This window comes from Ctenopharyngodon idella, chromosome 21 (assembly GCF_019924925.1).
Source record: "Ctenopharyngodon idella isolate HZGC_01 chromosome 21, HZGC01, whole genome shotgun sequence".
Classification (NCBI taxonomy): domain Eukaryota; kingdom Metazoa; phylum Chordata; class Actinopteri; order Cypriniformes; family Xenocyprididae; genus Ctenopharyngodon; species Ctenopharyngodon idella.
Genome location: NC_067240.1, coordinates 17960941 through 18076560, shown reverse-complemented (window position 1 = coordinate 18076560; position 115620 = coordinate 17960941). Strand labels below are relative to the sequence as shown.

The following is a 115620-nucleotide window of genomic DNA, read 5'->3' as shown; positions in this document are numbered from 1 at the left end:
ATATATATATATATATATATATATATATATATATATATAATATAGCAATACTAATAAAGTAAAGGAGGTGGGTCTTGATTTTACAGCATTTTTTTTTAAGTTTAAGATATTAAGCAAGAAAATAAAAAATACTGAGGGCAATATGGGGTCGTGTGGCTTGATTTGTGACCCTTGACCACAAAACATAAGTATAAGTAGCACAGGTATATTTATATATAGGTATATATAAGTCATAAGTAGCACAATTATATTTGTAGCAATAGCCAACAACACATTGTATGGGTCATAATTATCGATTTTTCTTTTATGCCAAAAATCATTAGGATATTAAATAAAGATCATGTTCCATGAAGAGATTTTGTAAATTTCCAACCATAAATATATCAAAAATGTATTTTTGTGAGTGGATATGCATTGCTAAGGACTTCATTTTCTCAATATTTGGATTTTTTTTTTTTTTTTGCACCCTCAGATTCCAGATTTTCCAAATAGTTGTATCTCGGCCAAGTATTGTCCTATCCTAACAAACCATACATCAATGGAAAGCTTATTTATTTATCAGCTTTCAGATGATGTATAAATCTCAATTTCAATAAATTGACCATTTTGATTTTGTAGATTAAGACTTTAAGCAATACAAAAAATAAAGTAGGCCTAAATTTATTTTAAAAGGTGTAGCATGTTTAATCTTTAACAGTTAATTCTTACGGATCACAAATGAATAAAGAAATAAAACAAAAGCCGTCGAGGGTGCGCTTCAGTTTAGAGGTACCCCCTCCTGATAATTAAGAAAAAAGGTGCCAGCCCCTCCCCTTCCTTGCTTTGCAAACAAAGGTTGTGAAAATGATCCATTACCCAACTGCCCCTTTGCCAGCCCTCAACCCCCCCCCATCCGATTTTGTGTCTCTTCATCATCACACCAACTCAACCATGTGGCCCACCTCCCAGGGTCTGCCCATGTCCCCCCCACCAGGCTCCAGCACAAAGGGAGGGCCCCTCTCTCTGTCTGCTATCCACCCAATCTCTTTAATTAAACAGATAAGAGGCGAATCCACGCAAAACCCATAATCTGCAAGCTCCACCTTATCAGGAATTAATTGTTAACATTTTAAAGGGATACTCCACCCGAAAGTTTAAATTCTCTCATCATTTGCCATCCCAGACTACTTTTTCTTCAGATGAACAAAAAGATTACGACAGTAATCCATATGACCCCAGTTGATGAATCAATGTTTTCTGAAGTGAATAATAGGTGTGTGAGAGAAAAAATAAAGATTAAAATACTAGTATTTAAGTATAAACCATTAGCCAACTGTCACACACCTAGACCAATTTTATAGCCTATAAAAGTGAAATGGCCTCTTAAAAGAATAAAGTTATACAAGGTTGTGTAAAGTCAAGAAAGGTTTTATAAGGTTATTAAAGGGATAGTTCACCCAGAAATGAAAATTCTGTCATCATTCACTCACCCTCATGTTGCTCCAAACCTGTATGACTTACTTTTTTCTGCTGAACACAAAAGATGAAGAATGTTGATAAACAAATCATTTCGGTTCACATTGACTTCCATTGCATGGACAAAAAAAATACAATGGAAGTCAATAGGAACCTTAAACGGTTTAGTTAAAAATACGTTAGTCTTCAAAATAACTACTTCTGTGTTCCACAGAAGAAAGTTATACAGGTTTGGAATGTTTTTGGTTGAACTATACCTTCAAGGTCTAACATGTCAACCCATCATGGCTGTCGATATTATTTTGTGTAACTAACTACCAAGTAAAAGCCTATAACCACTATAATCAAAGGATGTCTGTACCTTCCAATATTAAATGTTATCTTCTCTGTGTTTTGCACCACACAGATGTTTCCTTAAAACACCCACAAACAGAAAAATAACTTTGTCCATTACTCCAACTTCACTGTAGCTATTGTCGGCTGTTCTTTGAGCCCAAGAGCTTTTATCTCTGTAACGATCAGTGGTACTCAGTTGGATGCGCTTTATTTGTTTAGTGGTGTTTAGTGACAGGAAGAACCACCATGTGGGGCAGGAATCTCCCCCATTGTCTTCAGTCCAGCACGTTACATGCAGGGAGGAAGGGGGAGGGCAGTGGTATTTGGGGTGGAGCCAAATGAACACGACTCCCGCCCCTCCATCCCCCCACCACCAAAGACCTTTTCATGTGCAATGAGTCCAGACATTCATATGAAACAACTCGCCTTGAGCCATGCAAATCCATCGTCTATTCAAAATGTATGATTCACACATGAACGAAACATTTACCAAGCTTTTGTGCTTTTTTCTTCATTTTATTTCATCCAATTTACACCTGTTATCCCCTTCCTTACCCAAATACAGGATTTTAAATAAACCCATTAGATCACTGAATGAGCAGAATCAATTCTCTAGTCTACTAAATGTGTAGAGATTCAGGAGACATTGGTTGCAATGTGCAACATTTTCTTGGTGGAAAAATAAATCACTGCCTGTAAGCAGTAATAGCGTGTTAAAACAAACCAAACCAACAAAAAAACTAATTCTACATAGTAAAAAAAAGTAGTGGTACAAAATGGAAAAATAAAAACCTAATGATTACATATTGCACACACAGAGGCTTCAACAAGAGAATGACTTAAAATATTAAACAGTGCGTGTCTGTTACAGTGAACACCGTTCTCTAACTATACAAAACACTGGACTTCAACACACAAAAAAAAACTAAGTTCTGTGTAAAAAAAAAAAAAAAAAAAATACAAAGCATGTGAATGTTCTGACCAATTAAGAAAAAACATAAAACTAAAAGACAAGCCCTGCGAAATCAGCAAGTAAATGGCAATATATTGAGGTAGTTCAAAGTTCAGGACTATAGAAGAAAGATTTTGATCCAAAGTCCAGTAAAGTGGTTGAAAAAGCTTCTCATTCAGCAGGATGTAAAGCAGACACTTTGGTCTTAAGGCCAGTCAACATAATTCATTGTATAGTCTAAGAAAAAAAAGAAAAAAAGACAATAAGTAAAAGGAAAGAAATGAAGAATGTTTGGTTAATTGTATCTTTAGTTTACAACAATAATAATAAAGTATTTTTGGACCAAATATTACAGTCTGCTTTAAAATATTCTGTTTGATTCTGGACTAAAAGGTATGACGCTACAACTGAAGCACACTGTAACAGCAGATCCATCTTTTCTATCCCGAGCGGTGAGGTTAAACTAGTTATTAGCATGACCTTGGAGGTAAATGTGAACGACAGTGTAACAGTGAGGTAATCTTTACGAGCCACAGTGTCTGATAGGAAGAGGTACGGCACAATGAAGTCGTCTTCGTAGCACACGGCAGAACTCATGGCTATTTTTCCCTGTGGGAGGAGAAACTAGTAAAGCATGGTTTCCAGAATAGAGGGAGCACAGATGCCTCTGTCCCCTGGGGCGTCTCCCTCCATCTGCCTGAGGGAACTGGAGCCTCAGCGTAACGTCAACCTTCTCTACAGACCGCATCGGTTTAAAACGGATTCGGTAAGAAATACGGACAAAAGGAGCTACACTTCATACAAACATCAGCTGGTTTAATAGTATGTTGTGTGTATGTATTAAAGAGATCTGTACATCCCTGATATGCGGCATGTCACTGTAAACAAGACCAGAAGGGAGACAAGATTCTCGGTCGTAAAGCCATTGGTTCATATAAAAGGCAGCAGCATCAAAGGACCATACAGCAAAATCCAGTGTGAAAGTTCAAGGACTCGTTTGAAAATGCTGGTGGGATGGAATGTGGATCTCCGCGATTTCTCCTCTCAAGGCTGTATGCTTTAAAAAAAAAAAAAAAAAAAAGAAGAGGAGCATCCAAAAGAGCATCCTTTCTCTTTTGTCGAGGTCGACAGTTTGTCCATTGTGGCACAGCACTGGAAGAAGGTTCTCGATTAACTAAATAATCTTAAAAAATAGACATCCTCAGTTCATAAAAATCCCAAAAGGAAGCATCCAAAGCTAAAAAAAATGAGAGCTTAAAGGCCGTTTTTTTTTTTAAGTTAATACTATAACCTCTGCGGGGTCCACTCGACTGTTGGTCTTCTGTTTGGAAAGTTTTCGTCGGCGTCCAGGACGAAGCCCCTCAGGGGCGGGGAGGGCGGAGGACGGCGGCAGCCCAAGGTTGAGTTTGTCCTCCCTCTCCTGGCGTCACCTGTCAAAGCAGCCGGCTGTGAAGGTGTGGTGGGAGCTTAAGTAGCCGCTCCCATAAGTCAGACCGAGGCAGTGGCGCTCGGGCCCCATGCTCACCTGCATGGAGATGGGACCCTGGAGGGGCAAGCCTCGCAGCCCCGACGCCAAGCTGGGGAAAGAAGCGAACGAGCTGGCCGGCACTGAGGCTGAAATCAGACTGGCCTGATGAGGCTGGAGATATTCCCGAGAGCCCACCGGTCCCAGGGCCTGGCAGTCGGCCAGCATGTGCAGCTGGGATAGTGCCGGCGAGTGCTGGGAGAGCTGTGGGTAGCTGCTGGCCTGGAGGAGCAGCTGCTGCGAGCTGGAGGTGGGCTGCCTCTGCAGAGAGGGGGTGGCGGGGCTGGGGGGGATGTGAGCTTGTGGCTGGAGACTCTGACCGGCGGAAGGGGAAGATTTAGATTTGTTGGCCTCTTTTACGTCGTTGTCATGAGCACTGAAAAATGAAACAAAAAGCACCGTAAGGGCAGGGCAGAGTGAAACGTGTGGTTTACATCAGGGCACATGATGCTGTATGAACAAGAGTATATGCTGTGGTTTGCTCTTACAGTAACATGAGCTGGATGCACTGCGTCAGATGATCCCAAGAGTAGCCCGTGAGCAGGTGGAGGACAGTGGTCCAGCTGGGGGAGATCTGCAGGCAGATTCTGGACGCAGCTATGCAAGCAGCTGCCACCTGAGAGGGCCTGAAGCTCAGGAAGGCATGATCTACAACAAAGACGCACACAAACACGCTATATTATATCCTCCTATGTGATTTTACCATGGTTAAGAGGCTGTTAGGCACAGAACTTATATAAAACTACTTAAAAAAAAGAATCAATAACTGATATATAAATTATATGGTATCACTTTACAATAAGGTTCATTAGTTAAACATTAATGTATTAACTAACATGAACTAACCATGAGCAATACATTTGTTACTGTATTTACTAATCTTCGTTAACATTAGTTAATGAAAATACAGTTGTTTATTGTTTGTTCACAGTGCATTAACTAATGTTAACAAGATTTTAATAATGTATTAGTAAATGTTGAAATTAACATTAACAAAGATGCTGTATAAGCGCAGTTCATTATTTGTTCATGTTAACTAATGAACCTTACTGTAAAGTGTTACCAATTATATCAATTATTATTTATTAAGCATATAAACAAAATAAAACATACATTTAAATATTATTATACATACTTTGTTTAAATGTATATTTTATTATTATTATTTTTTTTTTTTTTTTTTTTTAAATGTTAATGTACATAATTTTTATTCTTCCACCAAGTAATTATAAAGTTCATTAGTCAGTGACCATTTACAGTTGCCAAGCAAAAAAAAAAAATAATAATAATAATAAAAAAAATGTAATTATTCAGTTAATGTTCGGTCACATATACTGACTATTGCACATTGTAGTGTATTCAACATTATTATAGTAATAATTGTACATTATTATAATAATGTAATACACACTACCGTACAAAAGTGTGTGGTTGAGAGGATTTTGCTTGATAGAATTCTTTTCAGCAAGGACGCATTAAATTATAATAATAAATGTTTCTTCAGCACCAAATCAGCATATTAGAATGATTTCTGAAGGATCATGTGACACTGAAGACTGGAGTAATGATGCTGAAAATTCAGCTTTGCCTTCACATGAATAAATTACATTTTAAAATATAAGAAAATAGAAAAGTTCTTTTAAATTGTAATAATATTTCACAATATAACGATTTTTACTTTTGATAAAAATAAATGCAGTCTTGGTGAGCATAAGAGACTTCTTTTAAAAAATAAATAAATAAATAAATTGTACAGACTCCAAGCTAGTGTATATTAAAGGTTTGTTATATAATGATGAAATATGTGTTGTATAAAAATGATAACTTTATCAAATTTACAATATGAATCTTCTCAAGCTACACTTTGACCCATTTAATTGCTGTCATGTTTTACCATCATGAACATTACTTACAGTCAAACCAAAAATTATTTTGAAAATTATTTTTGATATATTTTTACTAGTGGGTGCAGTTCATTTATGTAAGTGAGGATAGCAAAATAAAGTAAAATGTGACATATTATACCCAAAAATTCTTCATACAGTGGACTACCAGTAAAATTGTCATATTTTATTAACATTTTTTTTTTAACTATAGTGAATAAACTGAATTAATGAATTAAATGTTCAAGGTGTCTGAATACATTTTGGTTTGACGGCATTTCATTTAAAAATAATTCATTTAAATACAATTAAAATTAAAATGCCATAATTTTTCTTACCTTGCAACGAGACTTCCAGGAAATAGTGCGTGTACTTGTCCATGAAAGCTTTGGTCTTGGACAGGGAGGAGAGGGGCCAGCCGTTGTGCAGATCACCCTCCTGGACAGCAGCATGGAGGTAGTAGTCGATGAAGTGGGCAGGTGTGGGCATGCACAGGTTCCAACCGAACGTCTCCAGCAGCAGCAGCTCCATCTTGATGAGGTCACGCTTGTTGAGGGTGAGGTTCAGACTGCACATGAAGCCCAGAGTGTTCAGCTGCTCCAGTTTGGGCACACGGTCCTCCTTCTCCTCAAACTTACCTGTACAAAGACAAGCAAGTATTTGAGCTTAAGCATTTAATTCGTTCAATGTTACATGCTTGGTTAAATGACGATGTTAAAACATGAATGCATCCCCCTGTGGATTATCCCGCTGACACATCAGAGATGTCACGTTACAGATTCATGATGTGTAATGGATGAAGGCAAGGACATTTTATAGTTATTTCTTGTTAAAAAAGCCCCCATTATCAGATGTCACTAAGATCTAAAACATTCTTGATCTAAGAACAATACATCTCTGTGTTTCGTTCAAACGCTTGGGTTTCTTTAAAAGGATACGCATTGACATCATTAAGGTGAGGCATTTTGTGAATTCCTGTAATGAGAGAGCACAGCTGCCTCATGGTGAATTAGCCCTTCTCTGCAGAATTCCTTTGTTCTCCTGGTTTCCCCTTCCTGACTCTAGGTGCTAGGTGTTAACATCTTTTCCCCAAAGTCCAAGACTCCCTAGTATTGCTTCCCCTGCAGTCTAATGCTCCAACAATAAGGGCCCCACGACCTCTGACTCCTGCGGCTCATGGTTGAGTGCACACAGTCCCCCACAGATCACTGGCTGGTGTGGAGGAGACACAGTCCAAACAGCAAAGAGAAACCAAGGTCACACCTTCATTCCTTGACACTTTCAATAAACATGTGCTATAGAAACGTCACGTCTTCGTCCTATTAAATGAACACTACATCTTAAAGCACTATCAGACATCATATACTCACTCTGTACATATGGATTTATTAATACACTTTGATTTGAATATTTTACCATATTAAAAGTACCATTTATTATAACATAAAAACTCCATCTGTAACTACTACAAGCTGTCATATAAACACCCAGTTATCAAAAGAGTCAGATGGTAATTCAATAAATGTTCTCACAGTTTTAGTGAGTAATTCGTTAAACCAGGTGTTCGCCCAGTCGAACCTCTGCGATCGAAAACATTTACTTTAAGTAACCCCTGAGATTAGCGGGTCAATAAATGGGTGTTTCTTCAGCTATGAGCACTTTTGTTTTGTGGACATTTAGAAAATAAACTCTCTTAAAACACACTTATCAGTTATCACACTCGCTCTAGTTTCTCAGCAGTCTACAGTCAAACAAAAATGTATTCAGACACCTTGAACATTTCATTCATTAATTCAGTTTATTCACTATAGTTAAAAAAAATGGTAATAAAATATGACAAGATCTCAGAGTTGAACTGTGTCAGAAAATATTAATCTTAATTATGTCAGATAACACTTAAGCAAAACATGGTCAGGTCAAAGTGTCTGAATAATTTTTGGTTCCAAATTATCATCAATTTTACTGGTAGTCCACTGTATGAATAATTTTTGGGTATAATGTGTCACAGTTTACTTTATTTTGCTATCCTCACTTACATAAATGAACTATAGTGTCCTGCACCCACTAGTAAAAATATATCAAAAATGTCTGAATAATTTTTGGTTTGACTGTACATGCATCACAGGTGAATTCTGGGATTTTTTCTGAAACATCCATGACATTCTTTCACATATGAAATAGTATTTAATCGTATTCAAGCTGCATTTTATAAATAGCATTTTGTGTTTCCTAAATACACAATTAAGTATTTCTATTTTGTGTAATTTGACAAAACTATCTTGGAATGGTAATTTGGTCTGCAATTATTATTTTACTCTTAGTTTAAATGCGTATTTTACTAAATTTATATCAAAATGCAATAACATTTTAAGATTGAAAATCTGGGTCTAAAATATATACATAAAACGGATTTGAGAAGTAGCAAAAACAAATGCTGTCATGGTTTTCAACTGTTAATATAATAACCTTATATTTGAAATCCATTCCCAAAATATAAGTACACAAAGCAATAGAAATGTTTTGCCTTATTGTATTTAATTTCATCAAACTCCATTCAAGCATTCAACTTAAACTCAAAACTGTGTCACTGTATATTCCGCAGTAGAACAGGAAACACTGGTGGACCTTCAGGGTCAAAAATGCTCAGCTGACATACACACACACACACAAAAAAAAAAAAAAAAAAAAAATCTGCGCAGTGTCTTTTCTTAATTATCTGGGGTGTACAAATTCTTTTCATTAGCATCAAACCTCAAGGGGGCATGTGTCACACTAATCTGAATATCAGGAACCCTGCTGAGTGTTTCAGTTCAAACATGCCCCTCTAGGGCCCTCAGCTCCTCACCCCTCCCTCGTCCTTCTGAGGAAAGGGCCAGCCTGCATTTGACATGCTACTCTACACCGTTTTCTCAAAAAAGGGAGCTGCAGCTCCATTAGTTACAGGACAGATGCCATTTCAACAGGGCTTCTCGATGAAAATGGTAAAGTACCACATGATTAAGGTTTCACCCCGTCTTGTTTTTGTTATTCCTTCAAACATGCAAAGAATACACCTTTAATATCAAAAAAGATAACCTTTTTATATTTACATCAGATTTGATTAAGAAAAACGTGTTTCACGTCATGCATTGTGCTTTAAACCAGTTACCATAACAAACCCCCATCACCCCAGCTCAGCAGAGGAAATGAGCCTGATATCTCACCCTCTTCTCCTCCTCCAAAGTTTCAGCAAAAAGAATGAGAAGGGGTGGGTGTGGGGGCTAATTGTGCTGATAACATCAAGCTCAAGTGTTCGTCCATGCATATCCTCAAGCTGCAGTTAGCCATCATTCATCCCTGAGCATTACCATCTAAAAATTAGATTTCAGGACAATAATGTTTTCACTCAGCTAGTTTTTAACGTTGACCTCAGCTAAAGCTCTCGGCACGGTGAAATTTCTGCTGACTCAGCCTTCAGGATGATCATCCAGTGTTAATACGGACTTAATACCAGGTTACGGTCTGGCTTCAAATTACACAAGATTAAAAAAAAACTTAAACCAAAGCAAATTAGCTTTTAGCAAGCAGCAGTTTTTTTTTTGTATTATTTGTTAGGTGCTTTTGTCATTTTTATTATTTTTATATTTCAATTTAGCTTTAATTTATTTGCTAACACTTTACAATAAGGTTCCATTTGTTAACATTAGTTGACTACATTAGTTAACATGAAATAATGAAAAATTATCCTAAAGCATTTATTAAACTTAATGTGAACTTTAACATTTACTAATACATTACTAAGATTAAGTGTAATTTTATTTAATGGACTTCAGCTGACATGAACTAACAATGAACAGTTGTATTTGTGTTAACTAACTTAAAGATTAATAAATATACTGTAACAAATTGCTAATTGTTAATACATTAACTGAAATGAAATTACTAACATTACCTTGTCTCCACTTATTTTCATTTCATTCATTTTAATACTTAAATTTATTTCCATTAGTTGCCAAATCAGCATTTCTAATTTTCGTTTAAGTTTTTCATCCAATATTTATATATATTTTTTAGCTTTATTTCAGTTAACAAAAATAGTTTTTAACAACACTGACAGATTAACATCTAAATAAGTGCACACTAACAATACTAAAAATGAACATTTTCTATAATTTGCAATCACAAGCCAGTTAGTTTTATACAAAGAGAGCAGCTCCCTACTATTTGTCATAATAAATCTTGGTCTGAATGGAAACTTTGTTATGCTCTCAGCTTTAAGCGCAAAGTCCAGCCCTGTCCCACACACACTGACTGCAGGCGACTCTTAGAGAAACCCAACAATGGCCGCAGCCGCCTGAATCAATGACTTGGGGAAAGGGAGGGATATTTTAACAAGGAACATGAGCAAAGCCATTATTCATTCAGTCAAAAGCAATTAATTAATGCCTGAACACTGCCAATTGGCGGCCAGCGCAAAACAACCCTCCCCCAACAAGAGCCGCCATAATGAGGGTCAGAAGTATGAGAGATTTGGCATTTAAAGACAACCTTTAGATTATTCAGGTCATTTGAGGACAGATGCATATGCAGAAAGCAATCTGAAATAATTGTAATTACAAAATCTGTTTTTGGCTGCCTTGATCTAGGCTCCAGATTTTAATCTGTGAAAAACACCAACACATGGCGACACAAGTCACCCCCTCTATCTTATCGGCGCCGCTTTGTTTTGTGTGTAAGCAAACGTGCCACCACTGATAACATGCCATGCCACATTACACAGCACAGATATATTGAATCAGCCTTCCTTGTTTCCTGCACTATAAATCTACTGGAGACATCAGGCGACACTTCTGCATCACTGCAAGACTGCCTCTCTCCTTCTGCTTTCGTAATCTACCTGAAATTGTCGGTTAGACTGTGATGGGCTTGCAACATGCCAAGGCAGCTGTATCTTTCCGATTTGTGCGTTGGATAGGTTGCCTTGGAGACTGACTAAAGGGTCTTGAGGCCAGCGGAGGCCATGGCCTCTTATGCACACAGCTGTCACACAGCACAATACAGCAGGCAGCTAGAGCACAGAGTCAGACACGCTTGCTCCGTTCAATACGAGCAGTCACAAAATTATATTTATTGAGTTCAATTTCACTTCACTGAGTTTACTGCCAGATCAGGTACAGGTAAAGAGAATCAAACACCAGCACCACTGGCACATAAAAGCATCAAAATTAATCTTTGACTTACTGGCCAGGAGGAGGCAGGAGAGGGCGATGACATACAGCTGCCGCACCGCTACGTCATAGTGGTCCATAAAGAGGTCGAGCAGGTAGACGGCCAGGTGACGTGCTGTAGGGCACAGCTGGTATCGGTTACTGAGAACAGCGAGCAGGTCGGCAAAGTACCGGCGCATCCCGATCTGTGGAGAGTGGGCCTGGTAGGTTGGCAACTTCAGCTCCTAAGGAGAAAAGGTGGAAGGAATTTATTACATTGTACCATAGTATGTTATATATAAATATTGTAACATGGTGCATTACAAAAATAAACATGGTACATGGTATTATGTTATATACACACATACATACATACATACATACATAAAATATATAGCATATATAACATAACAGTTAATCGCGATTATATTATGATTATACACACTCACAAACTTTTGTTATATATACACATATCTATGTGAATACTTATTGTTATTGTAACACTTAACTTGTTTTGTGTATATAATATATATATATATATATACACACACACACACACAAAAAAAAAAAAAAAAAACAATAAGTGTATTAAAGCTTTGAAAGCTTTGTTTTTCAAAAAATCAGATTGGGTCCTTTTGAATTTGTTTTTTCTGAGCAAAAATTAAATATACATTTTTACCATGATTTACAGAAGACACCCACTAAAATGTCATTCAGTGTAACAATCTTGTCAGGGATATTTACAAAAAAAAAAAAAAAAAAAAATCTATTTATGCCATAATGACTAATTACTTTTACCCCAAATGCTGATTACTTGTAATTTTACATTTTTTGTTTTTGTTTTAACTTTTCCATTATCCTAGGTTTTGCCCATTTGTCAGCAAGAATTTTTACTCATTTAAAATGCAATAAAATTTAGTATGCTCACTTATATATTCAATACATATAGGTCAGAATAAGTATGTTGTTTCAATTTTTACATAAATATAAATGTTACACTGAATGACAATGGAACATTATTTCACCCACATTTTGATATTTTATTCTCCCAGAACTTATTTGAAACCTTAAAAGTAGACGTTTTACTTGCTTTTAATGTGCTTTCTATGTATACAAAATCGCTTTTGTAAAATTTTATTGATGCGGACATCTAAATGTCTTTGGCCCATTATTTTATTTATGTTGGATACTTTGACAGATTGTCACACTTTACAGCATGATCAAATTCTTGTTTAAAATAGGCCTAACAACATTTCATTTAAATGTGCCTTTACGACAAATGCTACAGATACTGTCATTTCTTGAACAAAAACATGTGTAAATGAAACCATGCAAACTCAGAGGAATGGTATAAATTTTAATCCAATTCGCATATTTAGAAAGACTGATGTATTCTCCTGTGTTGGCGTAGGCGTATAAATTATTTACATTACAAATCTGGCGAAATTATGCATGTTGCATTTCCAGATGAACGTTATAAGCAACCCAAACTCACAGCATATGCAGGGATGGAGTTTGTTAATGAAGCTGCTAAGACACACTCCACAAATGATAACAGTGCAACACTTTACTATGAAACACAAAGCACGACAGACTTTATATGCGTTCCCAAATGCAAATTATTGGAAAACCAAACAAACAGCACAGACCATGTGGAGCAGCATTTACTGTGAACGGAACGCTTCTCTCTGAAACCCACAGCACATATATTTATTTAATTGAATCGCAGACTTTGTGGTTTTACAAAAGCACTAAGCTATATTATGATTTTTAAATAGTTTTAATATATATCGTGCAGCTTCCGACACGAGTAAATTGCAATAGAGGATTTTTAAGCACTCAAGTTTAATTGAGGAATCATGACAACCCTAATATATTTATAGATATTGCTGAATGAAAGTATTAATAAAAAAATGCTGATTCCAAATGTAACATTTTTTTGTAGAAGAAATTAATACTTTCATTCAGCAAAGATGCAATAAACCGTTTTAATTTTTTTCATGAATAAACCCATTATAATAATTTCCTTTTGTTTGCATTCTCTGTAATCAAGTAAACCAGAGCAGCTCTCAAAAATTCATCTGATACCAGCTTCATAAAAATTACAATTCAAACATACCCGAAAAGGCTGCAGTCACACTTAATAAGCAGCTAAATTGTCAAACTCTTTCCAGACATGAGTCCCACAGGCAGAGTGTGCCGCTTTATAGTGGCTGTTCAGGAGAGAGCTGGTTCCTTTACAGGCCTAGCCATCATGTCTCACAGCCATCTGTCCCCTGTGGGGTGAGGGGCTGGGATTTGACCCTCTCAAGGAGCCCTTTTGTAGAGCCTGCCCGCAATTTAGACAGCCCTACAGCTGCTGCTGTATTTGAATGGCTGATCAGTTTGTCAACTGCATATCTTGATGGAAATCATTTTCAACAGAACAAGCTTTAAATAGGACAATTTTCAAAAGCATCTATAAATACTATAACAAGTTAAAGCTAGAGGAAATAAAACTAGCTCTTTGTGGTGTTACATTTTTGTGGGTTGGCACTTGAACATCACACACACACACAAAAAAAAAAGAGGAAATATACCTGCTTGAATATTACCATTTAGATTGCTGAAGACAGACTAAATTATAGCTTTAACACGTTTAAATTGATGGAAAACAACATTACAGAAAACATATTCTAGCAATATGTCATTTTGTGCTAAAAATTAAGAGTAAAATTAAGAGCAAGGCTGCTAATTAACCCTCCTAAAAGATTTAAATTAATTACAAAGTCCCATAGCTTTCGGTATTGACGTAGTAGGAGGTGAAGTCTGCCAACCTCCCACACAAAACATGAATTAAACTATAGCCTATCTGTGCAAAGATGTATCCCATAAACATTTCTGCACAACATTAACAGTGCATGTTGGTGAACAGAGAGAGATTGTTCTGTGTAAATAAAATCCTCCAACACCAAGCCTCCAATCTTCAGATATTTCACCAAACAGCTGAACCACTTTGCATCTGCAGTCCATTAGTCCTACACATGACTAGATTTCACATAGTACAACTCTGACTAACCAGGTGGTGAAGAGAATAACCTAACAAAAAAAAAAATATCCATGCAAGCCACTTTCAGTCACATGCATCATTTTGCCACTCCTTGACACATGCTGAATAAACCCAGCAGGATTGTTTAGTAGAGTAATCTTAAGCTAACAGACAAATTCAAGTACAAACACACACAGAACACTTCACATTCCAAACCGGATGTGAGCACAGCCCGCAATAAACAGGACGGACAATAAAAGGACAACAGACTGCACTAAATAAATGCACTTAAACCTCACTGTCTGATGGGTGCAATTCACTCAGCAGTGAGGAAACAAAAGTTCATGTGGTTTAGCAATACACTTACTAGTGTTCCAACACAAGTGTGTCCAGTTTACCAATAACGACACTGGTCAAGACTGATGTAAAATGTAAAATTACTCTATGGCATTAACATATATGACAGTACTTCTAAAGTACAAGAAATAAGGAAAAGAACTAGAAAATGTGTAAAATTTAAACTAAAAGTAGGCCTGAATTCACAAACAAGGCTTAGATTAAAGGGTTAGTTCACCCAAAAATGAAAATAATGTAATTTATTACTCACCCTCAATGCTTCATGAAGCTTCGGTAGCTTTACGAATCGAATCAGTGGTTCGGAGCGCCAAAGTCACGTGATTTCAGCAGTTTGGTGGTTTGATACACGATCCGAATCACTGATTTGACACAAAAGATTCGTACCGCTCCAAAGCAGTGTTTTGAAATCGGCCATCACTAGATATTGTTAAAAAGTCGTTATTGTGGTTTTTTTGGTGCACAAAAAATATTCCTGTCGCTTTATAATAATATTAAGGTAGAACCACTGTACTCACATGAACTGTTTTAAATATGTTTTTAGTACCTTTATGGATCTTGAGAGGGGAAGTGCCATTGCTGTCTATGTAGGCTTCACTGAGCCATCGGATTTAATCAAAAATATCTTAATTTGTGTTCCGAAGATAAATGAAGGTCTTAGGGGTGTAGAACGAAATGAGGGTGAGTAATAAATGACATTATTTTCATTTTTGGGTGAACTAACCCTTTAAGCCAGGATTAGGCCTTAGTTCAATTAGGACATTGAAGTAGCTTTTATAAAAACAAAAACATTACTGATGTGCATCTTCAGACAAAACAATGGCACTGACATATTTTAAGATATGTCAATGCAAGTTGATTTCAGTTAAGACAGCTAAAACATGGGACTAGGCTTAATCCTTGTCTGGGAAACCAGGGGTAAAAGTAGAGAACCCTGGTGGTTTCGTCCTGGGACAGTGCTCCTAGTTGTAAATGATATTCAATATGAACATGATTAGGAAAGTGTGTTTTGAATACGAATGCAGACGATGCAATGGCCAGGAACCTTCATAAAGCCACAATAACGGGCTGTTTTCTGAGGGCTGTGTGACATTTCACACTTCCCCATCAAAGCTTGGACAAGTCAAACCAGTACTGGTTCAATGTGTGGCAATCAAGCCAAGCGACGGAGGCCTGGATAACGACATTTGGATTAAAACTGCACTGTGACAACAACTCATGATGAATGCAAAGCTGTTTATTAGGCTACAACTCACCTTAATTCGCAGAGCCTGATGGATGTCTGCTGCGAGCTGGCTTTTCCACCACTGCCCCTCTGTTTCCATCTTTCCCATCCAGAAAGGGCCCCGATCCTTAAACACAAACAAGAGTGTGAGAAGCAATTCTTGTTCAGTTTAGGCACTTCTACCACACTATTTCTATTTCAGGTCTGTTTAAAGGAAAAAGTTACAGTTCTTCAAGGGAACTAAAGACATAAGATAAGTGGGTGCTTGTGGGAAACTCTTCTCTAAATATACTGTGAGCTTGAAGTCGTCCAGGAAAGTTCAAGCAGTTCATCTCACGCTGAACTACAACAGCCGCTCATTCTATCCCCCCAAAAAATCACGACTTTGTCTTATTTATTTGTGGAAGACTTAACATAATTAGTCTAGCGATAAACCTATTTTAAGGTCACTTTATTTCTTAAAAAAGTCAATCGGTCCGAAATGAAAATGACCGGCGCCGCACATCCACCCCTGCGGCACGCCACGAGACCCCCATTACAGCGATATCAAGTATACACGAGAGTTGTGAACGAATAAAGCAAAGAGTTTCGGGTTAAACGCGTTAATCGACCGCGACTATCTAAACTAAAACACAAGATGAAAATGAAACATTATAGGAAACAGTATAACGCTCTTTATTAAGACAACAGCGCGTCTTACCACTGAGACAACGGCGCTCCAGACCCCTTTGTTTCAAAACTGCCGCATACTGGAGTTATATCCTTCAACTACGCGCGTGTGTACTTTTCAAAACAAATCCCATATCAAGGAAAATTCTTCCTGTGAATAACAAAGTCGCTTCAATGTACACTTGGATGGGTTTTTTCATCAAAACACCGCCGCATGTGTATCCAAGTTAACCCCTTTGACTTTTTTTCGCCGTCCCGTGTAGTGAGCTGTGCTCCCCCAGCGGCCTGAGAGGAGCAGATCTGAATGATGTTGGTGTGCGGAGCTGCATGGTCGCTCCAAACGGGGAGGAGTCCGCGGCGGCGCGGACATTAACATGAGCGTTGCGACTCGTCAACTTTAATAAAACACTGAGAGATGTGAAACTGAAACGTGTGTGTGTTTGTGTTAAACTTTCATCTAAATCTACAGGTGAAATGTGGTGATATGGTTTCCTGAGATTAAGTTATTTTGATGTAGAGGACAGCGAAGAACAGCATATTTTAAATGTTTTGTTTTATAATTTAATGTAAATAAATAAAACTGTTAGCATTGCGTCAGATTCATATTTACGTATTTATCTGATCAATAATTATCAAATAATTTTCAATAATAATCAATAATTTTCAAATAATTATGCATGTTGAAGGAATTTGAAAAATATTGACCTATAGGCTATATTTTTTTTTTACAGATGGCTGCTTGTGTTTTGGCCTATTACTTTAGCCTCAGTCCTAGTTTTGTACAACAGTGACCAACACTATATTGTGATGTTTTGCCCGTATTTGGCCAGCAGATGGACCCTGCACCCATTAGGACTGTATACTGCTTCAAACTAATTGTCGTACAGGATAAGGCGAAGTCCATGTATTTTCTTATGGCAAGCCTTTTGACTTTTATTCATTCTCAGGATATGAATTCTTGATATCAACAATTCAGTTCTTGATATCAGGAATTACATTTCCACTAGTGAAACGTCACCATGCTGCCATTCAAATTCAATTGTTGATATCAAGAATTGATTTCTTACTAGTTGAAATTCCAATTTCACATATCAGAAATACAATTCTTACTAGTAAAAATCATAAGTTTTGATATAAAGAATTCAATTGGCACTAGTTGAAACGCCAGTTCTTGATATCAACAATTGAATTTCTACTAGTAAAAATGTTTTGAATGTTTTTGATATCTGAACATGTATTTCTGATATCAATATAATTTCAGATATCGAAAATGGCTTTCTTACTAGTAACATTCACATTCATGATATCAGAAATTAACACTGTCACTAGCGACAATCAAATTATTGTTAGTAGCAATTCAATTGTTGATATCAAGAATAAATATTTGCACTAGTAACAAAGTAATTAATGATATCAAAAATTATGATTTTTACTAGTAAGAATTGTATTTCTGATATGTGAAATTGGAATTTCAACTAGTAAGAAATCAATTCTTGATATCAACAATTGAATTTGAATGGCAGCCTATGACATTTCACTAGTGAAAATACAATTACAGAAATCAAGAATTCTAGTTTTGGTGGAAACGTAATTCCTGATATCAAGAATTGATCCTGAGTCAAAAAATCAAAACGGCTTGCCATATCTCCTATGTAATCATATGCAGCGATGTCTGATCAGTTAGTATCTTGTAAAGGGATAAAATGAATTTTGAATTAAAGATATAAATTTCATTGATTTATATAGGTTAGCTATGGCCTATGTGTTTGCAGTATGCAGTTTTAACAGTATGCGAAACATTACATGTAGCTTTTTCTATTGAACGAGACTTATCAGATTATAAGCGCCATTTTGAAAGTCTCATCCAAAATAATAAATAAAAATGGCACACTCTTGTTACGGGGGTTGCCCCTGCCCCTTTGATCGTAAAAGTGAAAGTGCCCTTTGCGGTCGCTTCGCGGTGCCCCCGCGTTCCCATTCCTCTCATTTCCATGTATGAACAGTCTGTAACCATAGTTGCAGCGTGAAATGCTAATATGGAAGTTATGTTATAGGCTAATGCTTTTAACTCTCTGTAATGCTATACACTTCTCACAACTTAACACCACAGTGTCTGTGGTCCCCTCAGGTTTGATGTATGTGTTACTATGTGGATGATAAACTTTTGGAGCACCGCTTGTGTGAAATTAAGCAGTCTTATATCCTTGCTGTCCACTATATCATGTCATTAAACCATCAGGCACAGCCAAGAGCAAGTGGGTCAAATGCCATAGCTGTCATGGCCTGCATGGTCATGTCCAATTCAGTGAAAGTCCCAGAGTTGGCTGGCAACACACAACAAACACTTGTGCATATCTGCTCTCGAACAACTTTTTGCTTTCGAACAACAGTGCTTCCTTCCATAGTTAAGTTGCCAGTCATAGCTAATCTGACAGAATTACATTTCACATCAAAACTAACTTCACATTAACAAAGTTCAGATCAATGAACAGTTAATTGAGATATAGTGATGCCTACTTTAAAAAGGATTAATTTACGCCATCAAACGACACACACATAACCAGTGTGACCATTTTATTTGCAGTGGCCATTTAAAGGCTCAATACTCGCCACAGTGTACCCACAAGACTTCAGCTCTATCTCCCTTATGATAGTGTTATGGGGCCTGGGGAACTATATTTAGCTGGCCCTGTGACTGCACTGGCTATGTTAGTCAGATTCCAACGGGAACGCTGCAGCACAGCCAGACCAGCACCTGCTGTCAAAGCTGACTGCCACACCACTACCTTAGCTACTACTGGGCCTGGACCACATATCCTGATCCAGACCTCAGCGGCCAAAAAATAAGGTCTGATTAATCTCCTCTGCAGTCCCTGGCTTAGTATACTTTTTTAAGAGGGCACTAGTTTCTTATTATAGACATTTTGCCTGCTGACTTGTTGACATTTTCTCCTTGACTTTTCATTCAGATTTAGCATCTCAGTGGAATTTCAACAAAAAGGAGAAGATTTTGGATTGCTTGGATCAGGTGAGAGAAGTTTTTACATTAGAGATGAGATGGCTTCAATCACCAGATCTGCAGCTGACTCTCTAGATTACACAGTATTTCCTGTTAGGTCAAACACAATGGAAACAATGAACCCGTTACATCACAAATCAGATGCATGAGACTCTAAGCAGTATGTTTAAGGTGAGGCTTCTAGCAATGAAGTGTTTAAAATATTCCTTTAATATAGCCTACAAATAATGTATAAAAATATATTTATTCAGTGGAAAAACTCTTTATTCTACTTATTTCTCCTAGACAAGAAGCAGTTAGACTCTGGACATGTGATCTCATGTTTCACCACTAGGCTTGATGGAATCTCTTCATCTGAACCATAAACATTTCTGCTCTTGCAATATAGGTCTGACCTGCACATCCACCCCAGACTAGGGTGTCCCGTATTATTGCATCAGGAATTTTAAGGGACCACAGAAGGAAATTTTCGAGGTGACGTTTAAAAAGAAATGTCTATGTCATCTCCATCTATCAAAGAAAAAGATAGCCCATATCTCCAACAAAGAGATGAAGGGGAAAGTGAGCAGACCGAAGATATCATGGATGACTCGGCAAGTTCATACTACACTGCACTTTGTTCTCTGAGTGAGTACAGTGAAGCTGCAGAGGACAACGCACAAACTCTCTCTGCAGAGCATCCTACTAAAGGTGGCTCATTTGAGTTCTTGGATCGTGCTACCCCTATGGAAGGCATCACTTCAAGATCCTTTATCAAAGACACCACGCTATCACAAGACTACGAAACACAAGAAGAGAAGGGTACAGAAGTGCTTCCTGAGGTATCCCAAGGTGAACAGGATAAATCTTCATCATCTGAGAGTGATTCCCTTGTGTTAGAATTTGAGTCAAAACATCTGCTGTCGGGTACAACAATATCAAATGTGGATTTGCAGTCTGTAAATGCAGTCTTTAGAAACCCCATACAAAAGCAGGATAATTCCAACGAGCTTAATTTATCAGGAAAAGATTCATCAGTTAAGCCTAGGGATTATTTTGGAGGCAGCGAGACCGTATTTCACACTAACATTAGAACCGCTGAGGAGCACATCTCCCCAGAACCCAGATTCACTTCAAACACTATTTTGATAGCGCCTGAGAGAAATCAATACAGGGAACAGGAGCATGGTGGCACAGAGCCAAAAGAGTACCACGCGACACAAAAGCAAAGACCCAGAGAAGGTCTGAGTGCACCCTGGGCTGAATGCAGGCTTGTGAGTGGGAGGCATATTCTGGGTCATATGGGAAAGGAGGGGGAGGGGCAGAGTAGAGGGGTGAGTTGCAGAAAGGAGCAGGCTGACCTGTCAGTCAGGTCTAGAAATAGAAAAGCGTCTGCAAACTGCATCTCAACACTCACAGCCAGCAAGCAGGAGTCAAGAATCCCGCCACACTGTTATTCAGAGCGTATCCCCGCAACCAGGCACCAACACCAGCTACAGAGTCTCGCTGATACTCGGAGGTTGGAAAAGCAGAGCCGGCAAGGCGTCTGGCAGTCCAGACCACTCTCCCGCACGCTGTGTAGCAGCTCTTGGCAACCTTGCCACATTACAGACAATACCAGAGGATCAACCAGCATGGGAACAAAACTCGCTGAGGCCAGTAGTAAGGTGGGGGGCCTTGTTAACATGGCCCAGGTAAGATCTTCCTGTTCTGAAACTGACATGCATGTTTTCAGTTCAAGCTGTAGGCCCTCAAGTCAGCTCTCTACTGACGGAAACGACAACAATTGGACGGAAGATGTACTCTCTTTCAAAATGCAGATGTATTCAAACACTCAAAACACATCCGCTTGCTCAGAATCCAGCAGCTTTGAGTGTGTTGACGTAGCGTTGGAAACCACAGATGAAGTAAACCGAGGCTTAAAGACTGTTCCCAAAAGGGAAATCCAACTGAAGAGACGGGACACAGCAGAGTCACACGTCAGAGAGAACAACAATCAAACCCTTCAGGTTCCAAACACAACTGTACGTGCTCGAGACATATTTCAGCGTCAGCATAGCACCCCTGCAGCATTTAACCAGGAGTCTCACATGGCTGATCAAAGGTCAGTACAGGCTGAACGAAAGAAAAGGCTTCAGAAGTCATTTTCCCTGGATGAAACGTCCAGCAAAACCCAAATGGCTTCCTGCATCATTACAAGTGTCCTATCAAAAAAGATGCAACATGAACAGAATCTTCGCACCTTGGATGTTTCTGATAAAGCTTTTTCTTCTACCAAAGTGAACAACAGGACTACTACCACTGATGAATGCCTGTCTGGCAAGGATGTACATGCCGAAACTACCAAGCTAACTCAAAGTGCTACTCTTAAGAGGGAGGCCCAGACGGAGTGCAGCTCTGTTCAAAAGCATTGCAGTGTTAATTCTAAAACCCAACCCAAACTGTTAAGCAAACATGGGTTCAATTCTCTTTTAAGTGGAACTGGCAGGTCTGAAGTTCAAGGCAGTGGCACTGAAATAACTGACCCTTCAGAGAATGAGAAAGCAGAGAAGCTGAACCTAAGAGAGGAAGTGTTGCGGCTGCCTAACCTGAGCCCTGGAGTGAAGCTATCCTGTGACTCAGCAAAGGGCAGAGCGTGGAACTCGAGTCCAGCATCAAATGTAGCCCTCAGCACACAGGCCTCTGTGAAAACCACACCTGAAGAATGCCATACAGGGCAAGCAATCCATAAACAACACAATATGTCCCTAACCAATGTGCTGGAAAAGCAGGAGCAAAAGGCTGGCAGCATGGAAAGTACACTTAGTCCTACTAATATTGCATGCCTAATCTCTGATTTGGAAGCAAATACAGTGGATAATACAATCCCCCAAGTTGACGAGGGTGGTGTTGGGAAGAAGCAGGAGAGTGAAAGAGAGGACGCCAAGTCACAAGGACAGTTTGCAAGCCTAGGTATGCAAACTCAAGGCAAATTGAAAGCTATGGCCCCTGTGCATGTAGTAAGAGACATGAGGAGCCTGGTGAAAAACACATACAATATGCCCTTTAAGGGCCCAGCGGAATTAGCCAATGGAATAGATGGGAGTGCTCCTTTGTTTCAGCCATCGATACACAATCTAAGCAACAACAAGAGTGAAGGAAAGGGAAAGGGATACAGACAAGATGAAAAACCCCTGGTGCGGAAAGTCACACCTCCTCTTCCACAGGACAGAAGAAGAGATCACTCTGCACGATGCTCAACGAAGGCAATGGCTCATGTGGAATCAAATGACAAAAGTCACACTGTTGGATTCACAAAGGTCAGCCAAATTAGTGTAACCAAGGCAAACAGTTGTGCCTTGTCAAAACCGTCAGAGACACAGGATAGCCAAGTTGGCATGAGTAAACCTGATGTTCTAGTCCCTGAGTTAAACTTGAAACCAACAAACAGGACAGACCTGGCACTGCAAACTAGAGAAGAGACTTCCACAGAAGAGCCTCCAAAAAGAGACTTGAACAAAGCTGAGCATGAGATGACCATCAGCTCTGACAAAGATCAACTTCTCCCAGTAGCACTGCAATATTGTTCATCCACAGCAAGTTCTGAGCAACAGGACCATGGCAGGATAATCAGCGATGGCCTCCAGACACCATGCCTTCCTCCCAGGTCACAAAGTTCAGTGGGGCCTCTGTCTCCTTGCGTCCTAACAGTTACTTCAACACCCATGGTTCCCTCATATTATTACAAACCCAGTCCGATGGGTTACCAAACAATCTCTCCTCATATTGGAGCAGTTCATGGCTACGTTCAAGGGCCTGTCTTGTTTCAAACACCCCTTTATAACCAGCCTCCTGCATCAAACAGTCATACCCCCCTACTGAGATCCCTCTCTGAGGATGGAAAATTCCTAGTCCAGCCAACAGATGGCTCAACCAGTCAAGCTCAGAACAAAGAAGCAGGGCTGAAAATACCATCTCCAGAAAGCCAACACAACACAATCTTTGTTGCTCCCATGAGTGGAGAGGCTAGGCTTGGGGGTATGCTGTATCCAGAAGCAGGAGGAAGTATAGCAGCAGGACAAAACCCTCGCCAACTGTTGCTAGACCCGGAAACTGGCCGCTATTTCTATGTAGACATGCCTCAGCTGCCACAGCGCAAAATGCTGTTTGATCCAGAAACTTGCCAATATGTAGAGGTCGTACTGCAACAGCAGACCCTTCCCAGTGCTGTTTTGCCTACACCCTGTGCCATACCCTTTGCCTCTCTTCACATCCCAACCATGTACAACCCACAGTGCTTACCTTATGTACAGTCACATCCTCAGGTGCTCCCGCCATCAGGACCATGAAACCTGATGGGACCTATAGACTGTAGAAGATAACAAGTCATGCCCAAGGATCAGATTACCCAGTGCCTAGTGCTGGATAAGAGCTGTTTATAAGCTACTGAATGAGTGAAACATGTTGACCATCTGCTGCCCAGGCCTCAAGGCATCAAAGCTGAAAGCATATTCTGTTATCACTGAACTCAACACTTCTTACTCTCTAAAGGCTACCTCTGGACTTGGCAACTGAGGGTCGGCGAGACTGATTATATCTGTTGAAATGTTGTAAGATGCATATGCATTCACACATTCAGGCTACATAAACAGAGCAGGGGCTTTAAAGGGAGAAGGGCTCAGATCACCTCTGGTATGGGCAATTGAGACTCACCAAGGGACCTGAGTATCCTGAGCTTGTTTAGCATGTATGACAAAGGTCACTATTTTGTTATTGTAAATAGTATATATATTTACTAAATGGCAGTTTGAGCAAAACCATGGCTCTGTTTCATGTAAATTATGGCTTACCCAAGCATTTTCTGATAACACTTTAGTTTTTCACATTTGAAACTTATATAAATGGCATATTAGGGTCTCAAATTAAATTTTTACTCAGAAAAAATTTGATGTGAACTGCTTTTAAACTGAATTTGCCCGAGAAATTGGTTCATTGTTCACCTATTTATGAGAGTCCTTTGCTTCAACCCAAAGAGCCGTTATCTGAGATTCAGGCTGGATTATTGACTATATATAACTGATACTATTACCCTATTGAACCTTATTGTAAAGTGTTACAAATAAATCAAAAGTGACATGACAAAAATTATTTTAGACAGACAGAAAGACATTAGAGTTATACTTTAATACAAAATAACTTAAGCACATCTTTGTCAAAATTGAATATCCACATGATGGTCTGTCCTATGGCTCTTACAGAATACATTATACATTATTTTTTAAACATTATTAGTAACAATAGTATTTATATACATTATGATTTCTGAACACCTGATTTCTGTTTAGTGTTAATCACTTGCATATTTTGTACACAATCAAGAGGTAATAAAAGAAAGAAAAAAAAAAACCATGACTTTCATTTTCTTTTGAAGTAATTTCAGTAAAATATCTAATGCTTTATAATCAAATTTCACATTTGGTTTGATCTTAGATGAACAAAGACCCTTTAACTTCAAACTTTAAATATAAATGCACCCATTCTTTAATGGAGCATTTTTCTTACTTGTTTGTGATGCAAGTTAGTGTTCAAAAAAATCTAGCTAAATTTTGGTGCAGACTGTTTCAACTGGAGCATCAGTCACACCTCCATTTATTTTTATGTCCTCCTCCTCATATTTGTGGCATGATGGCTTAAAACCCTGGAAAGTGGGACAGACTGGCAGGTAGCGCAGGCAGCCCAGCCTCCGGACGAGCCCCATCCCAATTGGAAAGTCATATGTGTCCGTTTTTACTGTTCCTGCTCCTGAAGAACTCTCAGCCGCCCATTCTACCAGACCTCGCTCTTTTCGGGTGCCTGCACACAAAATGTAAACATGTTGAATGTAGAACAGCTTGCGTGACTGCCTGTTTGTAAGTGCCTTTGTTGTCTATTTATCTAATGAATTTGTATAAGCTGAGTCACTCTGTCTGATGCATACCTGGGATTGTGTTATCAAGTACAAATGCTAGAAATCCCCCTACAAACATCTCTGTTGTCAGGAGCACTGTGATGATTTGGTCCAGCTCTGCCACACCTGTTAAAATCAATCAAATGAAAGTGTGTTCACAGTAACAGTTGACAACAACAACAACAGCTTTCTTGCTGCAACAGAAAATATAGCAGAAAACACCATCAGACATATTAACCTGTTTGAATGCTGCCAGGATGAGTGTCCAGGTAATTAGGCAACATGAGGCCAAAAAACATGGAGAAACCCAGAACAAAAAGATTTCTGGAAGAGTTCAGATCCACACTCTGTAGGTTTGAAAGTCCAACAGCTGTGATCATACCTGTGTACAAACCAAACAGAAATAGAAACAAATCTTTTTTAACATTATAGATGTCTTGTATTGTCACATTTGATCAATTTAATGCATCCTTGCTAATTAAAAGTATTCATTTTTTTTAAATCTTCAATTTACAATAGTATTATGTGTAATTAAATGATGGCAGGTCCCCTAAAAAATGTTGTTTGAAATACAAAATTCATTTGTGGTATGTTGTCAACTTGGATGTTAAATTGATAAAGGGCGGAAATGTGCACTGTTAGACCCTGTCCCATATGGAAACCTAAGAGCACACTTTTGTGGCGTAATGGAGCTTTAACTGTCGGGTAGAAGTCTGTGTGCATTCAGACATCTACCCAACAGCAGAAAGTGTGCATTTGAGGACGAATATTGCAAAGGGGTACTGGAGAGCACCCTCCTGAAACCTAAAATGACAAATGGGACATAGACTGCGAGTGCACATGAAGTATGCCATTTGGGACAGGGCCTTAATAAGGAGTTTCTGGGCTCTTTACTGACACCCTGTGGTCAAAGCTGGGACAAAACATCTGCAAATACAAATAGGTCCAATAAGCTCATTACCAAACAAGGTGCAGAACATCCCTCCAAGGACAGGGTCAGGTAAGGAGGCAAACAGGGCGGTGAACTTCCCAATAGTTCCCAATAAAAACATTATTCCTGCTCCATACTGTATCACCCTCCTACTCCCCACCTGTAGGGGAAGTCAAGACACCAGAGAAACCACTGCTTGTCACTCAATACAAAACACATTTACAAAATGAATGATGACACTGAAAACAGAGCAACTGAGGAGACAACAGGAGAGCTGTGAATAGTGTATCTGTATACACCTGCTATCAGCTTCTCTCCCCGAGGGACTCTGATCATATGTCACAAATACAGACACTAGAACTGCATATACCGAATTCTGTCTAATAGCCCTTAAGCTATACACTAGTGTTATACAGAGCATAAGAGCTCGCACTATCTCACCTTTGTAATGCCAAGCACCCCTATGTTAGGACTGGAAGAGGTTGATCCATTTCCTGTGCCCAGCAGCCCCGCTATGATACAGCACAGTCCCTCTGTAAAGATCCCTCTAGGAAAGGAAATGGATAATAAAGAAATGCCAAAACCTTCCTTATACATAAACCATGAACAAAAAAAAACAAAAAAAAAAAACCCACCAAATTTTAAAGGGGTCATGTCCTGTTTTTTAATATATAATTTAATTTTTGTTCTTGATTTCCCCTGTTTTAATTTGTTGTTTAATTCACTGTTCAACTTCGCACACTGAATGAGAAGCGCCACATCTTTACAATAAGAAAGCATTTCAGAATCCTAATGCATTATAATTGTAACAAATTCTTCTTAATGTCCATAAGGACTTTAATCATAGTCTGTAAGACTGTATATTTTAATATTAGAAACACTACTAATAGTATTAGTTAGATTTTTTATTTTTTTTTAAGTATAGAGATCATGGTTCTACCATGATTCTGAAAATAAATCATTACACAACCAAACAAAATAATATGTAATTTACTTAAGGTTTGTGTTCTATTTAATGTATAAAATGTTCTATTTAATGTTATAAACGAGTCTATTAAAAATATTTATTAAAGGGGTCATATAATGCCACTTTTACAAGATGTAAAATAAGTCTCTGATGCCCCCAGAGTGTGTATGTGAAGTTTTAGCTCAAAATACCCTACAGATAATTTTTCATAGCATGTTAAATTTGTCACTTTTTGAGGGTGAGCAAAAACACTCAGGTTTTGTGTGTGTCCCTTTAAATGCAAATGAGCTGCTGCTCCCAAGAAGAGGGCGGAGTTTCAACAGCTCATGTTAGCAGCGCTGATTACCCCAGGCAGACTAACTTAAAATGTCAGAAACTGTTCAGCCTTTTATGTTCAAACCGAAGTCAGACAATGATGGAGAGACTCAAGAAGAAGTGACAACATGTAGAATGCAACGTTTCTGAACGGTTAGTTGATGAATTTATGTAGCTGATGTGGGATATCTTAAAGTCATTGATTGGCATATTCTGTCATGATAATCTATAAATTGCTCATGTGGGAACTGTTGTAAGATCCTACAGAGTCAGAGAATATATGCTGCATGAAGATAGAACAGGTATAGTTTAGTTTAATTACGGTTATAATTTGTCATGTTGTCATCTTGCTTTTATGACATGCTATTGCATTTGTGTTATGTACTGTATTGCAATAACATGGCCTCACCCCTTTGTTGCGTGTTCTCTGGGGCAGGGTTTATGTAAATTTTAGGGTTAGTGATGCAAGGATATGTAGGTGCTACACACAGCCAGGAATAGCTCAGTGTTTAATGGACTTCAACACTTTTACTACATCCCTATTGTCATCTGATTGATAGTTTATACTTTCAGTATAGTATAGTAGGCCCTGTGATAATAATAATACTGAAAATGTCCCTCTTCAGGTCTTGGTAAATGTGTCTTTTTGCTGTGAAATTTTCTGAACTTTTCTAACATTAGTAATATTTCAAGATTAATATTTCAATATTTTGTGTTAAAATGTGAGCATCAAATGGCTTTTGAGGAACATTTATTTGTACGTCTCAATCATCATTCCATCATAAAACTGAGCATTTAAATATCATCTTACTAAGACATATTATTAGGAGATATAGAGTGACAACTGATATTTATATGCCTTTTATATAAGTAGTCTGTTATACTATAGAATTTCATCTTACTTTTTGGCCATATAAATATCAGCAACTGCACTAATTTGCATATTTTTCCTCAGTTTGGGGCTCTGAATAAAATTGAGGTGTTTTTTTTCTTAAGTTGTTCCAATCCTGTATGAATTTCTTTCTTCTGCTGAACACACACAAACACAAAAATATATTTTGAAGAATGTCAGTAACCAATAAGATTAAGGCCCCATTGACTTCCATAGTATTTTTTTTTCTCCATACTATGGAAATCAATGGTGTCCATCAACTGTTTGGTCACCAATATTCTTCAAAATATCTTCTTTTGTGTTCAGCAGAAGAAAGAAATTCATACAGGTTTGAAACAACTTGAGGGTGAGTGAATGATGACAGAATTTTCATTTTTGGTTGAACTATCCCTTTAAGCTATATGAGCCATAAAAGCCTGATATATAAAATATGATACTCAACAAAGAACACATGGTTCAATAAACCGTTCCATTTAAAAATGTTTTATATTATTATTTCATATATGAGGCTTTTCAGGTTAACAAACAGTTCTGAAATTTACAGTACGTTTTCTTAGTAATTTGAATTATTTAAAAAAGTAAAATCTGATTCCTCATGATATTACCCACTTAAAATAAGTAGTGTAGTTTCGACTGCTTGTTGTTCTTACCTATTGATAGCATGCACAGGAGGAGGTGGAGCTCCAGAGAGGCGAGCGCAGGCGTAATAATCCCCGATAGACTCAACAATACCAGCCAGAGTGGCACTAAACATGCCTAGCACTCCTGCTAACGTCACTGTCGGTAAACCCCACTGACCTGTGACACACAAAATCATGCAAATTATCTGATTTGGAAAGAGTTTGGCCATTGATTCACCAATATAATTCCCTTCTAATCATTTTACTGTGGAAAAAAAATGGAAGTCTTAGGTTAGGTATATGTCACAGTGACATTTTCTGATAAAAAAGCCGTTATAAATCATAGGTGTGTGTTACAGGAAGCAAGCAAGGCCCTTACATGGATAGGGGAAACGAAACCACGGCGCACGGGTCATAATATCGCCCCGGGAGTCAGTGCGAGCCTTGTAGCCGTACCTTTCTGGGTCATTCGGCAGCACATCCGTCAGGGTGAGAATATAGCAAACCAGCCATACCACCATGATTGCCATGATGATCTACTGAAATCAGGATAATCATTTACTAAGGACAAAATGTTCAGAAGTGAGCATTTCAATCTGTAAACGTGTTGATAACATGCGCTACATGGGGTAATGTGAACTTTGTTCCAAAGCCAATCAGGTAGTTTAATTAATTGTGATACTGTGTGTATTTCTTGCTTAGCCCTATGTTTATGATATTATCAAAAGGCAAAAAGCTGGGGGTTCGTACGGGAAACATCTTGAATATTTGCACATGTGTGACGTGACAGCCTTTTTGTTTGGAATATGCTGGGAAAGGACAAGCCCAGTTCCTTAGATACTGAGCGAACAAAACAATAAGAAAGATGCACCTGGAACGACAAAACACACAGATGTATTAAATCAAAAACAGCTAGTATGGAGATAAATGAGCATGAAATGCATTTAAAGAGCTTAAGGACTCACAGCAGAGATAGGCCCCAGTGGCTGCCTGCGCGGTCTCCCGCCGTCTGGAAGACAGACAAGCCGATAAGGGACACTGTGGGGGTGACAGTCAGGGGCCCGATTGAGTTAAGCAGGATCCCAGGGATTCCAGCGAATCCTATGACCACCTCAATCAAGCTGGACACAATGATAGCGCCCTGAATCTACAGAGATTTGACACATACACACAGGTCAGGACGCAGCACATTACGAAGGCAATGTTGATTGGTTCAATCTTTAGACCTTAGTCACGCACCTCTCGTATTCGTGGGTGCCAAATATGAGACGTGTTGAGAGGAATAGACCAATCTCCGTAAATCTCCTCTGTGAAACCCAAAACCAAGGTTAAGCATTAACTTCCACACAGACTGACCTGCACAATGTGGAATGTAAATAGATTCTCAATAGACAATGCTTTCTAGAAGGAATGATTTACACAAAATGGACAACTCTATGTAAACTTCATTCTCATTGCCTTTTCAAGGAGAGTGCGATTTTTTTTTTTTTTTTAAGACACCAAGTTAAAAGAAGTTCAACTTTTAAAACATTTCACAAGATGTGCACACAGTTTGAATTGTTGGTCTAAACTACATTCAAAAGTTTAAACTAACCCTTTAAGTCGATTTCTTAAAGGGTTAGTTCACCCAAAAATGAAATTTCTGTCATTAATTACTCACCCTCATGTTGTTCCAAAGACCTTTGTTCATCTTCGGAACACAAATTAAGATATTTTTTGATGAAATCCAAAAGGTTTTTTACCACATTCAAGGTCCAGAAAAGTTGTAAAAACATTGTTAAAATAGTCAACGTGACTACAGTGGTTCAACCTTAATATTATGAAGCAGCGAGAATACTTTTTGTGCGCAAAAACAAAACAAAAATAACAACTTTATTCAACAATTTCATCTTTCCCCTGTCAGTCTCCTACACGGTTCACATTGTATAGACAGTGCAGCGCTTCTGCGTTCCGTGAACGCAGACTCAGTATTGGCCGGCTCGGATTTCATCAAAAATATCTTAATTTGTGTTCCGAAGATGAACGAAGGTCTTACAGGTGTGGAACAAAATGAGGGTGAGTAATAAATGACAGAATTTTCATTTTTGGGTGAACTAACCCTTTAACGTTTTTGAAATAAATATGAAAATATTATTACAATTTAAAATAGCAATTTTTCTATTTGAATATATTTAAAAATGTAATTTATTCCTGTGATGGCAACGCTGAATTTTCAGCATCATTACTCCAGTCTTCAGTGTCACATGATCCTTCAGAAATCATTCTAATATGCTGATTTAGTGCGCAAGCAACATTTATCATTAATATCAGTGTTGATAGCAGTTGTGCTGCTTAATATTTCTGTAGAACCAATTTTTTTTTTAGGATTATTTGATGAATAGATCAAATAGAAATCTTTTGTAACATTATAAATATCATTACAAATATAATGAATATTTGGTTTGTGCAAATGGAATATGCCTGAAAGCTTCCCCCACTGGTAGTGACAGTAAAAATTGACAGTGTGTAACACTGCTTGTACCTTCAGGAGGACATTTCCATCTTTCCAGCCTCAAAATTGCCTGAGCAGGGATGAGAAAGGCAAAAGCACTCGCCTGGAACAAAGGCAACCTGAACATGGCACAGAAAAAAAACATTTATACAGTGACAACTAATCGCATATTTCTGTGCTGAAGCGTACATTAAATAACTCACCTGACACCAAATGTAGTCTGTATGAGTGTAGTGATCCCCACACAGGTGAAGATGGTGCCCACTAACTGGCTGACAGTGTACTGGTCCTCCCCCACACACATGGCTTCAGCCAATAGGAATGGTACAGCAATAGTTCCACTGAAGCATGTCAGGTAGTGCTGGAGATCCAGAGGCAGAACGTATACAGATGTAGATGGGATGGACATGTTGGGTGAGCCAGATTACAACAGAGCATGAGAATATAAGTGTACCTGCAGTCCCAGCAGCACGCACAGATACCATGGCGGGACGTCCTCGATTCTGTAGATCATATCAAACCCTGCTGGCTGATTAGGAGTCCCATCAGACATCTTGGCCATGTCAGCAGGTATCTCCTGTAGCTCTGTACTATCTGCTTGCACAGCTCCATCTGAAGGTGGGAGCTAATGGAGAACAAACACACATACGATTCATGCATGACAATAGCATTATTTGTGTGCACAGCTTTTGATGAAGTGCATTAAATACATTAATAAATGTTTTGCGAGCTTAAATATAAATTATAAACTTTTATTCTTAAAATAAAATCAGTTTATTTTAATCAAAGCCATGTTTGTACAGACAGTCATTGAATTTTAATTTATATGTGCAAGACAATTAAAAACAAAACTTTAATACAAATATGTATTGGTATTAGTACAATTGTATTAACTAACATTAACAAAGAGCAATAAATGCTGTAAAAATATATATTGCTCATTGTTAGTTCATTTTAGTTAATGTATGAACTTGTCTTAACAAATTGTAAAGTGTTACTGAAATAAAGTTAAAATATAAATATCAGATGAAAAACTTAGTTAAAGATAAGTTTAGGTTGAAGTACTAAAATTATTAAAAGTAAAATTGAAATAAAAATAAACTAAAGCTAAAAAACATTAAATGATAACTGAAAATATAAAAATAAAAGCTAATCCCTAATATTAATACTATAATAGTATGTATGTATGTATATATATATATATATGTGGCAACTTACTCTCTCATGTAGCATTTATAATTCACTTAATATTTAATATTTAACCACAGATAATGTATCTAACTGCATAAGACAGCAAACAGACTAACCCCACATAGTAAAGTCTATTATACTGAATATAAGCAGCCTCCATTAACCAAATAATTAACAGAATTCACATCAAATAAAAAAAACTTTAATATGTCAAATTGAATTGCTTTTTCTTTCTTTCTTAAATTGGCTGTAACACTTGGCATGTTCTAGTTTGGCACCATCCCTGTTTTTGTTTTTTTTTTGTTTTTTTGCATTGTAGACATTTCATTGATACGCGTGACAAGTTAAGTGCTCAATTAAGTGTTAAACCAGAGATAACATGGGTGAAAACATGAATATCACGATTCATTATTAAGTAACTAGACCGTATAAGGTTTTGTCACTATAAACAACACTGTGTAGGTGCGATTCCAAACATATAATGTACCAATGCTTACTGACAACAAAGCTGAAAACAAGCATTACAAGATTACCAAAGGAATTGCCATAGCCAACTTTGCTATGTGTGTGTGTGTATATATATATATATATATATATATATATATATATATACACACACACATTTATATATATACATTTATTTAATTAAAAATACAGTAAAAACAGTAATATTGTGAAATATTATTACAATTTAAAATAACTTTTTTATTTGAATATATTTTATAAAGTAATTTATTCCTGTGATGGCAAAGCTGAATTTTCAGCATCATTACTCCAGTCTTCAGTGTCACATGATCCTTCAGAAATCATCCTTCAACCTTCAATCAACCTTCTAATATGCTGATCTGCTGCTCAAGAAACATTTATTATTATTATCAATGTTGAAAACAGTTGTGTACTTTTTTTTTTCAGGATTCCTTGATGAATAGAAAGTTCAAAAGAACAGCATTTATCTGAAATACAAAGCTTTTGTAACATTATACACTCCCGTTCAAAAGTTTGGGGTCAGTAAGAATTTTTATTTTTATTTTTTTGAAAAGAAATTAATACTTTTTTTCAGCAAGGATGGATTAAATCGATCAAAAGTGACAGTAAAGACATTTATAATGTTACAAAAGATTATATTTCAAATAAATGCTGTTCTTTTGAGCTTTCTATACATCAAAGAATCCTGAAAAAAAAAAAAAATTGTACACAAATATTTTGTACAGTTGTACATAAATGTTTCTTGAGCAGCAGATCAGCATATTAGAATGATTTCTGAAGGATCATGTGACACTGAAGACTGGAGTAATGATGCTGAAAATTTAGCTCTGATCACAGGAATAAATTACTTTATAAAATATATTCAAACAGAAAACAGTTATTTTAAATTCACAATATTACTGTTTTTACTGTATTTTTAATTAAATAAATGCAGCTTTGATGAGCAGACGAAACTTCTTTTAAAAACATTAAAAATCTTAAACAGTAGTGTATATATATATATATATATATATATATATATACACACATATACATAGAGAGAGAAAGATTTTAGAATATAGAATACCCCTAAAAAATTAAGTTTTTGCAAATTAAAAGGTGGTTCGAGCAAACGCAAAAGTGATGGAAACCGTGCAAAGAAACATCATATCTCTAGGAATGTGGCTTATCCAATCAAATCAGTGGACCAGAACGGACTGTTCTATCACCTATGGTTTTACATGTTCCATCACGCATTTAACTAACCAAGAGTATCCACTTTTTTTTTTGACACAACTGAAATGTAACCCAATTTTTATTCCAAACAAAAGCGTAAAACTACTAAATAAAAGAAAATACTCAGCCTTATAGTAAGAAAGAGCGCTTAACTCATTCAGATCATTCACTGACCCAAAACAATTAAAAAAAAAAAAAAAAAAAATCTGGCACAATTCTTTGCATCTCATACCTGGACATTTGTGCACATCCATATGAGCAAGGCCTCCTCTTAAATGTACTTGCTCTGCATGACCATGCTATCAAGACATTTTCCTCAATATAAAAGTGAACTGCTGAGATTTCTCTGAGACGTCATTACAAATCTTTAGTGATATATAACCAACAAATACTTCCTGTTCTTACTTTCCTTGAGATAAACATCTGCAGTGTGACCCAAATCAGTGTTTTAATTCACAACAATGACACCATACTTTAAGGATACTTTACCTTAAACTCCTCTGCAGGTTCTGACTGATTCATTGGCCCTCTGGGGATGTGCGGGGCTCTGTGTTGCTGTCTCCTTGAGGCCACGTGAGACCTGAGACCCGGCCGGACGCAGAGCGCTGGTTTTATGGGAGTGCGAGAGACAGAAGGGGACCAGATTAGACAGGTTAATAATCTGCCCTCGGTCCTGGACTTTACTCCCCCTGCCTGTGCTCATCAAAAGACTGACAGTGTGAACACAACAGGAGCTGTGTTCATGAAGCAATGGGAAGTCTCCTTTGGATGTGAACCGCAGGGCCCCTCAAAAACACATGTGAGGTTATTCTTCAGGGCAAAGACTTTTGAACAGTTATCTAAACGCAACAATGTCTTCGTTTTCTTCTTAAGAAGTGAAGTCTAAAGTGGCAAATGTGAACTTCAATAGCTGTTAAAGAACACATCAAAACCAGGCAAAAAAAAAAGTCCTGTGTCTATGTGTCTTGTAGATGGACCTCAGTAGATATATAGCTAATCAAAGCAGTACAAACCTTTCCACTGTACTATTGGACCCCCCTATATTGCAGTAACGAACACGTGACTTCACACCTAGACGTGACAGATATGTGGAGCAGCGATATTCACTTCTGCGGCCAGTAGAGGGCGCTACAGATTAACTCCTCATCTACATGAACCTATGGATCAGTGATAAAGTTCATCTGTCTCAAGAATATTTAGCCAAAATAACCCAGATAGGGTGATTATCTCATATATCACACAGAGACCTACCTAATAAATCCATAAATGGTCATGAAATATCGTTTGGAGATAATACAGACTATTATTATATGAAAAGATATCATGGAGTGATTTGAGAGGCCATTTGCATAACTTAGGAAACTGTTTGCCTGGCACAAAAACTATAACACATTGACCACAAAATGAGAAGAATCGGTTATATATGTGTTAATGTGTTTTTGGATTGTTCTGCTGACGAAATTATAATTAATAATTTCAAGTACGACAGTTATAACCAACCTACAGTGGGTTTTGTGTAGGCCTATTTAATACTTTACCGATTAAATAAAGATTGCTGTCTTTTGCAGCATGACCACACCACCTTCAACAAAATGACTGTATATATATATATATATATATATATATATATATACACACACACACACATATGTGTGTGTGTGTGTGTGTGTGTGTATACTGTACATTAGAGATGCATCGATACTAAATTTCTCCACAGATACCGATAGTCGATTATTCAGAGTGATATCTGCCAGTACCGATAACAATAGTTTGGGGGTTCTAACTTTTATACCTTCTCTTAAATTGATAATTTCATTATTATTAAAAATTATATTTTTGAAAGAAATGCAAATAAAAACTTTATTCTCTCCATTTCATCAACTTGTTTCAGAGTAACTGATATCAGTTATAAACAAACTCATTACTCAAATTGGTATTAACACACATTAACTAAATTCTGAAGATTAAATTAATATTTCTCAACTTTCTGAATGTTATATATATATATATGCATACATATACATACATAGAAATCTTTTTAAAAAATCTCATAAAAAAGACAAAAGAACAAAATTACTAAACCTAAAATGAAAACTGAAAATATAAAAAGATAATTCAAAATATTATAAATTGGCCTGTTATAATAGTATATAAATAATACTACAATGACACTCAAAAAAAATAGCTTTACTCCAACTGAATATTTACTTTTAAAGTGAAAGTAAATGTATGTACATATTTGACAGGAAAATAAAGCTGTGAATAAAGTATTCATGAGTGCCATGTATAAAGTTGAGGCAAAAGTAAAACCTCATAGGGTTTGACCTCGTCAATTACAAAGCTTCACAATTAGAAAGATCCTTTATTTATGCAATTCAGCTCCATACTGAGGAAGGAGGATATCAAGCAGACACACATCTGCATCACGAAGGAGTGAGACACAGACAGGCACACAGGAAAGACACAGGAAGGGCTGTCTGGAGAAGACTTAAACAGAAGTCTGGTGTATTTCTCTTTTCCAGCTTAAAGGCTGTTGCCTGAAAGAAAAGTTTTCACAAGCTTATGCAACAAATTTTTCTATGAGGATGAGAAGAGGATGTCCAGTGAGATCGACAGGAAATGAGTGACGTAGAGGCACAAACACAAACACGGCAATCCCCAAAACACACAGCAATCAAAGTACCACATCACTCAGATGATATCTAAATTGCTGTCTGTGCTCTCTATGACACACACATACACACAGAATTTGCTGTCTTTAAACAGTCACCTTTATTACCATGTTAACACCTGCTTACATAAAAAAATGTTTTGCATTATTACAAAACCGTAGAAAAAAAACCCATAAAGAACTATCGAACAAAACAATCAATAACTTAAAAAGACTTACAGAATACTCAGGTGTTAGATGTCACAGAAGTCCGTATTAGACAGATGGTCAACAGTACATTCATTTTTAACTATTAACCTAAATAAACTTCCTGTGTTCAGCTGACAAATGATTCCTCGGCTGTCACGAGTATTCTCCAATACATGCAAAAGCATGTTCAAACTAAGGGCAAGGTGTACAAAGGTGATGGAGAAGGTTTTTCACGTGTGGATGGGTGTGAGCGTGTTTTACTGGGCCCTCCTGGACATCAGCATCTCTCTGATGTTGTCCTCTGCGTCTTTAACGCTGCGCTCCAGGTACGTCTTCTTTTGCTGCAGAGAAAATAGAGGGGGAAAAGACAAAATTAAGTTCGCTGTAACCTCACATTCAGAAACATCAAAAGGTTTTTCTTTCTGAACACACCCTTTTACTCCCCAAACTGCATGACAGAGTTGTTAAAATTCTTTAAGATAAGATAAGATGATGATCTTTTTTTCGATTGCATTCAAAGACGCTCTTAAGACGAATTAAACTTTGATTTCTCAGGTTAAATAAGGTTAAAGGATTCTCATTATCTGTATATGAAAAATGTTTTTTGATCAGAAAAGACTAGTAAGAGCAAAGTTGTTGCATGCTAGAGAAAGTGTGAATGTATTACGCAACGTGTGCAGGATGTGTAATCACAGGCCAACACCTGGTTAGCGGCCGAGATACTGTAGAGTAACAGGCCTCTACCTGAAGTCTTCCGACAATGTGTTGCAAAAGAAGTGAGTCAAATGCACAGTGTGCACACACACACACGCACACGCACACACACACACACACGCAAAACCTTTGCCCAAGGCGATGTGGCACCATCTCATAAACACAATAAATAAGAATTCAGCAATTTTCAACATAACACAAATGTTGTGCGACATATATAACATTAAAAATCCACTTTACATCAACCGCCGCAAGGGTTTTTACCTTATATCCCAATTTCACATCTTTGAGTAGTTAAAAAAGAACCAAAAGTGTGCTGTATTTTCATTTTAAGTAGTTGTAGGTCGAAACGTGGCTTGTGGGCTGACATCTCTGTAATGATTTAAGTATAGGCATGTGTTTACATCTGTAACCAAGCATTACTGCACATTAGCTCACTGCTGTCTGGGAATCCCACCCTTCCTCCATCCCCCCTCAGTCACATATGACTAGCCTAATGCAGCTAGACTAAATATGACAATAACCTTAAAGGGATAGTTCACTCAAAAATGTCAATTCTGTCATCATTTACTTCAAAACATAAATTTTTAATGAAACATGAGAGATTTCTGTCCAAAGTCTAACTTTGATGCTTCAAAACTTTTATAAAGATTGTAAAAGTAGGATTTAAGATGCGGTCGCATTTACCGTTGCTCAGCAAATTTTTAGCTGACAAAATCCAGTCATTTAAACAGGAATTCTCTGTGAGAGCGTAATACAGTATTTCCCCATGCAGATTTCGCAAGTGGTTCAAGTTGGTCAAGTGGATTCGGCGAGTTAACCAACACAAAGCTGCTCAGTTTTAAAGTCTTTTGGTCAACACACCAAATCTGTGTGACCAACTGAACCCAATCCAAAATCTTCATATGCAATCTGCATATCATAACTTTATCAACTTTTTGAAGCGCTTGTCAATGGAGGAACAGTCAGAAATCTCCCAAGTTTCATTAAAAATTCCTTCATTCCTGTTTCAAAAGCTGTTTTTCCACCACCGTTCCATTCCGTGCCGATCTGGACCAGCTGGTACGGTTACGGTTCCGTTTCCACTGTGGGGCTGATAACGGCCGCTCTTTGGAATGTAATATAAAAGCGTCAGTCGTTGCCTTGGTAATGCAACTGTTTACTTATGATATGAGATGTAATAATGACCACGTTATGGCGGATGATTAGATATTTCTTTTAATTTTATTATTAATTTGTGTTTACATCCTTCAAATAGAGCACTTAGCCAGCTCCGGAGAAACTGGTAGCCAGGCAACAGATAAAAAGACCAATCATGTGTGTCGACATCACTTCACGGATTCTACCAGCACGATTCAGAAAACCATGCCGAGAATTCCGGGTCAAGAACCAGGCTCCAGTGGAAACACAACTGGAACGGTTCCTTACCATTCTAAGAACCGTTCGGCCCGACAGTGGAAAAGCGGCTAAAGATGAACGAAAGTCTTATGGGATTGGAACAAGTGTGCCACACAAGTCCTGAAAAGTGAAGCCAAGATGTTCTGATCGTCCCCAGATGGCTGGATGCAGTACAGCTCATAAATCCCACCCTCTCCATGTAACCAAATGGGACATGAGACAAACTAAACAATCAAATTACACTTCAAATAAAGATGGATTTTGCCATTTTAGGCAGTTTCAAGTGTTCGTATTTTTTTAAAAATAATTTTGGGTTTAGTTAGTTATTTGATGCTAAAAAACGGGGGTTTGATGTGATGATTGACAGCTGAGATTGACAGCTTCTCTGAGTGATGTAGTCACTGAGGCACCGATTTTTGGGAGGAGATTGGAGGTTCAATTTTAATTTCTACATTAACTATCATAACTGTTTATTTCACACCGACATAATGAGTTTTTCTGCAGTAAACTGTACTAACAGATTCTGCGGGAGTGTGGGTGGGGCCTTGATACCGCGGCTCTACTGTTCACAACTGCGCAGACTCAGGCTCGAAGATGTCAGCGGCATATTTGGACATTGGCGGCTTCACTTTTCTACAATGGTAGATAGTGAAGGTGCATCTTCCAACTTTTTTTTTTTAATTTTTTTTATACAGACTATGTTTTGGAACACAATGAGGGTGAGTAACTGATGACTTTTCATTTTTGGATGAACTAGCCCTTTAAACTTGTGGTGGCTTAGCACAAAAAGAGCAAACTACCTATTTCTGCTTTACAGAATTTGGTTTCGTTCACTGGGTTTTGAATGCATTGTCTTGTTTTCCCTAATGACGTGATTCATGTGTTGACTTTTGCATGAAAACAGAGGTATTCAGTTTATTTACGCAAACAGATTTTCCACTCAAATTACGCCAAATGTGTCACAAACATGCAAAACAAGGACGTGGAATGACATAAATATCCAAACTCTGTACTATAAAAAGCAAAAGTCAATTGTTCATTGAAGAAAAAATTTATTTTTGGAATCTCATCCGGCCTGTTTACGTACAAAGCTGCTTGTGTATTTAGTTTTTTTTTTTACCTGCCTTTATAGATGCCGCTGATACAGGTTACCAACATGTTTGCTTGTTTTTCATGAGAGGGCGAGGTTTGATGAGTTTTTCACACCATGGCATCTGTTTTGTGATAAGTCTACATGCCATAGTGAGGAAGAAAATATTCCCTGAGCATGCATGATAAGAGATATGATAACAATTGATATCAGCTTACCCATACCTCCCCATTATAGACATCATTGGAAAGGCAGAGGAAAGGTCACAAAAATATTTCAGAGGGCAGAAAATGACACAGGAGGGAAAACAATGGCCAACAGGGGTGTGCAGAATGTTATATTACCCCCTCCATCGATCTGATAGAGGTGGACTGTGAGTATTATAACAGACTTGTTTGGCTGCCTTTAAATATATTTTCTTTTCATCCATTAAAGGGTTAGTTCACCCAAAAATGAAATTTCTGTCATTAATTATTCACCCTCATGTCGTCCTAAACCCGTAAGACCTTATTTTGTCTTCAGAACACAAATGAAGATATTTTTTAAGAAATCCGAGGGTATCTGATCCACACATAGGCGGCAACGACATTGTACCTTTTGAGGTCCAGAAAGGTACTAAAGTTATCATTTCAACCTTACTATTATGAAGCGACTAGAATACTTTTTGTGCGCAAAAACAAAACAAAAATGACTTTATTCAACAAACTCGTCTGTCCCCTGTCATACTGCTACGCTATTTTCGTTGCAGAGCTTCAGCATTTATGTCTGAACACGGGCTCAGTATTGGCTGGCTCCTGCATCAGCATCACACGCATGTGTCGTGCTGCTCACATGACCAGAGCCGTCCAATACTGAGCCGCCGTTCGGACAAAAACACTGAAGCTCTGCAACAAAAATAGCGAAAAGAAAATACACTCTGATTTCATCAAAAATATCTTCATTTGTGTTCCGAAAACAAAGGTCTTACGGGTTTGGAATGTCATGAGGGTGAGTAATTAATGACATAAATTTCACCAGTTTGATCCATGTATTAATTCTCTCTTTTGAACTCTTTTGTATTAAATGTTTCAGAGTTGCATACTATGGTAACTAAAAATCACATGGGTCGCATGTTTGGTCTCTATGAATCTTCGTTCTCGATTTGTTAATTTAATTACATTTTGCTAACTCTGTGACACATTAGTATTATAAGAATGTAGAAAGTTCTTCTCTCAAATACCCAGTCCAATGTCTTATGCTAATATCCTGTACAAATAGTTGTAAACGTCGCTCCAAAAGGAACAACTCCTTATTGGCTAAGTCACCTCCAGAGGGTGTGACATCTTCACACTTTAAAAATCACTGATCACAAGACACGGCGGTTCCTTTACTGAAAAAAAAAAAAAAATGCTAATGTGAAGATGATGCTGATCTAGAAGTCTTCTGAAGACCCTCAAGCTTGTGCCAGGCTGCGGCCTTGTCTTTCCATTCACCAAAGATCCTCTGAATCCAACTGGTTTTCTTTCATCAAGACAACATCAGCAAAGATCAACGGGAGCCTCCACAAATTGCATCAGGACAGTTTAATTCAAATGGGCGAGACATGCAAGTATCAAACTTTATTTGACACATTAAGTATCCTAATTTGCTACATATATGTACAATACTATTCCAAAGTTTGTGGTGAAAGAAGTGTCTTAGGATCACCAAGGCTGTATTTATTTGATCAAAAACACAGTAAAAACAGTAATACCGGTTTTCTATTTTAATATTTATTTTTGTAATGTCAAAGCTGAATTTTCAGCATCATTACTCCAGTCTTTAATGTCACATGATCCATCAGAAAACATTCTAATATGCTGATTTGGTGCTGAATAAGCATTTCTTATTTCTAAACATTTGTTTTGTGCTTCTTAATATTTTTGAAATTGTGATGCAATTTTTATGTCATTGCTTGCTCATTTCTTTCAAAATAAAAAAAAGGTTACCCCAAACTGTTGAACAGTAGTGTTTATGTTTTATGGTGAGTTTTCAGTTTGAACTGAATATAGACTGCAAAGTAATGGCAAGGAAGCATGTTTTCATGTGGAGTTGTCCTCATGGGCTGCATGCAAAAACAAAAAAAAGTGTGGCCTGTGCAGTCTGATTCCCAAGCAAATGACTCTTATGAACTGGTTCTTTAAATAAATCATTCAAAAAGACTTAGAAGTTACTGGTTGAAATCAGTCCAACACATCCTTCAAGGAATGAGCTCACTGTTTAGAGCCAACTGTACTGAAGAAGATAAAAGTTTATTCCAGTGGTTTATTTACTGATTATCTCATTTTGGGTGGGGCAGCTATTCTATAAAAAGAGGACTGGTGCACAAGCTGAAAAACTAAAGGGGAATCCTCTGTGAATCATATGCAAAAGACAAGAAGCTCCATATTTACATGGAAAATCGGTGGGATACTGTTGTATCGACTACTACGTCCGTGTTAGGGAAGCTGAAACTAGCCGCTAAGTGTCTGCAGGAACAGAAATGATCCTAACTCAGTGGCACTTGCCTCCTACACAGCTCTGCTGAGCCAAATGCGAAACAATCAATCTTTTGACTACATGAATGTCCAGTTTGGTATATGTATGTGTGTGTCTTGCTCACTTTTGGACATCTCCCAGGGCCCCAGACTAACTTTTCCACTGGTTGCACTGGTGCTACCAACTTTCTCGGTTGGTCGCACAAGCACATGATTTGGTCGCACCTTTTTTTTTTTTTTTTGCTACAACATGGGATTAATCAATGCATGCTGATGAATAGTTGTCTTAATTAGCATACCCTAATTTTGCACTGATGTAAAAAGAAAGACTGACAGTGACACGAGACCTCACGCTCACTCTGCCCCGAACCGTTATGAATGCCTGTGTGGCTATGCGCATTTTTGAATTAGCGATTTAAAAGCGAGGTGCAAAAGAGGGAAAAACTCTAACTAGGGGAGAATAGCCGGTTTGCCGTAGTCGATAAAACGTGACAGATTAGTTAATTCTCTAATGCAAGTGCAGGTAGGCAAACACAGATTGAATGCGTGACTCGCACTTGCACAAATGCGACCATGTCCGTGTATCAAACTGCCCCCCCAGTGGTGAACCACTGAAATTTCAAAAAACTTATGAGGCAACGAAGCCTCGTTTACTGAAATCACGTGACTTTGGCAGTTTTATACATGCTCTGAACCACTGATTCGAAACAAAAGATTCGTAAAGCTTAATGAAGCTTCATCTTGCTGGCAATGCAGGCCTCACTGAGCCATCGGATTTTATCAAAAATATCTTAATTTGTGTTCTGAAGATGAACTAAGGTCTTACAGGTTTGGAACGTCATGAGGGTGAGTAATCAATGACAGAAAATTCATTTTTGGGTGAACTAACCCTTTAAATGCTGATCTCTTGGATAAATCTGTCAATGAAAGCTAGACTCAAAAAAATGTTGTTTGCTCAAAAAAAAACAAAAAAAAAAAAAAACATAATTTACCACTTTATTTGCAAAATATTAATCTCCAATGTCTGCTCTCACTTCAACACAACACGCATGCATCATGGTCTTCTTATGAACACATTGGAAATTAATATTTTGTAAATAAAGTGGTAAATTATGTTTTTTTCCACAAAAAAAAGCATTGCTTTATAAAATTGAGGTTAACCCACTGGTGTCACATAGATTACTTTAACAATGTCTTTACTACCTTTCTGGGGCTTGAATGTGGTAGTTGCGTAGCTGTCAATGGAGGGACAGAAAGCTCTCAGATTTCATTTCAAACACCTTCATTTGTGTTCTGAAGCCTTACAGGTTTGGAAGGACATGAGGGTGAGTAATTAATGACAGAATTTTCATTTTTATGTGAACTAACCCTTTAACATATATGGTGAAAAACTGTTTAACATAACATTATATGTAATTTTAGAGTAAAATACTGTCAAATTCATGTTTTGAAGTACTATAACTTATGGTGGTAAAAAAACTTTTTACGTTAGCATTCCCAAAAGGCCCCACGTGAAACATCACACATGATTATATTTTGTTTCAATTGTTTTGTTTTATCTTACTATGGATTAGTAATTATTAGCATTATTTTTGTTTCATGTGTTACACTGATGGTATTTGTGTGCACTGTCTAACCATGAGTATTGATCATGTTTTATGGACAGGCCACTTATGATAAACTTAGGATTAATCATCATGTGTCTTTTCTGTTTTACGACCTGTATTATTATGGTGGTTATAAGTATTTTAAGGTACAATGCAGATTTGGGTAGTTTAAGTAGATTATATAATGGTATATTAACAATGTAATATACGGTAATAAAAATATAGCATCACATAATACTTGTACCATTGTCATCATTTTTTACAGTGAACTGCCAGCCACAGTGCAATCACACCACAAACACATAGGAAAACAACAACATTCAGTTTTGAAGCTCTAAAATACCTCAACATTAACAATATAATATTAAAGGTCATCTCAGGACCATAATAAAATGTTAAAATCCTAAAGTCATTGAAAATAACAAAATTATATATAAGATTAATCAATGCACCAAATTTTGCACTAAACTGGTTATCATCAAAGGTATGAACCCAACAGCTAATGGGGGATTCCCCATTGCCCAAACACATTGTGTTATGGAAACACTACTCTCCATGCGGATAATGATACCTCAGAAGATTGACCTTCCCAGAACAATGCGGAAGAAGGCACAAAGAGAGGTCTTGTGGCTCACTCTTCTGTCGTTCTGTCTCAATCGGGCTGCAGAAGCCTTCATTGTTGTGGCCTGAATGGATCCTCTCATGGGAGAGAGGGCCGCCCATAGTGACTTCTGTCAGAACACAGATGACAGGGCAGATAGTCTGCGCAGACACTGCTGTAAAAGAGCCCTTTGTTGTTGCCGGCTCCGCTACAAAAAGGCAGAGGTGACGCTTCTGAAAAGCGTTGACCTGCCGCAAAGGCCGACAGAACGGATGAACGGCAAAGAATAGCTGCAGATTTTCACGTGCCAAGATTCCATTTTAGCAAAATCAAACATAAACAACTGCCAATGGAATGTTGCTGTAGCAATATATAATTCTAGAGAAAAGAAGGTGGAAGATGCCTCTGGGTGAAAACACAAACTGGTTTTGAGTTGCAGAAACAAAAGATGTATTCTTAAAAATGCCACTGAAACAGGAACTGTAGCTGCACCTGCCACACAACAGGCAAAAAAAACTGTCATGCACTGTTCAATTTTGAGATTTTGGGATATTTGCGTTTACGTCTGTAGATTTCAAATTACAGTACATTTAGAGCTGTGAATCTTTAGGTAGAACGCAAATTGATTCGATTAATGTTTTTCGATTCAATTTAAGAACAATTTTTGCAAATTTACAATAAGATTCTATGTTATTCAATTCTGCATTTTTTAAGTGCATTCACAGGATTATTTAAATGCTTCCCCAAATATGTCTTAAGCCGGGCTCAGACTACAGGAGTTTTAGGCTGATTTATCGCTGATTAAGCCCTCCTGACAATCTGAGATAAAATCTTGTCCAGTACCTTGCTCAGTTACTATGGCCCAGATTATCTGGTAATGTGAGGTATTTTCAGTTCACATATAAGGGTGTGTTCACACTTGGCAGGTTTGTTTCGATTAAAATTAACTGCTCTGTTAGTGCGGTTCATTTGAATAAGTATGAACGTTGCCATCCAAACCCTGGATCGCACCAATCAAGCGGACAGAGACCATTGAAAAAGTGGGTCTTGGTGGTGATGTCACCAGATGTGACCCTAAAAAGGACAGAATGCTGAAGTTTACCTGTTTTTACTCATCATAGGAGCTATGTTGCCCATTACAGTTCGGTACACTCTTAAAAATAAAGGTTCCAAAAGGGGGTTTTCGCAGTAATGCCATAGAAGAACAATTTTTGGTTACCCACAGAACCTTTCAGAGAACATTTCTTAAAATACCCATGTTTTTCTTAGTGTGAAGATCATTTTTAATAATCTAAAGAACCTTTTTCTAGAAAAGAACCTTTTGATGAGCCAAAAGGGTCCATGGATATTAAAGGTTCTTCATGGAACCATAGATCCAATAAAGAAGCTGTTGGATGTTCGGTAATTTCGGTCGCAAAATATGTTTTTTTTTTTTTTTCGTCATTAGGTTCAGTCTTAAAAATGACAGTGTAAATGCTAAGCATTTTTAAATCAGTCTGAGCTATAGAAATGTATCCACATACTAAGTAAAGCTTAAAGGGTTAGTTCACCCAAAAATGAAAATTCTGTCATTAATTACTCACCCTCATGCCGTTTTACACCCGTAAGACCTTCGTTGATCTTCGGAACACAAATTAAGATATTTTTGTTTAAATCTGATGGCTCCGTGAGGCCTACATAGGCATTTCCTCTCTCAAGATTCATAAAGGTACTAAAAACATATTTAAATCAGTTCATGTGAGTACAGTGGTTCAATATTAATATTATAAAGCGACGAGAATATCATGATTCGACACGCTGATTCATTACGCTCCGAATCTTCCTGAAGCAGTGTTTTGAAATCGGCCATCACTAAATAAGTCGTTATTTAGATTTTTTGGCGCACCAAAAATATTCTCGTTGCTTTATAATATTAATATTGAACCACTGCACTCACATGAATTGATTTAAATATGTTTTTACTTTTAGTACCTTTATGGATCTTGAGAGAGGAAATGTCATTACTCCCTATGTAGGCCTCACGGAGCCATCGGATTTAAACAAAAATATCTCAATTTGCGTTCCGAAGATTAACGAAGGTCTTACGGGTGTGGAACGGCATGAACGTGAGTAATAAATGACAGAATTTTCATTTTTGGGTGAACTAACCCTTTAATGTTATGAGATTTTATCTATTTCCATGACTTTATCAATGGTTTGAGCAGTTTGACTCCAGACTATAGTGCTATTGTGAGAGAGTTGTCATCTGATAATCTGATATCAGTGGCCGTCCTGAGGGGAGAACAAACACGGGCTGCTCAAAAATGGGTACGGACGGAGAGCGAGTAAAGAGTGCAGCGTGTATCTGTGAGGGAGCGAACGACGCCGCAGCGTCTCCATTAATTCGAGCATGTAACAATTTAATGCTTATATATTTTAAAGAAGTGAATTGCTATTGAATGGTGATTAATTTGATTCTTAGCATTTTAAATGGATTATTGACAAACAAATGATTCATGATTCAAAAATCCATGTTTCAAGATCAATGCATATGCATCATCAGGATTTAATAGATGCATCCAGAAAACGAGGGAATCGTTACACCACAGTACATATCTTTAAAGGCCATTTACTCAAAATGAGTTTTTTTCTTCTGCACTGGGCCAGAAATCTCCACTTTACATACACCAAACTTTTAAGTTTTATTTCTATCTATATTCTGAAGGGTTTTGCTTATGTCATTTGCCTGATTGCATACAACATTTTATTCCTAAATTTTCTTGTTTATGGGGTGACAAAAAGAGATCAAAAATCCTTTCTTTAAAAACCTTTGAGTCTAATATGTCCAAAAAAAAAATAAAAAAAATAAACATGAATTTTGAATCTGGCTTTCTCCAATGTTCAGATTTCTAATCTGGAAGTGTTTGCAAATTAGTGCATATTTAATAATATAATGAATCATTTGCAATTTTAAACATTTCGGAAAACTTGTAATACAAAAAAATGTTTGCAATTCTTAATGTAATCATTCAAATGGGGAAGTATGGTGATCTAGTAGTTCATTTTTACCCTATACACCTGGGATGTCTTGCCTCATATCCTGCAAAGAAAAACTATAGTTTCGATTGAATTTACTATTTAATTACAGTAATACCTACAGAACATTAAAAGGGCGAGGAATCCATGAATTTCAGTGGCGGCCGTGTGGTAGACATCTTAAATGACAAGACAAAGTCCACTCTCTGCGTTTGGGTTTTTATAGTCCATTATAAATTCATGTTTCATTTGATGTTTACACAGTTTCCAGGTTACAGGCTTATGGAAAATCAATAACCTCCCACTATCAACAAGCAACCAATATCCCCCAATATATGACTATGGAGAGTTTCGGGGTCATTTGATCCATTGTTATATAATGTTTGTTAATCTAGCTAAAGTGACAGTCTTGCAAGCATTAGAATCTGTTGAAAACTAAATCAGTAAATAGCCCCTTTCACACATATAGTCTTTACTGGTAAATTATCTGTAAATTACCGGTAAGAGATCATGTATGAACAGGATCTCTTCAAAAATACCGGTCAATTGGTTCTGGCAATTCACCAGTGAGGGAAGTTGTAACCAGTAAATTACCAGTAATGTGCACTGTGTGAACACAGAATGAAGATTACCGGTATGATCACGTACGAAGTTAGAATACGCTGAAGTAAGAAGTCTGCTTTGGGCCAATCAAAATTCTTATGGAGATGATGTGATTACTCTGTGCTGTTTACAGTAAGCTTTTAGCACAGTAAATATGCGCTAGATGATCGTCTTTGACCATTGCGCCACGTCTCGCAGCTTTTTTAACGTCACGCTCGAGACCCAGCCTTCTTTTCCATTCATCAGCGTTGCAGCTCTGCAGTTGAATACAATTAAGAGCAAAAACGCATTCTGTTTGATCATCCGTTATGCCTGTCAAAAAAATGTTGTCAAATTGAACAGATATTGAAACTAAAGTGCTTCTCCTCATGTGGGTGAATGAAGACAACGGCACAGCATTTAAAGATCATTTCTGATGACATCACAGAATTTACTGGTATTTTGCTGCTGATGTGTGTGTGACGTCTCTTACTGGTAAAAAAAACCCCAGAACACCGTCGCTTGTGAGAACAGCACATTTGTGTATTTTTGTATTAACATTTGTATATAAAGTCATTCTGGTAATTTTACAGTAATTTAGCGGGATTGCTGTGTGAAAGGGGCTAATGACAGTTTATTTACATAAGTTTGGGGGGGTAGAAAAATAAAATGAAATTGCATGAAAAATTATTTCTAAAAATGTAAAAAATATTTCTAACCAAGCAAAATATATAAAAATAAAGATAAATCTTTCTTTTGTGGTAAGAGCAAGTCTTTGGAAATGGTTGTAAATTGTTACTTCAGAAATTGTTTTACTCACTATTTCTTGACTTTTCCCTCAATAAACTCCTAATTTACTGCTTATTAATAGTTAGTAAGGTAGTTGTTAAGTTTAGGTATTGGGTAGGATTAAGAATGTAGAATATGGTCATAGAGAATAAGGCATTAATATGTGCTTAATAAGTACTAATAAAGAGCCAATATTCTAGTAATATGCATGCTAATAACCAAATAGTTAAAAGACCCTAAAATAAAGTGTTGCCATTATTTTTAATACCGTCAATTATTTTGGATGGGCAGTCTTGATGAAAGCATAATTCTGTGCCACTGCCAAGGATACAAAGTCAAATGAGTTGCAGTGCGGTGGGTGTGAGGAGATCTATCTAGTGTCTCAAAGAAGATGTGGGCATGAAAGTGCCATGTAAGGAAATTTGTGCCCATGCACTGACACCCAAGCCATGCAACTAATTCTGCAGCATCTCCCTCCTGCTGCCACTGGAGTATTAATAACATGCTTCGTCCATCTTTACTGCAAATGCTAAGATTCAGGGAAGGGAGCTGACAGATCCGTAACAGCCCTGTCAACAGGTTTCTCTCACACACTTCACTACAGACTTCCCCCCGCTGCGGGCTCTAAGCCCACCAGCATCGTGGGCCAATTATGACCTCATAATGGAACCAGCAGTTGGGTTATTGTCACCCCAGGAGTCATCAGTCATGTATGGGGATCACGAGGGTGGTGAGTGGGCCAAGGCGCTGCTCCGATGCTGATGACATCATGTTACCTCGTAACATATTGCCTCGCATCCAGGCCGTGTGAATACAGAGGTCAAAGGAGCCATGAGTTCATTCGCTCCCTGAGATCTAAATGCAGTTCCAGTATGTACTAGGCGGAAAATGACAGCTATGTGTTTTGACTGTAGACGGGCGTTAGAAAAGCAAGGAGGCTTCTGAAACATTTGTGTGACTCAGGGGTTGTCTTTCAAATGCTAACATCATGTTTAGGACAACAAATGACTATGACTTTTGGATAAGCAGAAAAAGTTGTTGTGGATTCACAACAAATCTTTGTATAAAAAAAGGTTTATTTAAATGATGAGCATTATATTTAATTTAATTTAGACTTATTCACTTATATACACAAACATACAGTGCATCACGTATGGTAAAATATGGTTAAAATATGGTTAAAATGGTCCATGTGACTACAGTGGTTCAACCTTAATGTTATGAAGGAACGAGAATACTTTTTGTGCACAAAAACAAACAAAAATAACAACTACGCCAGAACACCGGCTCATTATTGGTTGGCTCCTGCGTAAACAGTGTACGTATGCGTCGTGGTGCTCGTGTAAAGTGTCGGCAAATACTGAGCCGGTGATCTGATGTAAACCCGGAAGTGCTGCACTGTGTTTACTACGTGAACAGCATAGGAGACTGACATGGAAGAGAAGAAATAGTTGAATAAAGTAATTTTTGTTCGTTTTTTGTGCACAAAAAGTCTTCTCGTCGCTTCATAATATTAAAGTTGAAACACTGCAGTCACATGGGCTATTTTAACGATGTATTTAATACCTTTCTGGGCCTTGAAAGTGGTAATTAAATTGCAGTCTATCGGAGGCCACAAAGCTTACAGATTTTATCAAAAATATCTTAATTTGTGCTCCGAAGATGAACAAAGGTCTTACGGGTGTGGAAAGACATGAGGGTGAGTACTTAATGACAGAAATTTCATTTTTGGGTGAACTAACCCTATAAATCATTGTTTAGATAAATAAAAGCTAAATAAAATCAGTTCTTCATATGAACTAGGGCTGGACAGTATGACCTAAAATCAAAATCTCGTTTAAATTTAACATTTTAATTAATTAATGAACGATTATTATCTTACGTTTTTTGCTTTTTTTTTTGCCCTGTAAATATGCTTGACTATTAATGGTGGGATATTTGTTCCTAATGAAAGAGTGCTCTGACAAAACAGCTCACTTTCAGCAGTTATTTTATCTATGGTTTGTAACATTTCTTACAGATTTCTGCTCGTTGTAAATCAGATACAGATAAATTAACACAGTACCAGTACATTTATTTTAATGCATTGAGAGAGCGATTGCATGAGTGAATTAGTCATACCGTCTCTCTATTAATTGTGAAACTGTGGGTTGTAAGTAGTTACGCTGTCTGTGTGTGTTGACTCTGCGTTTGAGTTCGCCTCAGTGTTGCTTCCATGCCACTGACTAGACAGGGTCGAGTCACGTGACTATACACGCAGTAGTATGTTTTTAAAGGGGAAAGTATTAACAGGATTAAAAAAACTATTCCAAAAAATGAAAATACTTGTATTTATAGATAAATACTGAAGTTTGTTTTGTGAATTAAACCCTGGTCACTATGGAATATGTGATGGTCACAGTGAAATTAAGCTGTAGTCAGTTTTGACGAGATACTTGCATCACATGCTGCTCTCTCACTCGCTCTCTGCCTGTTGAGGGAAGCCCTGGGCATCGTTCCAGATGTCACCAGCCCTGCATTTATTCACAATGATGTCACGGCCGAGCCTGGAATTACACCCAAACTGCCCAATGCACCGAAGCCAAAGACAGACAGGCCCAGACACGATGTAGAACACACACTCTGGGCCAGAACACACACAGAGCTCAGAAATACTGTATATGAGTGAACGCCCATGATCTCACAGCTCTCATTTACACTTCAGGTACACTTCCTTGCATCTCATTTGCCTTTTCAATGCAGTTTTCCTGCAAAATAGCGTTAAGTGAAGTAACGGATACGCATATGCAAAGTTGGGATGGGGATGAGTAATCAATTAGAGAGTAAATACGTTAGTCAAACTATGCAAATTGATTTACCTTGGCATCCTCCTTAACAAGGAAATACCTTTCCCACATCACTTTGACGTCAAATATGTGCAGTCCCACTCAAAACACAAATTTCACCAATTATTGCTTGATTAAAGGGTATTTCTGTCATTAATTACTCACCCTCACGTCATCATACACTCGTAAGACCTTCGTTCATCTTCGGAACACAAATTAAGATATTTTTGATGAAATCCAAGGGTTTCTGAACCACACATAGGCAGCAACATCATTGCACCTTTTGAGGTCTAGAGAATACTTTTTGTGCGCAAAAACAAAACAAAAATAACGACTTTTTTCAACAATCTGAACTGCTGTCATATGCTGCTGATGTAGTGAACGCAGTGTTTCTGTGTTTGCATCCAAACGCCGGCTCAGAATTGGCCGACGCTATTCACGTGAGCACCACGACACATGCGTGTTATGCTGATGCAGGAGCTGGGCAATAATGAGGTCGGTGTTCTGACGTAGGACCTGGAAGCGCTGCACTGTGTTTACTAGGTCAACTGCATAGGAAACTGACATAGAAGAGAAGAGATTATTGAATAAATTCATTATTTTTGTTTTGTTTTTGCGCACAAAAAGTATTTCTTTATATAACTTTCTGATATCTTAATTTGTGTTCTGAAGATGAACGAAGGTCTGGAACGACATGAGGGTGAGTGAGTAATTAATGACAGAAATTTCATTTTTGGGTGAACTAATCCTTTAATATCATATGAAACGATATATATGACATAAACCCTGAGATATGAGACATGTACATTGTATGGCAAGCATTATGCATAAAGCAATAAGTCGCAATTAACGGTAGAGAAGTTCTTTATCAAATGCAGCACTTATTCTGACAATACACAAATTCAGATGCCGCTAAAGTTTATACACTGTCGTTCAAACGTTTGGGGTCAGTTTTTGAAAGAAGCATCTTATGCTCACCAAGACTGCACTGTGATGCAAAGTTGAATTTTCAGCATCATTACTCCAGTTTTTAGTGTCACATGATCCTTCAGAAATCATTCTAATATGCTGATTTCCTGCTCAAGAAACATTTATCATTATTATCAATGTTGAAAACATTGTGCTGTATTATTTTTGTGGAAAACGTGATACATTTTTTTATAGGATTCTTTGATAAATAGAAATTTTAAAAGAACAGCATTTACTTGAAAAACTTGTAACAATGTAAATGTCTTTACTGTCACTTTTGATCAATCAAATGCAGTCTACATTTTATTTGGGTTTTTAATGTGAAATCCAGGTAGTGCATTTTTTTTTACTTGTTATTAAATCTCAATGTTTTTAATTTAAAACATTATTTACTACAAAACGTAAACCTACAAAATTAAGTACGCCCATGTCTATTACACAGGACCCACGGTTCAAATTATCAAGATGAAAGAAAGGATGAAAGAATGAAAGAAAGAAATCCGCTTTCTTGTATGTTAAAAGATGCTAGACAATGTTTATAGCCAAAGGGTAAATACTTGAATAAGGTCATGACTTGATAAAAAATGTGATGATCTATATTGTCAACATGGACTCAGAGCTGGAAAGAGATGAAGAAATGACTCTGCATGATTCATCAGACCCAGACAGATGAAAGGTAAACTAGACTACTGTACCTGAACTACAAAATGTCTTACATGTGTCTGTGTTTTACTGCATCACAGGTTCATTTCCTCTTTTTATACACTCATATCTAGATGCAATTAATCTGCACTGATATCTCACATTCTGCTTAAATATGTCCCACGCTGATGATTTACCACAATCATTAGTGACAATTACATCACAGTTGACATAAAGGGGGATAATACTGAAAGATGAGAAATTTACAGTAATTCACACGTTCATGGAATGATTTAAATTGTTTATTCAGTCTGATAAGACATTTGAATCATCCCTAAAGCTCTCTAAACCAACACTGTACTTTGTGAGATAAAGTTAACAGTATTTTTAGAACATGACTACAAATTCCCATCATAAGGAAATAAACACTTCCTCCCATTCTTCTCATGAACTTTTCCAAACTTGTCAAGTTTTAAAATACCTTTTTCCCTCACGCAAAATGCATAGAAGGATGTCTCATGGTATGACACCTCGATGACATGCTGTGCTGGTTTAACACTTTTCACCTGACGGGGGTCACATCTTGAGTTAGAAAAGGAAAATGCAAAAATGATAAAGGGAAGTTTTGAGCATAAGCCTGCTGCATTCCCCTCATGTCATGCAGTTTAAAAATAACTGCATTGATCTGAAATCTGTTTGAAACAGGAGGCTGCTGTGTCAGAAAGCAGGACCTCCCACGAGGCTACAGGTGGCCACATTCGCTTCTGAGGTTCAGGTAAACACCTAAACAGCTGCCTTTTCACTCTGTCATGAACGATGACGTCAGTGAAATGCATGTGAACTTTGTTTGAACACATTTGTTGTGACTGATGTGGCCACTACTCACAGGTTCAGAATCTGTTTCATGAGGCGTATAACTTTATGCTAGTGTTTTCACACCCATGGTCTGAAATGTGGTCAATCTAGGGGTGTGCGATGTTGACAAAAAATGCTATCTCGATATTTTCTGGGATTTTCTCGATAACGATAATTAGATGATACTTTGCTGAATGTGTTTATTGTGTTGGTACCTTGGCAGGTTTTGGGCTGCCGTGGCCAGCTGACTTGTAAAGTTTTTGATATTCTTCATATTTTGTGCGGTGGTTAGTTCACTGCAGTGACGGAAATGATCTTTTCCAATAAGTTTAAATTGATTTTTTTACCTTTTCATGGGCATTTTTACCTTTTATAAAGCCATTTTTAACCTAATTAAATGTATGCCTCATCGTGTCAAATTCTTACATTTAATCAATAAATTCAATTAGAACAATAAAAAAAAAAAACAATACGGCTGTTACCAATCAAATGAAATCAGTATTAACAAAATTAATCTTTGCAATGCAGAGGAAACACAGAAGCTGCATCTGAAGTGGCATTTATATGCATTTACACACTGTTTAATGCAGTCCAGAGCTGAAAAATACATTTAAACTGCAGTTACAAATGCATAAATAATGTTTTGATGTTATAAACATAAAACGTTGAATACCGATTGGCAGCAAGTCACTGTTAGTGAGTGAGTCATTGAGTTTCAACCGATTCATTCACATGGCTGATTCACTCAGGAACAAAGCATGATTTGACTGTCTTAAAGAGTGAGTCATTGAATCATTCATTCAAATGATTCGTTCATTCACCGCAGTGTGCTGCTCAGACATGCACATTTGTTGAGTCCTGTGGCTTTGTTTGGAACTATTTGTTGGCAAAACAGAGCGTTTGTTTATTGAACCGTTGTATCAAATCAATATCGCCTTTGTAATCATGCTGATATTTGGAGAAAAACGGCACTCTTCATGTGATATTGATTAACTATGTTAAATGAAATAAATATAAAAGACATACAGATGTACTTTTACCCCCTTACCTTAAATATTGGGTGCATTATAAATGATTTTTAATGGACTATATCACGCAGTGAAAGTGTGCACTCTAAATGCGTCAGCGTACTAGTCTAACCTACTAGACTACATTACGTAGTGTATGCGTGCAACTCTGATCGCACATCATTAACACAACAATCACGATATTATCACAGTAGAAAAAAAAATGTATTGTGTGACTTTTAATTATAAACAAGCCCGAAATACACCGGGACTCTTATTTTGAAATGTCTGTACTATTGTGGGCAGATCCTTCAGATGAGAGAGATAAAATATGCATTCTTACAACCGTCTAAAACATTTTATATAAAGGCCATGAATTAGATTCATCAGCAATCGCTTGGCATAAATGTGCGCTATTCATTGATTGAGAATCACTTTGAAGCAGTCTGAAGCACTGTTGCGCAAGCCTGTAGAACGCACAACAGCGCCGTCTTGTGACTTTGCAACTTGCAGCGCTCTTTGTGACATATCCACCTGCGTCTCTGCAGCGCACGTGGGAATGTCAGGGGGAGTAAACAGCTCTCGCGCACAAAAAAACGAACAGGTACGAAACGCGTTGGGCGAGGGGAGATTTTCCACTAGTTAATCGATCACGGATGGTTTCATTATCTTGGATGGATAAAAAAAAAAAGTATAAGAGGATAAAAATAATAAAAGCAAAAATGTGTCTCCAAATATACCTGGGCAGCCCGCCCAAGTAAAGTCTATGTGTGGGAAGCACTGGGTTGTCTGAACAGTGAGCAGGTTGGCGTTAAACCATGTAAGTGAGAAAAGAGTGCTATAATTTTCATAATACCATGGTCTGTCTTAAAACTCGATTCTGATTGGCTGGAAGGTGTGCAATAAAACCGTTTGATGCACAGGTAGTTCCAGTCATTTTAATCACCTTTCTAAATTAATGCGCTGCTTTCACTGAAGCACACACACATCACACGCACATCGAAGACAGAAATCATTCAGGAGTACAGAGACTTATCAATGCGTGACTTTTACTGATAAAATAGCTTCGCTACTGAATCGCTACATTATATTTCTTAGCAACGAGGGGGTAACATCACTGTTTTTGAAGTATTTGAAATCCGCAGCTTCGCTATTAGTAGAGAGACGCTGCACAAACATATATAATTCACACACACACCTCTCTCTCTCGATCGATAATTAATTCAAATAAATGATATAATTCATTCAAATAAATGTAATCTTACCACACTGCTTTATCTCTTTGTCTGATTTCAAAGTGGGCAGATATGCTAGATCAGGGGTGTCCAACCCTGCTCCTGGAGAGCTACCGTCCTGTAGACTTCAGTTTCTATCCTGCTCCAACACACCTGTCTGTAATTATCAAGCAATCCTGAACACCTTGATTAGCTGGTTCAGGTGTGTTTGATTGGGGTTGGAGCTTAAATCTGCAGGATGGTAGCTCTCCAGGAGCAGGGCTGGACACCCCTGTGCTAAATCTAACGAGCCATAACTGAAGAAAATAACTGATTTTAACCACTTCGCGTCGGGTGGTTCTTTGCCTCCACGTCATGCATTTAAATTGTTTAATGCACAGCCAGTCAATGATTACCCCTTACGTATAATATGTATTTTGATAAAAAAAAATCATTTAGTGTCAAACTTATACCACTGTTCAAAACTTTGTGGTCAGTAACAGTCTTTCATGCTCACCAAGGTTGCATTTATTTGATCAAAAATACAGTAAAACAGCAATATTTTAAAATATTTTAACAAATTAAAATAACTATTTAAATACATTTTAAAAAAGGGATTTATCTTCTGTAACATTACAAATGACTTTACTGTTACTTAGGATCAAATGAATACACCTTTGCTGAATAAAAGTGTTAATTAAATATAAAAATATACAACTTTTAAACTGTAGTTTGCCCAAGAAATTTTATTTTAGAAAAAGTATCTGTGATATAAATGTTAGTTAGAATCATAAGAAAAAGATATAGTAATAAGTATATTTCATAAACAATAAAATAATACAGCTTTTTTCAAAGAACAGTTCACTTTTAAATTTGCTTAGAGTATTAATTATAAAAATAATTAACTCAATTTTTTTTTTTTTTTTTAAATGCAATAGAAAACTGGGAATAAAGAAATCTGACTGATGATAAATAGTTTTAGTTATGGACCCTGCCTATATCATAATGTCTACGCTCCATCAAGACATAATTAGAAAGTGCTCAGAGAAAAAACAAAACAACAACAACTGAATTTCAAAGGAACTTCGAACCTAAGAGCTGCTAATTTAAGTAGGAAGCTGGTGATCTCAGAAAACCTGTGACAAAATACACAAATCAACACCCCACAAAAGGAAAAAATGATGATTTGACACTGAATCAAATGCATCAGTCATTTTCATAGAGGCCCACACGTAGATGATGACGATGGCATTTGTCGTCACAATTTCCTTACAATGAGGTCTTGGTAAGTCAAATCAAGAATGAACACAACAGCTCCTTCACAGAATATTTCAGACCACCTACAAAGTTCCAGTGCAAATTTCTCACTGACTATAATAACAGTCAATGGATTATGAATTACACAAAACAAAAAAGTATTTTACAAAAATACTTACATGTTGGGTTGGCAGTACATTGTTCACAAATAAAGACTTCATGCCAAATAAAGCAAATAGGAAAAAGGGAGGCAGAAGGATGACTTCTCTAATAATGTGATGTGTAGCATGTGAATGTTTGTGAGAAGATAAGTATATCATAAAGGCCATGTAGCTCATGTGGTTTTTACAATAGTGATGGGAACACTGTGATGTATGCCCATCATTTTAACCACACATACTCAGCTAAAAACAAACCTGGGGGCTTTTCCACCCACAAACAACAAGTGTGAAATTGCAAAACTGTGGGAGAAGCATGTTCAGGGGAAAAATAACCACACAAGCAAGCATGCTACAGTACTGACTGCTGTGTAAACAAGTGGTGAAAATCAAGTTTTTAATGTTACTCATATGTCTATCTGGTGTTTTTAACATGTTTTAAGACAAACCATGTGCAAATTCATAAGTCAACACCATTGCTGAGTATTTTCTCTTTAAAACTGCAGTAAACCAAAGACAGTCTCAAACCAGTGCTTTGAAATCACTGGTGTTTCTGACGTCACAAACTACCTAGTAACCAATCACGTCGACGTGCCGGCGGGCTTTAGCATATTATTAACTGACCACGCAAGAGAGCCTCAAAAGAAGGTTATTCCGGTATATCTTTCTGTTGATATGAAAAACCGGGTAGATTTAGCTATATGGCGGATGTATGATGCACATGATGTTATGATGAACTATATGCCTTTCTCCACTGACGTTCTGAGTTGTTCAAAGCGTTTCTTAGGATACTGATTGGTAGAAGTCAGCTGTGTGACTCTGAGATGAAGAACGAGAACATGATTTGTGTAACATTAGCTGTTTGACAACATAGTCAAGCAAAAGGCTAATCATATTAATCACCGTTATGTGTCCGGCATTGTAAAAAGTGGTACCATTGTGCAGCGTTTACCTCAGTAAGTTGACCGAGTGGATCTCGTCTGAGCTCGTGAGAGTGAGTGGAGGCGGGGCTAATTATCATATTCATAGATCCGTGTGTATTAAATGAGGCAAGGGTGTAGTGTTACAATCAAGCTATTTTAAAGCATTAAGAATTTTTTTCACAGGAAAAAACATTTAAATATGTCATTTTGGTGATCAAAGATGGGTTTCAAGAGATAAAATTATTGACTACAGAGTCCCCCTGCAAACACACACAAAAAAAAAAAGAAAACACACAAAAAAAAAAAAAAATTATAGAAGTTACCTCTGCATAAAAACACTATCTTATACATTTATTAGCATTAATTTATTTCAACATTTTATTCCTTCTTTAAATACATAGACATTTTATGCACTAACTCTAAACTTTCTTTCTTCTAATGGTTTTAATCATAATAGAACCTTGTAAAAAAGAATAATTCCACAAACTGCTTTCTTGTAATTTCCTAGTGTGGTTGGTATAACCACACTACAAATACAAGATACTAGGCCTGTTTACACCTGGTATTAACATCAGCCGTGGGTGACTTGATCACATGTGGTCAACCTAATGGCATTTAACACTTACACCACCACATACACTTCAAAAGAATCTCCTGTGACAGCTTGTGATCGTATTTCATCAAGGGAAGGGTCTTTCATTTTATGAGTGCATACATTACTAACTGTCACTGTATTAATCCATGTACACTACTCTTCAAAAGTTTGGGTTTGGTAAGATTTTTAATGTTTTTGAAAGAAGTCTCTTATGTTCATCAAGGCTGCATTTATTTGATCAAATATATAAAACAGTAATATTGTGAAATAATAATATAGTTTAAACCATTACTCCAGTTTTCAGTGTCACATGATCTTTCAGAAATCATTCTAATACACTGATTTACTGCTCAGGAAACATTTCTTATTATCAATGTGGAAAACAGTTAAAGTTCACCCAAAAATGAAAATTATGTCATTACTCACCCTCATGTCATTCTAAGACCTTCATTCATCTTCGGAACACAAATTAAGATATTTTTGATGAAATCCAAGAGCTCTCTGACTCGTCCATAGACAGCAATTTAACCACCACTGTCAAGGTCCAGAAACGTACTAAAGACATTGTTAAAATAGTCCACGTGACTGCCAATGTCTTTAGTACCTTTCTGGACCTTGACAGTGGTGGTTAAATTGCTGTCTATGGAGGAGTCAAAGAGCTCTCAAATTTCATCAAAAATATCTAGCCCAGAACACACCAAGCCGACGCCGACGAACTAGTGGCAACAAAAGCAGACTGCGGGATTGGCTCACGTCAGCAGCGTCTGGGTCCAAAGTTGCCCTGACACACCAAACCGACGCTCGACACCCGACAGCCAAGTAGCATGTCCGTTCTGCGCATGTGTAAGAAGAAATGCTTTTCCGTACCAGCAGGTGGCAGTAGCTGAACAGCCAATCAGAATGATCAGATGGCCCGACGGACCGACGAGCTCCGACGCCGATTCAACATGTCGAATTGGCCGAAAAAAAATCCGACCAGGACTAACTTCACCCGACGGTGCGGAACACACTGAGAAAACTTTGTCGGCCGACAAACAAAAACTGCCCGACGGCCGACCGTCGGCTTGGTGTGTTCCGGGCTTTAATTTGAGTTCCGAAGATGAACGAAGGTCTTACGGGTTTGGAATGACATGAGGGTGAGGAATTAATGACAGAAATTTCATTTTGGGGTGAACTAACCATTAATATTTTTGCGGAAAACATGTTTTAAATAAAAATATTTGAATGTTATGAATGTCTTTTCTGTCACTTTTAATAAATTCATGCTGCCTTCGCATGCTATCGGAAATTTCTGACTTCCCAATTCTGAAATCGTGATTACGAGCATGTCGCATTCACATGCTTTGTTGTCGGAAAGAACAGGAATCATGGAGGACACCAGGTTTATTCTTGCCTATTTATTGGGAAAATCTTATTAAAGCCAAAAAGATATTTAGCCTCCCATTCATTGACAACCATATAAACATTCACTGCGCTATATAGATATTTAGGAATTAAGAATTTAGGAATAAGATATAGGTATTTTCTGTGTATAAAACATAATACGCTTCAAATGATCATTCATACATCTAATATGCACTACTTTAATGACAAGACAAGGCGATATAGCTGTTGTGAAAAAAAACGAATAAAGAATACCAGTTACAGCAGCAATCGTTCTCCCCTCCGTCATCTTTAAAGTTTATGGCAGACCCAACTCGGGAACTTCCCAGTGGTAAATACAACTTGAGAGGACATTCATGTCCAATTTGTATCTACGAAACTCGCATTTACCATAATTCTGATAGCACATGAAGGCAGCATTAAGGCATGCTTGCAAAATAGAAGTATCAATTTTCAGATATGATCTATATTTAGTTTCTTAACTTTTCCCCAAAGAGAATTAGCAGTGTCACTGCATTTGGCAGAGTCAAGTTGTTTTGTTTAAACTCTATATCTATGGAATTCTACCAATTTTTTCAAGACACTACATAAACAGCAAATTTTAAAACCTATGTTGTTTTATCAATGCTTGATTGACAGATGAATAGGCAATTAGATATAATATCATTTAAACTACAAATACATTGTGTCACATGCCACACCTCTAAAATGTGGCTTCAGTGACTATTCCAAAATGCATCAGACCTTATTTACACCTGCATTTATTTAACATTGGCCACTTGTGAGAGATGGATGTTAATACCAGGTGTAAGTAACACAGTTTTGAGGTTCTTGACAGCGTGTAACAGAGAGATGCTAAAGCTCCTAACTTACCTCAAGCTCCTTAATCTTCTCATCTGCGGTCTTCTGCTTATCCAAAAGCTGATTGGTGATCTCACCTTTTGACTGTAAAATGAACCTGGAAAATTGAGAATGAGGTCAACATAATGAACATAGTAGGAAAAAAAGGTCTCATTCAGGCCCACATTTTACACCAACAGAAATGCACATACATGCGTCCTGCTCCCTCGAACATGCGAGTGGTGTCAGGGAGTGACGTGATCTCTGCATGCGTGAGGTTGGCGTGTTTCTTCATGCGGCTCAGCTGTTCGATCTGCAGGTCTGCCAGCTTCACCTTCTGCTGGGTGTCAATCATTTTAGCCTGCAACTCTGCAAAGGCCTGTGGCATACAGATGTGAGGATTGCAGTTTGAGTTGAATGAGATCTGCTGCAATATAATAACTTTTATCATGCCCACAAGCACATGTTAAAGCATTGTTTATTGGATGTGAATGAGTTATTACAGAGGTACCTGAGAGTGGGTTTATTCAATATACTACATACTCAAATATGAATGAAAGTGCAGAAATGTCAGAAACCTAAAATTTAGACTATACTTTTGAAAAAGATTTACAGTGGTAACCTAACCATAGACTTAACCATATAACGTAGTTACAAACAACTAGCAACAGTCAAAGTACCAAAAATTAAAGATAATAACAGACATATTTTGAAAGCTTTTTACACCATTTTATGTATGTATATATATTAATTTATAAAGGGTTTACAGTAGTTAGTAAACGTGTAAAAAAATATTGACGTTATACCAAAAATAAATAAAAAATTAAAAGGTTTCTAGTGCACCGAGGTTACATATTGCCATTTCACATTGCTTTTATAGTTCACATTGCTTTTATAGTTCTTTTATTCTGATCTACCTTGGTTTAAAAAACAAATTTATTCGTTATTTTATCATGACGAAGCAATAATCCCGTTTAGTTTCTGTGAATAAATCTGTAAACCGACGTTTACCTTCTTCAACTCGAGGTCTACGGGAGCCGCCATGATGCTGAGAGAAGAATGGGTCACTGCGCATGCGTGAAACAAAGAGCTAGTTGCAAAACCTAGTGAGCGACCTAGATAGACAGCATTTTCGATTTCGAAATAGCAGCTGAATCCCAAAAATGCTCTCTAGATAGATAGCACGGTAGGATTTTAGACACCACCTCAATCTCAAAATAGTGCAGCCTAGGAATGACAGTGCACGAGTTATTAAATAGACTTTTATATTTAATGTTAATGTGTAATGCTGATACAAAGGGATAAGTCACAAATGTTTCAAAAGCCAAAAGGTGACTCCCATTTATGCTGCCTTTTCTATTTTTACAGCCCATTTTGCATTACATCTAGAATGTTTCACCTCAGTGCAACATTGCTTGAGGAAATATTTGTAATTATTATCAACATGTTGTTTTGTCTTGTAAAGTCATGAATGTTCTGCACTATGGCTCCTGAAGATACTTTGTTTCTTCTGCTGTGCAAGAGACAAACGACAGTGAACCAATTTGGGACTTGAGCATACTAAACAAGATGAGTATATCAGCTGTATACATAACATTTTTATATCTTTACTCACCCCAGTGACACCTCAGTAGTATAACCTTACAACATACTTGTACATAACCAACATATCCCTACTCAGAGTACTACAATTTAAAAAAAGGGAAAACATTTACATAAGTTGACAAATATGCTGCCAGACCTGCATCTTTCCAATATAAACACTAAAAACATGATCACAGACACGCTGAAATTCACAATGTGACAATAATTGTTTATTAAAGTCAAACAACAGTAATGTAATTGGTTGAAATTGCTTGAAATTAGTAAATGAAATTGGGTTATTTTGTTATTTTTTACACACACTACTTCAAAAATGCTTTGATAAACATATTCAGTTTTATTTCACTTAATTTAAGCTACACTTTCTCAGTAATACATTTAAAAGACCTACAAAGCCCTGTCTCTGACAATCCTCCACATTTTTAGAGCTCCGTAAATCTGTTTATTTCACAGTTTAGCTATAATATTATTGAAACCATATAGCAGAGTCTTCCATATGTGATTGTACAGTCTGCGATGCAACTTCAGTCCTATTAGAACATTATTTGATTGTATCTATCAATAATAAATATCTATACAATAAAAAACATTTACAAACTTACAGTGTATTCAGTACACAAAATTGTTACATATCAAAATAAATAATACATTACAAATAAATAATTACAAGTGCTTTGTGGTGTTTCTGACAGTACTATAGAATCAGACTGATGGGATAAACCAGAAACACCTATTTTAAAATAAATAAATAAGCAATGAGCAAAAAAGCAACTTAATCGAAATACATTCATCCAGTTCAGTCCTCTCAGTATGTTCTCCAGGTGGAGAATTCAATGAGAAAGTCATTGTACTGTACATGGAAGCAGTGTTCAAAACATCCTTCATGCCAGTGCAGACAGACACTATAATCGCAGGACATCAGGGGCATGGATCAATTTTTAAAGGAGAGCAAGGTTTTGTTTTTTTTTTTTGTTTTTTTTTTTAAAGTAATGATTACCACTGGGAATAATGTAAAAAATATGCCCCTGATCCTCAGCCATAATGCTATCCATCCATGGGTCACATGTCGTTTAGACTTTCATCGTCCTGTAAAACATTAATAAATATTATTTAAAAATTATATATATATATATATATATATATATATATATATAAAATATTAAAAATAGACAACTATTTACCTTTCTTTCCTTATCACTACTGTATTGACATTGCCTCAAGTTTGACCTTTTCTTCACTTTCTACATCAGCGTCATCTTTTTTGTGGTACCTGTAAGGAAAAACATGCTGAATATCTGAGGAACTTTGTAAAACATTAACAGTTTAATGATTAAGAATAATATAATGCTGATTCATGGTAACATACCTTAGTGCCAGCAAAATAGCGATGATTGCGAGACACATGAGGGACAGAACCACAGCTATGACAGCTAGAGCTGTGGTCCGGCTGTAACGCTGTTCCCCTTTAGCTGATGGTAGGGTGAATAAATGACATCTCTCCCCTGAGTAACCTGTTTGACAACTGTAAGAAAGATCATTCAAAAGTTCAAGATCAGTGCAACGTCACACAAGAGAATCATATCAGGAGAGAACAGCAATAATTCCGTTATCTATTATCATCCTACTCTTTTTTGTTGAAACTGTATATTGTACCATTGCTGATATTGTTGGCATCTTATGATTAACTGCTTGTCTTTACATTTTTCCTAATTTTTAAGGCGCTTTGGATAGAAGTGTCTGCTAAATGAATAAATGCAAATATCAAGCCTTTGCTAAACAACTATCAGGAGGAACAAAACATGTAATTTGTAGAACAAAAGGTGGAGAAAAGAACAAATGCACTGCATGAAACTCACACACAAGAATGAGTGTGCAACTCCTTTAGATACTGACACACTCCATGAATGCAGAAATCTTTGTATTCCCCCAGGCAGGGGTTCTTCTTTCTCCCCTTGCCTTTTCCTTTGCCCCTCCTTTTTCCTTTTTTTGTCGCCTTCTCAGTAGTGGGCATCACCGACGGATGTTTGGGTTTGGTTGAAAATGCCACTGTTGAGCAAGAAAGAGCAGTGATGTCAGTCTGTGATGATCTAATATTGTACAACAGCCTAACACACTCAGTGAATGAATACACACTTGCATTTCCTGTGGAAGTATACAACACTTAGTTTTATTTCTTATAATAAAATAATAATCAATTGTGAAACCGGTTGAAGTGGCCATCCTAGTGTCATTCCAAAATCTATCTTTCTATTTATTTGTTTGTTTGTTTTTGTTGAGTACTTATGTAAAATGGTGTTCATTGGAATTCATAAGATATTGGTATCGGCACTGGGCATTAAAAACATATTCGTTGACCATTTAAAAAATGTGTATTCGGTGAAAAGAAGCAACTCTACCTCTTGGTACGTTAAGGTCATAATCCCCAGAGAGATAATCATCTTCTTCATCATAATCATCTTCTTCATCATATTCATACACATTCGTCCCATTGTGCACCTGGTGCCCTGTTGTGTTTGTTTTCTCTGGGGTGTGAAAGAGGTTGTCCACTGTTGTTCTGGGTTTACCACTCTCATACCTGTCCACTGAGGCGCCACTGCACACCTTGAGTAACACTGGAACAGAACAAGACACTTTGTAAATATATAAAACACATATTTTGTGTATCTTAGATACAGTAAATATGTAGAAGATAAAAACAATGGCAACGTTTAAAGCTGGTGGTGATTATAGATACGTGTATAATGTAAAATGTTGATAAACAATGGAATAAATAGGGAATACAATCAGTCATGTGTCAAAAGTGGTTAGAAGAATAACATTGAAGCAAAAAAAAATATTTTAAAAGTAAAAAAATGTACTCGTACTCATATAAGATCTCTATGTAACCAAGTGCCACATATTGGGCAGGTTGGGCAAGTTATAACAGCACATTTTAATGAAAAGCCATTGTTTTAAACACTCACCGAGACAATGGGAAAGAAAGATCACAATCCATAACGAATTCATATTCCTTTTAGTACAATCCCAGATTTTGGAAGATCAGAAGTTTGTCTCACTGTACCACCGTGCCTCCAGCCCCGTCGGCGATCTGCACGCAAATGCGCGTGCTGGGGACTGTGTCAAAAGTCTCGTGCTGTGAGCTGAGAACAAGTGTGCGCGCCGGTGCAGTTATATAGACCGTCAGACCGACACACATTTCCATTTTATGAATCACTGGCCACACCTAATCAATCACCGGCACAAGAAGCCAAAGCTAATATCGAGATAGATTGATTCATAATTTGATTCGTCAATAATTTGAGGGGCTAGTAGTGTCGCTGGTGTTTTATTGTCTTGTTAATAATAAATATATATATATATTTTTATGGTAACTAGTTGCTAGGTTGAAGATGGTTGACCTACTACCATGTTCCAAAAACCATATTAAACTTAAACTATGATGACCAACTCGTAGGTGGTTTGGTCATTGTCCACAAGTTTGGACCTGCTATACGTGCTTAAACTGAATTTTTCCAGCTGGGAACTAATGTAATATTTGTAAAAGATTTGGTCAAGATGCTTCACAATGTTATAAGTATAGTTTTCTAACATTTGTACGCCAATGATTTTTTTAAGGGAAAACTGAGGTTAAAACAAAAGTGTAAAGGCCAAGTTAAAACGACCAAAATAATTGATTACATTTAAATACATGGATTTGCATATATTATTTAAGAATACAGAATGTGTGCATGCTTACGTTTAAATTATTTTAATCATTATCCGCAGTGGGATCGCTGGCACCACCTTGTGTTCAAAATGCAGACATAAACCTTTTTATAGTCATGAGCTGCCTAAACAAAGCCTATATTTCCCAAAATCTGCTAATTTGGTTAGTCTTTAAAATTCTTTGTTTTGACCTCTTTTCATAAGACAAATTAATGTGCATAAAGCAGAGACAATACATATGTGAATGTTTATTAACCATACATATGAGAAGTCAAAGACAGACCAATAGAGGGAACTGCAACATCTACAATAATGAAAATTAAAATATGTGTTTTGTGAAATAGCCAGACAAGAAAAGAAAAACATTTTCCAGTTTATATTTAAAAATCAGTTTCATCAAAGTTCTTTCAGCATTATAAAAAGTGGAGTTGCAGGACCTCATGCCATGCAAGGCTTGTGTTCTACAGTCTCTGAAGTGAACCATATGTCTGGAGGATATTTACAAGCATTACTAGTGGGGCTCGTGGACAATCGCCAAGACTTGAGATCAATGGCTGAACCTTCAACTCAGGAATTGCAGGAAATATAATACTGATTCCAATGTTGAGGTTCAGAGTACAGGTGGACAAGGAGTGAATCTGATTCTTCCCATATTCATCACCACAAAGAACAAAAAAAAAAAAAAACAGATGGCCTCAGCAGAATCGAGACGACCCAAAACTCAAATATACTTCTTCAGGTGCATCTACATGCCCCAGCCTCCTCCCATGCCATTCATGCCAACTGAGCCACGGCTGCTGCCATAATAACTGTTGTTCATTCCACCCTGGCTATCTGTTGAGGTACAGGAATACATATGTGAGAATCAGAAAAGTGTGCAAAATTAGAAAATTTACATTAAACAGTGGTACAAAGTTAAAACGCACTGTAGTCATTGTAGCCTCCCATGCTGGACTGGTTGCTGTACCCTCCAGTGTAGCCTCCACCCATCTGCTGTCCTCCGTGCCCATAAGACGACTGGTTTCCTAGAAAGAACAAATATTATATTGTTATAATATTATAATACAAATGTCATACAAATTTTATAAGCACTAGTTTAGTCTCAGCCTCAGGTCAGCTTCACTAGCCAGGTTTCCATTCAATAATTTTTTTTGGGGAAAAAAAAAAGGTTTAGCGCTTCAAAATGTTTAGCGATACAGCTGATGGAAATACCATTTTAATAAAATAAAAGTACTGTCAAAATCGTGGGTCTGTTTCGATTTCATGATCAGAAGAGGTTCTAGTAGGGCTGGACGATTAATCGAAAAGTAATCGAAACCGAAATTCAGAACCTCTAACCGACGTAATTTTCCCATGTCGGTTATTTCGGTTTTTTAATCCCGTTAAAACATACTACCGCGTGTGTAGCCACGTGACTCTGCCCCGTCCAGTCAACACGCAGGTGAACGCCGAGTCAACACACAGAGACAACGCGCGAGCGGTGAGCCTTGCGTCTTCACTAAACTTTGACAGTTGTATGTCTATTAAGGTTTGCCAGTTTGGACATTCAAGCGATTTAGACGATCGGATGTGTATTATTATATCGAGCTACCGTGCTCGCGCAGCTGCATTGTGGCACGAACACTCATACAAAAAGCACTGATCGCGCGCACTGAGAGGAGCAGCAACTAGTTGCCAGCGCTGTCCTGTGATTTATTACTAAAGTAGCTTAGAAACTCAAAAGTTATTATAGCATATATTTTTCTACTTTTGAAGTAACTATTTACAACCCACAACTTCACAATTAATAGACGGTATGACTAATTCACACACGCAATTGCTCTCATTACGTACTGGTACTGTGCTAATTTATCTTTATCTGATTTACAACGAGCAGAAATCTGTAAGAAATGTTACGAACCATAGATAAAATAACTGCTGAAAGTGAGCTGTTATGTCAGAGCACTCTTTCAATAGGAAAAAATATCCCACCTTTAATAGTCAAGCATATTTACAGTACAAACCTTGTAAGTGAACTATGAGGGCAAAAAAAAAAAAAAAAACCCAGCAGAAACAAAATCGTTAATTAATCGTAATCGAGGTAAAATGTTCAATTAATCGAGGTTTTGATTTTAGGTCATAATCGTCCAGCCCTAGGTTCTAAGCTACATGTTAAATGAAAATCAACATGACACTTGTTTGACAAGTGCAATTTATTAATATAGAATTTTATTTCAAATAAATTAGGAAAATAATTGGTTGACTCCAAACTCTAATAGAATTTTAGAAATGTTATGTAACAAGCCTCCATTTAGCTAATGTAGACCATTTAAAAAAGGTTAAATAAACAAAATGTTTTAGGTCAGAGCTGTATCTATGTCTCTGAAAGGGAAAAAAAAAAGAGAGGAAAAACAACAGCGATTTGATGTTTTTGATCGGTTTAATATTATTGAACTCTGAAACCAGAACGAATAACTCTTTGCTTTGAATGATCTTTTTCTTTGAATTCTTTCCCAGCCACGTCAAATCGCGACTGGCTTGACTGCATGTTCAAAACGTTAAAGATTGTTGCAATATGCAAAGACTGAATATTTCACTGAACCAGTCTTTTTATGAACCCTAAAAACAAGTGAGTTGCTCTGTGTCCAAACCTGCGCTTCGTCAAATAAAGGCAGTAAATTCCTGTCAGACGAGCTGCTCCACTTCGCCATCATCTTCTAATATTTTCTATTTAATAACATTATATGTGAAAATAAGCAGTACTGGCGAATTTCAATTGTCTCATTACTCTGTACATTTTACAAATATTTGGGATGCAAAAGAAACAAATTTGCCATATACGCAAAATTATGTATGGAATGGGCTCAAGGGCAGATTTTTTTTAGCAATATAACAAAACTTATGCAACAAAGCATTTTTTTTTAGGGATGACATCACGCACACCATTTTATCTGTAAAAGGCAAACTGGATGGAGACAGCCTCGAGACAGCAAATTTCGCAAAAGGTTTTTCTTTTGTGCATATTTGCTTTGTTGATAACAAAACATTGCAAAAACTGGATGGAAACTTGGCTACTGTTGTCTGTACAAACATTAATAGATATTAGATACAGAGAATAAGATGTGACTGTTGCATGCTGGTCTATTTTGATTTTAATATCTCAGCAACTTGCCCTTCTCAACTTTACATAAAAAGCTAGAGTAGTTAAACTATTATCTTACCCATTCCGCCCATCATCTGCCCCCCGTAGCCCCCATTACTGCCTCCTGCTGTTGAGTTTAAGAATAACTCAACATAACGGTGTTCTGAAAAACAAGATATTTAAACAAAGAAATTAAAGATTTTAATATAAAATCCTAACATTTAATATCAGTAACACAAAAACAGGTCTTTCTAGTCAGGATACACCTAACTTACGCATATTTGCTTTGTCCTTTGACATTGCAGCTACTGCGTCTTCATGTGTCGCAAATTCCACATCGGCCTCACCGGTTACCCGCCCATCTGGACCAATCTCAATGTGCACACGCACCGGGTTCAGAGGAGAGAAAAACTGCACAGAAAAACACCCAATTATTATACATTTCCAAATGAACGTAATTTTCTTAGAAAGTCATAAGATCAAGCAAAACAAACAAAGGCAACTTACATTGTAGATGTCAGGTTCTGTTGCCCGGTAAGGGAGTCCCCTCATATGAACACAATGACCTGTGGTACTCTGAAAATTACCACCATCACCATAACGTCCATCTGACACTCCTATTTAAAAAAAAAATAAAATAAATAACATTACACAAGTAAATTCAAAGCAAACACATGCAAGATGGCTAAAGCACAAAAATGTGGCACTTCCACAAAAGAAGCTGGTCTCACCTCCACTATATCCTCCACGTCGCACCCGATCAAAAGATCCCCCACGACTCATGCCGTTGTAGCCCCGGCCTCCTCCACTGGGTCGGTCGTAAGGCCCAGGTCTCTGCATGCCCATGCCTTTACGTGGGGGCTCATAATGTGTCCGCACTTCAGCTCGGCTGCTCTTAAAGATCTCAATATACCTACAACCATTCAGATGAGCATTAAGGTGCAATGCATGAACTCGTCACAAACACTCCTGTTCAGAAGTAAAATGGAATGCAAAGAAAAAAAACAAGTGGACCTTCACTTGTTCTACATGTATAATATCCATGCATGCATTGAGAGCTCAATAACAAGTATTCTTGATACCAGCTAATTCGAAGAATTATCTCCACTTCTAGATTTATAAAAGAACACTGGGGCCTTATAATTTTAAATATACATTTTAAAATATACCCAGTGCTGCATAGTAACTGATTACATAATCAGATTCCAAAAATTAAATACTTAGAATTAGATTATATTACGTTTTAAAATACTTTTCAAGCTAGTAACATTTTTACTGATTACATGATTACTTAACATTCACAAAATGGAAGGCATTTTATGATTTGTTGTTTCTCTAATTCTTTTTTTCTTCTAAAGTTTCCTTTCTAAAACAGCCTATTGCTTATATGTTCAGAAAACCTTCCAGTTTTGTGGAGTGGCACGAGTCAGAGCAGAGACACGCAGCAATTATTTTTTAAATTTCATGTTTGTGTTTTTTTTAATTGATTGTTTTTATTTTTTACATTTTATATTTTTATGGTTTAATTATTACCTTTTCATCGACTTACGAACCACCTGCAGTTCCTTCACAAACTCCAGTTTGGAAAACACTGACAAAATGTTTAATGCCTTTCATGTTCTTGATAAATTTCAACATTTTTTCCCCCTTTCTCTTTGTATTTTTATATCACTATGGTACAAGATTATCCTATTCAGATTAATGTGATATAAATATGGAAGCCAAAAAAAATAAAAAAAATAATTGAGACTTAACTTGCAATTCTGACTTTTTACTTCTTGCAATTCCAAGTCTAGATATAAACTCAGAAATTTGGGCTATAAAAATCACAATTCTGAGAAAAAAAAAAGTCACAATTAACTTTTTTCTTTTTTATTCTGTGGTGGAAGCAAGTTTCAATAGATAATTAAGTTAGGTCAAAAGTAATCTAAAAGTAATCTGATTATATTACCTACATTGTGTAATGTAATAAGATTACATGTTATCTATATTCAGTAATGGACTACAATTTGTAAGTAATCTACCCAGTACTGACAATACCTATAATAATCTTTTCTGTATCCCAAAATCGCAGAATTCATAGTTTCTAAACAACGTGCCGTTCATGCATTAAACTCTAATGCTTACTTCAGTATGACAGTAAACCTGTCAAAAGTACCAACTTTGGTACCAATCGGTACTGAAATTTTAAAAATGTGATGCTTAGAGCGCTGTTGAGCGGATTCGTAAACACCTCTGATTGGCCATTGTGTTGACGTGCTCATCAGATATGTCTGTGATTGGCTTCAATGATCAACGCACAGGAGTGTTTGAAAGCACACGGAAGGTTTTGAATTTGAAAATGGGAGCGTTTGAAACCAGTCCACTGATAGACGCCTGCTTTCAAACGCTTCCGTGTGTATCTGTGTAAGCGCTCGGTGAAGAGTGCCATTGATGACTATTTACAACGCTTTTACAGCGTTGATCATTGAAGCCAATCACAGACATATCCGATGCACGCGTGAACACAATGGCCAATCAGAGATGTTTATGAATCCGCTCAACAGCGCTCAAAGCATCACATTTTTAAAGTTTCAGTACCAACTAGGTATCGAAGTCGGTACTTTTGACAACTCTATAGGGACCCATTACAGGATCCAGTCTAAAATGGTATTCAAACTGGCTGCTGCAAGGCACTTGTTTGTATGCTTAAGAATTAGAAAATCCCATGATGCCCAAGTGCACCATTGCTTCACACTAAATGTGCATTCAGCATTTTTGAATCCAGACATTGATGACTGCTCACAAATAAACACATAAGAAAAAAAAAAAAAAAAAAAAAGTAGGAATCCATCTAGGCCCTGGGAGCCCTCTGGTAAAGACGTGTGCGTGTCCATGTGGCGTGTGTAAGATCATGTTGCATACCACTTTGAATGTTTACTGTAGTAGTAAGTAGTAGTAGTAGTGTTTACCACATGAAAAACAGCTTAACCATCCAACCATCCATCCCCACCTGTGCCCTATTCTTTCCTTGTGTTTCTTTAGAGCCTTTTCAGCTATATCCTGTGAAGCAAACTGCACGAAGGCCTCCCCCGTACTCCTCCCCTGGAAGTCCACCGGCAATGTTATCCCATTTGGCACGATTTCCAACCCTTCAACCCAAGGACAGATAACCCCAACGGGGACATATTAAATAAATCCACATGCCCATTTACAAGTTTTGCTTTGTTCTTTTCTTGAATGAAAATAAAAACATAAAACAAAAAAAAGCATATTGCAATGAATCCTACTGGGAGAGTTCCACCACTTGGGAACATGGCCTACAAGTGGGCAAGCATTCCACTAACTTGGCTTAGACTTGATGATAAAGTGGCCATCCCAAGAGTTGGTAGCTATAAAGGTAATATCCCTAATGTAGCAGAATAATTTGGAACAACAATGCTGGATTAACTAATGAATCAATGTGCCAAATTATTCTAGCAACCATAGGAATGGTCAAATTCACCTCAATGAGGACTACGCTTGGCCATTACTTCTCCCGATGACTATGTGAAGGGTTGCAGGAAAGAGTTTGAATATACCTGAGAAAAACTGCACAATCTCTTCCTTGCTACATCCAAAAGGAAGGCCGCGCAATCTGACCAGTCCGTCTCCCTCAGTTTCTGGACAGTTCGGACCAGTGTGCTTCATAACCCAGTCCATTTCCACGTTGTTTGATTTGAATACTGAGGAAAAAAGAAAGAGCATAAACAACTGAAAACTGCCTTTCAAAAGTCTGGGGTTGGCTATTTTTTTTTTTTTTTTAAATGTTTTTTAGAGGTCTCTTCTGCTCACCAAGGCTGCATTTATTTGATCAACAATACAGTAAAACAGTAATATTGTAAAATATTATTACAATTTAAAATAACCATTTTCTATTTTAATATATTTTAAAATAGAATTTATTTCTGTGATTGCAAAGCTGAATTTTCAGCATCACATGATCCTTCAGAAATCATTTGAATACACTGATTGAATTATACAGGGATCCCTAGTATGTTACTATAATATTAGAAGTCAAAATTAACAACAGAACCCAAACTATTATATTAAACTGCAATTTATTTTCAGATATGATAAAACTGAAATGTTTGTTTTCATTAACACTTGTCTTAATGACAAATTTATTCAAACATATATAATTAACAGTAAATAAAAAGCTCCTCTCTAGTGTTTTTTTTTTTTATAGCTAACTAACAAACCGTTTTATTGATGTCTTTCAAACTGTTTTATTGATGTCTTTTTGAAACACTGAAGAAACAATTACGTGAGACATGACATTTCGGTAGGTTGTACTGTATCTTTCAACATATCTTTTTATGTTCATGTATGTTTTTTTGTGCTATAACTTGTATTAAAGTGGAAGAAAAACTCTCTCTATGCTGCCGCTTGAACTGAGGTACTACAGTTATCCGAAGTAACAAAGCACAAACTCTTTGGATTTACTGGATGTGAGAGGAAACCTTGGCTTGAACTACTGGTGATTCATAGGGTGATTCCACACAAAAGACTTTTTCTTCACACAAAGTATCAGTTGCAGTCTGATGCATTTTAGACAATGTAATCGGCGCTGATCATCAGCTGTTTTCTAAATGTGAAAATAATTGCTATTCTGTATTGGCTGATACACTGGCGCATCCCGAGTACGAACCCAAACTTTTGAACGATAGCGTACATAAAATTCTACAGACTCTGAAATTCATACCTTCTACATATCTATGCCCCATTGACTCTCTGTCTTTTTTGACTGCAATTTTCAGGTCTTCCTCTGACTCCAGCTCCACGAATGCTTCTCCACTTGGTCGACCTTCTCTTGTGTATGTGAAATGAATGGCTGTTCCATTGTTGGCAATTTTGCAGCCTGAAAACAGAAGTTTCAACTTTGTGTAAACTTTTAAGCAAAAATAATCAGAGTATTGCGAGGATCACTATTAAGACTCCACATTCTTACCTGAGAAAAACCTGGAAACTTCTTCTACAGAGCACGACCAAGGTAAACCTCGAACACGGACGACATATCCTTCATCATCAGCCATGATAACACAATGAATCTGCTTTCAAGCTAGAGAAAAACAGAGATTGGTAAACAATGGCAAGAAAAACGTTCAATGCTCCATCATTACTGATAAAGAAAACAAATATTCAGAAAACACTCTAATCAGTGACTGGGATGCAACAGGAACGGCAGGCACAGGGACCATTTATAGCCTTTATATTAATGGTGTCCACACCATCGCAAGCTTTAATGGAAGATGGCTCGGGAACCCCTTTAAATAGGTTATTAAACTGACTGACCACTAGTGTTTATTATATGGAACAAAAACAGCAGCTACCGACTCTATTATGATGACGCATTAGGACAGATAAGCGGCTAGTACCGAAACAAAGAGCGCACGCAGGCCTCCAAAGGCCGGCAGCTTCACATCAAATACTCTTTTAAAGCAAACAGGAATTCAGCACGTGAAACAGCTGTTAAACCTTGTTTGTAAACATGATTTAACTGATAAACGAATAATGGAAATGATACCTTGATATAATTGATATTTTCTCTGCTCGGCGTGGTCACGTTTAAACGTTTCCCTTCTCATTCAGCAACGCAGGTTCACGACAACTTCCGGTAAGTGTCCACGCCCACTTCCGCATTCGGAACCAACGCGTTGCTTTCATTTGCTGAAACAGGAATTGATTTTGCTTAAATATTATTGTTGTTGGGTTATTACTGTGTATATGACAATATTATTGTTCGTCATTACTGTATTCGATATGTTAGTTTTGTAGGCTGTAAATTTCACACGTTTTTAAGCAAAGCAAGAATAATGTTATGCAAAACTATGTGCAACTAGTTTTATTATAAAATATTTGTTTTTATACATTACTATTAAACATAAAAATATTAATGTAACGTTAGTTGTTTTTAAATGTAAAGAAACATTTGATGTAAATCATGTTAAAATGTATAGTATCATCGACTGCCTGTCTCATACGTGGGGGTATTTATGTTTATACCACTAATAATATATAACAAAAACACATATTTAAAAACTTGAAAACATTGGAGGATGCGGGCATCGATCCCGCTACCTCTCGCATGCTAAGCGAGCGCTCTACCATTTGAGCTAATCCCCCTCCGTAGAAAGCGTTTCGGTGCTGCCCCAAATAAAACATCCCCTGACCAGTTTCACTCATATTAGTTTCAAAATCTATGGTCAGTGTTCGATAAATTTTTATAAACAATACAATTTGTGATTAATTAGTAAACAGATTATCTGACAAACCAAATCAACAGATAATACGTTCTGAATAAATACATTTTATTAATTTCACTTCCGGTAAGGATGAGCCAGTCAAAATAAAAGCTATAATAAAATGTTTGTTTTTCAAAGGCGCCTCTCATATGAATTCACTCGTTACGTTTTCATTTTAATATTTTTCGGCGCTCTTCATAGCATATAATGCCTCAGAATTCTTTTTTTTTTATTCACAGCACATGGGACTAATTTTATTATTCAGTACCGCACGAACAAGAGGTATTACATAGGTATTACAGTCACATAACGTAAACTGCCAGAAAAAAAGTCACATAAATGTCAGTGTTTTTTAAAATATTACATGTTTTCCGTGCTTTTTTGGGTTTAGTTTGTTCGAAAAAAAAAAAAGTATGTATAATTTATAAAAAATGTAAGAACTGTGGTTTGAAAACTTGTTTTTATGTATATGGTATTTTCTAAATAAAATAAATGGTTGTTCTTTACATTCCAAAATTAACATTACATTACATGGGACAACACCGGGAAAAAACTTTCATTCACAACGGAATTTAGTAAGCAGAAGAAGAAAAAATAACAATACGAAACTACCATCATCATATTCATTTATTATAAACTGCACGTCATTCAATGACATTTAAATATCTTCAAGTTCTTAAGTATTATATATATATATATATATATATATATATATATATATATATATATATATATATATATATATATATATACTTCAAATATAGACATGCCAGCGCAAAATGCTGGTCAAAATGATAGACTTTTATAAATTCAGCAAAGCACATGTGACTTAACTACACTGGGCTTATGCAGACCTTAGAGCAAAATGATTGTTGGAAAATTCACACCGGATATGCACATTTACATTTGATAGCCAGACACTTGTCATGCCAAAGGAGCAATAGAAAACAGTCCAGTCATGACAAAATGGCGAGCGGAGTTGGAAGTGAGTATTGCTCTCTATATTTTCATAATACACATGCATGTACGGCGTATGTCCTGCATGGGGCAGAGGACAGATTATAATTGATGCATGTCAAGCGCGTGCATAATGGATGCAGCGGTGCGCGTGCCGCGCATAGGTGTTGCGGGATTTGACACGCAAAAGTCATTGATTACAATGACGCTCATTGGCCGAATCACTGAACACTTTACCAAAATGACACATTTATGACTACATAAGACTAGCTTTCGCAAGTACATCATATTTAACATCAGGAATGTGAGACGCCGATGATGCTTCGACCATCTAAAATGGCCCCGTTATTAGTTGTCAAACTGCCCACCCTATTCATCATCTCGCATCGTAGCACGCACAGATGTGCTTAAATGCTGTTTACAACTGAAATGCATTTTTTTATCTCATTATTATCTGCCTTTTTATTCTTTGTGCAGAACATAAATTGCTGTTGGGCCCAACAGAGCCATGGTCAATTAGGGAAAAGCTGTGCCTCGCCTCCTCTGTCATGAAGAGTGGAGACCAAAACTGGTGATTTTTACATTTATATCATTGCTTTAATTCAGAGGTTCTCAACCTTTTTTGACTCAAAGGTCCCCCATTGACCACAAAAATATTCAAAGGCCCCATGACTAAGGATAAGGATAAAAATGAATCACAATTTCTACTCGATAAAATTGTTTAGAGCTTGCTATTACTAAAATGTAAATTCATTATAAATAAACATTAAAAATTGTGTGTGTGTGTGTATATATATATATATATATATATATATAAATGGTTAGTACCTGTCCTTGAATCTGATTGGTCAATAGCTGTGTTTTATTCACGATAAAACACGACTATGACCGCAACGGTTCTGTGTATCACTACACAACACCCTTAGCAACCACTCTTAGCAACGTAAAGTTAAACTGTTCTCAGTTGATATTGTTACTGTATGTAGAACTAGAAGAGTATTGTGAGAAAGAGATCGATTGAGCGAGTTTATTACCTGCATTCAGATTTAGCATTTTCGTTCAGGTCAGGTCAGGTCCTATGTTCATAATAAAAAATCTGTTTAAATGTCTGTCTTTTCAATGTCAAAGTCTTCGCTACTGACTGACACACTCATAAAGACAGTCTTTGCCGCCATCTAATGGCGTAATAATGAAACTTCTGTTGCTGTTCACGATCAGGGACTATTTTTTACGGCGGAAGAAAGGCTTTTAGTGAAAGTTTACTTCATGAAAGTTGCACAGATACATATTTTTGCCTTTAATATTTGTATTGTGTGGTAACCGTTTTATAAAAGCAATAAGGTACTCGAGGCTAGTGCTGTATTGTGAATAAGTCACGGCTGAGGGGTTGCAGGGACTCCGCTTCGTGTCGTGCCTAACAACGCCCTTCAGCCATGACTTATTCACCATACAGCACAGCTTCTCATACCTTATTGCTTACATATATAAAAATAAGGTCTAGAAATCCCACTTTTAAATTAGGCTACCTCATATATTCATGTTTTTAAGACTGTGGGAATCCTGGTTCTTCAAAGAAAAAAAAAAATCAGGTGTTGTGGGTGGGGGTGATTTAAAATAAGAAATCTCTTGATTTTTAGTTGTTTTGGCTCATTTTAATGCCTGCTTTGTTCCAAAAAGTTTATAGTTTAAAGTCATTTTAAAAAACGTAAGAAATTTAATTTGCAAAGAGTATATGGTATTTTCCTAATAAAACAAATAATGCATAATGGATTGTTCTTTAAGGAAATAGGTTCAATTAATCAACTTATTCTTTTTCAGTTAAATAATTATAAATGAATAAAAAACAACTTAACATGCAACATTATAGTCATGTTTTTTTGTACACTGGTTATTCTAGGGTGTCTGTGAGCCGAGCCATCAAGCCATTTGCAGAACCTGGACGCCCTCCTGATTGGTTCTCTCAGAAGGTATTGGGGAAGCAGTAAAACAATCCAATGACATAGAAAACTTAAAGGAATAGCTCACCCAAAAATTAAAATTCTGTTGTTTCATTCTAAACCTGTATGACATTTTTCTTGTGTGGAACAGAAAACTAGTTTTTAAGTAAGTTTTGAAGAAGGCTGCTCTCACATAAAATAAAAGTGGATGGTAACAAAAAGGACAAAAAAGCAGCATAAAAGCATCACACATTCCAAGTCTTCCAATGCTTTGTTATTTTTTGGGGAATTAATAAGACACTTATAACACACACTCTCTTCTTTTCCTCACTGTTTCACAGCATTGTGCATCACAATACTCTGAGCTCCTGGAGACAACTGAGGCGCCAAAGTGAGTCCACTTCCTGTTCATTTGCGTTCCAACACTCGCTCCATTGCTGACAGCAGTTAACGGTGAGCATATGTGTGTGCATGTTCACAGGAGAAAGCGAGGCGAGAAAGGGGAGGTGGTTGAGACGGTGGAGGATGTGATCGTTCGCAGGTTGACGGCGGAGAGGATAGAGGAGTTGAAGCGATTGATCAAGGACACACAAGAGAAGCACAGGTACCAAATGTTTACAAGTTTACCTGAACCATTTCTTACTGTCGACTGACTGTAACTCTATTACTGTCCCTTTAGGAAACTGAAGAGAGAAACTGAACTCATCCAGGCAGGTCATCTAGACTCCAAACTTGAGGAGCTATGGGAGGAAATTACACGGTAGGAATCATTATACCAGCTGTATCCATCGTCAACACTATCTACTATAAATATACCACATTTAAAGGAATAGTTCCCAGCTAAATTGTCATTTAAATCATTTAGCTGTTTTTTTTTTTTTTTTTTTAAGGATTCCTAACATAGATCTTTTTCATACAACAGTTCATAGTGACCATTATTATCTTCCTCCCACAAAGCTATCATATGACTTCAGAAGATGTGATATAGTTTTTTTAAAGGGGTCATGAACTGCATTGTTTTATAGTTTTATAATGTTTCCTGCGGTGCACTTATACTGTTAGTATGATTTTTACATCATGGTCATATGGTCATAATTTAGAAATAAAAGGCATTTTTCCTACCCTGATTTTAGCCCTCTGATTTGAACGCTCTGTTTTAAGGGGCGTGTCTGCTGTGAGACTTCAGTGTAAATGCCCACTGCTGTGATTGGCTAACATCTTTGCATATGAAATAGCCAAGTATTACTCTCTCTTTTAGCATGTTTTTACGTATTACAGCTCTCAACGTTAACTAATTGTGAAAAGTGTAGATTATATTTAGATCTATGGCATTATATTTAGATCGTGGCATGAAAGGTTGCATTTATGAACATGTAGCCAATCACAGACATGTTGAGTGCATGAATGCAAAGATCTTGTCATTGCCACTCGATTTCTGCACAACTAATGCTTTCATAATTAACAGTGCAAACACACTGTAAATAAGAGATTCGTTGATTATTACGGGAGTTTTGGCACGAGTCCAGAACTCAGTCACTGATAAACTTGAGCTGTTTGATTGACAGCTTCAGCATGCGCTGTTTGATTGACAGCTCCAGTGATTGCAAAGGGAGCGTTCTTTGAACGCTTTCTATTTATAATTTAATCACAGTTGAAATAACAGATTATTTTCATCCTACTTAAGAGAAACAATGTGAAGTTGACCGTTAAGTCATCACTGGTTTGATTTAGTGACACATAGACAAAGAACATCTGACTGTACATGAATCATTACATATCAGAAATCACTGGTCACAGATCAGGCATTAGAATTAACATGGTTACTTACATGTTGTCACATTATTTCTACAATAATGCGACAACATGTAAGTAACCGTGTTAATTCATAAAAGTCTGTTTACAAAGCCTGCTTTAAAATTGCGACTGATTTACCAAAGAATCCACAGTGAAATGTACCAGGTAAAAAATAAATAATGCTCAACTGAGACATTCACATTGTTGAAAATAAATAAAATAACCACATTCCTAGCATTAGGATCCTTTGGAAGGTGTTATTTTAGTCCAGTGAGTGATCTTGTGCTCTTCTCTCTTCCTCATCTCACTAACACCAGTAGGTGGGGCTACAGTGGTAACGATGTAGAAGTAGGCGTTGATCTTCTTCTGCAGAGGCGGTCTTTCACCTACCTATAGATAGGCACATTCCAAGACGAGTCGTTCGCTGGGCTTGGTAACATTAAAAGCTGTTTTTGGACAAGGAAGACTTCAGTTCTGAAACTTACAGGATATTCTTATAGTATGATGATCCCTTATATGTCAAAAGCTCAAGGAAAATTTGATTTCTCAGTTCATGACCCCTTTAATATTATATATATACTATTATAGTATTTATTAATCTTTTGAATTGGCTTTTATTTTTGTGTTTTCAGTTTTCATTTTATTATTTAGTTTAAGTTTTAGTGAGTTAAACCAAAAATTATTCAGACATGTTTTATATTTTTTATATATTTTTATTAGTGTGTGCAGGACACTATAGTTCATTTATGTAAATGAGGATAGTAAAATAAAGTAAACTGTGACATATTATACCCAAAAATTCTTCATACAGTGGACTACCAGTAAATCTGATAAAAATTTGGAACCAAAAATTATTCAGACACTTTGACCTGACCATGTTTTGCTTAAGTGTTATCTGACATAATTAAGATAATTTTTTCTGACACAGTTTTACTCTGAGATCTTGTCATATTTTATTACCATTTTTTAAAAACTATAGTGAATAAACTGTATTAATGAATGAAATGTTCAAGGTGTCTGGATTTTTTTGGTTTGACTGTATATATATCTGTATTATTTATCATTTTGTGCTATTAAAAAAATCTATTTAGCTTTAATTTATTTTAGTTTTAGTAATTGTAGTACTTCAAATTAAATTTATTTATTTCCCTTAGTTTCCAATGCATCATTTCTAGTTTTAGATTAAGTTTTAGCTTTTTTTTCAGTTACTGAAAGCAGTTTTTAATAGTTTTATTACAGACCCTCCTTTAAAAAATCCATAAGTTTGCAACAATATGATGTTGAGTAAATCAGAAACTTTTCATTCTGATGAACAAAACCCTTTAAGTGAATGTTTGTTGGTTTAGTGATTTAAAATCTGGATCTTCATTAGGAGCAGAAAACAAGAGGAAGAAGAAGCTGAGGTGAAAAGAAAGGCCACAGATGCAGCATACAAGGGTACTAAAGAAAGCCCACAACGTGTCACTAGAATAGTCATTTTCACATTTGTTTATCTGTTTTGTGTGGTCTTATTATCTTAGTGACGTTGTTTAATAAAGTAATTAATGCATATTATAGCATTTATTGCATAATTGGGCAAAACTGTTATTTTATTTGAGTCTATATTCTAAACAGTCATTCATAAATGCTTCATAGTAAGAGCTGTTTATCTTTTCTTTTCAGCCAGGCAGGCAGTGAAGAACACTCCTAAACGAGTGCCCAGTGTGACTGTGCGCTCCCCGTCTGGGGCCTGCTCTCCAAGCCTGGATTTTCCTATTGGAGATTCATCTGAAGATCATAGTACCACTGTGAGGTTTTTTTTCCATAATTCTTTTTAAATAGTGTCATTTCATTTTAATCTGTCATTTATTTTAACAATCATCCCTCCCCGGTGCAGGGGGCAGGATCATCAGTGTTTGTACCGCTGACGGAGCTGCCAGGTCCTGGAGTGGTAGAGGCGAGTTTGGGGTCGCTGCTGGATGAATCAACACAGAAGAAGCTTTTGGGTCAGAAAATCACACCGCCGCCTTCCCCTCTCCTGTCAGAACTGCTGAAGAAAGGCAGTCTCCTGCCCACCAGCCCCAGACTGGTCAGAATTCCTCACACACACACACACACACACACAAAAACACAGTAGAATTGTGGTAACGTCTCCAAGATGCTTTAAAAAACCTACCTGCAAAGCTACAGTACTGTGAAAAGTTTTTTCACACTGTTGCACTTTTGTGTAAAAATGCTGTAAAGTGAGGATGCTTTCAAAATTAATGTCATAAATAGATTTAATTTATCAATTAACTTCTATTAACTAAATCAAATCAATAATTGGTGTGACCACCCTTTTCATTAAAACATCTTTTGTCCTAGGTACATTTGTGCATAGTTTTTCTGGTAGCTTTGCAGGTAGGCTTCTTCAAGCATCTTAGAGACGTTGCCACAGTTCTTCTGGATTTAGTCTGTCTCAGTTTTTTCTGTTTCTTTATATAATCACAGACAAATTCGATGATGTTGAGATCAGATCTCTGCAATCTCCTTGTGCAAACAAAAATCTCACTGGATTAATACAATTAATGGCAAAAGGAATGTTTGGATACTTTTTGTGCACCAAAAAAAAAAAAAAAAACGACTTTATTCAACAATATCTAGTGATGGCCAATTTCAAAACACTACTTCATGAAGCTTCGAAGCTTTACGAATCTTTTGTTTCGAATCAGTGGTTCGGAGCATGTATCAAACTGCCAAAGTCACATGATTTCAGTAAACGAGGCTTCGTTACGTCATAAGTGTTTTGAAATTTCAATGGTTCACCACCGGGGCGTGTGACTTTGGCAGTTTGATATGCACTCCGAACCACTGATTCGAAACAACAGATCCGTAATGCTTCGAAGCTTCATGTAGCAGCGTTTTGAAATCGCCCATCACTAGATATTATTGAATAAAGTCAAAGAATGTCAACAGTGAAATTTTCAGGACTGAAAAATCATGGAAATTAATAAAAAATTAAAAGATCACGGAATGCATGCAAATTTGTATTCCGTATAAATTTCCTCACATACTGTATGCTTAATATAAATCATAATCATTAATATATATATAATATACACTATATTGCCAAAAGTATTGTGACACCCCTCCAAATCATTGAATTCAGGTGTTCCGATCACTTCCATGGCCACAGGTGTATAAAATCAAGCACCTAGGTATGTAGACTGCTTCTACAAACATTTGTGAAAGAATGAGTTGCTCTTAGGAGCTCAGTGAATTCAAGCGTGGTACCGTGATAGGTTGCCACCTGTGCAATAAGTCCATTCGTGAAATTTCCTCACTACTAAATATTCCACGGTCAACTGTTAGTGGTATCATAACAAAGTGGAAGCAATTGGGAACAACAGCAACTCAGCCAGGCCTCGTAAAATCACAGAGCAGGGGTCAGCGCGTGCTGAGGCGCACAGTGCGCAGAAGTTGCCAACTTTCTGCAGAGTCAATAGCTACAGACCTCCAAACTTTGTGTGGCCTTCAGATTAGCTCAAGGAGAGTGCGTAGAGAGCATCTGCATCCAAGCCTTACATCACCAAGTGCAATGGAAAACGTCGGATGCAGTGGTGTAAAGCACGCCGCCACTGGACTCTAGAGCAGTGGAGACGTGTTCTCTGGAGTGACGAATCACGCTTCTCTGTCTGGCAATCCGATGGACGAGTCTGGGTTTGGCAATTGCCAGGAGAACGGTTCTTGCCTGACTGCATTGTGCCAAGTGTAAAGTTTGGTGGAGGGGGGATTATGGTGTGCGGTTGTTTTTCAGGGGTTGGGCTTGGCCCCTTAGTTCCAGTGAAAGGAACTCTTAATGCTTCAACATACTAAGACATTTTGGACAATTTCATGCTCCCAACTTTGTGGGATGGCCCCTTTCTGTTCAAACATGACTGCGCACCAGTGCACAAAGCAAGGTCCATAAAGACATGGATGAGCGAGTTTGGTGTGGAGGAACTTGACAGGCCTGCACATAGTCCTGACCTCAACCCGATAGAACACCTTTGGGATGAATTAGAGCAGAGACTGCGAGCCAGGCCTTCTCATCCAACATCACTGCCTGACCTCACAAATGCGCTTCTAGAAGAATGGTCAAAAATTCCCATAAACACCTTCTTAAACCTTGTGGAAAGCCTTCCCAGAAGAGTTGAAGCTGTTATAGCTGCAAAGGGTGGGCCAACTCCATATTAAACCCTACAGATTAAGAATGGGATGTCATTAAAGCTCATGTGCACGTAAAGGCAGGCGTCCCAAAACTTTTGGCAATATAGTATATATATATATATATATATATATATATATATCTCTTGCTAATGGAAACTTGGTACATCATGCCTGTTAGGACTGTTAGGGCTCGTTTCCACTGAGCGGTACAGTACAGTACAGTACACAATTATTGCCGTTTCCATTGTCACAAGTTGTGAACGGTACCCTAATTCTGAACCGTACCAGACCACTTTTTTGGGACCCTTCTGTTGGAGTACCTAACACAATAGTACCAATAGTACCGGTACCAAAAAGGTGGAGCTACGCTCACTGCAGAATGTTGATTGGTTGACAGAAAATCGTCACTTGGCGTGCTACAAGGAGAATGACAACACACAATACCGCTGCAACGCAATGTGTATTTTTCGACTGTTTTTCCTTGCAGCCTTCAGCCTTTCCTCAAACAAAGGTGCTGTATGTCCTCCATTGTTGTTTACTGTCACTTTCTTCTTCACACGAGAATGATGTTGATCGCTACTTTCCGGCATACACCACACCTATCAAGTAAGGGTACTGTTGGTGGTGGAAATGCAAGCCGGATCAGGGTTTACCGTCCCAAATTGTACTGTAATGTACTGAACTGAACCATACCACCAGTAGAAATGAGTCATTAGATTCTTTCTTATTGTTTAGAAAAGGTTTTTTGAGTCAAAGGCTTTTAAAGGATGGCAATTTACAAAAAATCCTTATTGCAGGCAGTTGAGGGAGAATCTCCATCTAGTCAACTTACAGGAAGTCACGATAATCAGATGATGACTTCTTCACTACCTGCCTCTCAAGCAGCTACAGGTATGGATTCATACACACTTATCTGTGCACTGAGTCTAGCAGTGCAACATTTTAGCAGCTGACCTGTAGAAGCAAAGTGACTAATTCTGTATCAGCAGCATCTTTGCGTTTCAGTCTTTGTGTATTAGAGTCATGATATGGGTATCTCTTCCAGCATAACGCCTAGCCCACTCTCTCTGTGCACCGTGTATGTGTGGGTATGTCGTGCCATTTGTACACATGTGTCTCAGGTGCTCCGACACTGTCTCGTCTGCTGGAAGCTGGCCCCGCCCAATTTCCCTCTCAGCTGAGCTCATTGGCCACTGCAGACTCCGCCCCCAGCACTGCCACCTCAGCAGTAGACACAGCTGCCTCGCTCAGCACAGGTCTCTCCTAGATGCTGTCTTATCCTTCTCCAGTCTTTAGTTCATATCTGATGTATTAACTCTTTATTTTGGACCTTTGTTCGACTGTCTCTTGTGTGTTTGGTGTGTTGGAACTAGAGACCTGCGTGGGACAGATTTTTTAGTCCCACTCCTGTGGGATTCTGTTCTGCTTCCACAAAAATATGTTACCTTCTCCCGCTCCCAATCGCAACATTCATGTTTTGTTTCACTCCCGCTAGTAAATGCTCACAGGTAAAAATATATTTTTTTCAGTACGTCCATGAAATTTCCATGAAATAGCCACAACTACATCCCAGCATAAACGCTCCTGATAAATTATTTGTTATTAAAGCATCTACATTCACAAACCACTGTTAATTTTAACAGAAAAGCAAGCATAGGCTAATGCATGCATGATTTGGCATGGCATAAAGCGTGCAAAAAGCTCTTCCTTTATAATCAAAGTTGTCATTTATCTTAGTTAATCGCGATCTCACAAAGTTCCGTTATAATCAATGAAGCTGTCTACACTACCGGTCAAAAGTTTGGAATCGGTAAGATTTTTAATGTTTTTAAAAGAAGTTTTGTCTGCTCACCAAGGCTGCATTTATTTAATTAAAAATACAGTAAAAGCAGTAATATTGTGAAATATTATTACAATTTAAAATAACTGTTTCTGTTTGAATATATTTTATATCTGTTTTATTATATTTTATAAAGTAATTTATTCCTGTGATGGTAAAGCTGAATTTTCAGCATCATTACTCCAGTCTTCAGGTCACATGATCCTTCAGAAATCATTCTAATATGCTGATCTGCTGCTCAAGAAACATTTATTGTGTACAACTGTACAAAATATTTGTGTACAATATTTTTTTTTTCAGGATTCTTTGATGAATAAAAAGTTCAAAATAACAGCATTTATTTGAAATATAATCTTTTGTAACATTATAAATGTCTTTACTGTCACTTTTGATCGATTTAATGCATCCTTGCCGAATAAAAGTATTAATTCCTTTAATTTCTTTTCAAAAAAATAAAAATTCTTACTGACCTCAAACTTTTGAACGGTAGTGTATAATGTTACAAAAGCTTTGTATTTCAGATAAATGCTGTTCTTTTGAACTTTCTATTCATCAAGGAATCCTGAAAAAAAAAAGTACACAACTAAAACATTGATAATATTAAGAAATGTTTCTTGAGCACCAAATCAGCCTATTAGAATGATTTCTGAAGGATCATGTGACACTGAAGACTGGAGTAATGATGCTGAAATTCAGCTTTGCCATCACAAGAATAAATTAATTTATAAAATATATTCAAACAGAAAACAGTTATTTTAAATTGTAATAATATTTCACAATATTACTGTTTTTACTGTATTTTTAATTAAATAAATGCAGCCTTGGTGAGCAGATGAAACTTATTTTAAAAACATTAAAAATCTTACCGATTCCAAACTTTTGACCAGTAGTGTACATTACACAACAAATCATTTATTTATATTGTGTCTACACTTTGTGTGTTATGATGAGAGGATTGGCGAGCATGCAGAATCCAGCACTGAACAAAAACACCTGATTGGTCACTGCGTTCAAGAAATCAACAGATATGTTTGGGATTGGCTACATTGCTCAACACCACAAAAACACGTTGTAAATAGAAATTTCTGACACTCTCCAGAGTGCAAACACAAAAACGCACTGGATCGCTTGCCAAAACCGTTTCATCACTATGCTATTATTACAGAGAAAACGGATCCCTTGTTTTTGTTGCTTTTGTGTAATAGATGAATACAAATATATTTGTTTTTAGAATATTTCTATTTTGCGGGAGTCATTTTATTCTCCCACAACCCACACACGAGTGTCTTACCAACCGCACTCGCCCATCAAATCTTGTCCTGAGCCGCACTCTTCTGCGTCGGGTCCCATGGGTCCCGCGGTAGTCCGACAGGAGAGCAGGTCTCAAGTTGGAACACAAATCTCTGCCTGATTTGAATGTCTAAAGCTGATTAGTTGGTTTGATATGTGTGTAATACTTAAAACAGGAGGTGATGGAGCCCCAAGTGCTTCAGTGGATAATAAGGAGGCAGTTTTAGGGGAAGAGGACCTGGTAACTGTGTCCTATATGGCAGAAGAGCTGGACTTAGAGACGGTTGGGGACATCATAGCCATTATTGAGGAGAAGGTAAATCAGGCATATATACATATATGACATATATTTGTATATATGTATATAAATACATTTATACCATGGTCTGTCTGAATACTCGATTCTGATTGGCTGGAAGGTGTGCATTAAAACCGTTTAATGCACAGGTAGTTTAATCACCATTCTATATTAATACACTGTTTTCATTAAAGCGCACACACATACGTCACTCGCACACAGAGATCGGAGATCATTCAGGAGCACAGAAACTTGATATCAACCCTGCTCTGTGGCTTTTATTAACAAAATAGCTTTGCTACTTAATCACTACATTATATTTCTCAGCAATGCAGATTTTTTTTTTTAAAGTTAAAGGGTTAGTTCACCCAAAAATGAAATCATTGTCATCCTGTTTTCACATAGGGTGACGAGAACGCCGAGGCGCTGGATGCTGCAGCAGTGGAGGCAGCTCTGTCTCTGTGTGAGGACACAGGTCACACCCTGTCAGGTACCTGGGAGCCAAACCCCTTCAGGCCCATTGGCCCTGAGCCCTCCAGCACTTCAGAGGACTTGGACCCACATCCCCTGCATCTCTCAGAGGGGAAGAGAGACGGTTCTGACATGTGTGGATCCAGCAGTGGCTGCGCACAGGGTTACCCAACCTCCTCCACTGTCCCCTCTGTTCCTCAAAACCCTACTCCGACAGCAGGAGCCCATTCAGAGCCAGATACCCACAGACCAGAGCACATAGATGAGGCCCAGGATGGGCGGCCAGAATCACTGCATGCTGTAATCAAAAGTGAGGCTAACGAATGGACACGGTCTCAATCAGGTACTCCATGTTTTGCATTTACACTACGGCAAATTAGTTAAATGATTTGACAATGTTGAAAATTAGCATAATAATATTGACCCATTAACAACTGTTATTTTTATTATATTTAAAAATGCCATTCATACACTACTTTTCGAAAGTTTAGGGTAAGATTTTTTTTTAATTAATACTTTTATTCAGCAAACAGATGCATAAAATTTATCAAAAGTGACAACACTGACATTTTTAATGTTACTATAATACTAAAAATAAATACTTTTCTGTTAATCAAAGAATCCTGATAAAAATGAATCACAGTTTTCACAAAAATATTAAGCAGCACAACTGTTTTCAACACTGATAATAATAATAAATGTTTCTTGAGCAGCGAATCAGCATGTTAGAATGATTTCTGAAGGGTCATGTGACACTGAAGACTGGAGAAATGATGCTGAAATCACAGAAATAAATTACATTTTAAAATATATTAAAATAGAAAACAAGTAATATTTTAGAATATTACAATTTTACTGTATTATTGATCAAATAAATAGCTTTCATGAGCATTAAAATATATTACCGACTTCTAACGTTTGAAAAGTAGTGTATACTTGAATACAAATTTTCTGAGATGAATTTGTTCAAATTCATACATTTTTGGGGCACAAAGTCAAAGTAAGGCTGTGTCATATTGTCCAAATATCATAATGGGGGGAAAAAACCTTATTAAATGAATGAAATTCTTGTAAAGAAATCCTTAGTTTGGCCTAATCATTTATGAGTATTACTTGGAAAAAAACAGTTAAACAGCTTTGTTAAAATTGATTTGCCAAATCAAGGTCATGTGGTGCAACCAGTATGCAGAAGAAGAAAAAATTAAACGAAATTATATCATAGACCCTTATGACTGTTTGTCAAAGTCAGTAATTTGATCTTTTTATGACAAGAGAAGGTTAGTTCAGGTTGTAAAATGTCAAGTGGTGTGACCCCTCAAAAACTTAATGATATTTATAAATAATACTTCATAATATCTTTAAAAAAAAAACAAAAAAAAAACAAGATGGTTACATTTGTCATTAAATTTAAATATTTTTTAACCTATACATTTTATCAAACCAATATGAGCACATTTCTAAAAACATGTGTTTTAAAGTAAAATTGTAAAATATTTTTCCTTTTTTTATTTTGGAAATTCTTATTTGTCACTGACACACACACACCCTGGAAACAGGATTTTGGTAAGAACTCACAGATGTTCCGTTTTCTTCCAGATAAACAGTCAGAAGATGACCCGGTGATAAAACAGCACTCAAAGGTGTGACTGTCTGCATACGCAAACACATAATGTACCAGCCACGAGTATACATAGACCCGGAAACCATTAACTCTGCCCTTTTTAGTATTTTTTAACACTCCTCGTTAACAGGAAGTGAAAGAGGAGGAGGAAGCCGTGAGTGATGCAGAGGAGGGCAGTGTGTCGGAGATAAAAGCTGGATTAGAAAGGGATGGAGCTGAGGATTGTGGGGGAGAGGAGGATGGAGACGGCATTTATCTCTCTGAGCCAGAGGGGGAGACAGAGTTGGACCCTCCGGCCAGCGAGAGCGAGGACGGCTACAGCATGCATACGGCATCCTCTTCCGTACAGCTCCACACAACTGCGGACTCCATTCCCAGCAGTCCTGCCTCCTCACAGTTGTATGTGCCGATACTACACATAATTAAGCTTTCACACCAAGTCTGATCGTTTGACATTGAAAAACATGTCATGTACAATAAAACTTTAAAGTGAAATAAATCTTAGTAAGCCACTTTAGATCAAATCCCTAACATTGTGATAATACATCGTTTTATTAATTCAGGTTGATTTTTCAGATTTAATTTTTTGCTATAATTATTTTTTATTAAATTAAACCTGGGTTTCACAGACAAGGCTTAAAAGGATTAGTTCACCCCAAAATAAAAAAAATATAGTTTACTCACCCTCAAACCATCCTAGGTGTATATGACTTTCTTCTTCAGTCAAACACAATCAGACTTAAATTAAAAAATATTCTGGCTCTTCCAAGCTTTTTAATGGGAGTGAATAGTAACCAAGATTTTGAAGCCCAAATAAGCACATCCACCCATCATAAAAGTAATCCAAATGGCGATGCGTTTTTGTAAGAAAAATATCCATATTTATAACTTTATCAACTATAATCACTAGCTTCTGGTAACAGCTGTTTGCGGACCCGGGCCCATCCGCATGGGAGGTGGGTGCTCTAACAAGGAGGCTAAAGGCCGCAGTCTCTAGCGTCAGTCACCAGAGCGCCTCTTGAGTTCAGGGGAGTGAGGTTTACACGCACAGCTCTTACTGGCCTACGTCTGTTACAGTAGCATAAACTTAGGTGAGAGTAGACTCCTCTCGCGGTTCAAACAAATAGGGCGGTGCAACAAACTCTTTTATAATGTTATAAATATGGATAATTTTCTTACAAAAATGCATCGCTTTGCTTCAGAAGGTCTTTATTAACCCCCTGGATCCGTGTGGGTTACTTTTATGATGGGTGGATGTGCTTTTTTGGGCTTTAAAATCTTGGTTATTATTCACTCCCATTATAAAGCTTGGAAGAGCCAGAATATATTTTAATGTAACTCCGATTGTGTTTGACTGAAAGAAGAAAGTCATATACACCTAGGATGGCTTGAGGGTGAGTAAATTATGAGATAATTTTCATTTTTGGGTGAATTAACCCTTTAAGCCTAGTCCCAGACTAAAATACACGTTTGAGCTGTCTTAAAGGATTAGTTTACTTCCTTTTTGAGGAAAACACTCCAAGATTTTTCTCCATATAGTGGACTTCAATAGGATTCAACGGGTTGAAGGTCCAAATTACAGTTTCAGTGCAACTTCAAAGAGCTCTACATGATCCCAGATGAGGAATAAAGGTCTTGTCTTGCGAAACGATCGGTCATTTTCAAAAAAATTAATATACTTTTTAACCACAAATGCTCATCTTGCACTAGCTCTGCGATGCACCATGCATTACGTAATCACATTGGAAAGGTCACGCGTGACATAGGCACAAGTACCACGGTAGGGCGAAAAACTCCATCTCATTTTCTCCTCCAACTTCAAAATCATCCGACATCGTTGTTTTACCTTTTTTTGAAAAGGGCGTTTGACTTAGTCTTTGCACGTTTGCTTTGTAGACACTGGATTGGTACTTTCACCTATGTCACGTGTGACCTTTCCAACATGATTATGTAATGCATGGCGCATCGCAGAGCAGTGCAAGATGAGCATTTGTGGTTAAAAGGTATATACATTTTTTTTTTTTTTTTTTATAAAATGACCGATCATTTCGCTAGATAAGACGCTTATTCCTCGGCTGGGATCATGTAGAGCCCTTTGAAGCTGCACTGAAACTGCAATTTGGACCTTCAACCCATTGAACCCTGTTAGTCCACTATATGGAGAAAAATGTTGTCCTCAAAAACCTTAATTTCTTTTCGACTGAAGAAAGAAAGACAAAACATCTTGGATGACATGGGGGTGAGTAAATTATCAGGAAATTTTAATTCTGAAGTGAACTAATCCTTTAACTGAAAGCAACTTGTACTGACATATCTTACAATATGTCAGCGCCATTGTTTTGTCTCAAGATGCACACCAGTAATGTTTTTTTTTTTTTCCTAGGGCATGTTTATAAAAGCTACTTAAATGTCCTAATTGAACTAATCCTAAAGCCTAATCCTGCCTTAATCTAAGCCCTCTCTGTAAAACCAGGCCTACATGTATAATTTAATAAAATAAAGAAAATCTCTGTAAATAGTTCTGATGATTACGATTATACTTTAAAAAACATTTAATACTTTTTAGTGAATTGGAGTAAACAAGCCTGTATTCATGCGTTTTTGCTGTGATGTTCAATTAATCGACATGCGATTATTACATAATGCCCTCTTCCTCATCCTCCACAGCTCTATCTGCAGTGAAGATCAAGAAGCGATTCAGGCTCAGAAGATCTGGAAAAAAGCCATTATGCTGGTGTGGCGAGCAGCAGCCAATCACAGGCAAGAGTCTTCATTAAATTATTCCAAATCCCCGCCCCCTTTTATCTGACTCATTAGCTCTCCGCAGCCAGAATGAACTGAGTGATAATTGGTCATTTTGAACAGGTATGCAAATGTCTTCCTGCAGCCGGTGACAGATGACATCGCCCCTGGTTACCACAGTATTGTGCACAGGTGAGAGCGAATTGTTGAAAGTAAATTTAATTAGAGAAACACCTACTTTCAAGAGGAATCCAATTGTCCTTGATGTTTTGAGAGAAAAGTTGAACTGACAATGGAAATAAATTCCAAAAAGTAATTAAAATGGCTTTGCCACAATTCCGTGTTCTTAGGCCAATGGATCTGTCCACCATCAAGAAGAACATCGAGAACGGGCTGATCCGCACCACAGCCGAGTTCCAGCGTGACATCATGCTGATGTTCCAGAATGCAGTGATGTACAACAGCTCAGACCATGATGTGTTCCACATGGCCGTGGAGATGCAGAGGGATGTTCTGGAGCAGATCCAGCAATTTCTGGCCACACAGTTGATCATGCAGACCTCGGAATCGGGCATCAGTGCCAAGAGCCTGCGTGGGAGAGAGGCCAACCGCAAACAGGATCCCAATGACAAGGTGCAGCGATTTATATGCAGCAGAACTTCTGCACATTTCAGCACATAAGAAGATTCTGGATCACTAATGTTAATCCACATAAATACACTATATTGCCAAAAGTATTGGGACACCCCTCCAAATCATTGAATTCAGGTGTTCCAATCACTTCCATGGCCACAGGTGTATAAAATCAAGCACCTAGGCATGCAGACTGCTTCTACAAACATTTGTGAAAGAATGGGTTGCTCTCAGGAGCTCAGTGAATTCAATCAAGCGTGGTACCGTGATAGGTTGCCATAAGTCCATTTGTGAAATTTCCTCACTACTAAATATTCCACGGTCAACTGTTAGTGGTATCATAAAGTGGAAGCAATTGGGAACAACAGCAACTTGTAAAATCACAGAGCGGGGTCAGCGCATGCTGAGGCGCACAGTGCGCAGAAGTCGCCAACTTTCTGCAGAGTCAATAGCTACAGACCTCCAAACTTTGTGTGGCCTTCAGATTAGCTCAAGGACAGTGCGTAGAGAGCTTCATGGAATGGGTTTCCATGGCCGAGCAGCTGCTTCCAAGCCTTACATCACCAAGTGTAATACAAAGCGTCGGATGCAGTGGCGTAAAGCACACCGCCACTGGACTCTAGAGCAGTGGAGACGTGTTCTCTGGAGTGACGAATCACGCTTCTCTGTCTGGCAATCCGATGGACGAGTCTGGGTTTGGTGGTTGCCAGGAGAACGGTACTTGCCTGACTGCATTGTGCCAAGTGTAAAGTTTGGTGGAGGGGGGATTATGGTGTGGGGTTGTTTTTCAGGGTTTGGGTTTGGCCCCTTAGTTCCAGTGAAAGGAACTCTTAAAGCTTCAGCATACCAAGACATTTTGGACAATTTCATGCTGCCAACTTTGTGGGAACAGTTTGGGGATGGCCCCTTCCTGTTCCAACATAACTGCGCACCAGTGCACAAAGCAAGGTCCATAAAGACATGGATGAGCGAGTTTGGTGTGGAGGAACTTGACTGGCCTGCACAGAGTCCTGACCTCAACCCTGATAGAACATCTTTGGGATGAATTAGAGCAGAGACTGCGAGCCAGGCCTTCTCATCCAACATCACTGCCTGACCTCACAAATGCGCTTCTAGAAGAATGGTCAAAAATTCCCATAAACACCTTCTTAAACCGTGGAATTCATGTGCACGTAAAGGCAGGCATCCCAAAACTTTTGGCAATATAGTGTATATACACACCACCATCAAAAGATTAGGGTTGGTAAATTATTATCATTATTATAATTTTTTTTACATTTTTGGAAAAAGTCTCTTATGCTCATCACGTCAGCATTTATTTGATCAAAAATACAGTAACAACTTAAAAATAACTGTTTCCTATTTTAATATATTTTAAAATGTAATTTATTCCTTTGATGAAAAAGCTGAATTTTCAGCATCATTACTCCAGTCTTCAGTGTCACATGATCCTTCAGAAATCATTCTAAAATGCTGTTATGTCTTATAATAGTTCAAAAACATGTCTTATAATAGTTGTGCTGCTTAATATTTCTGTGGAAACCCTGATACATGTTTTTAGAATTCTTTGAGAAATAGAAAGTTTAAAAGAACAGCTTGTCTTGAAATAGAATTCATTTTGGGGCGGGGTTAGGGGTGGTCCTTCCTGGTGAGTTTTTTTTTTTTTTAATTCGTATGAAATAGCCACCTCGTAAAATACTTACGAATTATTGTGAGATTGGGTTGGCAGATCATTGGGCTGATAATACAGTCAAGTGTTAAACACATTAATGAAACCAGCTTAAAGGATTAGTTCACTTTCAAATTAAAATTACCTCAAACTTTACTCACCCTCAAGCCATCTTCCACCAGACCGCCTTCCGTATTCAACGTACGAAGAGAGTGTAAAACTCATGAAGTTCAAAAAGCTTGAAACCAGAATTAACCCCGTCTTTCTGGTCTTTTTTTTTTTTCAAGCAAAATTCACCTTTTAACAGCTTTTGCATTTGTGTTGCAAAGCACCTTTATTTCTCTCTCTGATGCTGACCTTTGTCCTCTCATAGGACTGTGTTCCCATGGCCTCTCCTGCATTCCTTCTCTCTCTCTTTGTAAGTACCCTGTCTGCTCCTTCTTCCCCTTATGAACGCTACTATTCCTACAGAATAATCACAGAGACAATGTAATGGGAAGGAGAAAAAAACAGTAGTAAAAAAAAAAAATCATACTGGTCAATATGGAGACTGACGGAATTAAAACTCATCTTTCAGATAAAAGAGCCAGTCACTTTTTGAGAAATCACCTTTTTGTTTACTAAAACTTTTTATGCCGTTACTGTCAGATTTTTTCCCCAGTTTGACATGCATGTAAAAGTAATCTTAAAAAAAATGGCTGTTAAAAGAGAAAAAAGTTGCTTTAAAGTGACTGACAACCATCACTCAGCGACTCCGTCTGTCTCTGCAGGACGGGGGCACCAGGGGGCGACGCTGCGCTATAGAAGCAGACCTGAAGATGAAGAAATAAGCAGTTGGACTGGCCAGTGGGCGGGTTCCTTTGAAACACTAATAAGTGACTGATTGATGAAGACAGCATAGGACAATCTGTCTGAACCATTTCGCTAACACCCCCCTCCCCACACGCTTAAACAGATAACTTGAATATTCATGAGGGTTTCACTGGTGTGTGGTGTTTGGGATTGGACAATGATAGGACTGCCTCAAAATCTGAGTGTGCATATATGTGTCTGTCTGTATGTAACTGTTGTGAGATGTGTGTTGTGCTGTACTAAATTTGTTTTGTGTACGAATAGTGCCTTTACAGGTATTGATGAATGACCGGGAATAAACAAAAGGACAACAACTGAAATTTAAAGGCCTTTTAATGTGTGAACAAGGTTACTGATATTTTAACCCCTTTCACTTTCCCCTACTATGCAGTATTCTTGTTCCAAACCAATTACTTTTTTTTTTTTTTTTTTTTTTAAACTTAGAGAGGTTTTAAATAATGGTCACACTGCTCTTTTCTATGCAGTAACAGTGGATGAGGACCAAGGACTTTCAAGCTCCAAAAAACAAAAAACAAAAAAAACATCATCATAAAATGATGGTATCTCTATTCAACTTGTGAAATCATAATCAAGGACCTTGATTATGATTTAACTTTTTTAACTTTAGTTAGTGTGTAATGTTACTGTTTGATTATAAACAACATCTGCAAAGTAACACAAAATAACACAAAGTTTCACATCTTGCGAAAGAGGCATTATAGGTCCCTTTTAAGTCTGAAGCAATACGATAGATTGGTGTGAGAAACACCACTTTAAAACTGAAATTTAAGTCGCAATGTAATGGAAGTTGAGACAGATCTTTTTCTTCTGTGCACTGGTTGTTGCTTGGATGGAGGAAGAATGTTGTAAGAAAGGGGCGGGGTTTATGCAAACAAAATGATTGGAGAAGTCTGACACAGCAACCGAGAGAAAGGTCCGTTTTATCGGAAGATCAAGGTATAACATTTTTATTAAATTAAAAGGTAAAAAAAAATTTGTAACAAGAATGAATCGTTCACAATAAGAACATGAATTTAGAAAATAGGGTGGATTTGCATTTCCTGCTGACTTTAAGTCATTTTTTATTGAAAATCTTTGGTAACCATTCACTTTCATTGTATGAAAAAAAACTTTTAGAAAGTAGAAAGTCACAGTTTTCAAAAGGCAAATGATTTTCATTTAATTTTTGAGTTAATTATTCCTTTTATGCAATGAAAAGTGCTATAAAACTAAAAGGATCAATTATGATACTGATGATCGCCTCTTCCTAACAATTTTGGTCAATATTTAGTGAATTCAACATACAAGCATACAACTTTGGAGAATCACAGACCACAAAGAAACCGTGTTTGATTAATGTTTTATTTAAGCGGCACAAAACGCACTCAATCCAAACAAAACTTCCACCAGTTCGCATACTGCATGGAAACAAGATCACAATACCATTAATGGCACAAACTCTCCACATCACATCCGATACTCTTCCTCTATTTCATCCCGGATAGCGCTTCTGAACATCTCATGCTCAAATTTGTGCTAAAGATCAGTATGTTATTATATATATAGAACATAGTGTTCAGTGACAAGATGTAAAACATTAATAGTAGTTTGAAACAAATGCTCAGTAACGGTTATTTGCCTATTTAGAATTACTGATATTAAACGGTGCTGTTAACAGCTTCGAACACTAACAAGAAAGGGAGAATGCATGGATGGATGCATGCAATACACAAGAAGTTAAGACCAATAAAGTGCCAAAATATAAATGAAATACTGCAGATGAATAAATCCGAGGTAATGGCGTTTAGCATTTCTGTCAGTGCGCAGGCCATTTTTATTTTCTTCACAAAAAACAAAAAAACATTGCTTAAAAACAGTTGCCTACTATCTTTTCATGTCCAAAACATACAGCACCGTAACAAATGACCGAAACTCTAATTTAATGTATACAATGTTTTTTTTTTTTTTGCTACGCTCAGAGAGCTTTGAAAAGCTATAGTGGTTTATTTCCCTGTTTGAGCTTTTTGTCCTATTAAAAGTTATAACTGTATTGTCAAATGTAATTCACAGCACAAATTCAGGAAAAAGAAATTAAATATGTTAATTTAAATAAGTTAAACTCCTATAAACAATAATGCTTAAATGCGACTAATAAACAACAATCACTAGCTTAAAACCTGTCGGCCAGCCTGGAGCCGGTGCTCCTTAATGTAAGGAAAAAATGCCAGGCTCTCGCACAAATTACCCTCTTCCACACATGGTTGTGCGTCGCAGCTGAATCAGATGCTTGAGCCAAAGGCCTTCAGACTTCACCCCATTAACGGATGAAAGGCACAAACGCTCATGAGAAAATCAGCTTGGGCTACTGCTGTAACACGTCTTTCCCTTCCTTTCTCCTTCCCAAAAAGGTGACCCACCCAAGTAAATTGAAATATGTAACTGATACTAAAAGCTCTTTGATTAGGCTAACCATGCTGTCTGACGATGCCTCACTCTCCTCTCTGTCGGCCCATGAAGCGGTGCAGCTTGTCACAGTGATCCAGTTTCATGGTCTCAGCCTTCTGCTTCAGCCGCTCGTCTCGGTACAGTTGGCCCAGGTTAGCTAGATCAGATTCTAAAACAAAACAGCTCAGCTTTAATAATAGGGGTTTATATTACAGCAGGGCTGCCAACTCTTACGCAACTGACACTGTTCAAGTCCCCCCCAATATTTGATATACTTAATGCTGCTCTCCAATTATGCACCACTCTGTTTGTTGTGTTAGGATGACAAACAGTTTAAAAAGGTACATTTTTAGGTCTGTTCTGCCTCAGCTGTCTTACAGCGCTCGTCAATGTCAAAATGATGGCCAATCAGATCAAAGCGATAAATGCGATGCTTTAGATTTTACAGTGTAATATTTAAGAGTATTTGCATAATAAGATGTTAATAGATAAACATTTAATACTGTTTTACAACAGATATGTTCAACAAACCACAGTGATATACAGTGATGCAAACTACTCAACTTTTTTTTTTAATGGAATTTCACTACTTTAAATTGAATATTCTATAATTTACATGATCCATGTCTTTCATAACTAAATGTGACAAAACAAGAAACATTTGGCATTTTTGGCAGATTAGACATACAGATATGTGTGAATGTGGGCATATTTTAAATGAAAATATTATTTGCAAAGAGCTTAAATGGATTACTTCACAACTACAGTTAGACCTAGAACACTTTGGTCCCCCTCAATGTTTAAAACATGGTTACAGCTTTGGCTGTAGCGCCTCAGTTCAGGAGAAGTGGGAGCACACATGAACAATCCTCTCTTTAGCCCCGATAGGCGATACACACTCCAATCCAAAAGGGGGCACGTGCGGTAATGCAACACTGTTTGCTAACTGCCACAACAGGAAAAAGCGCAGCAGACGAATAAACGATCGATCGGTACGTTTACATGTAATCTCTTCAATCAGTTGTCATATGTAGTGAACTCAGTGCAGGCTTCCTTGTTTATGTTCGAATGCCGATTGGCCGGATCCTGTGTCAGCATCACATGCATGCATCGTGTTGCTCACGTGTTCAGCTTCGGCGTTCGGACATAAACAAGGAAGCCTGCACTGAGTTCACTACATATGACAATGGTTTAAAGTCATTATTTTTGATTTGTTTTTGAGCACAAAAAGTATTCTCGTCGCTTCATAACATTAAGGTTGAACCACTGTAGTCACATGGACTATTTTAACCATGTTTTCAACTACCTTTCTGGACATCAAAAGCTGAAATGACGTTGCAGCCTATGTGTGGATCAGATACCCTTGGATTTTATCAAAAATATCTTAATTTATTTTCCGAAGATGAACGAAGGTCTTACAGGTGTGGAATGACAAGAGGGTGAGTAATTAATGACAGAAATTTCATTTTTGGTTGAACTAACCCTTTAAATCAAGCTTATGAATCAAATCATGAAATTTGTGTCAATAACTCCCCCCCCCTCACTTCTTATTCTCACTCCAAGCTGAACTCAAAAGTTGGCAGCCCTGCATTACAGCTGTGCAATTTACAGCTATTATGAAACTAATGGATGAAAAGACACTTTTGCTTACTTTGTTGCTTCTCTTTCCAGCAGCTGTTCTGTAGGTGGTCGATATAGTCGTTCTCAATGGTCTTCTCCAGCTCGTCCAGGGCAGCACCACGGTACTCCTTCTCAAAACTCTTTTCCACATAATATGGCACACCCATGTGCTGGGTTTCCCTGGACACCACTAACCCTATGGACCTGTGAGACGGAGAGTATATGTCAGTTCTTTTCTTAAAACGCATGTTTTACATCATGTGCTGCATTTGATTAGTGTTAAAGGATTAGTTCACTTTCCAATTAAAATTTCATAATTTACTCAACCCCGTGTCATCCAAGATATTTATGTATTTCTTTCTTCAGTCGAAAAGAAATGAGGGTTTTTGAGGAAAACGTTCCAGGATTTTTCTCCATATAGTGGACTTCAATGGTCTCCAAACGGTTGAAGGTAAGAATTACAGTTTCAGTGCAGCTTCAAAGGGCTTTAAACGATACCAGACGAGGAATAATTGCCTTATCTAGAGAAACGATTTGGTCATTTTCTAAAAATTTTTTAAATGTATGCGCTTTATATAAACAAATGATCGCCTTCAAGTAGTTCCGCCAAAACCGCACTTCTGTATTCTTCAAAAAGCTTACGCTGTATGTCCTACGCCTTGAAGAATACGGAAGTACGGTTTTGGCAGAACTACTTGAAGGCGATCATTTGTTTATATAAAGCGCATACATTTAAAAAAATTTTAGAAAATGACCAAATCGTTTCTCTAGATAAGGCAATTATTCCTCGTCTGGTATCGTTTAAAGCCCTTTGAAGCTGCACTGAAACTGTAATTCTTACCTTCAACCGTTTGGAGACCATTGAAGTCCACTATATGGAGAATAATCCTGGAATGTTTTCCTCAAAAACCTTCATTTCTTTTCAACTGAAGAAAGAAGGACATGGACATCTTAGATGACATGGTGGGGGGAGTAAATTATCAGGAAATTTTAATTTAAAAGTGGACTAATCCTTTAATTTCGTTAACAAAATCCATGAGGAAAAATGTTTGTTGATGACCTTTTTTTCCATGACTAAGAAGAGACGATGACGAGACGACACCAACATTATTAAACGATAACTGTGACTATAACAACATGCATTATCGTTGATTAAAAAAGACTAGACTAAAATGTTTTTTTTTTTTTTTTTTTTAAATAATAAAAATCTTACCAAAATCTCTCTTTGTTTTTGTTGGAAAAATACGAAACAAAATATTACAGACTGTTTTTAACAAGCCTCTACTAGATTTCATGCTTGCGGTTGCCAGATATCAAGATTTTAACCCCCCCAGAGCTTTTCTGTTAAAAGGATACATATTCTGCCCAGCATTTTACTTAACCATGCACATACACTCTCTATCTTGCGGAAGTGCCGCAGATGATCTGAAAACACCGACTACGTAAGCTGGAGTTTAGCGATCTCCATTTGAGATATTCTGCTTAAATGAAAGTGTCATTCAGCCAGTCTGTGTTCTGTCACAAGCAGCTTGTGCTGTTTGCTGCGACTAAATCTGCAATCAAATCTTCTCAGTGAGAACCTGTAATAAATCCATATTTACAAATCCATATTGTGGTTTAACTTACGCAGCTCTGTGTGACAGTACAAAGTCTTTTTTGCCGTTTCTTTAATAGAAAAAAAACATTAATGTAATTTGGAATTGTTGGAATTACTATTAGGAATTTCACTGTTTTAATTTTTGAGAGAAGTTTCTTGTTTTACCAGTTTTCATGTAGACATTTTGTTAATTTAGATGATAAATAGCCTATAACAAATCAGGAAACTAGATGAGGTAAAATAAACCATGCATATGGGTTGACATTCTCCTGATTTCTGCTTAAAGGTGAAAGGATGAGGTTGACAAAATATTATAAAAACTAAAAAGTACATTTGACACAGGGCTAAGACTAAATTTAAAAAATTGCTGACAAAATTAACACTACGTTTTGACTCACGGTTTGTAGAAGAGGCTGTAGGGAGGGTTGGTGGCCATCAGCTGAGTGAATACAGAGATCAGAATGAGCACCAGCACCGGCAGCAGCTGCAGGAGAGCTGTGAAGTTGTTCTACATGAAGAGAAGCAGGAAAAACTATTGAGACAGGCCATGTTTACAATATGAAAATCAGAAACTGAATAGGTGGGATCACATTAATGATGTTTCTGTGAAATTTTGCAGGCAAAAATTTGCGATGTATGAAGCTCAGCTTAGCCACTTTCAAACCCAGCAGCTTTCTGTTAGTCATTCCACAAGGTGAATTTGCGTGACCAACTTAAATCAGCTGCGCAATCTGCGTGATAAAATCTTCCACCCTCACACTAAATTCCAAACTGCACAGATTCTTATTGAAATGACTGGATTTCACTCATGAAAATTCACTGAACAAAGGTAAATGTGACCCACCTTAAAGCTGCAGTCTGTAAGTTTTGCCTCTTTGTCGCCATCTCTGTTTGAAACCTGCAATTGCAGTGATTTGCGGAAATATCTTTATGTGGGTTGTGCATCGGCACGGCTCCTCACCGCGGATGAATCTAATGTTTGCTGTCAATCACCACATCAGTGTGGATACTGTACTTCAGAATCACAGATTGTAGTCTTGGAAGTATGACCAAAATAAGAATTTTCACTGAAAAATATCATCTAAACAAGTAAGTAACATGTCTGCCACTTTTGTTCTGACCAACTGAGACTATATTACAATAAATCTACCAATGGTGATTAAATCTAACGATCGCTTAGCTCATATCACATCAAACCATGCAAATTATTATTATTGTTATACTTTGTTCTCAAATTGTTAATGTTAACAACATCAGCATTGCGTGACTACTGGTATTTAGGGTGTATTAGCGTTACCTGAAATGTTTTAAATTTTGTAGCCACTCCGCAGTCTGAAGTCTTTTGCTTTTGACTACGGGTTAATCTCTATTTGTCACTGATGATTGTCATTTGGACCTTTCTGGACTACAATCCGCCATCAAAATGATAAGTGTAATTATTGCAGCTGCTGTGAGAAAAGGCTATAAATGATCCGCCAACCTCACATGTGATTTAGCCTACTAGCTGGGACTCCTTCTTTATGTAAACAGACGTGACTCAATGACGCAAAGACGAACGGCTGCATAATCAAATTTCCTGCGGAAACCCACCAGTACCGATTTTATTATAAAACATCATTACAAGCTTACTATTGTGAATCGGGCTAAGGTAAGGAGGTAGTTTTGAACACTGGCTGGTTATGTACTTGCTTAACTAAAAAAAGGTTACGGACTGCAGCTTTAAGGCAGTGTTTTATGGGTCAAGACATTACTCTCATCTCTGGATCTATTATTTATTCAAAAAATACAATTCATATATGAAGCTTGATTATACCTCTTGTATGAGGAGCATGTTTTTTTATCTAATAACTCGATACATGTTTTTTCATAGACACTTATTTGTCATAGGCCCTTATTTGAAGATTGGTCTTGACCTGTATCCTCACATGATTAAGTGATTGTAGGATCCTCTCACCTGACTGTGGCTCTCCTCCACCTCTTCCTCCCGTCTCTCATATGCCCGGCGTCTGCGGGGCTGGTAATAATGAGCGTAAGAAGCTCCTCGGTTGGTGTACACATGGATGTTGCCTACATGAGGATAAGGATTGATTGTTCTTTAAAATCTTTAGTTTGTATTAAAGTCCCCCTGTGGTGAAAATCAAGTTTTTAATGTTGTTCATATGTCTATATGGTGTTTTAATATGCTTTAAGACAAACCATGTGCAACTTCATAAGTCAACATCATTGCTGAGCGTTTACTCCTTAAAACTGCAGTGAACCGAAGACAGTCTCAAAAACGCAGTTTGAAATCGCTGGTGTTTATGACATCACAAACTACCTTGTAACCAATCACGTCAATGTGTGATCGTCAAGTGGCTCTCTGAGCTGGTCTGAGTGAGTGGAGGCGGGGCTTATTTGCATATTCATAGATCCGTGTATACTAAATGAGGAAAGGGTGTAAAGTTAGCTATTTTAAGGCATGAAGAAATTTTCGCAAGGAAAAAACGTTTAAATATGTCATTTGGTGATCAAAGTTGAGTTTTAAGGGATAAAATTATTGACAACAGGGGGACTTTACTGCAGCAGAGAAATGTGATGGACACATTGCAAAAGAATAGCAATTTGAAAAATTTAAATATGCAGGAGGGAAAACATGAAGTAAATAGACCTGTAGGAAATCTGCCCCCAAAGAAGATGTTGAAGAGCTCCTCTGGGGAGATGTCAGCCTCGAAGTCTCTGCTGAAGGAGCGGTGGTGTCCGTACGCATGACGGGGTTGGGCTGAAGTATGACTGGATGTCTCTGCAGAGCCCTGATCCCCACACTCATCATATTGCTGCCTTTTCTCTGGGTTACTGAGCACTGCATATGCATTGCCTATAGCTGAACAGAGGACAGGAGTAGAGAAGTCTAAATATACACAGCAAAGCTGCCATTCAGCAACCATTACTCCAGTCTTCAGTGTCACATAGTACATCAGAAATCATTCTAATATGCTGATTTGGTGCATACTGATGTTGAAAACAGTTGTGCGACTTAATATTTTTGTGGAAACCGTGATTTATTTTTTTAATAGAAATCAAAAGAACAGCATTTATTTGAAATAGATTTTTTTGTAACATTGTAAAAGTATTAACTGTCACTTTTGATCAATTTAATACTTCCTTACAGAATAAAAGTGTTAATTGTTTTCAACCTATACAAGATACCTTTGAAAGCATCGGTCGCTCCAGGGGCACAGTTCTTATCCGGGTGGAAGCGTAGCGCCAGCTTCCTATAGGCTTTCTTCAAGTCCTCATCACTGGCATTCTTTGGCACCCCCAGAATTTCATAGAAGTCTCTGCATCTCTTTATCCTGCACAGGTTTAGGAAGTAGATAAATAAATAATGATTGAATTTTAATTTTTTGGGTGACAATTCCTCCATCAGTACCTGAGCACTCCTTGCCGCTGCTCCTCCGTGTAGCTCTTCTTGTCGTCGCTGGACCCCTCTGCTCTCTCCTGCACACTGGGCCGCTGATGTGGAGCCGGGCCGTCTTCAGAGTTTCTCCAGCCAGGTGGAGGCGTGAAGGTGCGCTCCTCTTCAGGAGGAGTGCCGCCATTCTTCACGATGGCATCAATCAGTACTAATGAGAGAAATTAGAGATCATTTCACATATTGTTGCATTGAGTGTGACTTTTAGAACCAGCTTTTACTCAAATAAATAAAAACCTATATATTAGTATCAGGACTCCACAATAAGGACTTTTTCTGCTGGTCCACTTGGGCCTGTTGCTCTTTAACATTTCCATTAAAGGATTAGTTCACTTTAAAATAAAAATTTACCCAAGATTTACCCACCCTCAAGCCATCCTAGGTGTATTTGACTTTATTCTTTCTGATGAACATAATCAGAGTTACATTAATAAATATTCTGATGCATCCAAGCTTTATAATGGCAGTGTCATACTCGGAATCAACAAGTATGAAGCTGAAGAAAGTGCATCCATCCATCATAAACGTACTCCACACGGCTCAGAGGGGTTAATAAAGGCCTTCTGAAGCAAAGCGATGCATTTGTGTAAGAAAAATATCCATATTTAACAAGTTATAAAGTAAAATATCTACCTTCTGCCAGACCGCCTTCCGTATTCAACTTACGAAGAAAGTGTAACGCCTCTCGCAGTTTAAAACGCTTATGCTACGTCTATCGTTAAGTTGAATACGGAAGGCAGTCTGGTGAAAGCTAGATATTTTACTTTATAACTTGTTAAATATGGATATTTTACTTACACAAACGCATCGCTTCGCTTCAGAAGGCCCTTCTACACCCCTAAGACCTTTGTTCATCAATGGTACTTCCTCTGTCAAGATCCATAAAGGTACTAAAAACATATTTAAATCAGTTCATGTGAGTACAGTGGTTCTACCTTAATATTATAAAGCGACAAGAATAATTTTTGTGCGCCAAAAACCCCCCAAAATAACGACTTTTTAACAATATCTAGTGATGGCCGATTTCAAAACACTGCTTCATGAAGCTTCAGAGCTTTACGAATCAAATCAGTGGTTCGGAGCGCCAAAGTCACGTGATTTCAGCAGTTTGGTGGTTTGATACGCGATCCGAATCACTGATTCGACTCAAAAGATTCATAACGCTCCAAAGCTGTGTTTTGAAATCGGCCATCACGAGATATTGTTAAAAAGTCGTTATTTTGTTTTTTTGGCGCACATAAAATATTATCGTCGCTTTATAATATTAAGGTAGAACCAATGAACTCACATGAACTGATTTAAATATGTTTTTAGTACCTTTATGGATCTTGAGAGAGGAAGTACCATTGCTGTCTATGCAGACCTCACTGAGCCATCGGATTTAATCAAAAATATCTTAATTTGTGTTCCGAAGATGAATGAAGGTCTTACGGCTGTGGAACGACATGAGGGTGAGTAATAAATGACAGAATTTTCATTTTTGGGTGAACTAACCCTTTAAAGTCAGCAAGGAACAAGCTGCAATAGTCTTTTCTTTCCTATTGTGACATATATCCGAGTGAAACGGCTTCTCAAAGAAGAGAAAAAAAAAATCTACGGAGGGACTTGATTTTGTCCATCAGGATTTGATTGGATGGTTGTGGTTTGCTATTGCTGTGATCTCATGTGAATGACAGGTTGTCCCGCCCTCAAGCCAGTAAACACGTCATCAGAGAAGAGATGTCGCTGCAAGAGGGAGGGGAAGTTATTTTGATTAAAGAATACGAGGGCACGTTTGTTCATGGATAAATCATTTATAATAAAAACTGCATTATTCCATAATGATTTCTTGGTGACTTTAAATTGAAAAAAATCAGTTTTGGTTCTCATCGACTTTTGTTGTATTTTTATCCATACAATAAAACCTAAACAGTTTGGTTACCAACATTCTTCAAAAGATCTTTTTTTTTTTTTTTTGTGAGTGTGTTCTACAGCAGAAACAAATGCATACAGGTTTGGAACCACAAGAAGGTAAATGATGAAAGAATATATATGACAAAATTTGCAAAAAGGTAGAAATTACACAGCCTATGACAGGGTGAATTCAGGTTGATTGGGACACTTTTTCCCAGTCATCTCAATGGCAAAAGGTGTCCATATCCAAACCTTGCATAAGTTTTTTTCTTTCTTTCTTAAGATTGGATCACAAGGGAGACGTATTTCACAAGATCAGCCTCCAATGAGAGGCATCAAAGCTTTTAAAACGTCCTATGTCCGATCTTTTCAACCAATGAGAGACCCAAACCCACCGCTGACCTGATGACAGATTATATAACACACAACATCCAGACGCTGCACTTTCTATTTCAGCACACTGACCAAACACAGCTGATTTGTCAATCAAACAACAGCAAAATGATACAAACCTCTGGCCCGGGTGCTGGGGTAGATCTTCTGCGCCTCGTACAGCAGCTGCAAGGCTTTCTCTTTGCGTCCTGACCGCAAGCACAGCTTGGCTTTCTCTATCAGCCTGTCAGACTCCTCTTTATCCATCTCAAACATTGTCATTTCTAGCAATGGCACCTCAAACCCGCATGAAATCACTTGCCAAGAACTAACGGAAGCAAAATAATCAAAACAAGTCTTGTCTGGATGTATAAATGACTCGCAATGTTGTTGACATGAAGCTAAATCTAGTGCGTTATGCTAATGCAACCACAACAATTTAACTTCCGATTTTAGACATCTTCCGTTCTCTTAAATGACACCGCTACAACGCGACTTAATCGAATATGAATTTATTATCAAAACTATTCATGTTTGACCCTTTGGCTTCGTCATTGTAAAATGTGCGAGAAAGACAGAAATGCAATACTGCTTGCAACCTCCATCGCTAATCGGAAGCGGAAGAGCATGGTGCGGGACTACAATCCAAACAGCCAATCAGAAGGCGACAATCCTTGCCGTAAATGGCATGATGGCAACGCTAAAAATCCTAAATGGTACCCGGGGTTAACGAGTGATGCTGGCATGTGTGTTTATGGATCGAAGCTTTTGTTTATGGATGTTTATTGAGTTGTTTGTTAGATAATTACGAGCTTTGATGGCTCTTATAGACTGACCACAATGACCTTGCACATTTAGATTATAATTATTTTAAATTAACATCCCAAAAATTCCACGTTGCATATAAGCAGAGCCGTCACTAGGGTTTTTAGCGCCCTGGAATTCATATATACTTTCCAATGCATTCCTTTAAAAAACAGAAACGCAGGCTGGAAGAGAGATGCGCACAGTTATTTTCATGATGAATGTGATGTCTGCCGCCCTCATGTGGCTGAGAGAAAAAAACACAACCACTTCAGGTGAAAGAAATAATCATCTAATGGACAGTGAGCAGTTTCAATGAGCCAAAATAAATATTATTGATAAATCAATAAAGAGAGAGAGAGAGAGAGAGAGAGAGAGAGAGAGGGAGAGAGAGAGATATTTAAAATATAATTTATTTCTGTGATGCAAAGCTGAATTTTCAGCATCATTACTCCAGTTTTCAGTGTCACATGATCCTTCAGAAATCCTTCTGATATGCTGATTTGATACTCAGATATTATCAATGTTGAAAACAGTTGTGTTGCTTAATATTTTTTTGGAACTTACTTTTTTCAGGATTCATTGATGAATAAAAGGTTAAAAAGAACAGCATTTATTCAAAATATAAATCTTTTCTAACAATATAAATCTTTACTATCACTTTTTATTAATTTAACACATCCGTGCTGAATAAAAGTATTAATTTCTTTCAAAAAAAAGAAAGAAAAAAAATTACTGACCCCCAAACTTTTGAACGGTAGTGTATATTGTTACAAAAGATTTCTATTTTAAATAAATGCTGATATTTGTTTTGTTTTTTTTACTTTTTATTCATCAAAGAATCCTGAAAAAGTATCACAGGTTATAAAATAATATTAAGCAGCACAACTGTTTCCAACATTGATAATAAATCAGCATATTATAATGATTTCTGAAGGATCATGTGACACTGAAAACTGGAGTAACGATGCTGAAAATTCAGCTTTGCAACACAGAAATAAATAATATTTTAAGGTATATTAAAATAGAAAACCATAATTTTAAATTGTAATAATATTTCACAATATTATTGTTTTTCTGTATTTACTATGAAATAAATGCAGCATTAATGAGCATAAGAGACTTTGTTCAAAAACATTAAAAATAGCAATGTTTCCAAACTTTTGACTGGTAGTGTATATATATATATATATATATATATATATATATACTGTATTTTATTGAGCTATATTTATCTATTCTATTTATCTTCTTCTATTTTATCACACTTTAGCATTCTGTATGCCTGTACTTTTTTTCTGCACTGGAAGGTCCTGACGCAAGGCAAATTCATTGTGTGTGTAAACACAATTTACATTAAAGCTTACTCTTCTTATTCTGCTGATTTTGAAATAAGTCTGGTAAATATAAAGGAGAGCAAGGGGCTAGTTGTCACATGAAGTTGTCACAAGGGCTAAATCTCACTAACCATAAGGTTTGGAAAGAAAAAGTTCAATTACACAAATGCTTGTTTTCTTTAGCAATGGTTTTATGTTAGTTTCCAACATCAAACCTTAAGTTGGGCTCATTTGTTTGTGAATGTAATCCTTCAAAATAAACCCCAACATCATATTTTTGTAAAGTTGTTGGATAAATTTTTAATTAATTGATTATTTTTAGGACACAGATGTTTTTTAATATAAGGTCAGAACAATTTGAACATGTTTAATTGTACAAATTAGGCTTTATTATACAAAATATATACCTTTGTATGTTAATATATATATATAGACATTTAGCATTACTTCAATGTTTGTGAGAATCTCAAGCCCTTATAACATCATAGAGGAAATAGAACGTTCGCGCGGGACTAAAAAGCGAGAAACTCATCTGCTCACTTTGTAGCGAGTAAGGAGTTGTGTTATCAACAGTGTTTACGGTGTGTTTGCAGTTGTTGATAGCGTTTTATTGTGTCGATTATGGGACAGCGACTATCTCGTAAAGAGAAATCGGAGGGAGGAGAGGAGTGCGTTCACGGGGTAAATCCCCGTACAGCACTGACACTCACCGACCACAAGGCGGAGCACCATCCTCGTCCTGACGAGACGCCTGTGGGTACCGGTGAGGGAGGCGGGCAGGAGAGAAAGGAGAGAGGGGGAGAGCAGACAAAGAAGAAGAGGCAGAAAAAGAGAAGGTTTCGAAAGTTTGCCTCTTTTTTCACTTGTTTGTCTCGCCCCAAATCCACCGAAGCTCAGAGTGAGCAGGTAGAGCAGGGAGAGGTGGACCAGGACACTGATGAGCCCCCATCCAGGAGGTGTACTGATGGTAAATGACAAGAAATACACCAAAACGTCTCTTAATCATTTACACACGATATAAATGCCACATTACAATCACACATTATAAAAAAAGCAGATCAATAACTTTCCACGACACGTGATAAATTCTTTAATATAGATGAAACATAGTATGAAAACGTTTAATCGTTCAAGATGTAAAGTAACCAAAGTTTCCACTAAATTAAGAATTAATATGAGTATGCAATATTTTATTTAGCTATATTATTTGATTAAAACAAGCGTTTAGTTGATATTCCTCTCTTTAGATCAGGCTTCTCTACAGGATGTCATCTGTACTGTGAAGGACAATGATCATCAGGAACCTCCTTCCAGTAGTCCTGAAGTCTCTCCTGCTGCCGAGGACCAGCAAGTGGAGGACGTCCAACCTCAAGATCAGGACAGTCCAGCCAGTCTGTCAGTGGGTGAAAGTCCACCACATCTGCTGAGACAGCTGGACTGTGACAAGATCATGAGGATCGAGGGTGGGTTTACTGTCATAACCCAAAATAAAACACACACACCTTACAATGTTATTTTATAATATATATATGTATATTTAAATTGTATATTTTACATATTGCAAATGTAATGGCTAACTTTTTTTCTCCACAATTTTTAATCACCATGTAGCTTGTTTGCTCTTCACTTATATAGTCCTGCAGTGTGACAAATTCATTCCACATATTTCTCAAGTAATATGAGATCATTAATAGTACAGGTATAATAATGATATGACAATAACAAACAATGTTAAAATAGTTTTAGAATAAGAAACATGTTACACTGTAGGACACTGCTTTATTAAATAGTCAGAAATGAAATTAACTAGAAGGATTTTTTCTTGTAATAGACCACATTTGCTGGAAATACACCATCGGCAAGAAGATGGGGGAAGGAGGATTCGGCTCTGTTTTTGAAGGGGTCCGTTGCAAGGATGGCCTTGTGGTGGCTATGAAATTTACAGCAAAGACAGAGAACGAGCCATACATCAGCCTTGTAAGTAAACTTCACTCTCTATGTTGTCTCTCTATCAGACTGGGCTAAATCCTCATTTGAGAAACCACTTTTATCTAATTATTGTTAAAACTGTCTTTCTCTTAGCCTGACCATCCCAGACCAGTTCCCCTTGAGGTGGCCCTGACAGTCTTGGCCAATCAAGGCCCCAGCTGTCCCCACATCGTAAAGCTGCTAGATTGGCAGGACCATCCCAACCAGACCATCATGGTCTTAGAGCGGCCCATACCCTGTATGGATATGCACAGCTTTTGGGAGCATCACGGTGGCCTCTTCAGTGAGGAGTTGGCGCGTCATTTAATGCAGCAGGTGATAGACGCTGCTGCCGTCTGCTGTTCCCGGGGGGTCTTTCACCGGGACATCAAGATGCCGAACCTCCTGGTCAACACAGAGACCCTCGAGGTTAAATTGATTGATTTTGGTTGTGGGGACCTCCTGAGAAGCTCACCCTACCTCACCTACAGTGGTATGTATTATCTTTCACACATGTAGTTAGGGACTTAAACTCTAGTAACCAGTTACACCATGTCTCAGACGGGACATGGCAAGATATTAACAACACACTAAACAACATTCTCAGAAGAAGAAAAGCCAATCATAATATTATTTTTGTTGACTAAAATTAAATGCCATTTCAGTCAGAGTAAAGTGAGAAAACACAGTGGTAAAGCAAACTTAGAGATGTGACAAACTCTTTCCTCCAGGGACAGCAAGGTACTGCCCTCCTGAATATTTTAAGAAGGGCGAGTACCATGCGAAGCAGGCAACGGTGTGGTCGCTGGGGGTGCTGCTGTTTGCCATGATCACCAGCCTTTATCCAGACAGCAGCGATATAAATTTGATAGATGCAGATATCTGGTTCCAGCCGGGCTTCTCAGATGGTGAGAATTTCATTACAAAAAAGAAAGACAATGAAACTCTTAAACATGCAAAACAGAGAAAGCAAATACGTTCTTATGAATAATGCAGGAATCTCCCCCAGTTTTACAGCTAAAAGAACAAGTGTAGAGCTGAAGGTAATAATCAGACATCTCTACATCTTTCTTTACAGAATGCTGCCGTTTTATTCGGGGTTGTCTGAAGAGCGAGCCAGAGGAGAGGCTTCATCTGGAGGAGATGCTCTTCCATGACTGGTTCAAGGTACTGAGTCTAAGAGAAGCTAAATCATTAAAGATATAATGACATTTGTTTTTTGTTTTGGTTGGGTTTAACTATCTGAATATAGACATCAGCTTCCTTGCGTTGCCTTTCAATACCTGCTGCAACTGTCATAAATCTATCCTCATCCACTGCACAGATGACAAGTTGCATTCTTATACCTTATGAACTATGTTTCTCTAATGTGTACAATTTCTAATTGTGTTCCAGGTCACCCTGTAGGTCATTGAGAAGAGGGTCAGCCTTACGTCTGGCGGGCTGACATGGGTGGCCCCTCCATCCGTCCAGCCTTTGCGTCTTGCGGGGCTGGCATGGGTGGCCCTTCCATCCCTCCAGCCTTTGCGTCTTGCGGGGCTGGCCCCTCCATCCCTCCAGCCTTTGCGTCTTGCGGGGCTGGCATGGGTGGTCCTTCCATCCCTCCAGCCTTTGCGTCTTGCGGGGCTGGCCCCTCCATCCCTCCAGCCTTTGCGTCTTGCGGGGCTGGCATGGGTGGCCCCTCCATCCCTCCAGCCTTTGCGTCTTGCGGGGCTGGCAGGCCTTGGTTGCGTCTGGCGCCTTGGTTGCTACGGATCCACAGCTCTGTGTCATTGCAGCCCCAGTTGCAAAGCTTCCCAGAGGTCCCTGACATGACCCACAGGGTCAAACTGATGCCCGTCATGTTCGCCTGAAAGATTCATGCCAAGACTGGCAAGCAGCGATGGCCGCCCACTGTTCCCTGTCATAGCCTCAGTCAGAGCTGGTGTCTAAGGCTCCAGTCCCAGAGCTCCTCTCTCAACCTCCCTGGTCACAGAAGTTCCTGCTAGCTGCTCTGGTTCAAAAGGTTTCTGTCTTCACAGCATTAGAGGATCCTTTTACAACCACATTAAACTACAATGTTTGTGAAAATAAACACAAAATGTGTTATTTTATTTTGAGAAAACAATATGATAATCTGGATATAAACTATTCCTATTATTCTTCAGTATTAGAGAGGTTAAGCCTCTCGTTGTGCCGGTTTATTTTTATCACTTCACCAGTCGAGAGTGTGGCAATTCACATAATAAACTCAGGTAAGTAGAGCCAGGTAAGTAGAGAAGGTCAGATACACCATTTATTATTGTAAGCAGCCTTTTCAAAGCTTTTCTGATGTCATCTTTCCAGGAATGTAATATGAACATTGCTCAAAGTAACATTTATCTTTAGCAACACTGAAAGTGAACAGCACATAGCAGGCACATATCGGTATAAATATAAATATTGGTACAATACGCATCACATGACTAAACATGCAGCATCGTTTTCAAATACCTCTGAGTCCACACTATAATGCAAAAATGGCATTGTCAAATTTATTCACTTGCCATATACAAAAGCTATATACAAAAAACCAAAAACAACATTTTTTTCTATAAATTGATTTTTTTAATCTCAAAACCTTATAATTACTAAGGTATTCAGTATCTCACTTTTTGCCTTATACTTGACATTAGACATAAATGCATTTTTTTTAAATGAAAAAAGTAGAGAAACACAAAAAGTGACA

At 37.4% G+C, this 115620-nt stretch overlaps 9 protein-coding genes and 1 non-coding gene across 13 annotated transcripts; 3 read left to right on the top strand and 7 right to left on the bottom strand.

Moving 5' to 3' along the window:
* Positions 1-2286: 2286 nt before the first annotated feature.
* On the bottom strand, positions 2287-16972 carry ccnjl (cyclin J-like). Of its 2 annotated transcripts, XM_051878572.1 has the most exons (7): positions 16645-16972; positions 15976-16071; positions 11372-11582; positions 6490-6789; positions 4757-4916; positions 4269-4644; positions 2287-2980 (listed from the first exon to the last, which is right to left on the bottom strand). In XM_051878572.1, exons 2-7 carry the CDS (start codon positions 16051-16053, stop codon positions 2969-2971), a joined length of 1137 nt encoding a protein of 378 aa, XP_051734532.1. In that variant the 5' UTR covers positions 16054-16071; positions 16645-16972; the 3' UTR covers positions 2287-2968. The 2 variants fall into 2 exon arrangements, with proteins under 2 accessions (XP_051734532.1, XP_051734531.1); XM_051878571.1 differs by having other exon boundaries at positions 2287-4644.
* Positions 16973-19367: 2395 nt separating this feature from the next.
* Positions 19368-24613, top strand: prob1 (proline-rich basic protein 1). The gene is made up of 3 exons (XM_051878699.1): positions 19368-19461; positions 19583-19641; positions 20021-24613. The coding sequence occupies exon 3, from the start codon at positions 20124-20126 to the stop codon at positions 23937-23939; it is 3816 nt and encodes a 1271-aa protein (XP_051734659.1). The 5' UTR covers positions 19368-19461; positions 19583-19641; positions 20021-20123; the 3' UTR covers positions 23940-24613.
* A 142-nt stretch (positions 24614-24755) lies between these two features.
* Positions 24756-35302, bottom strand: slc23a1 (solute carrier family 23 member 1). The gene is made up of 14 exons (XM_051878700.1): positions 35135-35302; positions 32208-32378; positions 31957-32114; positions 31784-31872; positions 30502-30569; positions 30228-30409; positions 30013-30133; positions 29642-29798; positions 29293-29440; positions 26910-27015; positions 26499-26628; positions 25776-25919; positions 25568-25663; positions 24756-25443 (listed from the first exon to the last, which is right to left on the bottom strand). Exons 1-14 carry the CDS (start codon positions 35165-35167, stop codon positions 25190-25192), a joined length of 1857 nt encoding a protein of 618 aa, XP_051734660.1. The 5' UTR covers positions 35168-35302; the 3' UTR covers positions 24756-25189.
* A 2091-nt stretch (positions 35303-37393) lies between these two features.
* pfdn1 (prefoldin subunit 1) lies at positions 37394-63640 on the bottom strand. 2 transcript variants are annotated; one of them, XM_051878339.1, is made up of 4 exons: positions 63476-63639; positions 62677-62843; positions 62498-62582; positions 37394-37846 (listed from the first exon to the last, which is right to left on the bottom strand). In XM_051878339.1, the coding sequence occupies exons 1-4, from the start codon at positions 63506-63508 to the stop codon at positions 37763-37765; spliced, it is 369 nt and encodes a 122-aa protein (XP_051734299.1). In that variant the 5' UTR covers positions 63509-63639; the 3' UTR covers positions 37394-37762. The 2 variants fall into 2 exon arrangements, with proteins under 2 accessions (XP_051734299.1, XP_051734300.1); XM_051878340.1 differs by lacking the exon at positions 37394-37846 and adding an exon at positions 59107-59906 and having other exon boundaries at positions 63476-63640.
* Positions 63641-64256: 616 nt separating this feature from the next.
* Positions 64257-67240, bottom strand: hbegfb (heparin-binding EGF-like growth factor b). The gene is made up of 6 exons (XM_051877967.1): positions 67030-67240; positions 66463-66678; positions 65923-66112; positions 65433-65588; positions 65248-65336; positions 64257-65152 (listed from the first exon to the last, which is right to left on the bottom strand). The coding sequence occupies exons 1-5, from the start codon at positions 67070-67072 to the stop codon at positions 65264-65266; spliced, it is 678 nt and encodes a 225-aa protein (XP_051733927.1). The 5' UTR covers positions 67073-67240; the 3' UTR covers positions 64257-65152; positions 65248-65263.
* Positions 67241-67999: 759 nt separating this feature from the next.
* On the bottom strand, positions 68000-76589 carry hnrnph1l (heterogeneous nuclear ribonucleoprotein H1, like). Its single transcript, XM_051877966.1, has 11 exons — positions 76438-76589; positions 75862-75972; positions 75616-75771; positions 74453-74596; positions 73885-74023; positions 71624-71805; positions 71400-71509; positions 71168-71303; positions 70972-71055; positions 68698-68796; positions 68000-68605 (listed from the first exon to the last, which is right to left on the bottom strand). The coding sequence occupies exons 2-11, from the start codon at positions 75944-75946 to the stop codon at positions 68517-68519; spliced, it is 1224 nt and encodes a 407-aa protein (XP_051733926.1). The 5' UTR covers positions 75947-75972; positions 76438-76589; the 3' UTR covers positions 68000-68516.
* A 374-nt stretch (positions 76590-76963) lies between these two features.
* Positions 76964-77036, bottom strand: trnaa-agc (transfer RNA alanine (anticodon AGC)). The gene has a single exon. It is a non-coding gene; the product is annotated as a tRNA-Ala (tRNA).
* A 946-nt stretch (positions 77037-77982) lies between these two features.
* On the top strand, positions 77983-97740 carry brd8a (bromodomain containing 8a). 2 transcript variants are annotated; one of them, XM_051877666.1, is made up of 20 exons: positions 77983-78140; positions 78590-78683; positions 80010-80079; positions 80391-80440; positions 80531-80653; positions 80729-80809; positions 83216-83280; positions 83506-83630; positions 83720-83911; positions 86808-86901; positions 87132-87266; positions 89317-89456; positions 89844-90252; positions 91506-91549; positions 91661-91929; positions 94198-94290; positions 94396-94464; positions 94623-94905; positions 96948-96992; positions 97345-97740. In XM_051877666.1, the coding sequence occupies exons 1-20, from the start codon at positions 78002-78004 to the stop codon at positions 97402-97404; spliced, it is 2580 nt and encodes an 859-aa protein (XP_051733626.1). In that variant the 5' UTR covers positions 77983-78001; the 3' UTR covers positions 97405-97740. The 2 variants fall into 2 exon arrangements, with proteins under 2 accessions (XP_051733626.1, XP_051733627.1); XM_051877667.1 differs by lacking the exon at positions 96948-96992.
* A 1029-nt stretch (positions 97741-98769) lies between these two features.
* On the bottom strand, positions 98770-109439 carry dnajc18 (DnaJ (Hsp40) homolog, subfamily C, member 18). Its single transcript, XM_051877668.1, has 8 exons — positions 108945-109439; positions 106498-106690; positions 106275-106420; positions 105736-105948; positions 105043-105155; positions 103487-103596; positions 101523-101695; positions 98770-100040 (listed from the first exon to the last, which is right to left on the bottom strand). The coding sequence occupies exons 1-8, from the start codon at positions 109084-109086 to the stop codon at positions 99916-99918; spliced, it is 1215 nt and encodes a 404-aa protein (XP_051733628.1). The 5' UTR covers positions 109087-109439; the 3' UTR covers positions 98770-99915.
* Positions 109440-111460: 2021 nt separating this feature from the next.
* On the top strand, positions 111461-114320 carry LOC127504345 (serine/threonine-protein kinase pim-2-like). The gene is made up of 7 exons (XM_051878888.1): positions 111461-111912; positions 112193-112408; positions 112777-112922; positions 113028-113406; positions 113645-113821; positions 113992-114080; positions 114309-114320. Exons 1-7 carry the CDS (start codon positions 111567-111569, stop codon positions 114318-114320), a joined length of 1365 nt encoding a protein of 454 aa, XP_051734848.1. The 5' UTR covers positions 111461-111566.
* The last annotated feature ends 1300 nt before the right edge of the window (positions 114321-115620 follow it).

Coding starts and splice junctions, on each gene's coding strand:
- brd8a (XM_051877666.1), top strand. CDS start 78,002: ATGCAGACCTTAGAGCAAAATGATTGTTGGAAAATTCACACCGGATAT. Junction 78,141..78,589: donor AATGGCGAGCGGAGTTGGAA/GTGAGTATTGCT, acceptor TTCTTTGTGCAG/AACATAAATTGCTGTTGGGC. Junction 83,912..86,807: donor TGCCCACCAGCCCCAGACTG/GTCAGAATTCCT, acceptor TCCTTATTGCAG/GCAGTTGAGGGAGAATCTCC.
- slc23a1 (XM_051878700.1), bottom strand. CDS start 35,167: ATGAATCAGTCAGAACCTGCAGAGGAGTTTAAG. Junction 29,799..30,012: donor AAATATTCAAGATGTTTCCC/GTACGAACCCCC, acceptor TGATTTCAGTAG/ATCATCATGGCAATCATGGT. Junction 25,664..25,775: donor TCCTGGCAGCATTCAAACAG/GTTAATATGTCT, acceptor TGATTTTAACAG/GTGTGGCAGAGCTGGACCAA.
- LOC127504345 (XM_051878888.1), top strand. CDS start 111,567: ATGGGACAGCGACTATCTCGTAAAGAGAAATCGGAGGGAGGAGAGGAG. Junction 112,409..112,776: donor CAAGATCATGAGGATCGAGG/GTGGGTTTACTG, acceptor TTCTTGTAATAG/ACCACATTTGCTGGAAATAC. Junction 112,923..113,027: donor ACGAGCCATACATCAGCCTT/GTAAGTAAACTT, acceptor TCTTTCTCTTAG/CCTGACCATCCCAGACCAGT.
- dnajc18 (XM_051877668.1), bottom strand. CDS start 109,086: ATGACAATGTTTGAGATGGATAAAGAGGAGTCTGACAGGCTGATAGAG. Junction 106,421..106,497: donor CAGCGGCAAGGAGTGCTCAG/GTACTGATGGAG, acceptor AAACCTGTGCAG/GATAAAGAGATGCAGAGACT. Junction 105,949..106,274: donor AGCGACCGATGCTTTCAAAG/GTATCTTGTATA, acceptor TCCTCTGTTCAG/CTATAGGCAATGCATATGCA.
- hnrnph1l (XM_051877966.1), bottom strand. CDS start 75,946: ATGGCTGATGATGAAGGATATGTCGTCCGTGTTCGAGGTTTACCTTGG. Junction 74,024..74,452: donor GATTGTGCAGTTTTTCTCAG/GTATATTCAAAC, acceptor CTTGGGTTGAAG/GGTTGGAAATCGTGCCAAAT. Junction 71,510..71,623: donor ACGTGGAGGATATAGTGGAG/GTGAGACCAGCT, acceptor TTTTTTAAATAG/GAGTGTCAGATGGACGTTAT.
- prob1 (XM_051878699.1), top strand. CDS start 20,124: ATGTCTATGTCATCTCCATCTATCAAAGAAAAAGATAGCCCATATCTC.
- ccnjl (XM_051878571.1), bottom strand. CDS start 16,053: ATGGGAAAGATGGAAACAGAGGGGCAGTGGTGGAAAAGCCAGCTCGCA. Junction 11,583..15,975: donor ATCAGGCTCTGCGAATTAAG/GTGAGTTGTAGC, acceptor TTTTCTCCTTAG/GAGCTGAAGTTGCCAACCTA. Junction 4,645..4,756: donor TGCATCCAGCTCATGTTACT/GTAAGAGCAAAC, acceptor TTCATTTTTCAG/TGCTCATGACAACGACGTAA.
- hbegfb (XM_051877967.1), bottom strand. CDS start 67,072: ATGAATTCGTTATGGATTGTGATCTTTCTTTCCCATTGTCTCG. Junction 66,679..67,029: donor CTTTCTTTCCCATTGTCTCG/GTGAGTGTTTAA, acceptor GTTCTGTTCCAG/TGTTACTCAAGGTGTGCAGT. Junction 66,113..66,462: donor TGACCTTAACGTACCAAGAG/GTAGAGTTGCTT, acceptor CTTGCTCAACAG/TGGCATTTTCAACCAAACCC.
- pfdn1 (XM_051878339.1), bottom strand. CDS start 63,508: ATGGCGGCTCCCGTAGACCTCGAGTTGAAGAAG. Junction 62,844..63,475: donor TAGACCTCGAGTTGAAGAAG/GTAAACGTCGGT, acceptor TGTATGCCACAG/GCCTTTGCAGAGTTGCAGGC. Junction 62,583..62,676: donor TTCGAGGGAGCAGGACGCAT/GTATGTGCATTT, acceptor TCAATTTTCCAG/GTTCATTTTACAGTCAAAAG.